The 111,498-nt window shown below is 37.7% G+C and overlaps 1 protein-coding gene and 1 long non-coding RNA gene across 3 annotated transcripts; both read right to left on the minus strand.

Moving 5' to 3' along the window:
• Window positions 1-30,660: 30,660 nt before the first annotated feature.
• On the minus strand, window positions 30,661-63,619 carry LOC104006076 (uncharacterized). The gene is made up of 5 exons (XR_008547522.1): window positions 58,974-63,619; window positions 57,883-58,551; window positions 57,185-57,309; window positions 56,667-56,928; window positions 30,661-39,829 (listed from the first exon to the last, which is right to left on the minus strand). It is a non-coding gene; the product is annotated as an uncharacterized LOC104006076 (long non-coding RNA).
• A 524-nt stretch (window positions 63,620-64,143) lies between these two features.
• Window positions 64,144-86,356, minus strand: AFM (afamin). Of its 2 annotated transcripts, XM_517229.6 has the most exons (15): window positions 86,188-86,353; window positions 84,057-84,105; window positions 83,656-83,788; window positions 82,054-82,265; window positions 81,038-81,170; window positions 80,320-80,417; window positions 79,382-79,511; window positions 76,058-76,272; window positions 72,710-72,842; window positions 70,394-70,491; window positions 68,898-69,030; window positions 67,921-68,144; window positions 66,227-66,359; window positions 65,035-65,095; window positions 64,144-64,269 (listed from the first exon to the last, which is right to left on the minus strand). In XM_517229.6, exons 1-14 carry the CDS (start codon window positions 86,273-86,275, stop codon window positions 65,075-65,077), a joined length of 1,800 nt encoding a protein of 599 aa, XP_517229.2. In that variant the 5' UTR covers window positions 86,276-86,353; the 3' UTR covers window positions 64,144-64,269; window positions 65,035-65,074. The 2 variants fall into 2 exon arrangements, with proteins under 2 accessions (XP_517229.2, XP_009446018.1); XM_009447743.5 differs by lacking the exons at window positions 64,144-64,269; window positions 65,035-65,095 and having other exon boundaries at window positions 66,235-66,359; window positions 67,921-67,966; window positions 86,188-86,356.
• Between the last annotated feature and the right edge of the window lie 25,142 nt (window positions 86,357-111,498).

The raw sequence follows: 111,498 nt of genomic DNA on the forward strand, positions 1-111,498 counted from the left end.
TTCTACCCATGGTGGGAGCATTTAGACAAGCCCTAGCCACAGGGAAATTGCCTGTCTCAGTCATTGGAATCTGAGTTGCAGCAAGCCTCAGAACCATGGGCTGAAGTTCTCTGGGATGCTAAAAAAAACATGAAATGCAGTCTAGACCACGAGGATTGCAACTTCTAGGCAAGCCCTAGTGCTGTGCTGGGGTCAGAGGCAGTGGATTTAAGCAGCACAAAACCTTGTGAGACACCAGCCAGGGTGGCTAAGGGAGTGCTTGCACACTCTTCTCCCAACCATAGGCAGCACAGCTTACAACAACTAAAGTGACTCCTTCCTTGTGCTTGAGGAGGGAAGAAGGAAGAATCAAAAGAATTTTGACTTGCATCTTGGTTACTAGCTCACCGACAATAGGATGGAGCACCAGGCAGAGTCATGAGACCCCCATTCCAGGCCCTAAACCCTGACAACATTTCTAGACACTCCCTGGGCCAGAAGTGAACCCACTGCCTAGAAGGGAAGGACACAGTCATGGCAGGATTCATCATCTGCTGACTAAAAGGTCCCTGGGCCCTTTATAACCAGCAATGATACTCAAGTAGTATGCTGTGGGTTTGGTTGAGACTCTGAAATGTGCTGGCTTCAGGCAAGACTGAGCACGTTTCCAGCTACGGTGGCTATGGTGAGAGACTCCTTCTACATGAGAAAAGCAGAGGGAAAAGTAAAGGGGACTCTGTTTTGTACTAGCTTGGCCACAGTGGAGTAGAATATCAAGCAGGCTCGTGGGGTCCCCAGTTTTAGGCCTCGACACTTGGACAGCATTTCTGGACTGGTCCTGGGCCAGAGGGGAGCCCACTGCCCTGAATTGTGAGTCATTGGCCTGGCAGCATTACCACAAGCTGACAGAAGAGGACTTGGGCCTTAAATGAACATCAGTGGTAGCCTGGCATTAGTCCCTGTAGGTCTGTGGTGGTGGTGGCCACAGGGAGATATTCCTTTGCCTGTGGAAAGGGGAGGGAGGAGGAGAGGGATGGACACTGTCTCATTATTTGAATGCCAGCTTAGCTACAGAATAAAAATCATCAGTTAGATTTCTAACATTTTTTATCCCAGGCCTTGGCTCCTGGACAGCATCTCTGGACTCACCCATGGCCTGGGGGAGCTCACCGCCATGAAGGGAAGGACACAAGCCTGGCTGGCTTCAGCATCTGCTGATTATACAGCCCTAAGGCATTGAGTGAATATAGGCAGCAACCAGGTGGTAACTACCGTGGACTTGGGTGAGACCCAGTGCTCTGCTGGCTTCAGGTCTGATGCAGTGCAGTCGAGTAATGGTGGCCACAGGGGTACTTGTTTCATTTCACCCTAAGCTCCAGGCAGCTCAGCACAGAGAGAGAGAGACTCTGTTTGGGGAAAAGTAAGGGAAGAGAACAAGAATCTATGCCTGGTAATCCAGAGAATTCTTCTGGATCTCTTCCAAGACCACCAAAGCAATACTTCTACAGGCTGGCAAGAAACACAACATTGCCGGGCTTAGGGTATCCCCAATGCAGACTGGCTTAAATCATAACACTCAAGTCCCTTTGAATACCTGGCAAGCCTTCTCAAGAAAGATGGGTACAAATAAACCCAGACTTTAAAGACTACAATAAATACCCAACTCTTCAATATTCAGACACTGACAAACGTACGCAAGCATGAAGCTCAGCCAGGAAAACATGGGGAAAACATGACCTCCCCAAATGAACTAAATAAGGGACCATGGACAAATCCTGGAGAAACAGAGATATGTGACCTTTCAGACAGAGTACGCAAAATAGTTGTTTTGAAGAAACTCAAAGAAATTCAAGATAACACAGAGTAGGAATTCAGAATTTTATCAGATAAATCTAACAAAGAGATTGAAATAATTAAAAACAATCCAACAGAAATTCTGGAGATCAAAAATGCAACTGACATACTGAAGAATGCATTAGAGTGTCTTAATAGCAGAATTGATCAAGCAGAAGAAAAAAATGAAACAGAGCTACAAGAGCTAGAAAAATAAGCTCAAAACAGAAAATCTAATTGTTGTTGTCCTTAAAGAGGATTAAGAGAATGAGATGGGGTAGAAAGTTTATTCAACAGGGTAATAATAGAGAAATTCCCAAACCTAGAGAAAGATATCAATATCCATGTACAAGAAGGTTATAGAACACCAGGCAGATTTAACCCAAAGAAGACTACCTCAAAAGATTTAATAATAGAACTCCCAAAGGTCAAGGATAAAGAAAGGATTCTAAAAGCAGCAAGATAAAAGAAACAAATAACATGCAATGAAGCTCTATCTGGCAGCAGATTTTTCAGTGGAAATCCTACAGGCCAGGAGTGAGTGGCATTACATATTTAAAATGCTGAAGGAAAATACTGTTACCCTAGAATAGTATATCTAGTAATAATATCCTTCAAACATCAAGAAAAATTAAACACTTTCCCAAACAGACAAAAGCTGAGAGATTTTATTAGAGTCGCAACTCTCCTGCAAGAAATGCTAAAGGGAGTTCTACAACCAGAAAACAAAGGGTATTAATCAACATTAAAAATCTTCTGAAGGTACAAAACTCACTGGTGATAGTAAGTACACAGAAAAAGATAGAATATTATAACACTATTATTGTGGTATGTAAACAACTCTTAACCAGAGAGACTAAAAGATGAACCAATCAAAAATAATAACTACAATAAATTTTCAAGACATAGTACAATAAGACATAAAGAAAAACAACAAAAAGTTTAAAAGTGAGGGAATACAATTAAAGTGTAGAGATTTTATTAGTTTTCTTTTTGTTTGCTAATGCAATCAGTAGTTAAGTTGTCATAAGTTTAAAATAATAGGTTAAAAGATAATGTTTGCAAGCAACATGGAATCTCAAATCAAAAATCATACAATGGATACATGAAAAAAATAAAAAACAAGAAATTTAATCATACTACCAGAGAAAATCATCTTCACTAAAAAAAAGACAGGATGCAGGATGGAAGGAAAGGAGGAAGAGAACACCGCAAAAGGACTGGAAAACAAACAACGAAATGACAAGGGTTAAGTCCTTACTTATCAAAAAAAAAAAACATTGAGTGTAAATGGACTAAACTCTCCAATCAAAAGACACAGTGTGGCTGAATGGATTTAAAAAAAAAAAAAAACAAGATGCAATGATCTGTTCCCTACAAAAAACACATTTCACCTGTAAAGGCACATTTACATTCAAAATAAAGGGATGGAAAATATATTCCATGCCAATGAAAAGCATAAAAGAGCTGGCATAGCTAGAATACACCTCCTGCTCAGCATATAATCATCCTCAAGACAGACCATGTGTTAGGTCACAAAACAAGTCTGAAAATATGCAAAAAATTGAAATAATATCAAGCAACTTCTCTGATAACAATAGAATAAAACTAGAAATCAATAACAAGAGTAATTTTGAAAACTGTACAAGCACATGGAAATTAACATATTCCTGAATGACCAGTGGGTCAATGAAGAAATTAAGAAGGAAGCTGAAAAATTTCTTGAAACAATTGATAATGGAAACACGACATACCAAAACCTATGGGAATGCAGTGAAAGCAGGACTAAGAGTGACATTTATAGATATAAGCACCTACATCAAAAAAGGAAAAAAAAATTCCAATAAATAACCTAACAATGCATTTTAAGAATTAAAAAAACAGGAGCAACCAAACCCAAAATTAGGAAAGAAAAGAAATAATAAAAATTAGAGGAGAAATAAATAAAATTAAAACTAAGAAAACAATACAAAAGATGAATTAAACAAAGTTTGTGTTTTTAAAACATAGATAAAATTGACAAACCTTTACCCAGACTAACTAATAAAAAGAGAGAGATGACCAAAATAAATAAAATCAGAGATGAAAAAGGAGACATTAAAACCAATACCACAGAAATTCAAAGGGTCATAGATGGCTACTTGGAGAAACTATATCCTAGTAATTTGGAAAATCTAGAAGAAATGGATAAATTCCCAGATATATACAATCTACCAAGGTTGAACCATAAAGAAATCCAAAACCTGAGCAAACCAATAGCAAGTAGTAAGACCAAAGCTGTAATAAAAGTCTTGCAGCAAAGAAAAGCCTGGGACCCAATGGCTGCGCTGCCAAATTTCCCAAACATTTAAATAACTGACACCAATCCTACTCAAACTATTCTGAAAAATAAAGGAGGAGGGGATACTTTGAAACTCATTCTATGGGGCCATTATTACCCTGATACCAAAACCAGACAAGATATATATATAAAAAAAAAAAAACCCACAACACTACAGGCCAATATCCCTGATGAATATTGATATAAAGATCCTCAACAAAATACTAGCATATGAAATTCATCAACACATTAAAGAGATCACTTATCATGACCAAGTGGGATTTATTACAGAGATGCAAGGATGATTCAACATATGCAAATCAATCAATGTGATACTTCATATCAACAGAATGAAGAACAAAAACCAAAGATCTTTTCAATTGATACTGAAAGAGCATTTGATAAAATTCAACATCCCTTCATGACAAAAACCCTCCAAAAACTGGATGTAGAAGGAACTTACCTCAACATAATAAAAGCCATATATGACAGATCCACAGCTAGGATCATACTGAATGGAGAAAAACTTAAAGCCTTTCCCCTAAGATGTGGAACGAAACAAGGATGCTCATTTTACCACTGTTATTCAACATAGTACTGGAAGTCCTAGCTAGAGCAATCAGACAAGAGAAAGAAATAAAGGACATCCAATTTGGAAAGGAAGAAATCAAATTATCCATCTTTCAAATGATATAATCTAATATTTGGAAAAACCTAAAGATTCCACCAAAAAACTATCAAAACTGATAAACAAATTCAGTAAAGTTGCAAAATACAAAATCAACATACAAAAGTCAGTAACATTTCTATATGTCGACAGTGAACAATTTGAAAAATAAATCAAGAAAATAATCTCATTTATAATAACTACAAATAAAATAAAATACCTATGAATTAGCCAAATAAGTGAAAGTTATCTGCAATGAAATCCATAATATACTGACGCAATAAATTGAACAGCATACCAAAAAATGGAACACTATTCCATGCTCATAAATTGGAAGAATCAATATTGTTAAAATGTCCATACTACCCAAAGCAATCTACAGATTCAACACAATCCTTATCAAAATATAAATGACAGTTTTCACAAAAATAGAAAAAAATTCTAAAATGTATATGGAACCATAAAAGACCCAGAATAGCCAAAACTATCATAAGCAAAAAGAACAAAACTGGAGGAATCACAATTACCTTGACTTCAAATTATTCTACAGAGGTATAGTAACCAAAATGGCATAGTACTGGCATAAAAACAGACAAATAAATCAATGGAACAGAATAGAGAATGCAGAAAGAAATCCACACATATACAGTAATCTCATTTTTGACAAAGGTGCCAAGAACATCAACCGGGGAAAGGACAGTGTCTTTAATAAATGATACTGGGAAAACTAGACATTCATATGCAGAAAATGAAACTAGATCCCTAACTCTCACCATATACAAACATCAAATCAAAATGGATTAAGACATAAATCTAAGACCTCAAATTATGAAACTACTGCAAGGAAACTGAGGAAGCTCTCAAGGACATTGAACTAGGCAAAGATTTCTTGAGTAATATCCCATAAGCATAGGTGATGAGAGCAAAAATGGATAAATGGAATGACATCAAGTTACTTCTGCACAGCAAAGGAAACAATCAACAAAGTGAAGAGACAAACCACAGAATGGAAGAAAATATTTGAAAACTACCTATCTGACAAGAGATTAACAACAAGAATATATAAGGAGCTCAAACAATTATCATAATCTGATTCAAAATGGTCAAAAGATCTGAATACATATTTCTCAAAGGAAGACCTACAAATGGCAAACAGGTATATGACAAACTACTCAACATCACTGATCATCAGAGAAATGCAAATCAAAGCTATAATGAGATATCATCTCACCCATTTAATATGGCTTTTATCCAAAAGACAGGCAGTAACAAATGCCGGTGGAGGATGTGGAGAAAAGGGAAACCTTGTACACAGTTGATGGGAATGTACATTAGTACAACCACTATAGAGAACATTTTGGAAGTTCTTCAAAAAACTAAACGCAGAGCTACCATCCAATCCACGAATCCCACCCCTAAAAGAAAGGAAAGCATTATATCGAAGAGATATCTGCACTCCTTTGTTTATTGCAGCACTTTTCGCAATAGCCAAGATTTGGAATCAACCTAAAAGGCCAAAACCAGATGAATGGATAAAGAAAATGTGGTATGGAGTTCTATTCAGTGATTAAAAAAAAGAATGAGATCCAGTCATTTGCAACAACATGGATGGAACTGGAGGTTATTTTGTTAAGTGAAATAAGCCAAGCATAGAAAGACAAACATTGCATGTTCTCACTTATTTGTGGGAGCTAAAAATTAAAGCAATTGACCTTGTGGAGACAGAGATTATAAAGCTGTTACCAATGACTAGGAAGGGTAGTGGAAAAAATGGGGGACAAGTTGAGATGCTTAATGGATAGAAAAATAGAGTTAGAATGAATAAGACCTTGTATTTGCTAGCACAACAGGTTGACTAGTCAAAAATGATTTAATTGTATATTTAAAAATAATGAAAAAATATAATTTGATTGTTTGAAATACAGAAGATAATGCTTGAGGTGATGGATACTCCCCCACCCTTGGCAAAAAGACTTACTATCACAGCCTGAGATGGGTTCTAATGTACCCTTTGATCAAGGTCTTAGGCATTCCCACAGCGGTAGTCCTGTAGCTTAAAGGCTTAATGAACTGTAATTCCTCTTCTACTTTCAGGACTCCAATTGTAATAAATATAAATTTGCTTCCTCCTCACAAAAATGTGAGACTGGGCTGGGTGCGGTGGCTCACGCCTGTAATTGCAGCAAGTTGGGAGGCCAAGGCCAGAGGATCATCTGAGGTCAGGAGTTCAAGACCAGCCTGGCCAACTTGGGGAAACCCCGTCTCTACTAAAAATACAAAAAATTAGCTGGGCGTGGTGGCACGGCCTGTAGTCCCAGCTACTCGGGAGGCTGAAGCACAAGAATTGTTTGAACCTGGAAGGCAGGGGTCACAGTGAGCCAAGATGTTGCCACTGCACTCCAGCCTGGGCGACAGAGCAAGACTCCATCTCAAAAAAAAAAAAAAGTGATACTGTTTTGCTGCAGGGTAAAAAAGACCATCAACAACGGCATCTCACTGAATTTTAAACTATTCTAGGCTATTCCCACGTATCACTACATAGTTAGATACAAGAACTCAAGAGGAACAAAACTGCTAACATTAATCATAGCATCTCTAAGCCTCTCTCTCTATATATATATTGATATAGTCTTCTATATTAAGCCCAGAAGTTTTCTCCAGTTTTTACTTGTATAGTATTTCTTCAAATAAAAATCATTTATAAAAGCCTAGACAGACAGATAAAAGTGAGATCTTCATTAGCTAAAGTTTGAATGGGACTCATAGAATGACACTGTTAAGGTATGTACACACACACACACACACACACCCTGGGGGATAGCTGACTTGCATTCCTACGAGTCCCTAGGATCCTGTGAAAAATTGTTAGAAATTTGTAAATTTAATCCTTCCTCCCACTTTCAAACAGTACCACACTAAATTATTTGGGCAGATTATAACCTATTTAAGCTTGATTTTTAAAATACCTCTGGAGTTTAAGGTATCCTTGCTTCTTTGGCAATACATGACTTTCAAAATCAATCTTCTTGGGAAATTTCCCCATAAGCTTAACCCAAGATCTTTATATTTAATCTTGCCTATTTTCTCTGAACCTAGCAATAGCGATGAAAGTAATCTTTCTCTATATTTGTCCTTCCTGACTTCATTTATTCCATAGTTCCTTGATAAATCTCTAATTGTTTTAACAAATGCTGTAAAAAAAATACTTGAGGCTAAGGTAAGGCAGAAGGAAGGCCTCTTAGAAGAGTACATTAATAAATGAGGAATTCCCTGCATTAAATATAAACAGGAATAATCACTTCCCAGTCGGAAATAGGCCCATGCCAGATTTTGTTATATAAAACATTGACTCGTATGATGGAATGTAGAGGACAGAGAAAAGAAAGGACAGTTCTTCCTTATGCTGAGTCCAAATTTTCCGCTATTTAATTTCCTAGAATTCTGGGCCTGTTGGGAGACTGCTAACATGTCACCAATCCTAAGACTTTGTAACAAACATTACCGGTCTATCCCTTCATGTCCCTGGTAACATGATTTTCAATCCCTTTTCCATTCTGAATACTCTCTGGACATAACAGTTTTCCAACATACTCTTAAAATATGTTGTCTCTCATCTCTTCTGAAATCTCAATGCAATAATGGCAAAAAGATACAAAAAGAGAATAAAGCCTGGACAATGCTTTTAAAAAATGCACCATCAGCGTAAAAGATGTTGATGGACTTCTGGGGGGAAAACTGGAGAAAGCAATTTGAGATGATATTGACCAATATATTAAAGTGGAGAAATAGGAGCTCAGAATAGTAAAGTAAAAATAAAAAGATATATCCGCAGTAAAAGACCAGAAAGGCATTGATTTCTGAGCCACTTTGATTCTTGTCTGGTGCCCAGCACTTTTCAAACTTCCCAAAGATGCCTGAAGCCACCAATATCATTTCAATATATTCATATTTACTTAGGTTAGCCAGAATTTAATTCCATTATTTATAATTTTAAAACCCCAACTGACATACCCGCAAAAAATACTGTGCAAATAGATGGACAAAATAATCAGTATAATGGTCCAATTATATGGACAAAACAATATTTTAAAATGCAAGGAACCAAAAAGTTTGTCTCCCAGTTGCCTATTTTGAAAAAAAAAACATATGTACATACATAACTTAAGAACATAGCCTAGCAAAACTTAAAAGAATCCAAGAATACAACATAAGATAATAGAAATAGTCAAATTTACTAAGGATTACACTGAAAATAAACCCTATGTAAATGGTCACTAATCTAACCTGAAAATAACAGGATCCAAACTGAAAGATAAATCAGAAGATGTTTTGAAATATAGCCTTAAGATGATGGAATATTCTATTACAGAAATTATATAATTAAGAACTTGAACTATGTTAGTGGTATAATGAAAATAAGTGCTTTGTGCTTTATTTGTCAACATGGAAAAAGAAAGGCAAGTAAAAACTCAAAAAAAGGAAGGACATACTAGAAAATCATGTTCAAATTGCAAAAGTAAATACATGTGGCATGGTTTCCGCAGTTGATAGTAGGTAGTAGGTAGAGACTTTATTTAAACTTGACATCTGTAATGTTCTCTTATGAGAGATACAGGACAAGTCATTGATCCATAGGTTAATCCATTTATAGAACCTCTGTAAATAATATTCCAAGTAAACACCCTATTGAGTCTACTATTTAATGGTTTCTACGTTTTAGCAGCCACCTATTAATAACAAACTATAGAAATGATCCCTGAAAGTATACTCTTAGGAGCCACCTATTAATAAAGCACATAGATGTTATATTTACAAAGCAAGATGTATAAATTTAAATAATGTGAATGAAAGTAATGGTATAGCTAGAAAAAGAAAAGATAGGAAATATTGCAAATAAACCAAAGGAAGTTTTGACATGTTAATTATGTTTTGGACAATCAGTTAGATGCTGACTACAGTTAAAAGACCAAGAAATAGAATACAACCAATAAAACAATTAACAATATTTTAACTAAAAATTATTGAGAGATAGTCTGTGAATAGTGTGGCTGAACTTAGCATAAGTTCACTGTGTTTCTTATGTGATGACTGTATTTTAAGAAACTATAAAGTGATGATGGTAATCACAGAAGAACTAAAAGAGAAAACTTGAAATTGGTTGTTTCTGGGAAATGGAAAATGTGTTCTACTCGTCTATTTGAACTTTTACCATGTTCATAAACTGAGCATAGTACCTCAGAATGATCTGGCTAGCATAGGCCGGGATTATCAGTTTGCTTCATCTGGTTCTTTAATTTTTCCTTTCAGAACTGAGTCCCAAGATTGCAGTAGCTTTGATAGTAGACCTATCAAATGTGGGAACTCATTGTTAAGTATGGACTTAAACCAAAAGGTCTTCTCACATGTGCTTCTGTTAAGCTACATCTAAAAGCAAAACAGTTTATTCTTATTACATTTCATGTTATTTTCAAACCATCATTTCAATCTGACCAAATTTCTGCTAAATCATAATAACTTTGTCCTATATTCACATTCTGTTGGCTAATAAATACCTAATAAACAAGGAATGATAGTTATCTTTCATCCTTGACCTGAAAGAATTTCTGGGAGTGGAATTTTCTCCTTGATCCAGTTGATGGCTATGGTTCTCATTATTTCATGAAATGTGAGATGTCTGCCTCTTCTTTGAATGGTTCAAATTCACCCTGGCGTATTGGTATATTAAGTGAATAAGCTATACACACTAGGCTATTATACCCTGTGTAGGTGAAGTAGGCTGAGCTTCTCATTTTTCTCATTCTTTACATTTTCTTCTTACTCTTGTAAATATGCCAATATTGACATTGGTTCTTTTTTTCCTCCTTAAAATTATCCTTCATTCTTGGCTTACTTCTTAAAATATGTCTTCTCTCTTGTCTAAAAATGCTTTCTCCTCCCCAAATCCATAGTAGAAAGGCAAAGTTTAAGCCTGCCCACTCTCTCTTTTAACAGAAAAGAACAGGTTTGCATAATTGACTATTAGTATCTCAGAAAAGAAAACAAAGAAAATGCTTTGTAGGTCCCTGGAGCAGTTAGTCTTTTAGAGGCATTGGAACACCTACAGACTGCCAGAAGCTGAACCTCCTCACTTGGGGATCTTGGCTCCATGGAGATGCCTGGGAAGCTACTAGGTATTATTCCTGTATACCATCGTCAAACCTAGACTTCTTGGGCAAACATAAAAGCCAGAGACTTACACAAATTGTCATGATAAGATTCTAAAATATTTTGTTCATCTATTCCCACCGTTTTTGCTAAACCTTTTCTTTTTTTATTATATTTTAAGTTCTGGGTTACATGTGCAGAATGTGCAGTTTCGTTACATAGGTATACACGTGCCATGGTGGTTTGCTGCACCCGTCAACCCATCACCTACATTAAGTATTTCTCCTAATGTTATCCCTCCCGTGGCACCCACCCCCTGACAGGCCCCAGTGTGTGATGTTCCCCACCCTGTGTACATGTGTTCTCATTGTTAACTCCCACTTATGAGTGAGAACATGCGGTGTTTGGTTTTCTCATCTTGTGATAGTTTGCTGAGAATGATGTAAACCTTTTCATATACTATAAGGTTATTTTTTAAATATTCCAGTCTTCTTATCCTATTTAATATCCTCAAATTCTTTCATTTTCTTTTATAAACATGTTATTTTTCTAGCTGTTTCAATATTTATTTTGCCATACATGGTTCCAACTCCTCAATCATTGGGAGGGGAATGGGGAACAATTTGTGATTGTCTATCTCCACCTTAGAAAAGTGGTTCCCAAAGTGTGGTTCCCAAATCAGCAGCATCAGTATCACCAGGGAACATGTTAGAAATGTAAATTATCAGGCCCCAGCCCAGATGAAATCAGATGAATCAGAAATTGTGTCAATGGAGCACATTCATGTGGTTTAACAGACCTTACAGGTGATTCTGATGCACACTAAAATTTGAGAATTGCCTTAGAATAATCATACAAAGGTAAACCCAACCAAACTTTAGAGATTATGCATAATTATACATAATAAGCATTTTATCTGAAGATGTAGTTATAGAAAATTATAATTAGCATGATATAATCTTCAGATAACTTCTATTTTCTCTTTTAATTTGGGGGAAAATCCTAAAAGAAAAGAAAGGATAAAGATGGGAACAATTTTGAGTTTTTTTTGTTTTGTTTTGTTTTGTTTTTTTATTTTTTATTTTATTATTATTATACTTTAAGTTTTAGGGTACATGTGCACAATGTGCAGGTTAGTTACATATGTATACATGTGCCATGCTGGTGTGCTGCACCCATTAACTCGTCATTTAGCATTAGGTATATCTCCTAATGCTATCCCTCCTCCCTCCCCCCACCCCACAACAGTCCCCAGGGTGTGATGTGCCCCTTCCTGTGTCCATGTGTTCTTATTGTTCAATTCCCACCTATGAGTGAGAATATGCGGTGTTTGGTTTTTTGTTTTGAGATAGTTTACTGAGAATGATGATTTCCAATTTCATCCATGTCCCTACAAAGGACATGAACTCATCATTTTTTATGGCTGCATAGTATTCCATGCTGTATATGTGCCACATTTTCTTAATCCAGTCTATCATTGTTGGACATTTGGGTTGGTTCCAAGTCTTTGTCATTGTGAATAGTGCCACAGTAAACATACGTGTGCATGTGTCTTTATAGCAGCATGATTTGTAGTCCTTTGGGTATATACCCAGTAATGGGATGGCTGGGTCCAAGGGTATTTCTAGTTCTAGATCCCTGAGGAATCGCCACACTGACTTCCACAATGGTTGAACTAGTTTACAGTCCCACCAACAGTGTAAAAGTGTTGCTATTTCTCCACATCCTCTCTAGCACCTGTTGTTTCCTGACTTTTTAAGGATTGCCATTCTAACTGGTGTGAGATGGTGTCTCATTGTGGTTTTGATTTGCATTTCTCTGATGGCCAGTGATGGTGAGCATTGTTTCATGTGTTTTTTGGCTGCATAAATGTCTTCTTTTGAGAAGTGTCTGTTCATGTCCTTTGCCCACTTTTTGATGGGGTTGTCTGTTTTTTTCTTGTAAATTTGTTTGAGTTCATTGTAGATTCTGGATATTAGCCCTTTGTCAGATGAGTAGGTTGCGAAAATTTTCTCCCATCTTGTAGGTTGCCTGTTCACTCTGATGGTAGTTTCTTTTGCTGTGCAGAAGCTCTTTAGTTTAATGGGATCCCATTTGTCAATTTTGGCTTTTGTTGCCATTGCTTTTGGTGTTTTAGACATGAAGTCCTTGCCCATGCCTATGTCCTGAATGGTAATGCCTAGGTTTTCTTCTAGGGTTTTTATGGTTTTAGGTCTAACGTTTAAGTCTTTCATCCATCTTGAATTAATTTTTGTATAAGGTGTAAGGAAGGGATCCAGTTTCAGCTTTCTACATATGGCTAGCCAGTTTTCCCAGCACCATTTATTAAATAGGGAATCCTCTCCTCATTGCTTGTTTTTCTCAGGTTTGTCAAAGATCAGATAGTTGTAGATATGCGGCATTATTTCTGAGGGCTCTGTTCTGTTCCATTGATTTATATCTCTGTTTTGGTACCAGTACCGTGCTGTTTTGGTTACTGTAGCCTTGTAGTATAGTTTGAAGTCAGGTAGCGTGATGCCTCCTGCTTTGTTCTTTTGGATTAGGATTGACTTGGAGATGTGGGCTCTTTTTTGGTTCCATATGAACTTTAAAGTAGTTTTTTCCAATTCTGTGAAGAAAGTCATTGGTAGCTTGATGGGGATGGCATTGAATCTATAAATTACCTTGGGCAGTATGGCCATTTTCACGATATTGATTCTTCCTACCCATGAGCATGGAATGTTCTTCCATTTGTTTGTATCCTCTTTTATTTCATTGAGCAGTGGTTATAGTTCTCCTTGAAGAGGTCCTTCACATCCCTTGTAAGTTGGATTCCTAGGTATTTTATTCTCTTTGAAGCAATTGTGAATAGGAGTTCACTCATGATTTGGCTCTGTTTGTCTGTTATTGGTGTATAAGAATGCTTGTGATTTTTGTACATTGATTTTGTATCCTGAGACTTTGCTGAATTTGCTTAGCAGCTTAAGGAGATTTCGGGCTGAGACAGTCAGATTTTCTAGATACACAATCATGTCATCTGCAAACAGGGACAATTTGACTTCCTCTTTTCCTAATTGAATACCCTTTATTTCCTTCTCCTGCCTAATTGCCCTGGCCAGAATTTCCAACACTATGTTGAATACGAGTGGTGAGAGAGGGCATCCCTGTCTTGTGCCAGTTTTCAAAGGGAATGCTTCCAGTTTTTGCCCATTCAGTATGATATTGGCTGTGGGTTTGTCATAGATAGTTCTTATTATTTTGAGATACATCCCATCAATACCTAATTTATTGAGAGTTTTTAGCATGAAGTGTTGTTGAATTTTGTCAAAGGCCTTTTCTGCACCTATTGAGATAATCTTGTGGTTTTTGTCTTTGGTTCTGTTTATATGCTGGATTACATTTATTGATTTGCGTATATTGAACCAGCCTTGCATCCCAGGGATGAAGCCCACTTGATCATGGTGGATAAGCTTTGTGATGTGCTGCTGGATTCGGTTTGCCAGTATTTTATTGAGGATTTTTGCATCAATGTTCATCAAGGATATTGGTCTAAAATTCTCTTTTTTGGTTGTGTCTCTGCCCAGCTTTGGTATCAGGATGATGCTGGCCTCATAAAATGACTTAGGGAGGATTCCCTCTTTTTCTATTGATTGGAATAGTTTCAGAAGGAATGGTACCAATTCCTCCTTGTACCTCTGGTAGAATTCGGCTGTGAATCCATCTCGTCCTGGACTCTTTTTGGTTGGTAAGCTATTGATTATTGCCACAATTTCAGAGCCTGTTATTGGTCTATTCAGAGATTCAAATTCTTCCTGGTTTAGTCTTGGGAGGGTGTATGTGTCGAGGAATTTATCCATTTCTTCTAGATTTTCTAGTTTATTTGTGTAGAGGTGTTTGTAGTATTCTCGGATGGTAGTTTGTATTTCTGTGGGATCGGTGGTGATATCCCCTTTATCATTGTTTATTGCGTCTATTTGATTCTTCTCTCTTTTCTTCTTTATTAGTCTCACTAGCGGTCTATCAATTTTGCTGATCCTTTCAAAAAACCAGCTCCTGGATTTATTAATTTTTTGAAGGGTTTTTTGTGTCTCTATTTCCTTCAGTTCTGCTCTGATTTTAGTTATTTCTTGCCTTCTGCTAGCTTTTGAATGTGTTTGCTCTTGCTTTCCTTGTTCTTTTACTTGTGATGTTAGGATGTCAATTTTTGATCTTTCCTGCTTTCTCTTGTGGGCATTTAGTGCTACAAATTTCCCTCTACACACTGCTTTGAATGTGTCCCAGAGATTCTGGTATGTTGTGTCTTTGTTCTCATTGGTTTCAAAGAACATCTCTATTTCTGCCTTCATTTCATTAGGTACCCAATAGTCATTCAGGAGCAGGTTGTTCAGTTTCCATGTAGTTGAGCGGTTTTGAGTGAGTTTCTTAATCCTGAGTTCTAGTTTGATTGCACTGTGGTCTGAGAGACAGTTTGTTACATTTTCTGTTCTTTTACATTTGCGAGGAGAGCTTTACTTCCAACTATGTGGTCAATTTTGGAATAGGTGTGGTGCGGTGCTGAAAAAAATGTATGTTCTGTTGATTTGGGGTGGAGAGTTCTGTAGATGTCTATTAGATCTGCTTGGTGCAGAGCTGAGTTCAATTCCCGGGTATCCTTGTTAACTTTCTGTCTCATTGATCTGTCTAATGTTGATAGTGGGGTGTTAAAGTCTCCCATTATTATTGTGTGGGAGTCTAAGTCTCTTGTAGGTCACTCAGGACTTGCTTTATTAAACTGGGTGCTCCTGTATTGGGTGCATATATATTTAGGATAGTTAGCTCTTCTTGTTGAATTGATCCCTTTACCATTATGTAATGGCCTTCTTTGTCTCTTTTGATCTTTGTTGGTTTAAAGTCTGTTTTATCAGAGACTAGGTTTGCAACCCCTGCTTTTTTTTGTTTTCCATTTGCTTAGTAGATCTTCCTCCATCCTTTTATTTTGAGCCTATGTGTGTCTCTGCCTGTGAGATGGGTTTCCTGAATACAGCACACTGATGGGTCTTGACTCTTTATCCAATTTGCCAGTCTGTGTCTTTTAATTGGAGCATTTAGTCCATTTACATTTAAAGTTAATATTGTTATGTGTGAATTTGATCCGATCATTTTGATGCTAGCTGGTTATTTTGCTCGTAAGTTGATGCAGTTTCTTCCTAGCCTCGATGGTCTTTACAACTTGGCATGATTTTGCAGTGGCTGGTACCAGTTTTTCCTTTCCATGTTTAGTGCTTCCTTCAGGAGCTCTTTTAGGGCAGGCCTGGTGGTGATAAAATCTCTCAGCATTTGCTTGTCTGTAAAGGATTTTATTTCTCCTTCACTTATGAGACTTAGTTTGGCTGGATATGAAATTCTGGGTTGAAAATTCTTTTTTTTAAGAATGTTGAATATTGGCCCCCACTCTCTTCTGGCTTGTAGAGTTTCTGCCGAGAGATCTGCTGTTAGTCTGATGGGCTTCCCTTTGTGGGTAACCTGACATTACTCTCTGCCTGCCCTTAACATTTTTTCCTTCATTTCAACTTCGGTGAATCTGACAATTATGTGTCTTGGAGTTGCTCTTCTCAAGGAGTATCTTTGTGGCATTCTCTGTATTTCCTGAATCTGAATGTTGGCCTGCCTTGCTAGATTGGGGAAGTTCTCCTGGATAATATCCTGCAGAGTGTTTTCCAGCTTGGTTCCATTCTCCCCGTCACTTTCAGGTACATCAATCAGATGTAGATTTGGTCTTTTCACATAGTCCCATATTTCTTTGAGGCTTTGTTCATTTCTTTTTATTCTTTTTTCTCTCAACTTCCCTTCATTTCATTCATTTCATCTTCCATCACTGATACCCTTTCTTCTAGTTGATCGCATTGGCTCCTGAGGCTTCTGCATTCTTCACGTAGTTCTTGAGCCTTGGCTTTCAGCTCCATCAGCTCCTTTAAGCACTTCTCTGTATTGGTTATTCTAGTTATACATTCGTCTAAATTTTTTTCAAAGTTTTCAACTTCTTTGCCTTTGGTTTGAATTTCCTCCTGTAGCTCGGAGTAGTTTCATCATCTGAAGCCTTCTTCTCTCCACTCGTCAAAGTCATTCTCCGTCCAGCTTTGTTCCGTTGCTGGTGAGGAGCTGTGTTCCTTTGGAGGAGGAGAGGCACTCTACTTTTTAGAGTTTCCAGTTTTTCTGCGCTGTTTTTTCCCGTCTTTGTGGTTTTATCTACGTTTGGTCTTTGATGATGGTGACATACAGATGGGTTTTTGGTGTGGATGTCCTTTATGTTTGTTAGTTTTCCTTCTAACAGACAGGACCCTCAGCTGCAGGTCTGTTGGAGTTTCCTAGACGTCCACTCCAGACTCTGTTTGCCTAGGTAACAGCAGCGGTGGCTGCAAAACAGCAGATTTTCTTGAACCGCGAATGCTGCTGTCTGATCGTTCCTCTGGAAGTTTTGTCTCAGAGGAGTACCCGGCCATGTGAAGTGTCAGTCTGCCCCTACTGGGGGGTGCCTCCCAGTTAGGCTGCTCAGGGGTCAGGGGTCAGGAACCCACTTGAGGAGGCAGTCTGCCCGTTCTCAGATCTCCAGCTGCATGCTGGGAGAACCACTGCTCTTTTCAAAGCTGTCAGACAGGGACATTTAAGTCTGCAGAGGTTACTGCTGTCTTTTTGTTTGTCTGTGCCCTGCTCCCAGAGGTGGAGCCTACAGAGGCAGGTAGGCCTCCTTGAGCTGTGGTGGGCTCCACCCAGTTTGAACTTCCCGGCTTCTTTGTTTACCTAAGCGAGCCTGGGCAATGGCGTGCGCCCCTCCCCCAGCCTCGCTGCCGCCTTGCAGTTTGATCTCAGACTGCTGTGCTAGCAATCCGCGAGACTCCGTGGGCGTAGGACCCTCCGAGCCAGGTGCAGGATATAATCTCCTGGTGTGCCGCTTTTTAAGCCCGTCAGAAAAGTGCAGTATTCGGGTGGGAGTGACCCGATTTTTCAGGTGCCGTCTGTCACCCATTTCTCTGACTAGGAAAGGGAACTCTTTGACCCTTTGCACTTCCCAAGTGAGGCAATGCCTTGCCCTGCTTCAACTTGTGTGCGGTGTGCTGCACCCACTGTCCTGCGCCCACTGTCTGGCACTCCCTAGTGAGATGAACCCAGTACCTCAGATGGAAAAGCAGAAATCACCCATCTGCGTCGCTCACGATGGGAGCTGTAGACTGGAGCTGTTCCTATTTGGCCATCTTGGCTGCTTCCCCCCCAATTTTGAGTTTTTTAACCATTAAGTTGAAGATTGTTGTTGGGCAAAAAGCATAAGAAAAAGCACAGAAAAATCTTTCTATTTTGCTATTGATGAAGTAGTTCAAGCAAGTAGTATTCAGGCTCAAGAGCAAAAACATTTCAAGAAAATTTCCTTGGAAATTCACTTGGCACTTCACTTCAGCAGAAGTGTTTACTGAGTAGATACAAAATTGTAACTCAGAGAGATGTTTTCCTAATGTTTCATAAAAAGTAAAAAGACTTTAAAATAAATAAATGGATTTTGGTGTAGGTGACTTTATTTGTTTTGTACTAGTTCAGGGGTCAGCAAACATTTTCTGTGAAGAGAAATATTTGGGACTTTACAGTTCATAAAGTAGTAGTGACTCATTCTGCTGCTGTAGCCTAAATGCAGCAGTGATAGACAATTTTTAAATAAATGGATGTGACCATTTACCAATAAAACTTTATTTATATAAACTGGAAGCCGAGCTTGTTTAGCTCAAGGGCTATGTAGTTTGCTTAATCTTGACTAAACTATAGACATACGACTTAACATAAGCACATGTGCAGTTCAGCTGAACAGGTAAAAAGGAGCCACTGCAGGTAAAGGCATTCATGAAAATTATTACCTTTGAAAACATTTCCCAAGGCCATTATTAAACTTAACCCAAGTCCTCACTAGCCCCAGCCTATTTTGCCAAAGCACAAAGCTACTTTGTGTTTGTTTTGCTTTGTTTTGTTAACTATACACTTGCATTTCTCTATTCAGACACTATCACCTGCTGTATCTGAGTTTCTGCTCCTAAAGTCATATCACTGGTAGAGCAGTCTGTGTCAGATCTCCCTGCCTCAGAGAATTTGCATGAATTTACTGTACTACACACTACCATGATATTCTCAGCAATTTAAGTCACACGACTATCTTGTGAAAAATAATTTACTTATTAACTATACACAATTAGATTAATTGTATAAGTAGTCTCCTGGCAGTTGGTGTGTATGCATAGACTAGGACACTTTTTTCTCCTGTCCTTTATCTTTCCTCTATTCCTCAACCTCTATTCTCATGAACTTCAGACCACTGAGAAAATAAAATATTTTTTTACCTTGTTCCCTAGTTAAACCCCAAACCGCATTCGATGACTCTTTCTGATTATGCCCCAGAAACTTCTAGAACAAACCTCCCATTTAAAAGATAAGCTTTTAAATTGTTATTTCTTTAAAATTTCTCTATATTTTCCAAGGACACCATTTCTGTAAAATTACTAATGTTTTTCAATTCATCCTTTTTCCACCAACTCCCAATTCTAAGCATTCCCCCTCCAGCTGGGATCTTGACTGCTGTATTCATCTCTATTCATGTCTAGTTCTCCTGGTTTCCTCAAATGTTCATAAATATTAACATATTCTAAACCCAAATATAGCCAATTACTCCAATCCACCTAGACTGTGATTTTTCTCCTAATCCACTCATGATTGGAATGGGAAATGGTCTTGGTGTTTTTTGTGGTAACTTTTATTTATTTTTTTACTTCAATAAACCCTAAGAGTGCTGAGAGAATAAACACGGAAACAAGGGAGTCTCTTGAAAACACAGTTTCACTTTTCTTTCCTTGGCAGCTCATCTCCAACAGGTGAACCAAATCCACAAAAATTGATTGGAACTGCATCCCTGTTGCACATGGTTCCTGCTTCACAAGGTTGCTCATAAGCCAACGTCAGAAATGAGGAGCAAAAACACAAGCACTCCCTAAGTTCTGGAAGGCCAGCCTACAAGACTGCCTGCCTTGTTTAGAGACATGCACCAGCCAGACCTCTTCATTGTTCTCACTTTTATGGGTAAAGGCCCCTAAAAGGCCCTGATGTCCTCAGACTTCATAATATCCATCTCTGTTTTCAAGTTTATTAAACATATTTTTTCTGCAAGCACACCTCCTAAACAGATTACATTAAATTCTCTTTATGTGCTTATTACTAGGATAAACATTTTTGTTTTCTACTATTTTCATTGTATATATACCCATTGCATATGTAGTGGAATATTACAGAGACATTTTGGGAAGGAAGGTCACCCCACCAGATTATTTTGAAGAATAATAACCCCCCAGAAATGCTGTTTTGAAGAATAATGACAAAAATGCAAACATTATATGTTTGAAAAGCTATATTTAAAATAATGGCAGTAGCCAATATCTTTTGAGTATATTAACATTTACTATAATTCATGCAATGTGCTAATAATTTTATATGTTATGTTATGCTTTCTATTGCCTTCTTTAAAAAGTTCCATATTATCTCCAGCTTGCATTTGTAACAGTGGTTTCAGACTCCTTGGGAATAATTTAATCTGGACATATATAACAATAGGTGGGGTGCCCTTTCTTTCCAGAATGCATGAAGGTCGGGAACTACTTGTGAGAATTGATCCTGAGATAAGAGGCCAGGCTCAAAGACTTCTACTCAGCAGGAAAGACTTTCTTGGTTAGGGGAAGACAGGAGTAATCCTGTGGTTCCCAGCTGGGCCTCCACTAGACTCATTTCTAAGTCATACAAGGATTAGGGTATGAAAACTACCAAAAAAGTACTTTCACTAGAATCTTGCAAACTGTTAAGACACAAATAGCCTTTCTATGGCACCCACTAAACATATACAATCCTCAGGGTAAGGGAGAGGTATTATCTTCCCTTCAGAATAAAACATAAAGAAGCTTTGCCATTTCAAGGAATCCAGTTTGCAACTGAGCAAGAGAAAACTGTACCTGGAGAGCATAACTATTCCCCATGGCGCAGGAGTAGTGCCCAGGAGAGCTACCATGGAGAATTCCTGAGAGGTGGAAAGGGGCGAGGAGTTTCATAAGCTCCTCTCAGAGGATTCTAGGCATAATCACTGGAACTGAAATTCTGTATAAGCAGTGAGTAGCCTGCAACACCTGAATTATTCACCATTTAGATCCAAAGATTGATGGTCAGAAGGCAATTGTGAAAGTGTGCACACATAGGTGCACTGTGTGTGTGCGCCTGTGTGTGTGTGTGCTTTAAAGTAACCTTATAGAAAGGCAGTGACTAAGACCCTTTCCTTGTTCCCAACTTCCTGTTAGGGTGTCGATTTTAGATCTTTCCAGCTTTCTCTTGTAGGCATTTAGTGCTATAAATTTCCTTCTACATACTGCTTTAAATGGGTCCCAGAGATTCTGGTACATTGTGTCTTTGCTCTCATTGGTTTCAAAGAACATCTTTATTTCTGCCTTCATTTCATTATTTACCCAGTAGTCATTCAGGAGCAGGTTGTGCAGTTTCTGTGTACTTGTGCAGTTTCGGGTGAGTTTCTTAATCCTGAGTTCTAATTTGATTGCACTGTGGTCTGAGAGACTTTGTTATGATTTCTGTTCTTTTGCATTTGCAGAGGAGTGTTTTACTTCCAATTATGTGGTCAGCTTTAGAATAAGTGCAACGTGGTGCTGTAAAGAGTGTATATTCTGTTGATTTGGGGTGGAGAGTTCTTATATATGTCTATTAGGTCAGCTTGGTGCAGAGCTGAGTTCAAGTCCTGGATATCTTTGTTAATTTTCTGTCTCGTTGATCTAATATTGACAGTGGGGTTTTAAAGTCTCCCACTATTATTGTGGGGGAGTTTAAGTCTCTTTGTAGGTCTCCAAGGACTTGCTTCATGAATCTGGGTGCTCCTGTATTGGGTGCATATATATTTAGGATAGTTAGCTCTTCTTGTTGAATTGATCCCTTTACCATTATGTAATGGCCTTCTTTGTCTCTTTTGATCTTTTTTGGTTTAAAGTCTGTTTTATCAGAGACTAGGATTGAAACCTATGCCTTTTTTTGCTTTCCATTTGCTTGGTAAATATTTCTCCATCCCTTTATTTTGAGCCTATGTGTGTCTCTGCATGTGAGACGGGCCTCCTAAATACAGCACACGGATGGGTCTTGACTCTTTGTCCAATTTGCCAGTCTGTGTCTTTTAATTGGGTCACTTAGCCCGTTTACATTTAAGGTTAATATTGTTATATGTGAATGTGATCCTGTCATTATGATGCTAGCTGGTTATTTTGCCTGTTATTTGATGCAGTTTCTTCATAGCGTCGATGGTCTTTACAATTTGGTATGTTTTTGCAGTGGCTGGTACCAGTTATTCCATTCCATGTTTGGTGCTACCTTCAGGAGCTCTTTTAGGGCAGGCCTGGTGGTGACAAAATCTCTCAGCATTTGCTCGTGTGTAAAGGATTTTATTTCTCCTTTACTTATGAAGCTTAGTTTGGCTGGATATGAAATTTTGGGTTGAAAATTCCTTCTATAAGAATGTTGAATATTGGTCCCCACTCTCTTCTGGCTTGTAGGGTTTCTGCCAAGAGATCCGCTGTTAGTCTGATGGGCTTCCCTTTGTGGGTAACCCGACCTTTCTTTCTGGCTTCCCTTTACATTTTTCCCTTCACTTCAGCCTTGGTGAATCTGATAATTATGTGTCTTGGGGTTGCTCTTCTTGAGGAGTATCTTCATGGTGTTTCTGTATTTCCTGAATTTGGATGTTGGCCTCCCTTGCTATGTTGGGGAAGTTCTCCTGGATAATATCCTGCAGAGTGTTTTCCAACTTGGTTCCATTCTTCCTGTCACTTTCAGGTACACCAATCAGAGGTAGATTTGGTCTTTTCACATAGTCCCATATTTCTTGGAGGCTTTGTTTTCTTCTTTTCACTCTTTTATCTCTAATCTTGTCTTCTTGCTTTATTTCATTGAGTTGATCTTCAATCTCTGATATCCTTTCTTCCACTTCATCGATTTGGCTATTGATACTTGTGTATGCTTCACGAAGTTCTCATGCTGTGTTTTTCAGCTCCTTCAGGTTATTTATCTTCTCCTCTAAACTGGTTATTCTAGTGAGCAATTTGAATTTGTCTTATCTTTTTTCAAGGTTATTCCTTGCATTGGGTTAGAACATGCTCCTTTAGCTCAGGGGAGTTTGTTATTACCCACCTTCTGAAGCCTACTTTGGTCAGTTTGTCAAACTCATTCTCTGTCCAGTTTGGTGCCCTTGCTGGTGAGGAGTTGTTCTCCTTTGGAGGAGAGGAGGTGTTCTGGTTTTTGAAATTTTCAGCCTTTTTGAGCTGGTTTCTTCCCATCATCATGGATTTATCTACCTTTGGTCTTTGATGTTGGTGACGTTCAGATGAGGTCTCTGAGTGGATGTCCTTTTTGTTGATGCTGATATTATTCCTATTCCTATTCCTTTCTGTTTATTAGTTTTCTTTCTAACAGTCAGGCCCCTCTTCTGCAGATCTGCTGGAGTTTGCTGGAGGTCCACTCCAGACCCTGTTTGCCTGGGTATCACCAGGGGAGGCTGCAGAACAGCAAAGATTGCTGCCTGATCTTTCCTCTGGAAGCTTCATCTTGGGGGGCACCTGCCAGATGCCAGCCGGAGCTCTCCTGTATATGTCTGTGGGCCCCTGCTGGGAGGTGTCTGCCAGTCAGGATAAACAGGGGTCAGGGACCCACTTGAGGAGGCAGTCTGTCCCTTATCAGAGCTCGAACGCTGTGCTAGGAGAACCATTGCTCTCTTCAGAGCTGTCAGGCAGGGACATTTAAGTCTACTGAAGCTGTGCCCACAGCCACCCCCTTCTCCCAGGTGCTGTGTCTTAGGCAGATGGGGGTTTTATCTATAAGTCTCTGACTGGGGCTGCTGCCTTTTTTTTCAGAGATGCCCTGTGCAGAGAGGAGGCACAGCAGCCTTGCTGAGCTGTGGTGGGCTCCGCCCAGTTCAAACTTTCCAGTGTCTTTGTTTACACTGTGAGGGGAAAACTGCCTACTCAAGCCTCAGCAATGGCGGGTGCCCCTCCCCCCACCAAGTTCCAGCATCCCAGGTCCAGTTCAGACTGCTGTGCTGGCAGCAAGAATTTCAAGCCAGTGGATCTTAGCTTACTGGTCTCCTTGAGGGTGGGACCCACCAAGCCAGACCACTTGGCTTCCTGGCTTCAGGCCCTTTCCAGGGGAGTGAATGGTTCTGTCTCACTGGCGCTCCAGATGCCACTGGGGTATGAAAAAAAAACTCCTGCAGCCGGTTCAGTGTCTGCCCAAATGCCACCCAGTTTTGTGCTTAAAACCCAGGGCCCTGGTGGGGTGGGCACAGGAGGGAATCTCCTGGTCTGCAGGTTGTGAAGACCACGGGAAAAGTGCAGTATCTGGGCCGGAGTGCACTGTTCCTCCCAGTACAGTCTCTCACAGCTTCCCTTGGCTAAGGGAGATAATTCCTCAACCCCTTGTGCTTCCTGGGTGAGGCGACGCCCCACCCTGCTTCAGCTCACCCTTCGTGGGCTGCACCCACTGTCCAACCAGCCCCAGTGAGATGAACCAGGTACCTCAGTTGGAAATGCAGAAATCACCCTCCTTCTGCATCGATCTCATGGGAGCTTCAGACCACAGCTCTTCCTATTCGGCCATCTTGCCAGCCTCCCCTCCTTGCTCCCAAGTTCCTAAGTCTCAGGCTGCCTGTGGCACCAGGACTGCTGCCCCTGGGTGCCCCGCATTCCAGGGCAATGGTGGAAGAAGGGGAAGCCAGGCCAAGCATGAGGAATAAACAGTCTTCAGTGGGCTTAAACCAGGAGTCCATGGGTCTTGAGGACCTCTGTGTATTTGTCAGTTTTCTTCTCTACATTCTTTTTGGCCTGTTTCCATAGCCTCATGAGCCGTTTCTTATGGTAGTGGAACTTGGTCTTCTCCTTTCTCTTTTCCTCCAGGGTAGCTGTCATTGCCTGGTACTTCCAGCCAACGTCATGAGCCAGGCGCTCCCGACATTTTTATATATATATATATATATATATATATATATATATACACACACATACACACACACACATACACACACTATATTTCTATACTATATATAGAGTATATATTTCTATATATACCATATATACTATGTTATATATACTATATATACTATATATACTATGTATATGTAGTGTATATATACTATATATACTATGTATATTTCTATATATTTCTATACTATATAGAATATATAGTATATATTTCTATACTATATAGAATATATAGTATATATTTCTATACTATATTTCTGTATATATATTTCTATACTATACATATATATGTTTATAATGGATTTCTCTGCATGTTGCAATTAAATGATTGTTATTTTTTTCTTTCTACTCTTCTGTATTTTCTAGATTTCCTGCAATAATATGCATTACTTAATAGTAAAATAAATTAATATTTTAATAAAAATTAGGATAAGTAATATTTTTCTATACAACTATTCTGTACATATTCAATCTTCATTCTAAATTAGGCCTAACTTGAAAAAAAAAACTGTGTTTGTGTCTCTATATTATTCAAGTCTGTATGACTAGGATATATTGTCAAATCAGATTGTACTACTTTTGAATAATAATCATTTTTAACAAATTAATTCTTTAAAGTGATAAATATAGACTACTTCCCATTGGAATTGGTGGATTTTGTCTCAAAATATATTTTTCTACAGGAACAATATTGTTTGTGAGACTGAAATTCACTGGCAAACCCATAAAAGCTGAAGTCCCACATTACAGAAACCAATCACTCCATGGGTAGCCTGGAGAACATAAAATCACAGACCCTTCAGGCCTATGCAATGAGATTGCTCCATTTACAAAGCCCACTTGGGGCTTCCAAGGCCTGGCATAGGGGATTCAGCCCTGCAAGGAAGGGGACAAAGTTTACTGCTAGATCATGCAAAATCTGGACTTCTCTTTTCTTCTAATATCACAAAAAGGGCACAAACTTTGAAGTCAAATGGACTTTGGTTTTAGTTAGGTCCTCCACTTACTCGTCTGTAATGGTAGGTGAGACACTTAACCTCTCTGATTTTCATCTATAAGAAGAAAACTTGAGCACTTATCATGCAAGGTTTTTGTGAGGACCATAAATAACGCATTAAAAGGCTAAGCACAGTGCCCAGCACACTGAAGGCACTCAGCACATGAGAATGTGTTGATTCCCAAAGCAACAGAAACTTTGTCTCACTCAGCAAGATGATATTATTGGACTAATAATATTTAGACCCTGCTTTGACAAAGTGAAACTTAGAGTAAATAAATTTGTGGAAATAAGCTGCCACTTCTTATAATCTTGGAGGAGGAGAAATAATATGAACCAGGGCCTGTGTTCTCCTGAAAACAGGAGCAGAGGTGTGCAAAGAGGCCAGGAAGGGTGGCTGGACACTGGAAGGGAACTGCCCCACTGTCAGGGGGGCACATTCTGCTAGTTCTGGGAAACTAGAATTTTACTATCTGACTTTTCCTAGAATAGTCATTTTTGGTAGATTCCAACAAAGGCCCCTAGCATCACTTTCATCACCAATGGAAACCATTCCAACAGAGAATGCATGGCCAAGGGACTGTCTTGGGTCTTGGCTCAGTCGTGGGAGAGGTGGGAGTGGAGAGATGGATGATTGATGGCACTAAGAAAGATATTTCTATGTCTATAGAAAAAAAAAATGTGCCTGCCTCTTTTTCAAGACCCTGATAGGTGACTCAGTTCACCTCGATGGGTAGGATAGAAAGAATCAAAGGAACTGCCAGTCATTTGTAAGATATCAGTCACATTATGTTATCAGTAGCCAAGGGAAGACCAGCTACCCTGAGGTTGTGCATGCCACGTGTGCAACTGCCAAGGCCAAGCCCTTCATGCCCCATTCACCTCAGTCCCAGTCAGAAATTGAAGGCTCCCAAATCATGCTCCATCACACTGATGTTTTCCACATCCATAACCTGACCCATTGACTGCTCTCCCTGCCCTATTTAACTCTTCCTCTGACTCCTTCATAATCTGTGGCTTTTAGAAAACTTCCCTATATCCACAGCCTCTTCTCTGAACTTCTCTTTCTGGCTCTATACAAAACATGAGAGGCTCTCCTGAGAACAAAGCTTCCCCCCACAACCTGTCAGGAGGAGGCTATTTTTGCTTGAAAACCACTTACTTTAGCATCTGGTTCCTTTTCACTGCTTCCAACGTATCTCTCCATTCTCTTCTAAAAGCCGTAGCTTTTTTGAAGTACATGCCATTAAATCTGACAAATTCCAGATCCCTATTTATTTTATCCCACACAGAGAAAACCTAGTCATTCTCCTCATTTTTGATGACTTCAGACCCAGTTAATTGCCTCACTTTCCATGATTATCATGTCATTCATTATTCTCTGTAATTTCAACAACTACATTAATGATCCACATGCATGTTGGAGATTAGAACTTTCAGAACAGGCAAAGTCACGGATGTGGTTACCGAGTTCTCAATGCAGACAAACTGTTGCTTATGTCTCAGTGGGCAACATTTGGTGGCAGCAGCTACCATCATCTTTGTGAACACAATCTACTCTATTTGTTTGAGACAGGAGTCTCACCCTGTTGCCCAGGCTGGAGTGCAGGGGCGCGATCTTGGCTCACTGCAACCTCCACCTCCCAGGTTCGAGTAATTCTCCTGCCTCAGCCTCCCAAGTAGCTGGGATTAGAGGCATGCATCACAATGCCTGCCAAATTTTACAACCAACTCTTGAGCAGATGGTTGTGGGGCTTTCTTACTGTAGAAGACTATGAACCTAAAAGAATATTTCCTCTTACTCCTGGCAATGACTGTTTGACCAAACATGAATTCTACCAAGCTTTCCTGAGTACCTGACATGATCTCTGATTTAGGATGAACACAGCATTAAACTGAGTTTAATTATATCCTTTCAGCCCTTATTCAAATGGCTCAATGGCTCTTTCAGTACACCTGGAAATGTCTTTTCACCTCAGGCATTGCTCTACCCTGACCCATCTTTTTTCTACTCATTAAGGTACTATGAAAGCTTATTTGGATAGCTGCAAAATCAGACTTGTAGTAAACAGCTTCTAAAATAAATATATGCATAGGTCATTAAAGCTTTTATTGATTTTTTAGCATGTGTAGGAATAGGGCTACAGCAACCATCAGGAAACAGTCCTATTCTCAGAGGGCTCACACCCTAGTGGGGGAGATAGACAGTACATTGGATGTATTAAGAGAAGTACCAAGTGCTGTGGGTGCTGCAAGGACATATAAGAAATTAAAAATAAGAAGCTTAATTCTCTCTATTAAAAAGAGAAAAAGGCCTTACCCTTCCCTCCTTTTTTCTTAGTGTATTTACTTTAGAAAACTTAAAATTATTAGTACTGTCTCCTCTCTTTGAAATGTACACAAATCCTATTGAAAACCAGATATATTTTTTGTCAGCTTTATGCGCCAGAAATGTCTTTCTCAAGGACCTGAGAGACATCTTTTTGAAATACAAACAAGAAAAATAGCACCCCTATCTCCAAGTTTCTGTGGGAAGGTTTGCTTCAAGTTGCAAGACTACCTTCTCCCATAAAAATATAAGAAGTTTTTGTTTGATTTTTGTTTGGGGTTAGTTTCCCCCCACTCCCTGATAAAGCCACTTAGCTAACACAGTTAGTCACTCTAATCACTGAATAAAGTTAAGATTAATTACGTGTGATAAATGGTATGGCCAAGTTCTCTCACTTGAGGATGAGTTATTGTTTATATTAAAAACACGTGTGTAATGAGTTATGTCCATTTGGCTGCATAACAGGGTAAGATTTCCTTTTGTCTTTAGAATCTCTTAGTGGATGGCCTATGATGCACATCACATATTGGTTTAATGCTTATTCAATTTTCTAAAAAACTAGATTATTTCTCCACTACCTTTGTGGAGAGGTTTCCCGAGGTGGGAGAAGATTTTGTTTACTTACATTTCCCCAACAGTGCACAAAGAACGGCATCTAATTCCATCCCATGGAGGTCAAGCAGGCTGCCCAAAGGAAATGATATCTAAGCTAAGATCTGACAATAACTCTGAATGAGCCAGGCGAAGTGGGGTGAGGGTGAGAGGGGAGTCTTTGGAAAGTCATTGAATGTCGTTTTATTTTCTTGAATGGAGGTGGTTTGAAAAGAGAGGAGGAGGCAGGGAGAAGAAAGAAGGCCTAGCTACAAAATCAGATTTACATTGTCTTTAAAATAGTTATTATTTCTTTATAATGAATGGATTGGAGATGGGCAGGAGGCAAAGTGAGGGAAGAAGCAGTTCAAAAGCTGTTTCCACCATTCAGGTGAGAGATGATGATGGCCTAAACTACGAGAGTAGTGGTGGAAGTCAGAAGATATGGAGAGAGATTTTAATAAGAAAGACTCTACACAATTACATGTTGAGGACAACGAAGTATTAGAACCAATTACTACATTTATAATAGAAATGGAGTTGCGGGAAGAATTTAGTTTCTATAACAATCAATGAAACAGTCAACCTAATCAAGTGGTTCTCAAAGTGTGAACCCTGAACCAGAGTATCGGCATCACTGGTAATTTGTTAGAAGTGCAGATTCTCAGGCCTCATCTCAGACTTACTGGATCTGAAACTCGGGGTGGGGGAGTCTGTGCGTTTTAGTAAGTTTTCCAGGAAATTTTGAGGCCCCCTGGAGTTTGAGAACCATAGATCTAATTTTTATACTGGGCATTAGCAACTGAATACAACATTTCTTTAAAAAAAAAAGTAATACGCCAAAAACTCTCTAAAATAAGAATAGCTTTTCTGGATCCATTATTCTGGATATTTAATTTAAACTCAATATCTTAGGCTAATATAGCAAACTAAACTTTTCCTCAATACTCTGCTTTGACACAGAATTATAGTAAAATCTCAAAGATTACTCAAAATTGGCTTTTGTTTTTTGACAATTGAATTTTTGAAATACGAGGGGATTTCCCAGGCTCCCTGCCCACAAGAAAGGGTGTATGTTCCCACAGGCAAATAACTAATATATCTATTTAGCTCTCTTCTTGGTGATGAAAATGCGAAATTTGCTCTATGGATCTGACTTGAAACTGGAAAAGGAACCCTGGATTAGATCTCTGTCAGTCTTGACTCAAAATCATAGGCAAAGCCCCAAACTAAATGTTCAGGTGTGAGGGAGAGGTCTCTATGGGATTGCAGGAGGGCAGTCAGAGCCTGCTTTGCACCCTGACCTCTGGGCATTGTCTGGTATCAGAGGAATTGGCCTGGAAAGTAGTGTGAAGGCACCCAAAGTTAGGTTGCTGTCTATCTCATCAGAGAGAGCTAGGTTAATTCTCAGCTGACTTTTTTCCTTGGCCTCTGACATTTTTAAGTTTGGATGTAAACTCTTAGCAACTCTCAGCATCCGGAATGAACTAAAACCATCAAGCACAAATGTGAACACTATCTTACAGGCATCCCTGTCATGGAAGTTACTACCTCCTAACTTCTCATGTAAATCATAATGATTTTTTACATGATAATTGCTTTTTACATACCACTCTTTGCAAAATCTGCTTCTGAAAAATAGAGATAATCAGTGTTAAACTATCGTTGCAATAATTTATCTTAAGGTAAGATTGCAAAAACATATTCTCATATAGTATAATGTAACTGTTTTCCTAAACCCAAAGCTTTATTTAGTTACTGAGTTTGCAAATATTGGAAGTCAAGTTTTGCTAAAAGGGAAACTGCCATGTATTTTGTGGAGAAAAAGTGGGACAGCAAGATTGGCCTTCAATTTTCTGTGTTATAAACTCATTTGTGGCCTTAAATGAAATACTTTACAAACACAAGGCAAATTATTTAACAAGCCAGAAAGAGAACCTTAGAGCTATTTTATTAAGGTAAGTTTGATTGGTCAGTGTGCATGTGTATGTATTGGTTATTTCAATAAAATGGGCTTTTTACATAAATGGCACAGATACAGAGATATAGATGTAGGTATAGAAATATAGATACATATTAAGAAGTCATGATTTAATAAAAGCATATACCAATTGTGAACTTAGTAAAATACTCCATGAATACAAATTGAAGTGAATTAAATGGATTCTCAAGAGAAAGACAAATTCAGAGTTCTTGAACCATGAATATAAGATTCCAGTGGGAAGGTACCAATAATCTTGTAGGCTTAGTTCTTTAGCAAGAGCGCTGGTTATCAGCTTAATTAGTCAGATCTAGTCCACCTTATCCTAATGAGCAGTGCCTGTTATAGGGAAAATTGTTATTGTTTTTGCAAACAGTTGGCCTGAATTTCACACTTAGCTCTGTCCTTACTGCCTGTGTGACATCAGGCAAGTCACTTGAACCTCTTGAAACTCAATATTCTACCATCTATAAAATGTACTTAGTGACTCAGGCTGTTGTAATCAAATAGGACACTGGTTGTAAAGCTGCTTTGTAAACTCTAAATGTCCATTCTCAATCCCAGCACTTTGGGAGGCCGAGGCGGGCGGATCACGAGGTCAGGAGATTGAGACCACCCTGGCTAATGCGGTGAAACCCCATCTCTACTAAAAATACAAAAAAATTATCCGGGAGTGGTGACAGGCACCTGTAGATCCAGCTACTCTGGAGGCTGAGGCAGGAGAATGGCATGAACCCAGGAGGCAGAGCTTGCAGTGAGCCGAGATTGCGCCACTGTACTCCAGCCTGGGTGACAGAGCGAGACTCAGTCTCAAAAAAAAAAAAAAAAAAAAAAGTCAATCTCCTGTAAGGTGTTATTATCATAATGACTCTTATGGAGGCCTAACAGTGATGCCATCAGACAGTGCTTACCTACAGGAGACTAAATCACTCTCACTTATCCTTCTTTCTGGGAAAGAAAGATGCTAGGCATACCTGCTTGAGCCCACTCAGGACAAGAGATGTTTTTGCCCTTCATTCTTCCATTTCTCCTCTCCACTCTAATAGGCTGTGCTGTCTTGCTATCTGCTACTATGCCAAGCAAACAGCTATATTCACTGTAAAGAAGAGATTGCAGAAGCTTCATGAAACACAGAATCCATAAGTCAGTGACTCATCCATAGAGTTGCTACAGTATGGTGATGTGGCCTGTGGTTTAGATGGAAATTGTATTTCTTGTCTAGTGTTTGCAGTTAGCAAAAACATGCACAATGATTTACAAAAGCATGGCACTACTAATAGCACTAGAATATTGCCTATTTTTATAATCATTTGTGAGAAAGGGGGTTTTTGCTTTTTTTTTTTTTTAAAGAAAATTGCCCCACAGCTATAGCATTCCAAAGGGTTTTCTAATTTGTAGCACTTTCTCAATCCATTTTTATATACTATATCCACTCTTAAAATCACTGGAACTGCCAACTTTGGATATCTTTTTGAATATTCATAAGGAAACCTGTATCATATGAAACACATTAAAAGGTTAACAATAAAAGTCTGAGGTCATGAAGTTTTCCACAAAAGCCAATTATGACTATTAAATTTTAACTGACCTTAAAGCATTTGGAAACCTGGAAAGCTAGAACAGAGGTTTTATTGCCTACATTTTAAGATAAGAAAATCAAATTAATATATGATTTTCTTGTTTGTTTTTGTTTGTTTGTTTTTGAGACAGGGTCTCACAATGTTGCCTAGGCTGGAATGTAGTGGTGCGATCACGCCTCACTGCAATCTCTACCTCCTGGGCTTAAGAGGTTCTCCCGTCTCAGCCTCCCAAGTAGCTGGGACTACAGGCATGGGCCACCACACCCAGTTAATTTTTAAATTTCTTGTAGAGACAGGATGTCACTATGTTGCTCAGGTTGCTTTTGAACTCCTGGCCTCAAACAGTCCTCCTGCCTCAACCTCCCAAAGTGCTGGGATTACAGGCATAAGCCACTGTACCCGGCCAATTACATGATCTTTCTAAAGTCACACAGTAATGAGTGGCAGATTTAGAACTTGAGCCCGAAACATCCTGATTAACAACAGGTAGTTTCTGGCTCAGAGACTCTATTTACTTTTACTAAAAATAATTTCAAGTGTTTGGTGAGAATACATTTTTCCTAATAATCTTTAAGACTAAACTTTATATTAGTAAGTATGACCATTTTTTCAAAAAAAGTGCTGGCTGCCTGTCCCAAATAAACTTTTAAGTGAACCATCCATGCATAATCTAAACATTTTTCTATGTCACAAGAAAGAGAAATTTGAACTCTAGAATATTTTCAAAGGAACAGAATTATAGAAGGGATCTTTGAAGTTATCTGAAGTTATCTTCCAACCACCTTAATTTACAGTTGTAAATTAAGCCTGGTAAATCAAAAGCCTGGGTAAATCAAATGACTTGACCTCCATTCCACAGCTATGCACTCAAAACTAGGACTGGAACTCACATTTCCCAACTCACAGTCCGATGTGCTTTCCACTAGGAAGTTGTGCCTGTCAACATTTTAGTACCAAATGCAAGTTTAGACATTTATAATAAGTGAGTTCAGATAGCAGCATTTACCTTTATTAACCAGTATCAAATATAATTTTGGAAATATAACTAAGATTATTCTACAAAGAACTTTGAGGAAAACTGAGATTCTGTTGTTCTGTTTAGCTCTAAATAACACTCCCTAAAGGGACTTTGGAAATATTTCCATTTCCAGACAATTTCCACAGCAATAATGTCTTAGTGTATATTGAAATCAGTTTGCCTAGTTAATATACACTTCTGAATGCACACCAGAGATGTTAATACCCCAACTCTCTAATCTTTAAATGTTTTACCATGGGTCTGGCAGTAGATATTAAGTTAATTAAAACAGAAGAGCTGACCAAGTATATGAATCTAAAGCTCTTGCTTATTTCTAAGTCCCTTTAAACAAAACCTGCATACACTTGACTTCATTTTTTTTTAAATTCCTATCTTAGTTGTGAACATTTAAATACCAAGACATTTCTAGCTTCTCTCAAAATGCAGGAGACCCAACTACCTGAAGTCTGAGTTCCCACATGGCAATGTTTCTGGCACTGAACAGTCACTGCCACCTCTGGACTCAACAAAGCATCTCCTCCTGCCCACAGTTCCCACTCTATCCCTGGCTGGCCCTTGTGGTCATTCGAGTTTGCAACCCTTCCCAAGGAATTCATAAATACATATTCTATCACTAAGAGTTTACAGAAAAACTGTATTATGCTTGTAGGAATTCTGGCTTGTAAGTGAATTGTTTGCATACAAACTGGTCTTCTGTAGAACTGCTGAGTGGCAGGGATGAAAGGTCAGGTGTGTCAGCATTTTCTGAGTTAATATGCCTTCCCCTTGGAATGGCACTGGCTGTTCACAGGATTGAGTGATCTTGCTGGATAAGATAGCCTGTTTAGAGCAGGGGTAGTTTATAAACTGGCTCTATAAAACATAAAAAGGAGAAGTTATTTTTGAAGATTTCATTCTGAGCTTATTTTTTATTGTTCTTAACAGAAAAACAGAGAAAAAGTTGGTACCTTATATTGCTTTATCCCTAGCAAACTGAGAGAACAAAGAGATCATTTATAGTGACTCACTCTAACAAAGAAAGCTTCTCTGCTTGACCTTACTCAAGTGTCACAAGATTTTCAAACATCTCTTAAAGAACATAAGAGGAGACAGACTGTATTATTGTTGCCATGTTTAGCCCAACAAAGTACAAATGGAGAGTTTTATTGTTTTTCTATTGTTGTTCTTATTTTAAGATCACAGTTTGGGAAGTATTTCTTCTCTGAACCACATCACTATTTGTTAATTTACTATATACGTTGTATATTACTACTACACTTCCGTATGTACTAATACACATATACACACAAATAATTGTGTATGGGTGTGAATAAACTAGTCTCTACATTTAGAAACTCACACTTGGAGAGTGAAACAATTAAACAATACCAAGAGTGAAACAGTTAAACAATACCAATTGTAATACATTATAAATAGAAGTTGTAAGAAAAGTACACATATAATGGTTTAGAAGAAAAAAGAGGGACTGGCAATCCAGACTGGATGGAGGTCACCATGAAGATCTTGAACAATTTGAATCTTAAAGGACAAATAGAAGTTAGCTTGAAACAGCTGAAGAAAAAGAAGAGCATTTAGAACTATTCATCTTTATATATAAAGAGGCTTAGAAGTATAAAAACATGCCATTTGGGAAATGACATACAAGGTATTTAGAGGCTATTGAGAAAAATTACCTTTAAAATGGTGAGGTTTGAACCAAATCAATGTCCAGATAGACTTAAGCACTTCTGAAAGGTAGAACTGATCATTTTAATAAACAACAATTAGTTTAGGAACAAAGTAGAGTGAAGAAAAATAATCTAGAATAATATAGGAGACTGGGTTGATGGTAGCACAATTTATTAAAATTGATATTCAGGAAAAAAGAACAGGTTTGAGGAGTGTGGCTAAAAAGCAAATCCAAATAGTTTGCTGTGTGAATATAGAGTTTAAGTAAATTTAAGACTTCTGTGTGTCATCTACACATCTCTAAGCAGTCATGGATATAAACTAAGGGTTCAGGAAAGAAGAATTGGATGAAGATCTAAATCTAAGAGTGGTACGTTGAAGCTACGTTATGGCATCAGGTTAAGACTGATAAGGCTGAGTGTGTGCAGCAATTAAGTAACTAGATGCACATGTATCCCTGAACTTAAAATGAAAGTTAAATTTAAAAACAAAAGAAGTTGCTTAGATAAGCAATGAAATATAAGGTTGACAAGCCTTCAAAATTTATCCATCCTCACTTTCCTAGCTAAATCTATTATCATAAAGACATAAGTATAAGATGCTTGGGTTTCCCTTGCTTCTGTTGACAATTGAGCAACATCCCTGAAATTTCTCTGGAAATAGGGAGTCTGGGCCTGCCCTGTAAGGAGAACTGAGCTTCCAGGAAGCCCAGTGTTGTCCTAAGTTGGAGAAAGTGATGTTAGGTAAATGTATGTCCTCAGAGGTCCACTTGTATAGAAACACAGTCTGGGCCAGGGAAGAAGCACACTGGGCAACAATCTCTTCCACCGCCAGCCCCACTTTTTCAGTTTCACGTGATGTTGGAGCAAAAATTGTTCCTAGCTTCCAAGAGAAAAAAATACCTTTTCTCCTCCAGCCTTTACAATGCAGAAAAATTCAGTAAGTGCCTGAATCTGAACATCCAAAATCTTTTGTGCTCTGAGAAAGAGACTAAAGGATTTGAATGGATGGAAGAAGCTGAAGTAGGAGATGACGAGGGCAGTTGAGGATTATGCCTTTTCATCTACATCTACAGCACTATGTGCCCTATTAGAACAGGCAAGTAACATAAGTGGAGAGAAGGGAGCCAGGTTTCTATTAACAGACTTTGTAAAATGAGAGATAAATGATTTTTCAAACAGGTTTAATCAAAAGGGGTGATTAACAACAGCAACAAAGTCTACAAATCTAGATATAACTTACACTGCTTTTTCTACTTCATAAATAAATTTAATTACAGCATCTATAAGAAACTTATACAAATATATAAGAAAAAACAAACAACCCCATCAAAAAGTGGGCAAAAGATATGAACAAGCACTTTTCAAAATAATTTCACATAAATTATGATATCTCAAAGATAATTCTCTAATATATTTTTGTTGCATTCTAACTGTGATTAGAAAAAAACAGTTTATTAAAGAAGTCTTGCAGTAACAGAAAAAGTTAATCTCATTATTAATAAAGAAGGAAACAAAGATAAAAATTGTGTTTCTCCTCGAAATTAAAAAGTCTTCTACTGAGTTGCTTAAAAGAGGCCAAAATGCAAAAGTATAGCATGGTGTGTTTTATAAAACGCATCTTTCTTTCCCAAAGATCACTTGTTCCAGAATCTCAAACATTTAGAACATAAGTGAGCACAAGAAAGTAAGTAATCAAAAGTTCAGAGAACCACCAGAACAAATTTCAATAATGTCTTAGAGTTGTATTTTGCTTTCATCCAAGTTACTAACCATGTTATTTGGAACGTATCTCATACTCATACTCCTAATCTTAAGTATATGTTCCAGTTTTGTAATATATATTAGTGAACTCCCTCATCCCCTCAAATATTCATATCTTTAACTTAGGATTACTGCCAACTCTCTTACCAAGAAATGTTTCTAAATAAATAAAAACATAATTATGGAAAAAGAAGTACAGGCATGTTTTGTTACGGTTGCAAAATTTTGGAAACAAATAAAATGGTTCAACAGAAGGGTAACAGTTAAATAAATAACGGTCCATTATTCTTGAGAAGATATATACTTCTAGTACAAAATAGATATGTTTAAATCTCTAATCAAAATTACATATTCAGTGTGACCATATCATGTATAAAATAAAATCTGTGACTAGAAAAAATTAAGACAAGAAAATATACCAAAATTGATATCTCTTTGTGGTAGGGATATAAGTCATATTTTAAAATTTCAGGGCCTGGTACGGTGGCTCAAGCCTGTAATCCCAGCACTTTGGGAGGTCGAGGCAGGTGGATCACTTGAGGTCAGGAGTTCGAGACCAGTCTGGCCAACTTGGTGAAACCCTGTCTGTGCTAAAAATACAAAAAAAAAAAAAAAAATACCTGGGCATTGTGGTGCATGCCTGTAATCCCAACTACTCAGGAGGCTGAGGCAGGAGAATCACTTGAACCCGGGAGGCAGAGGTTGCAGTGAGCCAAGATCATGTCACTGCACTCCAGCCTGGATGATAGAGCCAGACTCTGTCTCAAAAAGAAATAAATAAATAAACGAAAGTTTAGAACAACTCCATATTTTTATTAAAAACATTATATTGATCACATATTGTTTTTACTATGAGTAACTGTACCTTACAGTGAGGTTTTCAAAAACAAGTTAGAAAATGCATGCAAAGGTGATATTCAAACCATAAAACTGGCATGATAATAATATTTTTATTTAATGAATATTATTAAATAAAATTTAATTATATTTTATAATTTATTATTATTTTGTTGTATCATACTCATTCAAAATCAAAAACAAGCAAATGTATTCACTTCTTCATAAGAGATTCTCTGAGGCTTTCCCTCATAGATCACATTCTCTGATCATAGATAGAATGTTTATGCAATCTATTATGTAATTTTCTCTGAGAAAGGAGCAAATGCCACTAGGTATAGACACGCTGGCAGCAGCAAGGCTATAAACATCACAAAATGAGGAAGAAAAAAGAATCCCTAGCTTATGAGCATCTGCTTATGCTTAGCATTATAGGTGCATATTACACATTTAGCAAAAAAATTCCACTGAAAAAAATTAAGATTACGAAAACCTTGTAACTTAAAATAGTGTAAGTTATCTAAAAAGCTCACCTCTGTAAAAAAAAAAAAAAAAAAAAAAAAGTCATTCTTTAGAAATGCTAGGTAATGGAATATAATAAGTCTGTGCATGAATACTGGTTTGGGGTTTAAATTAGTTTGAAACCGAAAGAAAAATATGACTGTTCTGCCTAGGAATTCAGAATTGGCTTCTAAACGAATTGCAGTTCACCAGGAAAAGAAAGGAGAAGGAGGTAAGAAATATATATAAATAGATTTAATGAAAATACCTGCAATCATTGAGTATGTAGCATATGCCAGAAACTCTTTAGACACAATATTTAATTTATGATATGAAGAACTCAACTTTTAAAATAGGCAACATTCTAATGGGCTTTGGAGGAAGATGAGATAATTTCTCACTGAGAAGATCAAAGAAGATGACAAGGAAAAATTCAGCACTGCATTTAGCCTTGAGGAATTCATCAGAATCTTTATCAAACTACTAATAATTTTCAGCATGCCTTTTGGGAAAGCCATCTGGCACTCTACCTCCTCCTGTAAAGTAAAGACGGCTATTGAGCATGCCAAAAAGTACCTTTAACCTGGAATTAATCACTGATTTACCTCTACACAATAAAGGAGTAAAGGCAATAGTTATAAATATTAAGTGTGTCAATTGTATTTTGCAAAGGTGGCTACAACAATATCTCCTATACCATGCTCTTCTTACAGAGAGACTTTGACAATCCTCCCATGAAGAGGTAAGGTGTATATACTGTCTCCTTCAAACTGATGATGTTTTACGGTGTTTCAACAAATAGAGCATGGCAGAAGTGACTTCTAAGGCTAGATCAGAAAAGCCAAGCAACTTGTGCTCTCTCCACTAGAGTACATCTTTTTGAAGCCATCGGCCATGTGTAAGCAGTCCAACTGACCTCAGGCTACTAGACTTTGGGAAGCCCAAACTAGCCTAGCAGCAAGAATACATAGAGAGGCCCTGAGATTGTATAAGAAGAAATAAAGATGTCAGACCAGTGACCAGGTGCTTCAGTCCCCCAGAGTCCCAGATCCAGACATTGTCTGACTGCACCCATATGAAAGATCATAAGCCAAACACCCAAATGAGCCTTTCCTGAATTCCTCACAATAAAATGGTAGTTGTCATTTTAAGTCACTAAATTTTGGGGTGTTTTGCTATGCAGCAATAGTAACTGAAACATTAAACATTTATTATGAAGTAATATCTATGCTAGATCATACTTCTCAAATTTTAATGACTATATGACTTGCCCAGATATATTGTTAAAGTGAAGTCTGTTTAGTAGGTCTAGATGAGAGCTTCAGATTCTGCATTTCCAACAAGCTGCCAGGCGACGCACATGCTGCTGGTCCACAGTCCACACTTTGCATAGCAAATTGACATAGGAATAGCATTTCTTTATCTAGAGGCATTCTGTCTTCTTTTCTTCTTGGCAACATGACTAAACAGCTGTTTCATAGCAAGTAGACATGTCAGGAGAGTAAGTCTATACAAGAATGGATGACTTCTAGATGTTTCATAACTGTACCTGTAATTTGACAAACACAAAGTTGTATAATTTGGAATTCAAGAACATATGCTGACACTGTTTCTTAAAAACCTGTGAGTCATTGTTTTGTTGACCTGAAACTTCTAGAATTTCATGACGATGAAGATGAGTTAGGACTATATTTACCTGCATTAAATGTTTACTATGAACAGACCACTGTGAGGTAGGTCAGACATTCCTTGAGTGCCCATGAAATGACCAACTGCACCTTCCAGGCTAGTAGGGGAAGAAAATCACTGATTTAAACCTTTCGTTTTTACAGAGGGGAATGGTAGGTAGAAAGTTCAATAGTCTAAGCTGAATTGTAAATGCAAGATTGTGCAGCTGGTGCAGAGGAATTAAATTTAGAAGTATTGGTGGGTGGAGAAGAGTTCTTAAGAACACCCAGAAGTTTTTTCTAGACTAGGAAAGGTAATGCCATTGTCCCCTAAGATGTGTCATTCAATGTCACTAAATCTTCAGTCTTTATTTCACCTCTCTATTAGAGATTCCTCATGCTCAGTATAATGCCTGGGCATCAGACCTGCCTTTCATCTGTAATTATATCTCCTACTAGTCTGCAAAACTTGTGCAAAACTTACCCCCTACAACACACATATATACCCAACAAAAGCTGACATCACAGACAGAAATTGGCTGAATGTTCACAAAAAATCTCTTTCCTCTTCCTATATACACAAGAAAACTACTTTTCCAACCTGCCTTGCCACTGGGTTGGAAACATGTAACTGAGTTCTGACCAGTGAAATATGAATGAATGTGCTATGCACCACATCTAGGCTTGGCCATTAATTTATTTGTGCAGTTCCCTACTCTCTCTCCTGTTTCCCAGTGACACTGGACACAAATGCTCCAGATAGTGTAGCTTCAAGATGGAAACATCTTGGATTCCTGAGTTACTCCTTGTAGAATTATAAGGAGCTGAGCTGACCTAGACAGAGCTAAGCTGCCAGGTATCAGAGTAGCCGAGAAGCAAAAATGAAGCAAGAAGCAAAAATGAAAGTAACAGTGAAACCTTTAATCACTTACAGGGACAGGATAAGCAACAGGTTAACCTGAAGAAAATGGTGACTCCTCCTGATCATTTTTTTCCCATGGACCAGCACCAGTCAAGAATTAGCAGGACTAGCATAGACACGGTATCTGGCTCACTCCTGAAGGAGCTTCCAAAAAAAGGCTCTTGGGATTTTATGGACCCTGGAGCAAGGGGAAAGGAAAGGGGAAAGGTCTGGGAGTGGAAAAGTCCTAAATATTGAGTTAGGGTGGAGAAACGTTTCTTCAAGTTTGATTCTTCAGCTCTTTAATAAGGAGGTCTCAGCAGAGGCACCTGAGGAAGGCCTCAGCTGAAGGCCTCCTATAAAGAAGCCTCCAAATGGAGGCATCTCATCTAGGAATGGTGATATGTATAGGAGCAAAGTCAGCCAGGGAGCCTGAGTCAACTGCAACCTCCTTCAAAGATTGCATTTGCCACACCAAGACTGGTGTGGGGAGGGCAGCTTTGTGACTGCCTATTGTTTGTCATAAAAAAAAAAAAAGAAAAATCATATGTTGATTTTAGCCAGGAGTTTTAGTCAGACTCCTTAAGAGTGGCCTAAGGGAACCATTCAACTTAGACTGTGATATGAGAAAGAAATAAATCCTTATTGAATTAAATCACTAGAACTTTGGAGTTTACTTGTTAGCACAGTATAGCCTAGTTTATCCTATTATAATATTGCCCTTAATGAAAGTTTAGGATGTAATGTCTACAAAGTAGGCCTGTCACTAGAAAAATGACCCTGGTTCTCAACGTAAAAGAGCTAATGGGGAAGTGATAGATAAAGAACAGAGAAATGGTTCATGTTTTTATATCTCCCTCCCACCCCAGTTTCTTAGATAATATACAAATCTTGATTCCTGCAGCTTATCTATCTTCCACTCTTCTTGGGATGCCAATAAGGATAAAACTGCAGCAGCCATTGAAGTCCAGTCAAATGACAAAACAATTGAAAAAGAAATTATATCTCATGACAAAAGGACTAGCATATGCTTAAAATATTTGAATAGATGTCCCCCATTTACACAGAAACTGGAAAACTAAATTACGCTAAAGAATGTGGCTAGAGTTTCTGGATTCAGGAACTATATCTGTATATGTAACCTTATCACAATAGTATTTCCTGATGCTCTCTGGAGACTAGAGCCAGATACAGAATAATGATGCTGTCCTGAAAGATGACAGATATTGTAAGAAACCTGAAGTACTAACCAAAAAATCAGTAGAGACATTATCTAACAACCAATGAGTACAGAAATCTTGTGGTAACATTTCTTTATGTTTAAAAATAAGAAATCTTTTCTTCTTGGTGGATGATTGAGGTAGTGGCCATTAAAGTTAATTATATCAAATATTTCCAGCTCCTCTTTTTCAAGGCAAATGGTAGGGCTGCATGTTCACATCTCCTTTGAAGTGAAGTATGACAATATGACTTGCTGTCATTAATGGTATATGAGTAGAAATGATATGCTTACTGCTGAATAGAAGCTTAAGAGATAATGCATGATTTAGTATCATCCTCTCCCTCTGACACAGCGAGCATATGGCAGGTGTTGAGATGAGGTCTTCATTGCCCTGAGTCCCTTAGTGACTATGACAGCAGACCTCCTACCAATCTACATTAGACAGGTGGCATGAGTGAAAAAGAAATTTTGTTAGTCTAAGCAAATTAGAGATAATTTGCTACCATGCTATAACTTTGTCTATCCTAGGATTATTATTTTTGCTTTTAACAGACTTATAAAGGAAAAAATCATCTGCAAGTCATGGAAGGAGAAAACAGGTCAGACACTAGATCAGATATTAGCAGCTGGGCAACACTTAGAAAAGTAGGCACATGCTTTGCATGAAACCTCCTCTTCACTCTCACTAAGGCACCCCAAATTTTGCCTCTGAAAGTTCAGTCAAAATGTTTGTATCAACAGAGTGCATAATGTTAAACTTTGGATCCAATAACCCTGGGCATAGCTCTTTTGAGCAGAAAACCTTTTAGTAAGTCTAAATTCCCACACACTATACAATGGCCAAATAGATTTGTCATTCTCTATTGTTCACTTTTCTATACATTCGTTCATTGTCATATAGTTGACAGTTACTAAAATAAACACAAAATGTTCAGGACAAGGTATTTTTAATGAGAACTATCTGCCAAGAAAGATAAGGTAGGTTATTCTCTGGGTGGTGGCAGAGGACCTATTCCCCCTACCCCTTACAGGAACACCAAATTTAACAACCATCTACACAAAAAAAGTATGTACTTTATAACAACCAAAAATCAGGTGAGCAATCACAGTTCCTCTAGTTAACTTCATATTACTGAAATAGGTACTGAAAGGGGCAGAAAAAAACAGTCTTGAATTGCCATTGCCACTCCTTTCCTACCTTCCTAGCAGTGGCTGCATGGCACACAGAATCTGTATGCTGGGAAGGGAGAGTGTAATGATTGTGAGACTTTGCATTGAACTCAATGCTGCACTATCACAGTGGAAAGCAGAACCTTGCTGTACTTAGCTAATGCTTGCCCATGGAGAGAGCATTTGGACCAGCTAGATACAGGGAAATTGCCCATCTTAGCAGTTGCAACTTGAGTTTCAGCAAGCCTTGCCACGTGGGGCTGAAGTGCTCTGGGGCCCCACATAAACTTGAAAGGCAGTCTAGGCCACAAAGACTGCGATTCCTAGGTGAGTCCTAGTGCTGAGCTGGGCTCAAAACCAGTGTACTGGGAGGCCCAAGAACTACCGAGACACCAGCCAGGACAGCTAAGAGAGTGTTTAGAGTGTTTGCCCTCCCCCAACCCCAGGCTGCACAGCTCACAGCTCCAAAAGAGACCCCTTCCTTCCACTTGAGGAAAGGGAATGGTAAAGTGGACTTTGCCTTACATCTTGGATACCAGTTCATCTACAAAAGAATAGGGCACTGGTCAGAGTTACGAAGCCCCATTCCATGCCTTGGCTCCCGGTCAACATTTCTAGACACACCCTGGGACCGAAGTCAACATGCTGCCTTAAAAAGAAGGACCCAGTCATGGCAGGACTCATGGCTGACTAAAGAGGCCTTGGGCCCTGAATAACCAGCAATATTACCCAGGTAGTATGCCATTAGCCTTGGGTGAGACGGAAACTTGCTGGTTTCAGGAGAGGCACAGCACACTCCCAGCTGTGGTGGCTGTGCAGAGATGCCCCATTTGCTTGAGAAAAGCAGAGGGAAAAGTAAAAAGGACTTCATCTTGTACCTTAGGTACCAGTTTGGCCACAATAGAGTAGAAAACCAGGCAGGCTCTTAAGGTTCCTAATTACAAGCCTTTGCTCTTGGACAGCATTTCTGGACCTGCCCTGGGCCAGAGGGGAGCCTGGAAGAGTGAGTCCCAGGCTTGACAACATTCACCACAAGCTGACTGAAGAACCCCTGGGCTTTAAGTGAACATTGGTGGAATCGTGACAGGACTCTCCATGAGCCTGTGGTGGTGGTAGCCATAGGGTGAGGCTCCCTTGCCTATGAAAAGGGAAGGGAATAGTGAGAAGGACTGTGTTACATGGTTTGAAAGCCAGCTCGGCAGCAGTACAATATAACACCAGGTAGATTTTAAAGGTTTTTTTACTCTACTCCTTGGCTTCTAGATGGCATTTCTGGACCCACCTGGGGCCTAGAGAGCTCACCACTCTAAAGGGAAAAAGATAAGGTTGTTTGGCTTCGCCACCTGTGGATTGTACAGCCCCAGGGCCTTCAGTGAACAAAAGCTGTAGCAAGGTGGTAGTTACAGTGAGCCTAAGGCAAAACCCAGTACTGTGCTCCCTTAAGGTCTAACCAGTGCAGTCCCAGCAGTGGTGGCCAAAGGGGTGTTTGTGTCACCCCACCTCAAGCTCCAAGTGTCTCAGCATAGAGAGAGAGACTCCGTTTGTTTGGGAGAAAGTAAGGGAAGAGAACAAGAGTCTCTGCCTGGTAATCCAGAGAATTCTTCTAGATCTATTCCAAAACCACAAAGGTGGTACCTCTAAAAGTCAATAAGAACCACAGCATCACTGGGCTTATAGTGCCCCCTAATGAATATAAGACTTAGATCACAATACCCAAATCCTTCCAAATACCTGGAAAGTGTTCCCAAGAAGGATGGGTACAAAGAAGCCTAGACTGCAAAGATTATAATAAATACCTAACTCTTCAATGGTCAGACGCAGATGAACATCTGCAAGCATCAACACCATCCAGGAAAACACGACTTCACCAAACAAACTAAATAAGGCACCAGGGAACAATCCTGGAGAAAGAGAGATATGTGATCATTCAAACAAAGAATTTAAAATAGTTGTTTTGAGGAAACTCAAAGAAATTCAAGATAATAAAGAGGAGGAATTCCAAATTCTCTCAGATAAATGTAACAAAGAGATTGAAATAACTAAAAAGAATCTAGCTTCAGTACCATAAGACAGGGTGAAAAATAAGAGGCCAGACACGGTGGCTAATGCCTGTAATCCCAGGACTTTGGGAGGTCAAAGCAGGCAGATCACTTGAGGTCAAGAATTCAAAACCAGCCTGGCCAACATGGTGAAACACATCTCTACCAAAAAATTCAAAAATTAGCCAGCCATGGTGGTGCACACCTGTAGTCACAGCTATTCAGGAGGCTGAGGTGGGAGAATTGCTTGAACCCAGGAGGCAGAGGTTGCAGTTAGCCAAGATCATGCCACTGCGCTCCAGCCTGGGCAACAGAGTGAGACCTTGTCTCAAAAAGTAAAAATAAAAGATTAAAAACAATCAACCAAGGCTCAGCACAGTGGCTCACGCCTATAGTCCTAGTACTTTGGGAGGCTGAGACAGGCAGATCACTTGAGCCCAGGAGTTCAAGACCAACCAGGGCAACATGGCAAAACCCCATCTCTACCAAAAAAACAAACAAACAAAAAACTAGGTAAGCATGATGGTATGTACCTATAGTCCCAGCTACTCAGGAGGTTGAGGTGGGAGGATGGCTTGAGCTTGGCAGGTGGAGGTTGCAATGAGCTGAGATCACACCGCTGCACTCCAGCCTGGGTGACAGAGGCAAATCATGTCAAAAAAAAAAAAAAAATAGAATCAAGCAGAAATTCTGGAATTGGAAAATGCAAATGACACATTGAAGAATGCATAAGTCTTTTAATAGCAGAATTGATCAAGCAGAAGAAAGACTTACTGGGCTTGAAGAGAGGCTATTCGAAAACACACAGAGGAGACAAACGAAAAAAAGAATTAGGAGGAAAGAAACATGTCTACAAGCTCTTAAAAAAAAATAGCCTCAAAAGGGCAAATTTAAGAATTGTTGGCCTTAAAGAGAAGGTAGAGAAAGAGATAAAGGTAGAACATTTATTCAACAGGGTAATAACAGAGAACTTGCCAAACCTAGAGAAAGACATCAATATCCATGCACAAGAAGGTTATAGAACACCAAGCAGATTTAATCCAAAGAATACTATGTCAAGGCATTTAATAATCAAACCCCCAAAGGCCAAGGATAAAGAAAGAATCCTTAAAGCACAAAAGAAAAAAAAATGCCATACAATGGAGCTCTAATACATCTGGCAGCAGAGTTTTCAGTGGAAACCTTACAGGCCGAGAGAGAGTGGTACCACATATTTAAAATACTGAAGGAAAAACAAACAAACAAAAACAGTTACCCTAGAATAATATATTCAGTAAAAATATCCTTCAAACCTAAAGGAGAAACGAAGACTTTTCCATACAAACAAAAGCTGAAAAACTTAACACCAGACCTGTCCTACGTAAAATGCTAAAGGGAATATTTCAATCAGAAAGAAAAGGACATTAATGAGGAATAATAAATCATCTGAAAGTACAAACCTCACTGCTAATATTAAGTACACAGAAAAAAAACACAGAATATTATAATACTGTGATACATAAATTATTCTTAAGTAGAAAGATTAAATGATGAACCAAACAAAAATAACTATAACAGATTAAGATGGTAGAAAGGAATCAGGACTAACTTGCAGCTCCCACTCGGACAGAGAGAGCAGCATGTGGAGACTCACATTGTAAATTTTTGCTCCAAGAACTATTGCAGAAACATACCAGAAAAGCTGAGAGAATCCACAAACCCTTTAAAGGAACTGGATCACCCCTGCAGCCTCCCTGAGATACTGAAAAACTGTGAGTCGGCTTGCTTTCTTAACAGGGAGGCTCATACTCTTGGGCAAGTTTTCAGCCCTCGTCACTGGCTGCCTGGAAATAGACTTGGTGCTTTTGGGGGAGCATAGTGGGAGGGAGACCAGCCTTTAGGATTGCAGGCTGCATGGGAGTGAGATGAGGCCTGTGGTTGCTGGCTTTCCCTCACTTCCCTGGGGACCTGTATGACTCAGCAGAGGCAACCATAATCCCCCTGGGAATATAACTCCATTGGGCTGGGAACCACACCCCCATCCCCCACAGCCTAAGCAAGCCCAGCCCAATGACAGGCTGAACTCAGACAAACCTATCCCTGTCCCCACTCGATGGTCTTTCTCTGCCCTCCCTGGTATCCAAAAACAAATGTCATAATCTCTTGGGAGCTCTATGGCCCTGCCCACCACCTGAGAAACCTGAATACTTAACCAGGTGTCCTTAGGGCAAGTTTGTATCCTCCCTATCGGACTGCAGTTGATGCACTCTTGAAAATCTTTGCCAGAGCAGGTGCTGGTATTCATGGCTAAAAGACCTGAAGATGGATGATATTGCAGGACTCTTTGCAGACACTCCCCAATACCACCAGCCCAGAGCCGGTAGCTCTGCTGTGTGGCTAGACTGAGAAGAGCAAAAACAATCACTACCATTTAGCTCTCAAAAAGCTCCATTGCTACAGGAAGGAGGAGAACACCACATCAAGGGAGCAGCCTGTGGGACAAAAGAATCTGAACAGCAGCTCTTGAATCCCAGATCTTTCCTCTGACATAGTCTGTCCAAATGAGGAGAAACCAGAAAAACAATATGAGAAAACAAGGTTCTTCAACATCACCAAAAGATCACACCAGCTCACCAGCAATGGATCCAAACCAAGAAAAAAAGCTCTGAAATGCCGTAAAAAGAAATCAGAGGGTTGATAATTAAGCTAATCAAGGAGGCACCAGAGAAAGGTGAAGTCCAATTTAAAGAAATCAAAAACATAATAAGGGATATGACAGGAAAATTCTTCCATTAAATACATAGCATAAATAAAAAACAATCACAACTTCTGGAAATTAGCAAAATTCACTGGAAAGTCTCAGCAATAGAATTGAACAAGCAGAAGAAAGAACTTCAGAGCTCGAAGACAAGGCTTTGGAATTAACCCAATCCATCAAAGACAAAGAAAAAAGAATTTTTAAAAAACGAACAAAGCCTACAAGAAGTTTTTGACTATTGTAAATATCCAAACCTAAGAATAATTGGTGTTCTTGAGGAAGAAGAGAAATCTAAAACTTTGGAAAATATATTTGATGGAATAATTGAGGAAAACTTCCCCAGCCTTGCTAGAGATCTAGACATCCAAATACAAGAAGCTCAAAGAACACCTAAAGTCATCACAAAAGCATCATTATCTAGGTACATAGTCAACAGGTTATCTAAAGTCAAGACAAAGAATCTTAAGAGTTGTGAGACAAAAGCATCAGGTAACCTATAAAGGAAAACCTATTAGATCAACAACAGATTTCTCAGCAGAAACTCTACAAGACAGAAGAGATTGGGGTCCTATTTTTAGCTTCTTTAAACAAAATAATTATCAGCCAAAAATTTTGTATCCAACCAAACTAGGCTTCATAAATGAAGGAAAAATACAGTCTTTCCCAGAAAAACAAATGCCCACCAGAACTGCTAAAAGGAGATCTAAATCTTGAAATAAATCCTCAAAATACACCAAAATAGAACATCCTTAAAGCATAAATCTCACAGGACCTTTATAACAATAACATAATGAAAAGAAAACAAGGTATTCAGGCAACAAATAGCACAATGAATAGAATAATACCTCATATCTCAATACTAACACTGAATGAAAATGTCCTAAATGCTCCACTTAAAAGATACAGAATGGCAGAATGGATAAGAATTCACAAACCAAGTTTTTGCTATATTCAGGAAACTCAACTAACACATAAGGACTCACAAAAACAAAGTAAACAGGTAGAAAAGGATATTCCATGCAAATGGACACCAAAAGTGAGCAGGAGTAGCTTTCTTAGACAAACTTTAAAGCAACAGCAGTTAAAAAAGACAGAGGGATGTTATATAATGACAAAAGAACTAGTCCAACAGGAAAATATCACAATTCTAAACACATGTGCACCTAACTCTGGAGCTTTCAATATAAAACAGTTACTTCTAGACATAAGAAATGAGATAACGGATTCCGTTCCAAGATGGCCAAATAGTAACAGCTTCAGTCAGCAGCTCCCAGCGTGATCGACACAGAAGACAGGTGATCTCTGCATTTCCAACTGAGGTACCTGGTTCATCTCACTGGGACTGGTTGGACAGTGGGTGCAGCCCACAGAGGGTGAGCCAAAGTAGGATGGGGCATCGCCTCACTCGGGAAGCTCAAGGGGTCAGGGGATTTCCCTTTCCTAGCCAAGGGAAGCTGTGATAGACTGTACGTGGAAAAATGGGACACTCCTGCCCAAATACTGCCCTTTTCCCATGGTCTTAGCAACTGGGAGACAAGGAGATTCTCTCCCACGCCTGGCTCAGTGGGTCCCACACTGACGGAGCCTTGCTCACTGCTAGTGCAGCAGTCTGAGATCAACCTGCAAGGTTACAGCCTGGTGAGGGGAGGGGCATCTGCCATTACTGAGGCTTAAATAGGTAAACAAAGCAGTCAGGAAGTTCAAACTGGGCGGAACTCACCACAGCTCAGCAAGGCCTACTGCCTCTATAGACTCCACCTCTGTGGGCAGAGCATAGCTGAAAAAAAGCCAGCAGAAACTTCTGCAGACTTAAACATCCCTATCTGACAGCTCTGAAGAGAGCAGTGGTTCTCCCAACATGGTGTTTGAGCTCTGAGAATGGACAGATTGCCTCCTCAAGTGGGTCCCTGACCCCCATGTAGCCTAACTAGGAGACACTTACCAGTAGGGGCCAACAGATGCCTCATACAGGCAGGTGCCCCTCTAGGACGAAGTTGCCAGAGGAAGGAGCAGGCAGCAATATTTGCTGTTCTGCAGCCTCTACTGCTGATACCCAGGAAAACAGGGTCTGCAGTGGACCTCCAGCAAACTCCAACAGACCTGCAGCTGAGGGAACTGACTGTTAGAAGGAAAACTGAAAACAGAAAGGAATAGCATCAACATCAACAAAAAGGACATCCACACCAAAACCCCATCTGTAGGTCACCAACATCAAAGACCAAAGGTAGATATAACCACAAAGATGGGGAGAAACCAAAGCAGAAAAGCTGAAAATTCTAAAAACGGGAGCACCTCTTCTCCTTCAAAGGATCATAGCTCCTCACCAGCAACAGAACAAAGCTGGACAGAAAATGACTTTGATGAGTTGACAGAAGTAGGCTTCAGAAGGTCAGTAATAACAAACTTCTCCGAGCTAAAGGAGCATGTTCTAACCCATCGCAAGGAAGGTAAAAACCTTGATAAGAGGTTAGACGAATGGCTAAGTAGAATAAAGTGTAGAGAAGACCTAAAAGGACCTGACGGAGCTGAAAACCATGGCACAAGAACTTCGTGATGAATGCACAAGCTTCAATAGCTGATTCAATCAAGTGGAAGAAAGGATATCAGTGATTGAAGATCAAATTAATGAAATAAAGCAAGAAGACAAGTTTAGAGAAAAAAGAGTAAAAAGAAAAAAACAAAGCCTCCAAGAAATATGGGACTATGTGAAAATACCAAATGTACGTTTGATTGGTGTACCTGAAAGTGATGGGGAGAATGGAACCAAGTTGGAAAACACTCTTCAGGATGTTATCCAGGAAAACTTCCCCAATCTAGCAAGGCAGGCCAACATTCAAATTCAGGAAATACAGAGAACACCAAAAAGATGCTCCTCAAGAAGAGCAACCCCAAGACACATGATTGTCAGATTCACCAAGGTTGAAATGAAGGAAAAAATGTTAAGGGCAGTCAGAGAGAAAAGTTGGGTTACCCACAAAGGAAAGCCCATGAGACTCACAGTGGATCCCTCAGCAGAAACTCTACAAGTCAGAAGAGAGTAGGGGCCAATATTCAACATTCTTAAAGAAAAGAATTTTCAACCCAGAGTTTCATATCCAGTGAAACTAAGATTCAAAGTGAAGGAGAAATAAAATCCTTTCTACAGAAGCAAATGCTGAGAGATTTTGTCACCACCAGGCCTGCCTTACAAGAGCTCCTGAAGAAAGCACTATACAGGGAAAGGAACAACTGGTACCAGCCACCACAAAAACATGAGAAACTGTAAAAACCATTGATGCCATGAAGAAACTGCATCAATTAATGGGCAAAATAACCAGTTAACATCATAATGACAGGATCAAATTCACATGTAAGACTATTAACCTTAAATGTAAATGGGCTAAACACCCCAATTAAGAGACACAGGCTGACAAATTGGATAAAGAATCAAGACCCATCAGTGTGCTGTATTCAGGAGACCCATCTCATGTGCAGAGACACAAACAGTCTCAAAATAAAGGGATGAAGGAATATCTACCAAGCAAATAGAAAGCAAAGAAAAAAGCAGGGGTTGCAATCCTAGTCTCTGATAAAACAGACTTTAAACCAAAAAAGATCAAAAGAGACAAAGAAGGCCATTACATAATGGTAAAGGAATCAATGGAACAAGAAGAACTAACTATCCCAATATATATGCACCCAATACAGGAGCACCCAGATTCATAAAGCAAGTCCTTAGAGACCTACAAAGAGACTTAGACTCCCATACAATAATAATGGGAGATTTAACACCCCACTGTCTACTATTAGACAGATCAATGAGACAGAAGGTTTACAAGGATATCCAGGGCTTGAACTCACCTCTGCACCAAGCAGATCTAATAGACATCTACAGAACTCTCCACCCCAAATCAACAGACTATACATTCTTCTCAGCACCACATTGCACTTATTCTAAAATTGACCACATAATTGGAAGTAAAATACTCCTCAGCAAATGTAAAAGAACAGAAATCACAACAAACTGTCTCTCAGACTACAGTGCAATCAAATTAGAACTCGGGATTAAGAAACTCACTCAAAACCGCTCAACTACATGGAAACTGAACAACTTGTTCCTGAATGACTACTGGGTAAATAATGAAATTAAGGCATAAATAAAGATGTTTTTTGAAACCAATGAGAATGAAGACACAACCTACAAGAATCTCTGGGACACATTTAAAGCAGTGTGTAGAGGGAAATTTATAGCACTAAATGCCCACAAGAGAAAGCAGGAAAGATCTAAAATCGACACCCTAACATCACAATTAAAAGAACTAGAGAAGAAAGAGCAAACACATTCAAAAGCTAGCAGAAGGCAAGAAATAACTAAAATCAGAGCAGAACTGAAGGAGATAGAGACACAAAAAACCCTTCAAAAAATCAATGAATCCAGGAGCTGGTTTTTCGAAAAGATCAACAAAATTGATAGACCACTAGCAAGACTAATAAAGAAAAAAAGACAGAAGAATCAAATAGACTCAATAAGAAATGATAAACGGGATATCATCACCAATCCCACAGAAATACAAACTACCATCAGAGAATACTATAAACACCATTACACAAATAAACTAGAAAATCTAGAAGAAATGGATAAATTCCTGGACACATACACTCTCCCAAGACTAAACCAGGAAGAAGTTGAATCTCTGAATAGACCAATAACAGGCTCTGAAATTCAAGGAATAATTAATAGCCTACGAACCAAAAAAAGTCCAGGACCAGACGGATTCATAGCCACATTCTACCAGAGGTAAAAAGAGGAGCTGGTACCATTCCTTCTGAAACTATTCCAATCAATAGAAAAAGAAGGAATCCTCCCTAAATCATTTTATGAAGTCAGCATCATCCTGATACCAAAGCCTGGCAGAGACACAACAAACAAAAAAAGAGAATTTTAGACCAATATCCCTGATGAACATCTAGAAAACCTAGATGAGATGGATAAATTTCTGGTAATATGCAACCCTCCTAGATTAAACCAGGAAGATATAGAATCTCCGAACAGACCAATAACAAGCAGTGAGACTTAAATGGTAATTTTAAAAATTGCCAACAAAAAAAATGTCCAAGACCAGACAGATTCACAACTGAGTTTTATCAGACATTCAAAGAAGAATTGGTACCAATTTTATTGACACCATTCCAAAAGATAAAGAAAGAGAGAATCGTCCCTAAATCTTTCTATGAAGCTAGTATCCCCCAGATACCAAAACCAGGAAAAGACATAACAAAAAAAGAAAACTGAAGACCAATATCCCTGATGAACATAGACACAAAAATCCTCAACAAAATAGTAGCAAACCAAATCCAACAGCATATCAAAAAATAATCCACAATGATCAAGTAGGTTTCATACCAAGAATGCAGGGGTGGTTTAATATACATAAGTCAATAAATGTGATACACCACATGAACAGAATTAAAAACAAAAAATCACATGATCATCTTAATAGATGCAGAAAAAGCATTTGACAAATTCAGCATCGCTTTATGATTAAAACCCTCAGAAAAATTAGCACAGAAGGGACATACGTTAAGGTAATAAAAGACATTTATGACAAACCCACCGCCAATATTCTACTGAATTGGGAAAAGTTTAAAGCATTCCCCTTGAGAACTAGAACGAGACACGGACGCCCACTTTCATCACTTCTATTCAACATAATACTGAAAGTCCTAGCCAGACAAGAGAAAGAAATAAAGAGTATCCAACTTGGTAAAGAAGAAGTCAAACTGTCACTGTTTGCTGATAATATGATCACATACTTAGTACTTAGATCACATAGTTAAAACCCTAAAGACTCATTCAAAAAGATCCTAGAACTGGTAAATGAACTTCAGCATAGTTTTAGGGTACAAAATTAATGTGCACAAATCAGTAAGCTCTGCTACACACCAACAGCAGCCAAGCTGAGAATCAAATCAAGAATTCAACCCCTTTCAGAATAGCTGCAAAATAAAAATAAAATACTTAAGAATACACCTAACCAAGGACATGAAAGACCTCTACAAGGAAAACTACAAAACACTGCTGAAAGAAACCATAGATGATACCAACAAATGAAAACACAGTCCATGCTCATGGATGGGTAGCATCAATATTGTGAAAATGACCATACTGCCCAAAGCAATCTACAAATTCAATGCAATTCCCATCAAAATACCACCATCATTGTTCACAAAAAGTTAAGAAGTGGAGAGACAAGTTAAGGTGTAGTTTTTATTAGGTTTCTTTTTGCTTGTTTGTTCATTTGTTTATTGAATCAGTGTTAAGTTATCGTCAGCCTAAAATAATGGATTATAAGATAGTATTTGCAAGCCTCATGGTAACCTCAGGTCAAAAAACATTTAGCAGATAAACAAAAACTTAAAAGCAAGGAATTAAATCATACCACCAGAGAAAATCACCTTCACTAGAAGGAAGACAGGAAAGAACTATATGGCAATAAATATTTTATACATAAAATAAAATACCTAGGAATTAACTGAAAAAAAATGAGAGATCTTTACAATGAAACAGAAATAAGAATCCTAAAATTTACATGGGACCACAAAAGACCCATAATAGCCAAAGTTATGCTGGCCAAAAAGAACAAAGCTGGAGGAATCACATTACCTGTCTTCAAATTATACTACAGAGATATAGTAACAAAAATGACACGATACCTGCATAACTGGTCTATGGTCTATGACATATAGACCAGTGAAACAGAATAGAGAACCCAGAAATGAATCCATACTTTACACTGAACTCATTTTTGACGAAGGTGCCAAGAACATACACTGGGGAAAGGACAGTCTCTTCAATAAATGGGAAAATTAAACATCCATATGCAGAAGAATGACACTAGACCTCCTAGCTATGGCAAAATACAAAAATCAATTTAAAATGGATTAAATACTTAAATCTAAGACTTCAAGCTATGAAACTACTACAAGAAAAAAGTGAGTAATCTCTTCAGAACATTGGAGTGGGTAAAGATTTCTTGACTAATACCTCACAACCACAGGTAACCAAAGCAAAAATGGACAAATGGGATCACTTCAAATTAAAAAGCTTCCTTACGGCAAAGAAACAATCAACAAAGTGAAGAGACAACCCACAGAATGGCAGAAAATATTTGCAAACTACCCATCTGACAAGGGATTAATAACCAGAATATGTAATAAGCTCAAACAACTCTATTGGGAAAAATCTAATAATCTGATTTAAAATTGGCAAAAGATCTGAATAGACATTTCTCAAAAGAAGACACACAAATGGCAAACAGGTATAGGAAAAGATGCTCAATGTCACTGATCATCAGAGAAATGAAAATCAAAATTACAATGAGATATAATCTCACTTCAGTTTAAATGGCTTTTATCCAACAGACAGGTAATAACAAATGCTGGTGATGAAATGGAGAAAGGGGAATCCTTGTACACTGTTGGTGGGAATTTAAATTAGTATAACCACTATGGAGAACAGTTTGGAGCTTCCTCAAAAAAGTAAAAATAGAGCTACTATAGGATCCAGCTATCCCATTGCTAGTTATATACCCAAAAGAAAGGAAATCAGAATATTGAAGAGGTATTTGCACTCTCATGTTTAGTGCAGCACTATTAGTAGGCAAGATTTGGAAGAAACCTAAGTGTCCATCAACATATGAATGGATAAAGAAAATGTGGTACGTATACACAATTGAGTACTAGTTAGCCTTAATAAAGAATGAGATCCAGTCATTTGCAACAACACAGATGGAACTGGAGATCAGTATGTTAAGTGAAATAAGCCAAGCACAGAAAGACAAACATTGCATGTTCTCATTTATCTTTGGGAGCTAAAAATTAAACAATTGAATTCATGGAGATAGAGAGGAGATAGAGAGTAGAGGGATGGTTGCCATGCCAGAGGCTGGGAGGAATAGTGAGGGTGGGAGGGGGCAGGAAGTGGAGATGATTAGTAGTTACCAAGAAATAGTCGGAAGGAATAAGACCCAGTATTTGCTAGCACTACAGAGTGACTATAATTTAAAAAAAAAAACTATGCATTTAAATTAGCTAAAAATTTATAATCTGATTGTTTGAAACTCAAAGGATAAATGCATGAGGTTATGGATACCCCATTTGCCCTGATGCGATTATTGTGCATTGCATGCCTGTATCAAAATATATCATGTAACTCATAAACACATACACCTACTATGTACCCATAAGAATTAAAAAATTTTGAAAAGAAATATACAATAGTTTGCTTTCCTTATTTCCTATTTTTTGTTTGGTTTCTGTGAGAACTTGCCTTAAGAATTGAATTCTGAGACAATGCGTATTCAGTGTCAAATATCCAAATGAAAATGTAATAATTCAGTTAGTTTTCAAATATCTTTCAGTAGCAGTAAATATATGAGATTCTGTAAACCTCAGATGGCATGTGTTTTCAGATTTAGAGGGTAAGGGCAAACAATCATCATCTTTTGAAGCAGAAGCAAGTCAGAATCACTATAAAATAAGTAGGACTAGTCATAGGCAGAAGTGCTTCATTTAAAATGTGTTTCTAATGAGACATGATTTTTTTTTTTTTTGAGATGGAATTTTTCTCTTATTGCCCAGGCTGGAGTGCAGTGCCACAATCTCGGCTTACCACAACCTCTGCCTTCCCGGGTTCAAGCGATTCTCTCTTCTCAGCCTTCTGAGTAGCTGGGATTACAGGCATGCGCCACCACGCCCGGCTAATTTTTTCTTTTTCTTTTTTTTGTAGAGACAGGGTTTCTTCATGTTGGTCAGGCCGGTCTCAAACTCCCAACCTCAGGTGATCCGCCCACCTCAGCCTCCCAAAGTGCTGGAATTACCGGCGTGAGCCACCGCACCCAGTGAGACATGATTTTTCTATGTCTACTCAGAGTCTAATAAAAGATAGGTAGGATTTAGCCCCAAGAAGATGAAGTTTAAAAATCTATAAACAAAGAATAAAATCATTCATTTACATTTTAAATTATTTAGCATGAGGATAATGGATCCAAAAAATATGTGGATTATAAGAATAGGTCAGTATTTATCAAGAATTTTCAAGTAGAATCACTATTTTCATGGGATTTGCTAATCACAAAATAGATACATTTTATAATGAGGCAATAATAACGCCAAAGATTTTCTACTTACTGGGAAAAGGATCCCATCATATATTTACTGTTTTTTTTTCTTCTTCATATTTTCTCAGAAAATTTTTAAAATTAATACTTCAGTTTCCCAGGATTCATTATATGAGAATGTCAGACAATAGTATTCTGTGACAGAGGCACAAAATGTAAATTCTGTGTAACCAAATGTAACCAATGTAAATCAACCAATTAGTATTCTACGTTATAATTCATTTTCTTGAGTGTTGGTTCTCAGATCCTGGTGTCCTAGGAACGAACTGATAAAATGTAGGTTTAGATTCAGGTGTGGTTGTTCACACCTGTAATCCTAGCAACTCCGGATGCTGAGGCAGAAGGATTGCCTGGGGACAGGAGTTTGGGACCAACCTGGGCAATATAGCAAGACCCCATCTGTAAAAAAAAAATAAAAGTCGGGTATGGCAGTGGACACCTGTAGTCCTAGCTACTTGGGAGGCTGAGGCAGGAGGATTGCTTGAGTCAGGAATTGGAGGCTGTCAAGAGCCATGATTGCATTACCAGCAATACCATAACTCAAAAAAAAAAAGTTTATAAACCTACAACAAATACATCTAGGATATGACTCATCTACATATCTTTGTCTTATAAGCCCTTGCCTAATTATTCAAGCCCCTTCATAAAAACATCTTTTGGTTGCAATATAGTTTAAAAAGAGAAAACGGGCGAACATAATTCACCTACCAATTGGTGAGTGCATTCTGAAGGTAACCATGTGACTTAAAGGTCCTGTGCTTCTCATTGAAATCTCTCAACTTTCTAACTGTGGTTTGTACTTCTCCATGAGTTGCTTTCTGAAGAAACTGAGCAACCATAATGTTGGGGCTGAAACATAATATTTATGTTAAAGATAGCCTCAAGCCCTTTTCTTCCATTGTTTTTTGTTATATCATTGCTCCATTCCCTCCAAAAACAATTAATGTTATTTCAAATTTCAGACAAAACAATAGTGATAATAAAACTCACATGTCTCTTACATTCTGTCTGGGTAATTCTGGCTATTAATATACTGTATGGCTGAATAAGTGAGATTTTATTTGCTGCTGTGCTACCTGAATGCTTGTGTCCCCTAAAATTCATACATTGAAAATCTAACCCCAAGGTGATAGTGTTAGTAGGCGGTGCCTTTGGGGAGGTGATTAGGTGATGAGGTTGGAGTCTTCATGACTGCAACCAGTGCCCTTATAAAAGAAGCCCAAGGGAGCTGGTTTACCTTTTTCACCATGTTAAGACACCTCAGTAGGCACCTTCTATGGACCAGAATGTAGAGCCATCCCAGATTCCGAATATAAGGATGCTTACCAGATACCAAATCTGCCAGTGCCTTGATCTTGGAGGTCCCAGCCTCCAGAACTGTGAAAAATAAATTTCTGTTGTTTAAAAGCTATCCAGTTTACGGTATTTTGTTATAGAATTCAGATGGAGTGAGATATTTGCATAAAAGAAAATTTTCCAAATTGAAATCCCTCTTTACAATTCTACAACCTATATTTGTTCTCTCATAAATTTCTAGATGTATTTTTATTTACTATAAGTTAAACAAATTCTCGGAATATGTCTTCACTTGTATTTAAACTGTATTCTGTGAATGACTTATATTCAAATATGTTGTGTAGGTGAAATCTATCATTGTTCTACAAATAAGCTGCATGTACTTCTGTTAACACTTCTGAATTAAACTTAATATTTCAGTTATTTAACTCTTTATATTAGAAGTTACTAGCACACCGAAAATTAAGGTTTAGCATTGGATATAAAAGTATAAACATTAATACCTTGCCAGGCTTAATTCAGCAAAGTCGGTGTTTCACACATCTTGGATCACCTCCATCTTCTTCATCATCTCCACTCACCAAAATCACATGCATATGTTCTCTATTGATAACAGTGCCATTTTTCCTATAATAATAGCTCCCAAAGAGCTTAGCAGTTGTTAAATAAACAAACCATTATCATTTACTATATTAAAATAAGAAAAGGTTTCAGCGACAGCTATTCTGAGTTCAACTTCTAGCTCTGGTACTTACTATGCTCTTGGGAAAATAACTTGAGCTCTCTGAGTTTCTGTTTCTCTGGCAATAAAATTTAAATAAGTTCTACTATATTGGGTGGTAGTTAAGATTACATGAAAGCATATATGGGCTGGGCTTGATGACTCATGCCTGTAATCCCGGCACTTTAGGGTGCCAATGCAGGAGGCCAGGATGCCAAGACTTGAGGCCAGGAGTTTCAGACCAGCCTGGGCAATATAGTTAGACCTCATCTCTACAAAAAAATGAAAAACTACTCAGGTACAGGGTTAGGCCCCTGTAGTCCTACCTACTCAGGAGGTTAAGGCAGGAGGATCAATTGAGCCCAGGATGTCAAGGTGGTATGAATGATCATACCACTGCATTCTAGCCTGGATAACAGAGCAAGACCCTGTTTCTAAAAATACAATTTAAAAATAAGAAAATAAAATAAGAAAGCATATGTGTGAAGTACTGAGCACAGGGCCTGGCACATAACAGGTACTGAATAATTTAGCTCATAATATTATTTCTGCTATTATTCAAAGTATTGCTTTGTCTAAAACTGCTTATCCAATTCTAAACGTAAGTTTAAAATAGAACATTCTTTTACCTAGAGTGGAAGTGAGGCTAAAGTGGAATATTCCTGTGTGTGTTGCTTCAATATATCAGCTCTCTCTGTATATTCATTCCACAAATTAATGTCTTGCAATTTTCAATGATTCTACTTACAGTAATGACCTCTGAAAAAGATAAGCCTTCTCATGTACGCTTTAGTAGTCATTGTGCCTTACTTATCTTATCCTTATACCTGGAATATGTAAATTGTAAATAGGATTTTCCACCCTCATCTAGTAAACTTCTCTAACGAGATTGACATTTAATGTAGCTGAAGAAAACAAGAAAAGATGTGGGTTTAGCAGTCTTCATTACTTCGTGAGAACCTTTATGGAAAGTGTTCTATCATTTGAGAGAAATGAAGAACTTTATATTCTTTTCAAGTAATTACTATTAAAAAGAAACCTTTTTCTGGTGAATATTTTTTCCAAGCAACTATGGCCCTGATAAAACTGAGGAAATCTATGACAATGAAGAAATGTTGCTGATGGATTGAATTCATTAATGAATACTGCATTTTTAAACAAGTCATGTCAATCTGCTTGTTTCTTTAAGATTTCAACATGCAAACTTTATAATTAAGTAATCCATAAACACTCTTGGCAAATGTTGGTCTGCAATACGTCATTTCTTAGAAATGATTGTTGACATGTCCAAAGTTCTAAAGTGGAAGGGAAGAAGATAAACATATACTACCACAGATTGACTAAATGGTCAGGGCTCAGGTTCTAATGCTGGGTACATTTTCAAGTCCCTGGGGAGAAGGGGAGTTAGGAGCTGTACAAGCACTGGGAGTGAACCTAAAATAATGGGACCTAATTTATCAAACACTTACTATGGTCACTTTATATGACTCTCAGATAGTTAGCAATATTATTATGTCTTGAATGAGAAATTAAGACTCAGAGTCAAGTAATTTGTTCATAGACTCAATATCCCTCAGCTATTGTCTGCTTTGCCTATCAACCAATTCTTGGGTCTAAGGCAGTAAACAGGTAATTAGTTACTAAATAACAATTGTAAGATGTCTATACATGTAAAGTCTAAAATTTTGAAAATGGGAGATCATGGGTTATTACTTTATTCTCTTCTCAATTTCCTCATTTTTAAATGGAAGGTTTGGATCAAATAAGCTCTAAGGCTGACAGTATCTTACTTAATTCTGCTACTCACATATTCTCAATACCGGTTTTCTAAGCAAAAATATATCACAAGTGAGAGAGACATATTTGCCTGAAAAACAACCCCAAAACATCTGTCATTATTTAGTTTTGGGACACATAGGCTTGTCATAAAGAATATGAAGGATGCTAGAGAGCCCACCAAGGTCAGCAAGGGGAAGACTATCTTTGGCAGGTCTCCATCATCCATTTTGAGGTCCTCTAAACGGCCTTAACATTCATTGTCTCTTTTGTCATGTATCCTTAGAGCTGTTCCCCTGAAATCTTACTCTAAACTTCTTAGAACTATCAAAAATGTACCTATTAAACTAAGTCCAATCTTTTGTCAAATCCTTTGGAAGAATGCTCCAAGACTGTTACCCACTGCAGACACTGCTATCTGATCACTGCACTCTTTCTCTCTGAGCTTATGCTCAGTCTTAGAAACACTCACAGCACAAAGCTGCAGGACAGCCACTATCAGTTGATTGGAGTTAACACTAAAAATTTTTTAACAACTGTTATGTGTGCTAAGCTAATTCCTCCTTAAAAAAATAACTGACCAAAATTAACAGTCCTTGGGAACCCTTCTTCAGAGACATTTGCAATTAATAAGAGATTCTTGACGATATTTAAAATGTTAAATCCTTATCAGTAACTAGTGGTAGAATTCCAGACCACAGGAAAGAAAAGTAGCAAGGATTATTTAAGTAAAGGCAATGAGCTAGGTTTTGTGATATCAATCAACAGACACCAGCACAGAATTGGCTCTAGAAGAAAATAAGCTCTTCAGGCTGGCCTTTAAGATAAAATATGGAAGGTATGCAAGCACAAGACACAGTGATGATTTTTAATAAATACTATTTTCATAGAAAACTTAATTCTTGCCCAGGTCATAGAAACAGAGTTCAAAGAGGCCTTAGAAAGACCATGACTGGATGCCACCAAAAACCCAGGTGGTAGCTGCTCACACACATGCAGTCTTGGCATTGAGTATTGCACCAGGAGGCTTATCACATGTATAAGCATCTCTAGTGTTAGAAAATTTTTTTCTGCATCAAACCAGGTATGTTCTATTCATTGGTATGAGTTCTGTCCAAGTAATACAGAGTAAGACTAATTCGTGCCCACTCCAAATCTCCTCCTCTTCAGGCAACTGTGTCTTTTGCAGAAGCCATTCTTCTCCCTCCTTTCCTGCTTTGATTAATGTGTTTTCTGGCATGGCAGTAGAGAAAGAGTTGTATGGCAGTTTCCATTGCCATGATAGAAACTTTATGATGGCGGCAAGTGCCTGGGTCCCTGATTTTGTATCTGCTTCTCTTAGCACAGTATTGAATACATAGCAGAATTCAGTATAAAATTAAGTTCACTAATTATGCTTTGTTTCACTTCCATTTTCTAAATCTACTATCTATTGTTTAAGTAAAGCAATACTTCCTTCTTATCCTCATTGGTAAATGAGAGTGCTTGGAGAAAATGGTTAGAGGACAAAATAGCTTTATGAGTTACACACCTGTTATCTGCTGGCCAATGTATTAAGTACTTTATATAGTAATTTAATTCATTTCTCTAAAGCCTTTGTGACTTGACATTAGCCCATCCTACACAAAGAAATTGATGTCATAGAGTATAAGGAACTTATCTGGGGCTGTACAGTAAATTAATGGCAGTAGGGATATAAAGCACCCGCTGCCATTCCTTTCTCACTCTGCACCTTCAGCTTAGAGTGAGTGCCTGGACCCTGCACGTATGACATTGAAACGTGATTGCATGTTTACTGTCCCTCTCCCTTGCTTAGCAAGAAACAGGAACCAATTCTGTCTCATATTTGTATCCACAATGTCTGACACACAATAGAATTCTAATAAATACTTGTTGAATAAATCAATGAGAATCCCAAAGACTATGCTCTAAACACTCTACCAAAAGAACTCTATGAATATCCTCATGTATTATCTATTAAATGGCCAACATCTTCAAATGTAAACATTGGCATACAAAAATCTTCAAAGTTTAGAGAACCACCAGGAAAGCCAGGCCATGAGTCCATAACCAGTCTTCATTTCCTGAGTTACTTCTCCTTGATATCAATATCAAGCATTTATATCACTAACATAACAGCAATTCTGGCTTGGAATGGAGGGTGAGAACCACCACTGTCATTGTTGCCTTGTACAATCATTCCACCTCTCTGAATAACAGATTTTGTAAGGCATGCAACATGGCCATACCTAAGAGGTAGTGTATGCAATGGTTAACAATATTGTTCCACAAAGCTGGAGGCATCACATTACCCAACTTTAAACTTCAAACCAAATACCGTGGGAGCTAAACATTGAGTACATGGACATAAAGACAGGAACGATAGATACTGGGGACTACTACAGAGGGGTGGGAGGGAGAGGGGTGTGGGTTGAAAAACTAACTACTGGGTACTATGCTCGCTACTTGGGTGATGAGATCCATACACCAAACCACAGTACCATGCAATATACACATGTAACAAACCTGTACATGAACCCCCTATATCTAAAATAAAAGTTGAAATTATAAAATATATAAGATATATAAAATTCTGGAAGTATATATTATATATTATATATTTTATAATATGTTACAGTAATGTAATATATTATACAGTATTATATATAATATATAACATTATTACATAATATATAATATATATGTTATATACATTTATATATAGTTCCAGAATTAGAGAACCTAAATTCAAACCCTGGTTCTGCCAATTACTAGTGATATCACACTGAACACATTAGTTTATCTCCCCCAGCCTTAGATTTCCTGTTTGTAAAATGTAAATGAAAATAATACCTACCCATAGAGTTATTAGATTAAACGAAATAATGCATGAAAACTAGCTAGAACAATGTTTGGTACATTGAAAACATTCAATGTCATCTACTAGTAGTAGCAGTAGTTGTAGCAGTAAAGTTTCATGCCCAAAATTCTCAGTTTTCTTTCCGGTAGTTTCAAGGACATCTTAGAGCACTGTGCCTACGCAGCTGCTATTCAGACTTCCATCTTTCATGGATAGGGAATGGTGCAGCCATGTGAGCAAAAGATGCTGATGGAATGAATGAATCATGATTGCTTGATTTTGTGATTAGGTTGATTTATGACATCGGTCTGAAAAATAACTTTACAAAATGTTGTGTTTATTGCTTGCTGCAATATATTATTTCAGGTGACAGTTACAGAAAAATCCTTTTATTTTGTTCTCAGGAAATGCGATTCATCACCACACAGATAGGAAGCCTTCCCTGGAAAGAGAAGATAGTATTTCATGCATCAAAAAAACATGAAATGTTGAAACTTGGGTGATAGAAAGTCGAGTATTTGAAAAAACTATTAGTGGTAACCGTGTTTTGCCCCTTGTAAATCCCAACCTACCTTCTGTTGAGGTCCAGGTCTCTCTTCACTGACACTGTATATAACTCCTATATCTATGCAACATTTTGTTGCTAAAGTTTGTGTTTCAGGTCTTACATAAGCCACAAAGGGGAGGGCATCTTTATATATCTTTTTGAAATCACAAACATATCGCTTTTTGTTCATGTAAATGCTGTAGCAATACCCTTGGTTTGTATGTGAATCATATCTCAGTAAAGCAATATTCTTAAAAGATTATTGGAAAGGGTCACTGAGGCCTGTCTGCCCACCTCAGTCCCCAGGGAGTTACCCCTCTTCTTTCTGTCAACATTCAGAGGTTCCATCATCCCTCCTTTGTGGTCCAGACAGCTGAATACATAAGTAGGAAGGCAGAGGACTTAAGCACCTCTTGGTTATCTAGAAAACTGATTGAACAGCAAGAGAAGGGCAAGCACAAATGCAGCATTGCCACCCCGTAAGGAGTGGCTGATACCCAGAAAAACACAGGAACAATATCGGGGTCTGTTAGCTACATGTGCATTTCTTGTTCATGTAGGATGAACCAGAAATAGACAATGAAGCATGAGGTAGAAAAGGCAAGGAGATCAAATAAGCCACAAATACATTTGACATTTGAATGAGGCAGAGGGTATTACCTTTGGTGCTTTTTTCTTTACATATCTCCAGCAGCTGGCTTCAGTTGCCAATTTTTGGACTCTGAGGTGAGGGATGGAAATAAAAACACATAGGAAGAAAAATTTAAGACACTAGTTTAAATTTAGATAAGCATGTTTTCCTGAATTTTGAAGAAAATTAAATCATTCCCACGTTGTATAGGGAAACAGTAAACATTCTTTCTTCTAGTGAAAAAATAGACACCGAAAGGCTCTTTACAACTGCCAATAAATTCATCCTTTCCTTCACATGGCCCTAATGTACACACTCACTCAGATAAATGCTAGATATTGATTAACATCCTTTACTTAAAATTAGGTATATTTTTTAAAAACTAGTAATATGTACCCCAAAAAAATTTCCACAAACTAAGTGTCACTCAGAAAAGTAGATTGCTCACAACCAGAATGAATCACGTGTGTGAGTTTGTCTGCCTGTGAGTTTACATGAATTGTGAGTTTGGAGTGGAGTGAGTGTTCCTAGAAAAGAAACAGTGAGAAATAAAGTTGGAAAACAGTGAACAGGCATTTCCATGGAGCCATCCATTGGGGCTAACATTCACAGGTTGCTGAGGTTCAAACCAGAGCAAATGGCTACAGACTACCTTCACTGGAGAGAGGGCAAGCAAGGGACATTTCTCCCTTTTCTCCCTGACTACCCTTACCCTCCACTCCCTCATTATTCTCAACTGCAGGATGTTAGCACAAGGCCTGGGAAAGTGAGACAGCCACTCCTGAAAGACTTCACTTTCTAATACCCTTCCTGCTCTGCTCCATTTGGAGCTGTTTATGATTTCCTTTGCAAGTCACTTTGACTCTGTCTTATTAAGATAATGAGTGGTTCAAAACCAAAAAATAAGAACCAAAGGTGTAATTCAGGGATAATTATTACCATCCTCAATTAAAGATAGTTAATTGCCATTCAGTTTAAGTTGCATGACTTACAAGACTGCTGGGGTTACAACCCAGGTCTTCCGACAGCTTTTTCTGTACTAAGGAGACACTGCTCAAAGTGTATTTCAGAGATGTCTACATATTAGTTGTGTAGCAATTGTGCTCTCAAATGTAGTCCTGGTAGACACTGCAGAGAGGAAGCAGTGTCCTACAGGGTTCTGTTTTATTTTATTTGACCAGGAAAACCAGTTGAATTTCAGTAGAAAAGAAATAAAACTACCTCTTCATTAAAGCAGACTTCAGGACTCTCTGCTTTGCAGCACTTATCCACTACATTTGCAAAATTTGTAAACAAAGACTGCAGCTCCTCATCTGTGAGTTCATGCTTCAGCTTCACTAAGTTGACAAGAAACCTGTGGCCAAAAGATGTCAAATAAAATTAATTAACGCTTTCTTTCTGAAGCGTCTCTACTCCAAAATGCTTGTTACAGAATCACGTCTTGAGTCTCAGCTTGGGTGTGGGTAAAGAGTTGAAATATCCCACTTTGAATGGGTCTTCTGAAACTTTCCTATTAAATTTAGAGAATGGTTTCCACAGTAACATTCTTTGAAGGGTTTTCTCACACACAAAATTATACAAAAAGTATTAACAAGGAGGAAGAGAGGGATGACGAGAAGTTGGCCAAGGAGTACAAAAATACAATTAGATAGCAGTAATAAGTTCTAGTATTCAGTAGTATAGTAGGAAAATTAAAGTTAACAGTAATTTATTGTATATTTCAAAATAGCTAGAAGAGAAGAATTGTAATGTTCCCAATACAAAGAAAAGATAAATGCTTTAGATGATGGACATTCCAATTACCCTGACTTGATCATTACACATTTATGCAGTTATCAAAATATCACATGTACCCCCAAAATATGTACAACTATTATATGTCAATTAAAAATTATGTCAAAGGAGCAATTAAAAAATAAGCTATCACAATTAAGTGTGACAACAGCCATAGACAATAATGATTTCCTTATTTTCTAGTAAAGAATTCCAGTATTCTAGTAACTTATAGAATTCCAAACTTCAGGGGGCAACCCATTGATGTCTTAAAAGTACATTTTAGAGTACATTTTTAGAGTAATTATTTTAAGTAATAAAATTTTCATGCACCAAAGTAAAGAGGAAAATGTAATAAGTCCCGTATGCCCATCCTTCGATCTAAGAATTAACAAAAATTTGCATTTTCTCGCTTTCATTTTTAAAATGAAAACAGGATCGTTAAAAATAATAAAATAGACCAGACTAGAATAGGATGGACTGGAAAATACAAGAGTGTATTGCACTGTGAATCTATGAATATTGCACATAATAAAAGTATTATTCTATTTAAAAATGAAAACATATATTAGGCCTTTATTATGCCAAGTATTATGGTATACATGACTACGTCTGATCTTTCCAGAAAATTCATGTCCAAAACAACCTCCATTTCCTCATATTTGGTAGCTGAATGTTGTCTCCACTACACATTAGGCAGACTCAGTCTAAATCCAAAAAACTAGGTCTAATTTCCTGGCATTTTAAAGCATTTATTGAGAAAATGAAAGTAAACTTCCTGGCCCTTTAGGCCTCTCCTTTGTAAACACTAAATGATATTCTCCGGGCATTCCCTCAAGGAAATGAAATTCATTATCAGCCTGCCTATGAGCCTTTTTGCTGGCTGCTGTAAACTTTCTAAAGGTGATGTTAGACTTGGACATTCCAAGTCTCTTTCAAATGAAAAGACAAGCTAGATATAAACAATGGCAAAAAAAAAACAATATGCACTTGTATTTTTCCATATAGAAGAGACTGGACAATTTGGTGGAAGGAACAGGATTGTGATATCAAAAACACATATCCACTAGATAAACCTTCTCACTAATACATGGTGTGTCTTCAAACCAAAGAAAAAGAAGAATGGAAGAGATTGTTTGTACCTGTCTGTCTTCCTCTGAAGCTCCTCATTCTGAGATTGACACATGTCTGCGTGAAAGGTAAATAAATCTTGAGAGAAAGGTGGAGGCACATATGTTTTATCAGCTTTCAAACTCTCAAAGCAGGGCCTTCTGAAGGCAAAGTTTGTTTTACAGCAGTGGTCCACAGCAGGGTTGATAGTTCGATTTTCATTTACTCCACATAACTCTCCAAAAACTAAATCTGCCTGTACCAACAAGAGTTGCAACTGAGATACGATCTTAAAACTTGAATGGAATTTCTAAAAATATGGTTAGATGAATACTTAGGTCTTTCTAAGATCACTGTTAACCTCACTCATAAAACACATGCACTCATGACATATCACTATATACGAGTAAAACTAGAAGCTGGGGTCCTAAATGGCATTATGACCAAAATCCAAGCCATAAGAATTTAGATGCCTACAAATTAATTTCTTGGTGGCATATAAACAAACTTTCAATTGCAAACAGACAGCTGCAAAAAGCCAACTGAAAGGGGCGATCAAACACTGTGGTACTGGGGTTCCTTCCCCTCCTGGCATCTCCCTCAAGGTACTCTCCACCCCAGCCCTAAAGAGATGTATTCAATGCCTGATTTCTGGATGAAGCAATGGGGCCAAGAGGAAGAATCTGTAACCTTACTTAAAATTATAAAGTTTCCTGTATCATTTTGAAACAATATTATGATTCCTAAATCATTTGTCCTAACAAATCCCTTCTAATATAATGAAGAAATAAGAAAAACAATTTGAAGTACTCTCCAAAAATATTGAAGACATTCTGTTTTACTTCTTAGGGTTTTCACAAAGTGAGCCAAAAGGAAAACTTGACAATTTTTGCTTAACAATATTAAAACAATGAAGAAAGGAATATGGATGATCACAGTAAATCAATGAGTGCAAATATTCTTTTAAAAAAAAAAAAAAAGAATAGTCTGGTACACAGGCCATGCTCACCAAATTATCAACACAGGCAAACTCTTCACTTAGCGTGCAGCAAGTAGTGAAAGCTGTCACCATTTTCTCGCCAAGAGACACCAGTTCTTCAGTGGAGAGTTGGGGAGCTATCTTCGTGAGCCTGATGAGGTAACTGAAAGAACATTTGTCTGTTTGGTTCTGAATGAAAGCAGATACCCATTTTCCCTTGAATTACTGCTGAAGCCCAGACCCTTCAAGGCTAGGGACAACCAATATAGGTGCAACATGAACCTTAGCTCTCTTATAAAGTAGAGAAATATGTCTTTACTTCCTGTTTTCTTGCACCCTGCTTCCTATATCTATTTTAGCTTCCTTTCTAATTTCACGGTTGTCTCAGAAGCTCTTAGATTTGCCTCCCTGTGTTATCTTTGAGTATAGGAGCTCCTTGACAGCAAATACATTGGCTAGTATCTAAAATCTTGCTTAAAATAATTTACATCATTAGAAAATATTTTAAAGAAAGAATTTAATCAATATATGTTGTAAAAGGATAATCTGAGATGAAGAAAACTAAGATTTTTAATGAACTAAGTTTGAATTGTCAGCTAACAGCCAAATTGCAGAAATAGGAAAGTCAGATATTTTTAAACTGTGTTTTATTTTGATTTAAAGATGTTTAGTTTCAATAAATAATACATTAGCATGAGGCCAGGTGCAGTGGCTCACACCTGTAATCCCAGCAAAGGCCGAAGGGTTGGATTGCTTGAGCTCAGAAGTTCAAGACCAGCCTGTGCAACATGGCAAAACGCCGTCTCTACCAAAAAATACAAACATCAGCCAGGGATGGTGGCTCACGTCTGTAGCCCTAGCTACTTGAGAGGCTGACGTGGGAGGATCACTGGAGCCTGTGAGGCAGAGATTGCAGTGAGCTGAGATCACACCACTGCACTCCAGCCTGGGTGACAGAGAGACCCTGTCTCAAAAATATGTAGTAATGATAACAATAACTATAATAATAATGATAATAAAATACATTGGCATAATAATTGAAAAAACCCAAACTGCATATTATTCACAAATGCTCACAAGAGCACTAAAAAGCTAAATATTAAAGTGTTAAGCACATCCTGAGTTATTTCTATAAACTCAGGTAAGATAGCCTTAAGGCAAGGCAAGGCAAACTATCTCTTCCCCAAAGAAACTGTGATGACCTGAAATACGCAGTGTCCCACTTTGAAATGGTTGAGGATGCAGGGATTCTAGATTGGCAGTGAGAAAGCCAATGTCAAACAGAAACCAAAGCATTAGAGAATCAATGTCTCCAGAATCCTGTATTTCTTTTATTTTTAGCTTCATTTCTGATAAAAGATTAATGTGACAGTTCAATAGGCATTCTTGACTTTAAAAAAAAATTCTTCCAAGAGTTTATGAATCGGCCATAACTGAAAAACTTGACAGCTAACTTTTTTACGCTTCGAGGGATTATGTATTCAATTCTAGTGGCAAGTGTTAGCCCACTTGTGCAAACAACATACTGGTATTTCAAACCATCCTTCCCCAAATTCTGGAAATGTTTACATTCTTGTTGTACCATCTTGAGGCTTTTCTCAGTTGTCTCATTGAATTTGTCTTCCTGAAAATAAGAATAATCATGGTTACAAACATTTTATCTAAAATTTAACTATAAGCTTTACATCAATGTGTAGAATAGCATTTCTTATTCCTATGGTATTTTCAAATTCTCATTATTACACTAAATTCAGGGCACTTTTTACAAGCATGTGCAAGAACTTAATTTTTTTAATTATGTACATAAAAGTATATTTCTTGCTAAATTTAAAAGTCCAAATTTTTTATTATTATCTTGTACATATTTCAGAGCCTTCCAAATTACAAAATAGAATTTAAATTGTATGTTGAAAATAATAACATTCAGTTGTCACTTTGAAGTGGCAAGAGCAGTTGTTATCTCCATTTTTAAGTAAAGGCAACTGGCCTTGTGAAATTAAGTGACTTACCCAGAATACCCCAGCTAGTAAGTGTTGTTACAGAACATTTTAAATCATGTTGCTCTTTTTGATTTTTTCATTGTTTAGATTTGGAACTTAAAACCTCCAACAGTTTTCTTCAAATATTTGATGGACTATCTCTCATGTGGCATAAAACTGGACATCTTCTGAGTGGCCACCAGACAGAGAACTAAACACCAGTGGATAGCTATTGTGGAGCAAATTGTATCTCCATGAAAAGAGAGAATTTTCTAGCGCTATGATTAATTTAAGGATCAGAAACAGACTACCTCATTAGGGACAGTTACAGAGCAGGGATCCAAGTCATTCCATTGCTCAAATTTGAATGGGTATAAACTGGTGTTTGTGGCAAGTGAAAAAAAAATGTTTTGCTAAAGCAAAAGTAGCACATATCAAAGGAATGAGAAATAAATCAAAAAATGTCAAATTATTAATTTCTCTAATATGTATTCAGAAATACATATGAATTTATATGAAAAACACTAATTTCAACAGGAAAATGGGTAGTACACATGAATGCATTTTTCACAGAAAATGTGTAAATAGCTAAAATCATATGGAAAAAATTTAACACAATTTAAAAATCACATAAAGGTGTTTTAAAAACACACTGTTATTTACATATAAATCTAGCAAAGTTAATTTCCATGTGCAATGTTGGTAAAAGTGACATTGAAATGAGCATTTCAAAGCACTGTTGTAGGGCTACACACCAGCAACAACTTTCTAGACAGTAATTCAACAATTTGTGTCAAATGTTTTTTTAAAGTTCATATATTTTGATCCAATAATTTTCCTTCTGATAATCCATCCTAAGAAAAAAGTCATAAATATTAATAAAGATAAATGGAAGGAGACGTTCATCTCAGGGTCACTTACAAAGTGAAAAACACCCTAAGTAAACATTCAAAATGTCAAACACACAGTAGGAAATCAGTTAAATAAATTAAATAATTATGATGGGATACCATCATTTAAAAAGAAGTTTATTTTCAAGTCTGTTTAATGACGTAAAAAGTTTTCTATACTAGACACAAGAAGAGTCAAGGACTAGCTTCCCTAGAGGGAACACAGCCCTTTTGACACCTGATGTTAGCCCCATGAGACTCATTTCAGGCTTCTGGCCTCTTGTGAGAGAATAAATTTTTGTTGGTTTAAGCCGCTCACTTTGTGGCAACAGCAGGAAACCAAGGAAGCACAATTTATAACAACAACAACAAAAAAGTTTTCTATGATACCAAATAAAAAAACAGGTCCAAACATTTTCTAGGAATTATGCCAATCTTATTTTTTAAAATACACGTATATATACGTATATGTACTGAAGAGTTGAACACAAATGTTAATTATAGCTATTTCCCAGTGGGAGAATCAGAAAAGGGTTCTTTGTAACCTTTGTTGCTTTCCTAATAATCAACAACAATCAATCATTACTTTTGAAACCATAAAGAATCCAATATGGCTTAATAAAATACAGAATATTTTCCTAGTCATCTACAGCAATCATTGCTTTTGAAATCATGTAATATCCAATACGGCTTAATAAAATACAGAATACATAAAGAAAAATGTAAATTTAAAATGTTTAATGGGAAGACTTTTTTGAATTAACACATTGGATTAGTAGTCCAAAACATTATGCATCAGCCAAACTGATGACATTGGCCTTCCCAATAATCTTCTTAGGCTGAATCTACAGTAGACTCAGATTAGCCAATCACATTTTCTACCCCCAGACTGCAGCAAAACTCTGATATCAATTTTTAAGTGTTTTATAGTTGTTCTTTTTTGATTTTCTGAACCTACAACAATGGAACCTACCGCGTAACGGTAACAACCTGGAGGGTTTTCTGTGTTGCAGCAATTTCTCAGGAGATCTTTGTATATTTGAACAATTCTTAAAAGCTCTGGTATAGACAGGTCTGGATGTCTCCTTGAGTATTCAAAAGTAAACCTGCAATGTGTAAAATTTTGTATATTAGAAATTAGAGAAACAGCAAAAAACCCAATTCCACTATTTTGTAATCCAGTCAGATCTAATACTGACTCTGCTTTCAAAAGCTAATTTTCTCCTCTGTCTTGGTCACAGAGTAATTTAAGAGGACATTTTGGCTATAGAAGATCATTTTACAAAAGTTCTCTTCCATGGTACGTTTTAGATTAACAATATTTTTTATTTGAGAAGAGAGAATTAGTAGAATTATTTGGAACTAATTATTGGAATGATTTAATCTATAAAACATTGGAAATAATAAATTGTGAATATACTTTAAAAAATACATATTGCCTATAATTACGTTTGAAGATGCATTCAGATTTCCAACTTGACATGCTGGAAATATGGCTTCCTTCCCGCCCACAATGTGGTCTTCGTGAGAGATAGGGAGCAAGCTTTGCCCATTACTACATCCTGTCACTTGCCAACTATGGGAGTGTTTACCCCTTCAGCTCCAAATCACTGACAGTGGCTTCCAAATCCTCTGTCAAGGACTTCAAGAGCATAGGTGGGTGTGATTTGGAAAGAAAGAGAGAGGAAGAAGGCTAACAGTTATTAAGCCCTTAGTAGGTGCTAGGCACTGGATCAAACTTTGGGCATAACAGATATAGATGTGCTTCCTGGACTTTATAAACACTTTCTCATTTCACTTCACTTAGTCCCCAAAATACGTACTGTTTTACAACTGAGGAAAATAATCACAGACTGGTTAAGCACCTTCCTATCAATGGAAGATATAAAATTTGACCCTAAGTCCCCTGGGATGTTTACTCCATTCTTTACCAAGCGAACTCTTTTCTCAAGACAGAGATGTCATCTTGAAGTACCTCAGCTGGGCTATTTACAGTCTTCATTAAAAAAAAGAAAACTCATCTATTCATTCACAATAAGTTCAGATCTTCCACGTTTTGTGAGCGCAATACCTCACAAGTTTTTCATGACCAGGTAACTCTTTTCATCCCCTCCCCACCCCTATTTTTTCAGGATTTGACCTTCTTGATTAATCTTGGTTTTTCTGAAACCATCTCTCCAGCTTCCCATTTGCTTTTTCAATTCCATTTGTGAGATATATTCCCATATCCCATGGCAGTGGTGCTTAACGTTCAGAGAATCAGGGCTCCTCTTAATATCTGATGTAAGCCATGGACTTCTTCTCTGGGAGTGGGGGGGTAACACACACACACACACACCTAAAAACATGTCTCAAAATACTGTGAAGAAAAATCCCTGGAAGCTTACTCTAGGCTGGAGAAGCCACTGAGGACTTGCCTAAAATGTTCACATCCAGAAAGACTCTACCTTAAAACACTGAGCACTCTGACTTGGTGTGCTCACTGTTACTCTATCATTTCTCCCCATGTTTCAAACACTTTTTATGTTGTAATAGTGACGATTATAAAAATGGCTTTTATCTATCAAACACATATGTCAGGTACAATCTATCATTTTGTTTAATTGAACTTGATTTAATATCCACAACCATGAGAAGCCGTAGAGGACAGTAGTCATAAGACCAGGAGTTTGGAGCCACACTGCTTGCATTTGAATCCTGGCCACACCACATGTGTGACTTCGGGTAAATTACTTAACCTCTCTGTGCCTGTTTTATTATCTGAAAAATAAAGATTATAAAAGTATACTAATTTCAGAGGGTTGTTTTTAAAATTTGGTTGGTTAGTAGATGAGAGGCACTTAAAATTTAGTAAGTATTCAGTAAACATTAGCTGTTGTTATGTCCTAGATTTCAAGCCAGATTCCCTTCCAGAGCTACAGGTTCACATATAAAATTATCTTCTGATAGTCCCAATTAGTTATTCTACTGGTACCTCAAAGTCAATGTGCTCATACTTAAACATATTATCTTTCTCACAAAACCTGCTACTTTTTCACATTGAATGGGAAAACTACCCACCCAGTTATCCGAGCCCCAAACTGGGATTTTCTTCAGATGAGGTGTCTAAAAACTGAAAGTGAATTTGTCCTTCCTCATTCTTCCATTAAAACCATTCAGTGGCATCCCATTACTTAGCATGCCTGCATGATCTGGCCCCACCTACCTCTCACCATGCTGATCTCTCGCTGCAGATGCCCTACTCACAGCCACATACACAACAAACCATTATAAACTTCAATTCATGCTCTACCTTCTCTATCTAGATTACCAAAATTTCTTCAAGTACCACTTCCCTATTAAGCCTTTCCAGGGTCCCTATATACAACTAACCATTTCTTCTTCTGTTCCCCTGCATTACCTAGAACAGGATGCTATTAGAAATAAAAGAACATTTTTTGCACTTATTTATTTATGTTTGTCTCTTCTCACTTTATACTCTCTATAGATGAAGGCTTCCTGGAGATAAAAAAACCAAACAACAACAACAAAAAAAAAACGGTAAAGTCCCTGGATTATATTACATTACTAATAAACTTTAAATTAATAAATATTCTTTTTTTTTTTTTTTTTTTTGAGACAGTCTCACTCTGTCGCCCAGGCTGGAGTGCAGTGCGTGATCTCGGCTCACGGCAACCTCTGCCTCCCAGGTTCAAGCAATTCTCTGCCTCAGCCTCCTGATTAGCTGGGATTATAGATGAATGAGTATTCTCATATGAATTTTATATATGACCAAAAAAAAAAGCACAGAAAGGTTAACTTGTCCCAGCAACTCAACCAGAACTCAAATATAGTCCCTGTGGCTCCAAGTTCACTAGTCTTCCCCTTAACAGTTGTAGATGGCATAGCATAGCAGTTAAGCCTGCAACTTGCTAGGCCAGGCTTCCTGGAGTCAAATTCTTACTCTGTCACTTTTTAGCTGTGAATCTGAACAATTCACTTCATTGTGTCTCAGCTTGCTCATCTGAAAAACTGGGAGAAATTGTACTTATTTTGTATGATTGCTGTAAGAATTAAAATAGTTTATCTGTATAAAGTATATAGTCCCATGACTGGCACATATTAAGTGCTCAATAAATGCTAGTCATTATTTTAATAATACAGTTGTTTTTTTCTTAAAATTGTGTGAAAACTACACTCTATAGCCATGATTTAAAAAAAAATTATATGATACCTAGTGAAATAAACGGTACCATGTCCTTCCACCTAAATTAGCAACAAAAGTCAAATCTTATAAGTTTATTTCTGTTTCCCTTATAAATTCAATAAAGAGTTATATTACTTCGCAAAGAAGGTGTCTGGGTCAGCATCTCGTTCTTGACACACATTTTCACTGTCAGTAAATTTTCCTTCTCTTAGAGATAAATCCTTTGGTCTATCATCTTTGTTTGAGTTAATTATGCACTGGCCGCGCTCTGGTATTTTCTTTTCACAGCACTCTTTGATTTTGCTGGAGATAGAATCTTGTTTTGAACAAATATGGTTCATAACCTTGCTCTGTACCAAATAAGAATGAGAGATTATTTTACTTTCAGGCTGGGTTTTCTTCCATTATGGAATGATTGCATGCAAAACCAGTCATGATCACAGCATCTGGAATCACTTCATCAATTAATTTGCTAGATAATATTTGTTTGAATTAAATTTTGGATTTACTTAATGCACATGAAGTTTTACATTAAAACTTCTCAGGATTTAAGATGATATAATTATGAAAAAATAGGCTGTACTATAGATTCACATCCATTATTAAGCATTAGTCTTTTAAATAACCTTCCTACACTGATATATTTACATCTTATATTCTAAATGTTGTTTCTTTTCCATAAGAGTCCACTTGTGTTTTCAGTGGAGGCCACCAAAGACATGTTACTATAATATCTATAATCCTGGTCTTCTCTTGTGGCTGAGCACATGGCAAAATCAAAATAAATATTTGATAAATGAATGAAAGAATGACAAGTGAGTGAACTACAGCAACTACCAGATGACGATTCATCAAATATAAGAAGCTATTCCACTCATGGTATCATTTTCTAATGGATATCATTTTCTAATGGATATCATTCATTTGAAGCTGTTCAGGTTAGCAAATACTGCTCAAATAGACAACTTTATTCTGTCCCCATCCCTACCAATTGCCCCAGTTCTAACCTCTACATAAGAGTTGGGAATTAGAGAGAGGGTGGGGTTATCTTATTTACACATTAGTTGAATAATTTTTAAAAACTGTTCTGGGCCCTTCCAGACTCTAGAATGAGACTGCACATTATTTCCCCTCTCCGTTTCAGCCTCACTTGAATTACGTTGAGTTACAGCAACACACTAGACTATTTCAAGCCTTTATGACTTTACTCAAGCTATTTCCACTGACGAATCTTCTGGTGAACATGGAGAATAAGGAATAAGATGAAGCTCAGGACTGAGGTAAAAAATAAAATGGGGATCGGCACCATGTTTCCAACAAACCACATAGAACCAGGAAGCCAATCTTCAAAAAGACATTTACATCTCATGTAATGCCAGCATTGTTCTAGGCAGAGCATCTCTTATCCTCTGGGAAGTTACTTCTATTTTCAGTTAACTGTAATTCAATTCCTCTTATTTCTCCAGAAAGACATTAAAAAGAAGGAAATTTGAGACATAATCCCTTAACCTAAGCCTCAAATTTCACAGAAAATCTATAATTATATCCTAATTCAGTACCGTAGATTTCACATTATAAAACATACATCCTGGCTAACACAGTGAAACCCCGTCTCTACTAAAAATACAAAAAACATTAGCCGGGTGTGGTGGCAGACACCTGTAGTCCCAGCTACTCAGGAGGCTGAGGCAGGAGAATGGCGTGAACCCAGGAGGCGGAGCTTGCAGTGAGCCGAGATCATTGTCACTGCACTCCAGCCTGGGCGACAGAGCCAGACTCCGTCTCAAAAAACAAACAAACAAACAAAATCCTACATCACCAAGAACAATCAAGCAATACAAAAATAAATCGCAAAGGAGATTGATTTAACTTGGGTACAGTTAGGAGCAAAAATAATTATTGGGAACATCTGTTGTCCATTGTTTGAAATAAACATTTCTCAATACCCTAAAATTCAAGTTATTTAATTGACATGCTATCTTCACTGTAAGCCTAAAAGTCGAATCTTTCTTTCTTTCTTTCTTTCTTTTTGAAATAAGGTTTCATTCTGTTGCTGAGGGTGTTGGGATTATAGCTCACTGTACTGTATCCTCGAACTCCTGGACTCAAGCAAGCCTCCCTCCTTAGCTTCCTGAGTCCTGAGTAGCTGCAATTACAGGTGCAACCTATCATACTCAGTTATTTTTTTAATAAAATTATATTACCTTTGAATGCATGAGCAATTTTTTTCACTTTAAGTTCCGGGATACATGGGCAGATGTGCAGAATGTACAGGCTTGTTACATAGGTATACGTGTGCCATGGAGATTTGCTGCACCTGTCAACTTATCACCTAGGTTTTAAGCCCCGCATGCATGAGCTACTTTGATGCTCTCCTTTCAGCACCCAATCTCAACCCAACAGGCCCTGGCCTGTGTTGTTCTCCTCCCTGTGTCCATGTGTTCTCATTGTTCAACTCCCACTTATGAGTGAGAACAGAATGCATGAACAATTCAAACTATGCCAACAATATTCATACCAATACTTTTCCTTGGAAAATCACTTTAAAGATTTCTAGAGGCTGGGAATTGGGGAGATGTTGGTTAAAGGACACAAAATTTCATTAGGACAGAAGGAATACATTAAAGACATCTCTGGTACATCATAGTGATTCAATGATGAATTCATACCACTATATTGAGTACTTTAAAATTGCTAAGATTTGGAGTATTCTCACCACAAAAAAATAAGTATGTGAGGTAATGCATATCTTAAATAGTTTGATTTAGACATTCCACAATGTGTGTGCATGTATACATTAATATATATGCATATATAACATGTTATATATACACATACATATATATCATGTTGTATACCATGAGAATATACAATTTTTAATTGTCAGTTAAAGGCCAGAAAGGAAAGGGAACGTGGAAAGAAATGAAAGGGAAAAGGGAGGGAACAGGAAAAGGGAAGGGAGAAGGTAAGGAAAAAGGAACCAAAAGAGAAAGGGAAAAGAAAAGTTAAATTAATGTATCCACTTATTTGGAAGGACTATACCTGAATAGCGTAAGGAAGCTCAGGGAAATCAGCTCTTAAAAACATAACGTTAACAAGTCATTCCTTGAAATTTACTATTTGTTTCTAACCTCTCTAAAAGAGGATTTATGATGTAAGAGAAAACTTCAATCTGTACTAAATGAACTAGGAAAAATTTGAAATTTCTGAAGTTTTACATCAAGACATTTAGCCATATAATATACAATCTGTTCAGTAATCTTTAAAAATTCCAAGTATAAAAAATCCCAAAGGTTTATTTATAAAAATGTTTATATTTCGTTTTATGCTTTCATTCAAAAGTTAAATCACATTCTGATTTCATTGTGGCAAAGTAACCACATATCAGGGCAACTTGAGAATAAAAAAATGATAGTTGCCAAAAATCACTATTTTAACTTGGTTTTAGAGAATATTTACCGTGTCACGGATGCACTGCACAACATCCCCTTCACAGCATCCATCATAGTTGGAAGAAACATCTTCTACAAGAGAAATAAGCTCCTTAAATTCAATCTTGGGGAATTTTTGACTGAGTATCACAATATATCTGGAAAGAGAATTGATAAACCACAAAAATAATTTGAACAGCAAGTAGAACAAGTGGGAATAATTTGCTAATATGATATGAATAGCTACAAAAAGTATTGCCACCATTGTTGTTGTTGTTGTTTTTATAGAAGTCTTTATCAAATAGTTGGTGCACAGCCTACATGATCACTTTGAAAATCTTAGGGTGATATTTTAAGAGCCCCAAAGTCCTGGATGTGAAAAAAAACAAAACTGAGAGGTGTGCTTTCTTCCATAATTATTATAGTAAGACATGCTGTGTAAGGCCACCACTTCCTACTGTAAGCTCATGGCAGGCATAGATAATTCATGATAGAACTCTTTCCTGCTGATCTACCTGAAATCTCAAAATTTTTCTCAAGACATTGCCTTAGCACCCATTACTAATTGATTAGGGTGAGCACTAGAGATAAAATTTATCTTTGCAAGCACTAGAGATAAAATTTATCTCCTCATTGTTAAAGTCAAAGACCAATGGATGAATTATTTCTAAAGCACTTGTGGGTTTTATAACCCTGGTTTGAAACATCCAGACCAGTTCAGATTCTCAATTAACCTAAATATGCCTCAGACCCAGCCACCATTCTCTTTTGGGTCTCCTCACCTCCCAAAACTTCTCTCATCTCAACCTAATGTCCTGGTCCTGAGCTGTCTAAGTAGGCTCAGACTCACCCCAAAGCCCCTAGGTACTAGGAAGAATATAAATAAAAAATCATCAATCATTTAACAAAAATGGGACACAGACAAGGAAATGCAAGCAGAGACAAGACATATAGTATAAAACTCACATAAAGTGTACAACTTTGGTTCCAAATTTCAAAAGTGCCCCACAGACATGTTTTTGATAAGAAGAAAATGCTTTTAAATATTGTGTGACAGGTATTGCCTGAAGAAGAAAGAGAAAATTCTTTTGAAACAATAGCAAAATCTCACTATTCTCTTATTTTTTAGTCACATTTCATTCAAACTATTACAAAATTTGTTCAGAGACAGAAAATCTACAGGATTTTTATTTCAGTTCACATATTAAAAGAAATATGCACTTACGGCACATCACAAAGGTAGGACCAGTCTTGCTGATGATTGAATTGCACTTGGTAAAAAGGTGCATAAGTGCTCCCTTGGTGGGGCAGCATGCTGTGAGCTTGGCCATCCCTACTGAGATTATACCATGTTGTTTGTAGTCAAAAGACTACAAATTGTCAAAGATAAAAGATAAAAAGTCATCATTCACCCTGGGCATTCACTCACCAGGGCTTCCTTCCAATTTACAAAGAAAACAAAGCCGGAAGAGAGACCCTGAAAATGACTGACTGTCATTCAAGAGTCTCAAGTAAAGAGAATATTTAGATCAGCACCTGGTGACCAATGGTTTGAAAATCACTGAATGTGACAAGAGAACATCATATATGGTAAGCAAGCCTTTTGCTATAATATAAGTCAGGGTCTGGATCTGTGGTATTGAGTGATTTCTTATCCTCTTCATGGAACAAATGCTATACCCACCCTTGTTTGAAAGCAGTCGACTTTGTTTTGTTCTTCACAACATGATTTGGCCACCTCCTCAAAATGAGCAGCAACAGTTAGAAGTGTAGGGGCGAAGACAAATGGGTTCCTTCTGGCAACTTCATATAAAAAGCTATAAAAAATAAAAATGAAAGAGAGAAGACAGGTGAGGGAAGAAACAGGAAGCAATGAATGTAGACAAGGGAAGGGAAGGGAGGGTAAGATGGGAAGGAAAAGAAAAAATAGAAAGAGACAAGAAGAGCAAGTTGTAAAACAAGGTAAAAGGAAGAAAGGTTTCCAGTTATAGAAAACTTCAATATAAGGCAGCATTAACCAGTTCCCGATAAGAGTCCTTTGAAGTCCTTATCATTGAAGTTGCTAACTCCAAAGTAGGAATAATGATTGCAATTCTAATCCCAAACACTGAACTGTGGCTATTGTCCTTCCATCCACATGCTACCAGCTGGTCAGCAGTTCTCTCTTCCATGTTCAAAGAACAGCTATCTATACACACTCCATCTGAGATTCAGGGGTCCTGTTTACTTTTTTTCAGATAAACTTGTGATTTAGATTTAGATTTCAAGGAGCATACCAACCTTCCAGAAAAAGTCTGTTTCTGCAATGACAGCACTATATTAAAAACAGATGTTTTGCTAAACATCCCGTAATTGAATGTCTGCCTGAGGTGAAAACAGCAACTTCCCCTTGGGAAGAGTATATTATTTCCTCTACTGTGCATCCTACCAATTTAATACCATGCACACACCTCTGCTCTAGGACTTACCAATTAGAAGATAAAATTCATTAATATAATGGTCTTGTAAGCAGGGTCCATATCTTGATCATAGTTATATCCTGAACACTGAGCACAGTATCTGACACACAGTATGTTTTGAATGAATGAAACAATTAATCAATAAATTAATGAACCCAGCCATATTTATTTGAGATAGATATTAGATTCAGCCTAAGACTAATTCTTCAACTGGATCATTTTTTACTAAGATTAAACTTACTGATTTAAAAGGGATTCTCTGTTACTTTCATAAGCCTGGCATTTCTCTTCGGGATCCAGGGTAGGGAAAGGAGGCAGAAATCCCACATCAGATTTCTTGTTATAGAAGAAACAGTGTCTTCTTTGAGCATCAACCTTACTGCAGCAGTGTGAGAAATTATGCTTTTGTGGCAGCCCCTCCATAGCACATATTTTTTCTTGTAAAACATTATTCTATACAACAGAGAAGAAAAGGACAATTTTTAGTCATGGTAAAGTAAAGCTTCTGTACTCACTGAGAAAACACAATGACTAATTTTCCCACCATTACCAACAGAGCTCCTTCTCTTTCTCCTACTCCTCTCCTTCCCCTTCCCCTTCCCCTTCCCTTCCCCCCTCCTTCTCTTCCTCCTCCTCCTCCCCTTCTTCTTCTTCTTCCTCTTCTTTTTCTTCTCCTTCTTCCTCTTCCTCTTCCTCTTCTCCTTCTCCTTCTCTTTCTCCTTCTCCTTCTCCTCCTTCTCCTTCTCCTTGTTTTCTGCTTCTTCTTTGGAATGGGATCTTGATATGTTGTGCAGGCTAGATTCGAACTCCTGGGCTCAAGTGATCCTCCAGCCAAAGTGTCCTAAATAGCTGGGAGAACAGGTGTGCCAAATCAAAGCATTTTTACCCAAACCCTTGACAATCATCCTGCACTTTCAGAATATTTGTTCCTCTGTCTTGTCACAAGACACTTTCCCTTCTTACTCTTCCCTTGCTGCCTACATTTTCCTTCCACCAGGCTTTTCTACTCACCTCCCAAGGTGATGACATGCTGGTGTGTTAATGTATTGGTAGAGTGTTTAGAAGTAGTGTTTAGTAGTAGTTTTTTGGAGATGCAGATAGTGATTCTACTTGGAGGAGGCCCAGAAAAGGGATGTAACAATAGAATACATATTGAGAGAGGCAGCTAAGGAGGTACCTCTGTAATTTCATGTGCAGTTTCAAGTTATGGCTTCCTCTTCTGCCTGAACATATAGGCCATACTGTATACATACTGCAAATACACAGCAAGCTCCTTCTGTGCATCAAAATACAGAATTAGTATCTTTTCCAAGGAAAGTACCTTGTTCTAAATACCAAAATTAAGCAAAATGAAAATGCTGCGCACAGAACATCTTTCATTTCATATTTTCAAGCCAGAAATTTTCTCAGTGTTGGGCAAAAAATCTTGTGCATTTAAGAAACACAAGCAATTGGCTGGGCACAGTGGCTCACACCTGCAATCCCAACACTTTGGGAGGCCAAGTTGGGAGGATCACTTGGGGTCAGGAGTTTGAGACCAGCCTGGTCAACATGGCAAAACCTCATCTCTACTAAAAATACAAAAAAATTAGCTGGGCATGGTGGTGCATGCCTGTGATCCCAGCTACTAGGGAGGCTGAGGCATGAGAATTGCCTGAACCCAGGAAGTGGAGGTTGCAGTGAGCCAAGATTGCCACTGCACTCCAGCCTGGGTGACAGAGCGAGACTCTGTTTCAAGAAAAAAAAAAGAAGGAAAGAAAGAAGGAAAGAAAAAAAAGAAAGAAAGAAAGAAAGAAAGACAGACATAAGAAAAAAGGAAAAGAAACACAAGCAATTTACTTACAGGTAATTTTGAACACTCTGGGAGCGTCTTGTCAGCCATACATCTGTCTTTGTATTCTACCATGTCTTTCACCAGCTTTTCCATTTCTTCAAAGGTTGCTTCCTGAACATACTGAGCAAATGCAATGATGGTGCTGCAACAGTTCACATGGGGTATACAAAGATCAGTTGCAGAGTTTCCATTTATGGTCAAGAAAAAGTCACAGGAACATCCTGACTAGCCTCAGGAAATTATCTATTGTAATGGCTATAAATTTTACAACTTCTTTGCCTGAATTTTATAATTAAAGTTGTCTTCTTGGATATGGCTTCTATTTAGTTAAATTACTTTTGAGAAGCATTAACATTTCTAGAATATATCATTTTAAAAATCATCATCAAAAAGTATTTAGCACAACTCACATGTATTCAATATTATCTTCTATAAATTTTTGAGTACTATTGAAGTTCTCTGAAAAGCAAGAATGTTTAGGTTATTACATAGCATGGTTTTCTAACATTTTTCAAATAAATAACTATACATGGCATTTAAGTGTATAAAATACAAAATAGACCACTGATGACAGGAGATAATTTTGCATATTTAACAAGAAACAAATAAGTCGTGTGAACAAAATAGGAAATCTTAGTCATTGTTGATTATGTGTTCAAGAAATATTTACCAAATTGAATTGACCTAAATAAATCTTAATCTGACTAGACTTTAAATTTGCCATTGATGGCTCCCCAGATAGAAATGTCAAATACATTACCATGCTAAATGTCTATCATTTATGACTAGAGAAGTGATATGAAGATTAACTAATGGCTGATTCAATGCCATAACAGAGCCTGATGAGAGATGCTGTAGCATGCTGGTGGTCAGCATAGTTTTTAGCGCTACTCAGTCACAGCTATTTAGGTCATCTCCAGATCCACCTAAAATCATGGATTCCCTCCCAATGAGCATATACTAATTGGAGCATATTTATGTTTGTTCACATAAGCTACATTTATTTTTTGCAAAGTGTTGTGCTGGACCCTGTGAAGCAATCAACAATGACTAAAATATCTCCCCTTGACATCAGGTTCCTAAGCTGCTCTCTAATGGAAGTTACTCGTGTATGTGACAATAATCTAATTTAGAATGGGATTAAGTTGGGAATGCTTTATGAATCCTGGGTGAGAAAGAAAGAAAAAAAAGGATTATAGGAGGAGTGAGATATGAGTTGAGCATGAGTAAATGTAAGAGATTCAGCTGACGGAAAAATGAAAAACCCTGTCTGTCTGTGTGGAGAGAGAATGATGTGAATAAAAGCATTAAGGTAAGAAATCTTGAGAAGTATTTAGGGAAAGTCAATCTATTTTGATGAGAAAGTGGGTCACAAAGAGGAATAATGGTACCTAGGATAGAAAGAACCTGGGTCCAGATTATAGGAGTCTTGTATATAAAGCTAAGGAGTATGGGCTTCATTTGGAAGACATGGAGAGCCCTGGAAAATGTTTATATAGGATAGTAATCTGATCATTTCTATACACTAAGAAATACGAGTCAGGTAGTGGTATATGTAATGTCATGGGACTTTCCACAGTGCCTGACAAATAGAAAAAGGTAGAAAGAACTATTGTCAAATAAATGGGCAAAAGAAGGGTGGATGGCACAAAGTAAGAAGGCCATAGGAGACTTTGCAACTGTCACACTGAGAAATCAGCAAGATCTAAATTTTGGTAGGAGTAATGGAAATGAAAAGGAAAATATAGATACAAAAGATATTAAAGAGGCAAAAAATCAAGATTTTGAAACAGCTTGTTATGAGGGAAAAGGAGCAGGAAAACTCAGAAATGACCAGTCTTCACTAGCTGGTATTGTAGGGGCATGTCAAATTGAGTAAGACACGTAAGACATGATCCATGCCTTCAGGGCCACTGCCATGCTTAGGGCACATTTGTTCAAGTCAAAGAAAGGAGCTCCTTCTAGGCCAAAAAGGACTAGAAAAAGACACCTCCTCTAGACATATGAGGTTCAAAATATTTCCCCTTTGGATGGAAGAAATAAAAAAAGTCATCCCTTCCTCCAGACTGAGATGGCCTTGGCCAGGCTCAGGAGGGATGTTCAAACTGTACAGTTGAAGGAGGAACTAGGTTCTGCATTCCATAAAGATATAGTTGGGAAATATGTTGGACAACCAAAGGTTCCAGAAAAATCCCAGTTAACATCTATTGTTCCACTGTTACCATAAACTATACATATATGCAAGAAATACCAACATTAAAATCCAAATGTATCTCCCAGCAACACTTTCTGTCCTGTCATAGACTGCTGATTATTTTTCAGATGTGACAACTCTTTCTTCATATAGACTTGGTAATATAAAAATTACCATCAAAATAAAAATTCTGAAAAGGTTAGTTTTGGATAACTGGTTAGCCTATGTAAATTAGTGAGAGGGTGAAAAAAGCAAGTAAAGAATTAACTTGAAAGAAAACAAAATTTTAAAAATAGAAATTATCCTAACTGGTCATGCTTTAGCTGATATACAAGTAAATTTCTTACCTACATCCCGAGGTTGTGTGGGCAGGGTTAGGGATTCAGTCAGAAAAAACAAGAAAAAAATAAAACCTGTAAGTTTTAGTAGTTTCATCTTTCTAGAAACCACATTTACAAAAGAAAGTAATGTTGTTGAGGAAAATCAAGTTTTTATATCATTCTTTCACATTATCAGTAAAAAAGTAACCTATTTAATCTATTTCTGAAATACTGAGTATTTGATTTTTTTGATCACTCTGAAGAATTCTTGCTAAATATTAACCAGAAAAAAAAATTACCTTTGTGTTTCACTGGAAAAAATCTACTGAGTTGGAACAAAAGTCCACAGGCTAAGTATGCACAATACCTAATCAAATAGACAACCAAAAAAAAACTTAAAATACTGCAAATGTTAAAGGAACAAAGGGCCAGAACAGATATAATCAAGCAATCTCTCTTATGCATATATATCCAAAGGAAGTGAAATCAGTATCTCAAAGATATATACATATGTACGCCTACTACGTACTCACAAAAATTAAAAATAAAAAATTAAGAAGATATACCTGCACTTCCATGTTTATTACCTCATTATTCACAATAGCCAAAATATGAAAACAACCTGTCAGTCAACATATAAAAAACTAAATAAATAAATAAATCTCACACGCACACACACATACACACAATGGAATACTATTTAATCTTTAAAAAGAAGGAAATTCTGCCATATGAGAATATGTGGATGAACCTGGAGAACATCATGTTAAGTGAAATAAATCAGACACAGAAAGAAAAGCACTGCATAATCCTACTTATATGTGGAATCTAAAAAATCAAACTAGAAACAGAGCATAAAATGGTGGTTATCAAGGGCAGGAGGTAGAGGAAATGGGGAGATGCTTGTCAAAGGGTGCAAAGTTTCAGTTACGTAGAATGAGTAAGTTCAAATACATCACATGGACTACAGCTAATAATACTGTATTGTATGCTTAGAATATGCTAAGAGACTAGGTCTTAAGAATTCACACTGTCTTAAAAGAAAAAAAAAATAGATAACTGGCTGGGCGTGGTGGCTCACACCTGTAATGCCAGCACTTTGGGAAGCTGAGGCAGGTGGATCTCTTGAGGCCAGGAGGTCAAGACCAACCTGCGCCAACATGGCAAAACCCTGTCTCTACAAAAATTAGCTGGGAGTGGTGGCATGCGCCTGTAATCCCAGCTACTCAGGTGACTGAGGCATGAGAATCACTTAAACCTGGGAGGCAGAGGTTGCAGTGAGCCGAGATCGCGCACTGCACTCCAGCCTGGGGGACAGAGCAAGACTCTGTCTCAAAAATAAATAAATAAATAAAATATGTCAAGAGATGGATATGTTGATTAGCTTGGCTATAGTACTCAAGTCACTATGTATATGTATTCAAAACATCATCTTGCACGCCTTAAATATATATTTTTTATTACCTTTTTTTTTTGAGACAGTCTCACTCTGTCACCCAGGCTGGAGTGCAGTGGCGTGATCATGGCTCACTGCAACCTCTGCCTCCCGGGTCCAAGCGATTCTCCTACTACAGCTTCCTGAGTAGCTGGGATTACAGGTGCACCCCACCATGCCAGGCTATTTTGTGTATTTTTCGTTGAGATGGGGTTTTACCGTGTTAGCCAGGATGGTCTTGATCTCCAGACCTTGTGATCCGTCCACCTCGGCCTCCCAAAGTGCTGGGATTACAGGCATGAGCCACCACACCAGGCCTTTAAAGTAAAAAGAGTCTTTTAAATGCAATGGAAGCCGATGAGAACTTGATAATTAAAATAAATAATTACTGGAATATATTATAACAGTAATTTTTTTAAATTCATGAACCTATACCAATACAAAATTTAAAATTGGGAAAGGAAAGTTCTTCTCTACAGAAGAATGCCAACTAATAGATGTAGTTAGAAACAAAGCATAAACATTTGTAACCACCATAGTAATAGCTGATTTAGGCCAGTTTCATGAATGAATGATAAAGTCATAGGTGAGTAATTATTGAGGAATAGCATATTTATACTTTCAAAATATCACTTCACAAGTCACTCATTAATTTAAAAGTGCAAAAGACACCTTTGCAGGTGAATACATAAACAATGATATAGTCACTCTATGGATTATTATTTGTCTTTAAATCTAATGAATATTAAAAATATGTCATATCAGAGGAAATATTTACTAAATGACTTTTGGTATAACAGTAGAATACAAAATTTTATATGTGATGTGTAGAAAATGGCAGGGTGGACAGACTCACTAAACCAAAGAAAGGGAATGAGAGAGATAAAAGAGAGACAGGCAGGGAGATTGAGAGATCGATTTTGTCTCCAAACAGAATTATGTAACAGTATGGTCAGCATCTTTGCTTGCAGTTAGTGAAATGTCCTAATTGTGCTGATCTCTCATTATTGCCTCTGTTCTAATTGCCTTTGTCAGATGATTAAAAAGACCAAAACTGTTGCTAAGTATATTCAATTGTTAGTCAGAGATCCATTCACTTTTTATTTTCTTCTCAGATATGGTACTTCTTATTTCCAATTACTGGTTGACATCTGGCAAGTAGAAAATAGCTCTAATTAATCTATTCCACAAATTTAGTCCTCCCTACCATTAATAAGCATGGGATATTTTTATGGCCATATGAAGTGAAATAGCAGTCTGTGCCTACTTAGAAACTTAATGTATTTAAGCTAATTTTCTTCCTGGTTATTTTGTGTATTTGCCTCAAATGATCTAATTACTGACCCCTTCATTAATGAGTAAAGTATTTTTAAATTTTCTTCAGTAAATACGTCAAATTTTGCTTCAACAGTATATATACATACATACATATACATCCATACACTGAAGAAAGAAAGAGAAGAAGCCAGCAGTATATGAAAAGCTTGAGAAAATCCTGGAAACTATAAAACAGATGGAATCAAGTTAATGGAGAAAATAGATAAGAGCAAGCTTCAACCCAAATCTTGGGAGATGACATTCATTCTTCCCAAGAGCATTCCAGAACTGTTTCAAGTCTAAAGAATATAAAGAACCGATATGGGCCATGGGGAAATAATCAGGAGAAGAAGCTAAAACCTTATATTCTGAACAGCTAAATTAGGACAGGACATTACTTCCTCCTCTCTTTCTCTACCACCACACACAAATATATAACATACTTGGGTAACAATGTTTGATATCTTTTACATCTAGGTCAAAATCCAAAAATGACTCTTTCTTAGTTTGGATTTCCCAAAAGCAGACCTCTAGGGAAAGACTTGCACTTTATTTGGAAGGCAACTGGAGGAGGCACAGTGAGGAAGTAGGACCAAAAAGGGAGAAAAGCAGCCAATAATTCAGGTGTTAATGAGAACAATAATAGTGTAGGCAACTGGGATGTAAGCTTGTTCAGAACTGTCTGGGAAGTGGAAGATGCCCTAGAATCATCCTGACAGAGGACTGAGAGGCTGGGCCATTATTCCATTAACTAAAGACTACATGAGCAAGAATAACAATCAAGACTAATCAGATATACCTGAGCAACAAAAACAATAATTCATAATTATTCATAATTCAGGAAAAAAGAAAGCTATTGAGGCACACATTCTAAAAACATCATAATAGTTAAAACAGTGTGATGATGTGGGCAATATGCAGATACAACAAAATGAAAGTCTAACATTTGATCCAAATTTTAGCCTATCTGTACAGTAATATACTTCTAAAAAGATCAGAGATCCAAATGTAGAAATTAAAAAAAGAGAAATTATAGAAGTACCAGAAGAAAGATAAGTGATGAGGGAAAAACTGTCCTAATTATAATGCAAAATAAATTCAACTACATAAACAAATTTTTAAAGACTTTCCATGAAGATTTGGCTGGGCAAGACATCCTACTAGACACAGCCAGGTGGAACAGCCTTCCCTGAGGGACTGAGATGACTGGCACACTCCTAACAGATCTTCAGGGGGAAGGCACTGAGAGTGGACAGAGGAAAGACACAGAAGCTGGGCTGAAGTGGGAGGAAGCCGAGAACCCTGCATGGGGTTACTATGCACTGGGACTCACTCCCAGACCCCAACAACTCTGGGGGAATGGGTGAGTTGAACTGGCAAGGAGCAACTCGCTTTCACCACGGGCCTCAGGAATCCTGACATACGAGACCCCTCAACCACCATGGACACTCAAGTTGGCAGAAAGAGCTGCTTAGAGAAGTGATAGGGGCCAGCACAACAGCTGATGTGTAGGCCAAAGGGATTGGTACAGAAGTATCTGTAACAGAACACAGCCAAAGACACCCATCCCCCTAGGCTCGACTTGCTCCTACAGGAGACTTTAGCCCTAGGGGAACTGCAGGACCTAAACTATAGAGGGTGGTCTCGCCCACCAGACAGGGCTGGTCTGACCTGAGCACTCCTTGGTCTGCTGGGCAACCTCGGGTGCCGTGGGGCCCGCATCACAGCTCCTGCACTGGCAAACTGTGCCTAACCGGCAGAAAGCCCCAGCGAGGCAGCCGCCATGGCCATGCACCGGCCCACCTGCTCCCTCTCCACACTGCAGCATCTCTCAGACGCACAGCAACCCTCCACCCCCCACCTGCATCACATTGCAGGCACATGTGTGCACACGTAGGTTTTGTCTTCCTAGCCCCGCAAGTGTGCCTGTGCATGAGTCCTGCCTTGCCACTGCTTCAGTGGGGAAGTGCACTTTGTACCCCCTCCTCCCACCAGACGGGCCTTGCAGTTGGAACCTTGGTGGGCACAGAGCCAGACAACACTGCACCCTCCAGTACCCTTCCCTTGCACCAACACAGCCACAGGAGTGAAACTAGGCACGGAGAACAGCAGACCCTCCCCTATGCTGAGCAACCACCCCTGCCTGTGGCTCATAGAGAGCCAAACAGACCTGCACATACAAGTGCCCTGCCCCCCTACCAACACGACCACCAGTGGGACCATGCACACAGTAAGCATCAGGGGTTCTTCACCCTCCCCAAGCCATGCTGCCTCTGTCACTGTGGTGAATGCCCACACCCTGCTACACAGCCAACAAGTGTGCACCCCACCATGCTGGCTTGCTGACGCTGCCACTGCTGCCGACACATGTAAATTAAGACAGATCTTAGGCCAGGCACAGTGGCTCATGCCTGTAATCCCAGCACTCTGGGAGGCCGAGGTGGGCAGATCACCTTAAGTCAGGAGCTTGAGACCAGCCTGACCAACATGGCAAAACCCCATCTCTACTAAAAATGCAAAAATAGACAGATGTGGTGGTCCGTGCCTGTAATCACAGCTATTTGGAAGGGCAGGAGAATCGCTTGAACCTGGGGGATGGAGGTTGCAGTGAGCCAAGATCATTCCATTGCACTCCAGCCTGGGCAAGAGTGAGACTCTGTCTCAAGAAAAAAAAAAAAAAGACATCCTGATGCCACCACACTACAAAATGCTTTGTGCTACTGGCACATGTGAATTAAGACAGATCCTGATACCACTACACTACAGAATGCTTTGGCTGACACCATTTGATCACTTGATACGGTTTGGTTCTGTGTCCCCACCCAAACCTTACCTAGAATTGTAATCCCCATAATCCTCACATGTCAACAGGGTGAAGTGTAGGGTACCAGGTGGAGGTAATTGGATCATGGGCGTGATTTCCGCATGCTGTTCGCATGATAATGAGTGAGTGTCTCACGAGATCCGATGGTTTTATAAACATCTAGCATTTCCCCTGCTTGCACTCACTCTGCCCTGCTGCCCTGTGAAGAAGGTACCTGCTACTCCTTTGCCTTCCACCATGATTGTAAGATTCCTCCCCAGCCATGTGGAACCGTGAGTCAATTTAACCTCCTTCCTTTATTTACCCAGTCTCAGGTATTTCTTCATAGCGGTGTGAGAATGGACTAATACAGTAAATTGATACTGCAGAGAGAGGGGTGCTGCTATAAAGATACCCAAAAATATGGAAGTGACTTTGGAACTGCGTAACAGGTAGCATCAGAACAGTTTGAAGGGCTCAGAAGAAGACAGGAAATGTGGGAAAGTTTGGAACTTCATTGAGACTTGTTGAATGGCTTTCACCAAAATGCTGATAGTGACATGGAAAATGAAGTCTAGATGGAGACGGTCTCAGATGCAGATGAGAAACTTCCTGGTGACTCATGTTATGCTTTAGCAAAGAGACTGGCATTTTGCCCCTGCCTTAGAGATCTATGGAACTTTGAACCTGAGAGACAGAATTTGGGGTGTCTGGCAGAAGAAATTTCTAAGCAGCGAAGCATTCAAGAGGTGACAGAGCATAAAAGTTTGGAAAATTTGCAGCCTGATGATGTGGTAGAAAAGAAAAACCCATTTTCTGAGAAGAAATTCAAGTCAGCTGCAGAAATTTGCATAAGAATGTTAATTGCCAAAACAATGGGGAAAATAAATGTCTCTGGGACATGTCAGAGACCTTCCTAGCAGTCCCTCCCATCACAGGCCAGGAGGCTTAGGAAGGAAAAATGGTTTCATGGGCTGGGTCCAGGGCCCCCCTGCTGTGTGAAGCCTTGGGATTTGGTACCCTGCTTCCCAGTTACTCCAGCCATAGTTAAAAGGGGCCAAGGTACAGCTCATGCCATTGCTTCGGAGGGTGTAAGCCCCAAGCCTTGGCACCTTCCATGTGGTGTTGGTCCACTGAGTGCACAGAAGACAAGAATTGAGGTTTGGGAACCTCCACCTAGATTTCAGAGGAGTGTGAAATGCCTGGATGTCCAGGCAAAAGTTTGTTGCAGGGGTGGAGCCCACAGGGAGAATCTCTGCTAGGGCAGTGCAGAAGGAAAATGTGGAGCTGGAGCCAGCACACAGAGTCCCCACTGGGGCACTGCCTAGTGGAGCTGTGAGAAGAGGGCCACTGACCTCCAGATCCCAGAAAGGTAGATCCACCAACAACTTGCACTGTGCACCTGGAAAAGCCACAGACACTCAATGCCAGCCCATGAAAGCAGCCAGGAGAGGAACTATACCCTGCAAAGCCACAGAGATGGAGCTTCTCAAGGCCATGGAAGCCCACCTCTTGCATCAGCATGACTTGGATGTGAGACATGGAGTCAAAGATCATTTTGGAACTTTAGGGTTTAATGACTGCCCTATTGGATTTCGGACTTGCATAGGGCTTGTAGCCCCTTTGTTTTTGATTGTCCTATTGGATTTTGGTCTTGCATGGGGCTTGTAGCCCCTTTGTTTTGGCCAATTTCTCCCATTTGAAATGACTGTATTTACACAATGCATGTACCCCCATTGTATCTAAGAAGTAACTAACTTGCTTTTGATTTTACAGGCTCATAAGTGGAAGGAACTTGCCTTGTCTCAGATGAGACTTTGGACTTCGACTTTTGCATTAATGCTGGCATGAGTTAAGACTTTGAGAGACTGTTGGAAGGACATGGTTGTGTTTTGAAATATGAGGACATGAGATTTGGGAGGGACCAGGGACAGAATTATATGGTTTGGCTTGGTGTTCTCACCCAAATTTCACTTTGAGTTGTAATCCCCATAATCCCCACATGTCAAGGGCAGGAATAGGTGGAGGTAATTGAATCTTGGGGCCAGTTTTCTCCATGCTGTTCTGGTAATAATGAGTGAGTCTTACAAAATCTGATGGTTTTATATAAGCATTTGGCATTTCCCCTGCTTGCACTCACTCCATCCTGCCACCCTGTGAAGAAGGTCCTGCTTCTCCTTTTGCCTTCCGCCATGATTGTGAGTTTCCTGAGGTCTCCACAGACATGCAGAACTGTGAATCAATTAAACCTCTTTCCTTTATAAATTACCCATTCTTGGGTATTTCTTCATAGCAGTGTAAGAATGGACACCACCCATCTGAGTGTAGCAAACAGTGGTCCAGAAGCACCTCAACCCTCCACAGTGCAGTTAGATTCCTAACTTTGAGGAGCCAGAGAATGAAGTCAGGGCCTGATACAAATCCTCCAGAATTAGAGCACACAGTCCAGGAGTTGAGAGCTGAGTGTTGGCCCCCTAAAATCTTCCATAAATGAAGCAAGTCAGCTGAACCTACTTTATACCACAATCAAACCCTTAAGGTCATCAAACAAGATAAAAGGAAAAAGAAACCCAATCAATGGTCAGAACTTCAAAGATTGAAGAAACATCAGCCCACAAAGATAAGAAAGAACTCTAACAACTCAAAAAGCCAGAATGCCTTCTTTCCTCCAAATAACTGCTCTACCTCTCCACCAAGTGTTCTGAACTGGGCAGAGATGGCAAAAATAACAGAAATAGGATTCAGAATATGAATAGAAAGAAAGATCATTGAGATGCAAGAGATGTTGAAACCCAATCCGAGAAAACTAAGAATCACAATAAAATGACACTGGAGCTGACAGACAAAATAGCCAGTATAGAAAATAATATAACTGGCACAATAAAGCTGAAAAACACACTACAAGAACTTCATAATGCATTCACAAGTATTAATAGCAGAAAAAACCAACCAGAGGAAAAAAATTTCTGAGCTTAAAGACTGACTTTCTGAAATAAGATAGTCAGACAAGAAAAGAGAAAGAAGAATGAAAGGTAATGAACAAACCTCTAAGAAACATTGGATCATGTAAAAAGACTAAATCTACAACTCATTAGTGTTCCTGAAAGAGATGGGGAGAATATAAGCAACTTGGAAAACAAATTTCTGGATATCACCCATGAGAACTTCCCCAACCTAGCTAGAGAAGCCAACATTCAATTCAGGAAATGCAGAGAACCCCAGTAAGACACTCCCCAAAAAGATAATCCCCAAAACTAATAATCACCAGATTCTCAAAGGTTGAAATGAAAGAAAAAATGTTACAGGCAGCTAGAGGGAATGAGCAGGTCACCTACAAAGGGAAACTCATCAGACTAGTAGCTAATCCTTCAGCAGAAACCCTACAAGCCAGAAGAGATTGGGAGCCAATATTCAGCATGCTTAAATAAAAGAAATTCCAACCCAAAATTTTATATCCAGCCAAACTAAGCATCATAAGCAAAAGAGAAATAAGATCCTTTTGAGACAAGCAAATGCTATGAAAATCTGTTACCACCAGAAGTGCTTTACAAGAGCTCCTGAAGAAAGCACCAAATATGGAAAGGAAAGACTATTACCAGCCACTACAAAAAAAGCACACTTAAATACACAGACCAATAACACTATAAAGCAATCACACAAACAAGTCTGCAAAATATCCAGCTAACATCATGATGACAGGATCAAATCTGCACATAGCAATACTTACCTTGAATGTAAACAGGCTACATGCCCCAATTAAAAGATACAGGGTGTCGAGCTGGATAAAGAACCAAGACTATTGGTATGCTGTCTTCAAGAAATCTATCTCACATGCAATGACACACTTAGGCTCAAAAGAAAGGGATAAAGAAAAATTGACCAAGCAAATGGAAAACAGAAAAAAAAAGCACAGGTTGCAATCCTAATTTCAGACAAAATAGACTTTAAACCAACAAAGATTAAAAAAAACAGAGAGAGACAGAAGGGCATTACATAATGGCAAAGGTTCAATTCAACAAGAATACCCAACCATCCTAAATATATATATGCACCCAACACAGGAGCACTTGGATTCACAAAGCAAGTTCTTAGAACCTTAAAAGAGACTTAGACTCCCACACAATAATAGTGGGACACTTTACCACCTCTCCACTGACAATATTAGACAGATCATCAAGGCAGAAAACTAACAAAGATATTCAGGACCTGAACTCAGCCCTGGATCAAATGAACCTGATAGACATCTACAGAGCTCTCCACCCTAAAAGAACATAATATACATTCTTATCACCACATGGGACACATACTCTAAAATCAACCACATAATCTAATAGAAAATACTGCTCAGCAAATGCAAATAACTGAAATCATAACAACCACTCTCTCTGACCTTGGCACTTACAAATTAGAAATCAAGACTAAGAAATTCAGTTAAAAACATACAGTTACATAGAAATTGAATAACCTGCTCCTGAATGACTTTTGGGTAAATAACGAAATTAAGGCAGAAATCAAGAAGTTATTTGACACTAATGAGAACAAAAATACAACATACCAGAATCTCTGGAACAGAGCTAAGGTAGTGTTAAGAGGAAAACTTATAGCACTAAGTGCCCACATTAAAAAGTTAGAAAGAGCTCAATTTAACAACCTAAGAGCACAACTAAAAGAACTAAAGAATCAAGAGCAAACCAACCCCAAAGCTAGCGAAGACAAGAAATAACCAAATTAAAGCCAAACTGAGGGAGATTGAAACATGAAAAATTGTTTAAAAGATCAATGATCCCATGAGTTTGTTGTTTGAAAACTGTAATAAAATAGACCACTAGCTGGACTAATAAAGGAAAAAAAGCAGAGAAGTTCCAAATAAACACAGTTAAAAACAACAAAGGCGATATTATCACTGACTCCACAGAAATACAAATAAATATCAGAGAATATTATGAACACCTCTATACACACAAACTAGGAAATCTAGAAAAAATGGATAAACTCCTGGAAACATACAGTCTCCAAAGACTGAGCCAGGAAGAAATTGAATCCCTGAACAGAACAATAATGAGCTTCAAAACTAAATCAGTAATAAATACCATACCAACCAAAAAGAGCCCAGGACCAGACAGACTCACAGCCAATTTCTACCAGATGTGCAAAGAAGAGCTGGTACTGTTCCTACTAAAACTATTCCCAAAAATTAAGGAGGAGGGACTCCTACCTAACTCATTCTATGAGGCCAGCATCATCCTGCTAACAAAACTTGGAAGAGACACGACAACAACAACAACAAAAACTTCAGGCCAGTATCCTTGATGAACATCGATGCAAAAATCCTCAACAAAGTACTGGCAAACTGAATCCAGTAGCATGTCAAAAAGCTTATTCAGCACAATCAAGTAGGCTTTATCCCTGGGATGAAAGGTAAGTTCAACATACACAAATCAACAAATGTGATTCATCATATAAACAGAACTAAAGACAAAAACGAAATGATTATTTCAATAGATGCAGAAAAGACTTCTGATAAAATTTAACACTCCTTTATGTTAAAAACTCTCAATAAACTAGATATCAAAGGAACATACCTCAAGATAATAAGAGCCATCTATGACTAACCTACAGCCAACATCATACTGAATGCACAACAGTTGGACACATTCTCCTTGAAAACCTGCACAAGACAAGGATGCCCTCTTTCACCACTCCTATTCAACATAGTATTGGAAGTCCTGGCCAGAGCAATCAGGCAAGAGAAAGAAATAAATGTCATCCAAATAGGAAGAGAGGAAGTCAAATTATCCGTGTTTGCAGATGACATGGTCCTCTATCTAGGAAACCCCATAGTGTCAGCCCAAAAGCTCCTTCAACTGCTAAACAAGTGCAGCAAAGTTTCAGGATACAAAATCAATGTGCAAAAATCACTAGCATTTCTATACACCAACAACAGTCAAGCTGACAGACAAATCAGGAATGCAATCCCATTCACAAGTGCCAAAAATAAAATGCAATACTTGTAAATACAGCTAACCAGAGATGTAAAAGATCTCTATAAGGAGAACTACAAAACACTGCTCAAAGAAATTAGAGATGACACAAACGGAAAAACATCCCATGCTCATGGATAGGAAGAATCAATATTGTTAAAACGGCTATACTGTCCAAAGCAATTTATAGTTTCAGTGCTATTTCTGTCAAACTACCATTGAAATTCTTCACAGAACTAGGGAAAAACTATTTTAAAACTATTTTAAAAACTATTTTAAAATTATTGTGGAACCAGAAAGATCCCGAATAGCCAAGGCAATCTTAAGCTAAAAGAACAAAGCTGGAATCACCACACCTACAACCATCTGATCTTTGACAAAGCTGACAAAAACAAGCAATGGAGAAAGGACTCTCTATTCAGTAAATGTTGCTGGGATAACTGGTTAGCCATATGCAGAAGATTGAAACTGGACCCCTTCTTTACAAAATATACAAAAATCAACTCAAAAGACTTAAATGTAAAACCCAAAACTATAAAAACCCTGAAAGGCAATCTAGGCAGTACCGTTTTGGACAAAGGAATGGGTAAATATTTTATGACGAAGACACTGAAAAGCAATTGCAACAAAAGAAAAAATTGATAAATAGAATGTAATTAAACTAAAGAGTTTCTGCATGACAAAAGATCATCAAGAGAGTAAACAGACAACCTACAGAATGGGACAAAATATTTGCAAACTATGCATCTGACAATGGTCTAATATCCAGCGTATATAAGGAACTTAGGTAAATCTACAAGAAAAGAAACCGGTTAAAAAGTGGGCAAAGGACATGAACAAACACTTTTCAAAAGAAGACATACATGCGGCCAACAAGCATATGAAAAAAAGCTCAACATCACTGATTGAGCTCAACATCACTGATAACATCATTAGAGAAATGCAAATCAAAACTGCAATGGGATACCATCTAACACCAGTCAGAATAGTTATTATTAAAAATTAAGAAATAACAAGTCCTGAAAAAGTTGCAGAGAAAAAGTAACACTTATACACTGTTGGTGGGAGGGTAAATTAGTTCAGTCGTTATGGAAAAGAGTGTGGTGATTCCTCAAAGACCTAAAAACAAAACTACCATTTAACCCAGTAACGCCATTACTGGGTATATACCCAAAGAAATAGAAATCGTTCTATCACCAAGATGCGTGCACCTGTATGTCCATTGCAGCACTATTCACAACAGCAAAGACATGGGATGAACCTAAATGCCCATTAGTGGTAGTCTGGATAAAGAAAATATGGTAGATATACACCACAGAATACTATGCAGCCATAAAAAATAACAAGATCATGTTCTTTGCAAGAATACAGATGGAGCTGGAGGCCATTATCCCTAGCAAATTCAGGAATAGAAAATCAGATACCTCATATTCTCACTTATAAGTGGGAGCTAAATGATGAGAACACATGGACACATGGAGGGGAACAACATACAATGGGGCCTGTCAGAGAAGGGAGGGTAGGAGAAGGGAGATCAGGAAAAATAACTAGTGGGTACTAAGTTTAATACCTGGGTAATGAAATAATCTGTACAACAAACCCCCATGACACAAGTTTACCTATATAGCAAACCTGTACATGTACCCCTGAATTTAAAATAAATGATTAAATATATATATATATATATATTTAAAAATAGAAAAACATAGAGACATCACTGGTATCATAATAATAAAAAGAGTTTACATGAAGAAAATACTACCGGAAAAGTAAAAGCACAAAGGAAAAAATGAGAAAATATCTACAACTTATATCACGATATACGAAGAGCTCCTGAAAACTTGAGGGAACACAAAGACCGATAATCTCATAGAAAAATAGTCAAGTGATAAAAACAGACAGTGCACCAAATGAAAAAGATTAATGAACCTTAACATAAGAAAAAATGCACATAATAAGAGAAATGCTTATCTAAGCAATAACACAGCACCATTTGTTACCCACCTAGTTGGCAAAAATCTAAAAGTTTGACAACATACTGTGAAGATAAAATTGTGGAAAAATAAGCCTTCTCATTCATTGCTGGTGGGACTGCAAAATGGCACAATATTCATGGAGGAAAATGTGACAATATCTTAAAAAATATGCATTTGTCATTTGAGCCAAGCAATCCTCTAATAGCTACCTATACTAAAAATACCCTGTCAATATTACTAAATGACAAAAGCACTAGGGTAATCATTGTGGCATTATTTGCAATAGCAAAAGCCTGGAAATAATCCAAATGTCCATAAATAGAAGGTCAAATGAATCAACTATAACATATCTACACAAAGGAATTATATAAAGCTGCTAAAATTTCTGAAGAAAAAAATTACAATATGTAGCAATCTTCAAGATTATATTTTCAAATGAAAAAGCAAGGTATAGAAGAATACATGTAATTTGCAACCCTTTGACTAATAAAGGTTAAGATGACATAATAGGAATATGCTGCTACATATATTTGCTTAGATCTTTAAAATAAAGAATAGAATGGGTAAACTAAAAACTAAAAAAATCTATTTTCTATAGGAGCAAGTAGGAACAGGGTAGAAGAGATAGAAGAGAAAGTGAGACTTATCTGAATATATACTTTGTTATAGAGTTTAGCTTTGGAATCATATATTTTACAAATATAAAAAATCAAATAAATCTAAAAGAACAGAAAAAGCAATCTGAAAATAAACCAAATGAAACTAGGTAGCTATAAATTGAATTTATGACACAAGCACAAACAAAAAACTATTTTAAATTATTTTAGGGCACCGTGTTTTCACTGTAAATTAGTTGAATATGCTTTCAGAAAAAACAGCTGCAAATAAATCTTTTTAAATTGACAATAATTATATATGTATTTATGGGATGCAATGTTATGTTTTGATACATGTATGCATTATGAAATGATTAAATCGAGCTAATTAAATCTATACCCTCACACACTTATCCATTTTTCTGGTGAGAACATTTGAAATTTAATATTAGAAATGTTGAAATAAACAATACATTACTATTAACTATAGTCACCATGCTGTGCAATAGATCTCAAAAACTTATTTCTCCCACCCCTAACCTCTCTGGTAACTACCATTCGACTCTCCACTTCTATGAGTTCGGCTTATTTCAGATTTCACCTATGAGTGAGATCACACACTATTTGTCTTTTTGTACCTGGCTTACTTAACTTAGCATAATGTCTTTTAGATTTCTTCATGTTGTCTCACATGAAAAATTTCGTTCTTTTTTCAAGGCTGAATAGTATCCCATCCCACAATTTCTTTATTCATTTACATGGTGACAAGCAGTAAGGTTGCTTCCATATCTTAGTTACCGTGAATAATGATGCAGTGAATATAGGAGGGCAGATAACTCTTCAACATACTGATTTCATTTCCTTTGTATGTATAGCTAGAAGAGGGATCGCTAAATCATATGGTAATTCTATTTTTGCTTTTTTGAGAAACCTCCATGCTCTTCTTCATATCTCCATATCCTTTTCTCCCCAATCTTGCCAACACTTACTGTCTTTTGTCTTCTTGATAATAGTCATCCTAACAGTTGTGATGTAATATCTCATTGTGATTTTAATTTTTGTTTTCCTGATGATTAGAGGTGTTGATCATTTTTAATATATCTGTTGGCCATATGTATATGCTCTTTTGAGAAATTCCTATCCAGGTATTTTGCCCCTTTTTAATTGGGTTATTTGAGGGTTTTCTTCTATTGAGTGATTTGAGTTCCCTGTATATTTTAGATACTAACCCTTTGTCAGGTGTATGGTTTACAAATATTTCCTCCCATTCCATGGGTTGTCTCTTCACTCTGTTAATTGTTCCTTTGCTGTGCAGATTTATAGTTCGATACAGCCCTGTTTATCTATGTTTGCTTTTATTGCCTGTGCTTTTGGGAATCAAATCCAAAAAACCATTGCCCAGAACAATATTATGAAGACTTTTCCCTATGTATTTTTCCAGGTATTTTATAGTTTTAAATCTTACAGAAAGTATTTAACCATTTTAAGTTTATTTTTGTGTGTGGTGTAAAGTAAGGGTCCAATTTCATTCTTTTGTGTGTGAATGAAGAGACTGTCTGTTTGCCATTGTATGTTCCCAACATCTTTGTTGAAAATCAACAGAGCGTAATTCATGGGTTCATTTCTAAGTTCTCTATTCTGTTTCATTGATTGATGTGTCTGTTTTATTGTTTTGTTTTGTTTTTGTTTTGGACAGTATCAAATGTTTTGATTACTATGGCCTTGAAATATATTTTGTAGTGCAGTTCCTGCAGCTTTGTCCTTTATATTTAACATGATTTAGGCTATTCAGGCTCTTTTATAGTTTTTATATAAATTGTAGGGTTTTTTTTCTACTTTTGTGAAAAAGACCTTTCGAATAGGGACTACATTTGATCTGTAGATTACTTTGTGTAGTATGGACATTTTAACAATATTAATTATTCCAATTCATGAATGTGAGATATCTTTCCATTTATCTGTGTTTTCTTCATGAATATTTTATAATTTTCAGTAAATATTGATTATATATGATTATATGTGACAACATAATCTTACATATAGAAATCCCCCAAACACTCTGGCCTTTTAAAATGAGGTTGGAAGTATTTCCTTCTCTTTTATTTTTTGGAAGAGTTTGAGAAGGATTAACATGAGTTATTCCTTAAGTGTTTGGTAGAATTTAGCTATGAAGCTATTCAGTGCTGGAATTTTCTTTAACTGGAGACTTTTACATTACTGATTCAATATCCTTATTCATAATTGGTCTTTGCAGATATTTTGTTTCTTCATGATTCTGTCTTGGTAGCTTATATGTTTTATGAATTTATACATTTCTCTATGTTATCCAATTGTTTGGCATATAATTGTTCATAGTAGTCTTTTATTCTTTGTATTTCTGTAGTTATCAGTTTTAATGTCTCCTGTTTACTTTTTGATTTTGACTCTTTTTGTTAGTCTAGGTAAAGATTTGTTGATTTTATCTTTTCAAAAACTTAGCTTTTAGTTTCATTATTCTTTTAATCATTTTTCTAGCCTCTATTCCTGTTATTTCTGCTCTGATCTTGATTTTCTTTCTTCTACTAACATTGGGCTTAATTTTTCCTTCTTTTTCTAGTTCCTTAATGTGTAACATTATTTATTTGAGAGGTCTCTTTTGTTTCTCAATGTAGGCATTTATTGCTATAAACTTTCCTCTTGGAACTGCTTTTGCTACAACCTATAAATACTGTATATTGTGTTTTCATTTTTGTCTCAAGACATGTTTTAATTTCTCTTTAATTTCATGCTTCATCTATTGGCTTTGTTCAGGAACACATTGTTTAATTTCCACATATTTGTTACTTTTCAAGATTCCTCCTGCTATTGATATCTAGTTTTATACCATGGTCAGAAACAATACTAGATATTAATTGTATAATTGTGGTCAGAAAAGATACATTAAAAAAAAACTATGATTCCAAACTTAAATTTGTTAAGACTTGTTTCATGGTCTAAGGTATGATCAATCCTGGAGAATGTTCCATGTGCATTTGAGAAGAATGTGCGTTCTGTTGCTGCTGGATGGAATGTTCTATATATAGGTGTTAGGTCCATATGCTCTGACATGTAGTTCAAATTCAGTGTTTTCTTATTTCTGTCTGGATGATCTGTCCATTGCAGAAAGTGGAGTAGTAAAGTTCCCTACTAGTATTGTATTGCAGCCTATCTCTACTTACAGATCTATTAATTTTACTTTATTTATTCAGGTGCTCTTACGTTGGGTATATATACATATTTATCATTTTTATATCTTCTTGATGAACTGACCCTTTTATCATTGTATAATGATTTCTTTGTCCCTTTTTACAGTTTTTAATTAAAATTCTATTTTGTCTGAAATAAGTGTAGCTACCTCTGCTCTTTTGGTTTCTATTTGCATGAAGTATCTCTACCCATTTACTTTCTGTCCATGTGTGTCCTTAAAGGTGAAGTCAGTCTTTCATAGGCAGCATGTAGTCTTGTTGTTTCTTATCCATTCCGACACTACATTTTTAAAAAAATCTTTTTACATTCAAGGTAATTATTGATGGGTAAGTACTTCCTACTACCATTTTGTTTATTGGTTTCTGGTTGTTTTGTATATCTATTGTTCTTTTCTTCCACTCTTGCTGTCTTCCTTTGTGGTTTGATGACTTTCTGTAATAATAGACTTTGGTTCTGTTCTTTTTTTCTTCCATGTATTTACCATAGGTTGCTGTTTTGTGGTTATCATGAGGCCTATATAAACATATTACACTTTAAACAGGCTATTTGAAGTTGATAACTTTATTGCATGCCAAAACTCTACACTTTCACTTCCACACACATATTTTATGTTTTTGATGTCATAATCTATATCTTTTCATAACGTATATCTCTTCACAAATTATTGTAGTTGTAGGTTTGTTTGTTTGTTTTGAGACACAGTCTTGCTCTGCCACCCAGGCAGTGGTGCAATCTTGGCTCACTGCAACCTCTGCCTCCCAGATTCAAGCAATTCTCCTGCCTCAGCTTCCCCAGTAGCTGGGATTACAGGTGCACACCACCACGCCCAGCTTTTTTTTTTTTTTTTTGTACTTTTAGTACAGATGGGGTTTCATCATGTTGGCCAGGGTGGTCTCGAACTCCTGACCTCGTGATCCGCCCACCTCAGCCTCCCAAAGTGCTGGGATTACAGATGTAAGCCACCGCAGCCAGCCTGTAGTTGTAGGTTTTTAACAGTTTTGACTTTTAACCTCCATGCTAGAGATATTATTGATGTACACACCGTCATTACAGTATTAGAATTTTCTAAATTTGACTATGTGCTTACTTTTATAATGAGTTTTTACTGGGCAGATGTCCTCACAGAAGTATTTCTTGTGTACGATTGTGGTGGCCTTTGTGCAAGGTTGTAATTTTTGCAGAGTATTTTGTGATAGGTCTTGTTATTACACATTCATATATGAGAACCATCTCTTCGTGGCCTTCTCAGCTCTATTTTTCGGAATATTTAATGCATGTGACTCTATTTTGATTCTGAAAATTTCCACAGAGATTAATTAGTTTCTTTTCATGGTGTCGCAATTCCTTGATACTTCATAATCCTTGTGTGTTTGCATTATGTACATTTGAAAAAGCAGCCAGCTCTTTTGGACTTTATAGGTGTTCTTCGGCATGGAGAGAACTTAACTATTTAGGCTAGCCTGGGATTCTGAATGGGCCAGCTCGTAATGACCACAGGCAGGCAGAGCTTACTGTTAGTTCTCTATTTGGACTGGGCTTTTGTTCTGACATCAGATGGGGCTGCTAACTGGGCTGCACTTTCTGTGTAACTACAGGCTAGGCACTTCGGTTAGAGAGAACTGATGGATAGGCATTGCTATTATCTATGACCAGGCAGGTTTATAGACTGTATTTCCTGGCCAGGCACTACTGCTGTTTGTGTTCTTCCACTGGACAGGGCTGCACACTAGGCCCCGTGTTTAAGCAGATTTGTTGCTTGGGACGGACATTAACAGAGCCTATGAGCCATAGAAATGCATAGTTGAAATTTGCCTGATTTCCTGGGCAAAAGTTTAAGATGAGCTCTGAGGCTGGGTCAAGTTGCTGTTATGACTTCCAGATTGAGCAGCGTCAGCCCTATGCTCTGCAGAAATGTGCAAGTTTTTGTTTGCCTGGCCAAGTTTTTATCTCTCCCTTGTTTCTAAAGAATAGCTTTTATGGATAAGGTGTTCTTGGTTAATTTTTTTTTTCCTTTCAGCACTTTGAATTATCATCCCACTCCCTCCTGGCCTTGAAGGTTTCTATGGAGATGTCAGCTGCCAGGTGTATTGCATCTCTCTTATGTTATTTGCTTATTTTCTCTTGCTGCTTTCAGGATGCTCTCTTTGTCCTTGACCTTTGAGAGTTTGATTATAATTATGTCTTAGGGTAGTGTTAGCCCTTCAATTTTATCTTTCTTTTTCAAGGCTGTCTTGGTTATCCTAGGTCCTTTGCATTTCCATATGACTTTTAGAATCAGTTTATTAATTTCTAGAAAGAAATTAGGTGATTCTGATTGAGATTGCATTAAATCTATAGATGAAAAGAATTGATATTTTAACATTATTAAGTTTTTCAATCTGTGAACAAGATATAACTCACCCTTTCTAAATGTCTTCTTTAATCTTCCTCAGCAATATTTTATAGTACACAGGTTATTCACATCTTTTATAACACTTATCTCTAAGCAGAACATATTTTGATGTCACTATAATATTTTTAAAATTAAATTTCCAACTTTTTGTTGCTAATATAAAATATACAAATGATTTTTGTATATTATTCTGCAACCTTTCTAAACTCACTAATTAGTTCTATTAGGTTTTGTAGAATCCATTGGATTTTCTATACCAAAAATTATGCTATCTTCAAATGAAGACAATTTTAGTTATTTATTTCCATTCTAGATGCCTTTTGTTCCTTTTTCTTGCATGATTTATTGTTAAAGCCTCTAGTACAATGTTCAACAGAAGTAATGAAAGCAGATGACCTTATCTCTATCCCTTTCCTTAGGAAAAAGCATTCAGTCTTTCACAACTAAATGTAAACTTAGCTGTAGGTTTTCATTTATGCCCTTTATCAGGTTTAGGAAGTTCCATTCTGCTTTTAGTTTGCTGACAGTTTTTATCAAGAATGAATGTTGGATTTTGTCAAATGTGTTTTCTGTATCTATTAAGATCATTATAATTTTTTTAAAATAATAAACATATTGAATTATATTCATTGATTTTTCCAGTGTTAAAGTAACCTTGTATTTCTGAAATAAATCTCACTTAGTCATAATATATTATCTTTTTGGCTTTTTGTTAGATTCAATTTTATCTATGTTCATGTGCAGGGGTCAACATACTATGGCCCACATGCTAAATTCAGCTTTTAGTTCATTTTTGTATGGTATATAAGCTTAAAAAGGTTTTTACATTCTAAAATATTAAAGAGAAGAGAATGAAAGAGGAGGAGAAAGACCAAGAGAAAGAGAAGAGGGGAAGAAGGAGAAGAAGAAGGAGAAGAGAAGGAGGAGAAAGAAAATGAAGATGAAGAAAAAGAGGAGGAAGAAGAAGAAGAAAGAAAGAAAGAAAGAAGAAGAAAGAAGAAAGAAGAAGAAAGAAAGAAGAAGAGGAAGAGGAGGAAGGCGAGGAGGGAAGGGAAGGGGAGGGGGAGGGGAAGTGGGAGGGGGAGAAGAAGGGGGAGAAGGGAAGGGGAGGGAGATAGGGGGAGGATGATGGGAGTGGGGGAGAGGGATGGGGGAGGGGGAGGGGAAGGTGGAGGGGAAGGGGGAGGGGACGATGATGACTGTAAATAGCCTGCAAAGCCTAAAATACTTACCTAACCTTTTACAGAAAATATTTGTTGACCCCTGTTCATAAGGACTATTGGTCCACAGTTTTATTTTTATGCATTATCTTTGACTTATTTTAGTATTGGGGTAATGCTGGCCTCATAGAATGAATCAAAAAATATTTCCATCTCTTCGATTTTTTTGGAAGAGTTAGTATAGAATTAGTATTATTTTTCCTTAAATGTTTAATAGAATTCATCATGAAGCCTGGAGTTTTCTTTGTGGGAATGATTTTATTTACAACTTCAATTTCCTTAATACATAAATAACCATGTTAACTACTTGTTCTTGCATGAGCTTTGTAAGTGTGTCTTTCAAGGAATCTGTCCTTTTCATATGTCATTGAATTTATTGACATATTTTTTCACAACATTTTCTTCTGATTATTTTAATACTTGTAATATTATCACCTCTCTCATTCCAAACATTGGTAGTGAGAAATCTGGTTAGAGGTTTATTAATAGGATTGATCTTAAAGAACCACATTTGGTTGCAGTGATTATATCTATTGATTTCTTCTGTTTTCTATTTTATTGATTCTCCTTTGATCTTTATTATCTTCTTTCTCATGACTAGTTTTTTAATTTGCTCTTTCATCTCTAGATTATTAAGGAAGAAGCTAATGTCATTGATTTGAGATCTTCCTTCTTTTCTATAACACATAGGCCTTTAGCATTATAAATTTCCTTTAATTTAAATGTCACTGTTTTAGTGACATTCTATAAATTCTGACACATTTTTCATTTTCATTCCGGCAAAAATATTTTTTAAATATGCTTCTGATTTCTTTTTTGATTCATGAATGTTTACAAGCACGTTACTTAGTTAATGGATGTTTGGGGACTTTCTAGAGATCTTACTGTTATTGATTATTAATTTAATTCCATACTATGGAGCACTTCTCTGGACCCTTCCTTAACTCTTTGAAAGCAGCATCATTGGAGGAGACAAATTCCTTATACAGTAATCCACAAGTCCTGGGAAAGTAGGCATGAAAGAGATTGGAATGATGGTTTCCAACTTCATCCATGTACCTATGAAGGACATGAACGCATCCTTTTTTATGGCTGCATAGTATTCCATGGTGTATATGTGCCACATTTTCTTAATCCAGTCTATCATTGTTGGACATTTCGGTTGGTTCCAAGTCTTTGCTATTGTGAATAGTGCCGCAATAAACATACGTGTGCATGTGTCTTTATAGCAGCATGATTTATAATCATTTGGGTATATACCCAGTAATGGGATTGCTGGGCACATGTACCCTAAAACTTAAAGTATAATACAAAAAATAAATAAATAAATAGATAAATAAATAAAATAAAGAGATTGGAAGACTTAATTTTTAACAGTAGCTGTTCTGCACCCAGCTGTTTTCACCAGTCTTTTGCCCCAGCTGGAGTTTAGCCTTATCCCAATATTATCCTGTAGTCACCAAGCAATTTGAGCTACTCCTTCTGATTTATGCTTCACAGTGGCAGTGAAGCAAGTGGCAGTCTTCGTTGTAATTTAGTGTATAGACAAAAGCACAAGTTAAAATCTATCCCCCAAACCTACCCACCCTCTTTCAAGCCAGCTATTCTAGAATGCCACCACTCCCTAATTCTCATTCTACACAATACACACACACACATGCCTACACACACATACACATGCATACACACACACACACACACACACATCTTTAACATCCTCAGTGGTATCTTATGGTTTTTATGTTAATTTCTTAGGCCTGTGCTTTTTTTTTTTCTCTAGAAAAAAATTTTATTAGAGGAAGCTAACAACCCCTCTAGTTTCACCACCTTATAAGAAAATATAGCCCATGGCATGTAGTATTCCTCCACATACTCAAATAAATATTTCTAGAATGCCTATTAAGTTTCAGGCACTGTTCTATATGCTGAAGATAGCCGAAGTAAACAAAGGAGACAAAAGTTACTGTTCTCATGGAGCTTACACTCTAGTGAGGTAGACGGAAAATAAAGAAGTAAAATCTAGTGTTTGTCAGATGGTGATAAGTGTTGTGGGGACTGGGAATGGCATTTCTGAATTAAAATAAGGTAGTTGAGGAAAACATCATCATTTAGCAGATAACTATGAGTAGAAGCTTGAAGTTGGTGATGAAGTGAGCCTCACACATATCTGAGGGTCTTCTAAGCCAGAAGGGCCATGAGGGCAAAACCCTGAGCAGGACATTGATTGGTAACTTGAAGAGCAGCAGGGAGACCTCTGTACCTGATCAGAGGAGTAACAAAAAAGGTCAGAAAGATATTATCATGTAGGGTCATTGGACAGACTTTGCATTTTACTCTGAGAGAGGTGGGAAGCCACTAGAGGATTCTGAGTGGAAAAGTGACATAATGTTCACTTTTGAGAATAGGGTTGAGGGTGGAGCAAGGTCACTTGTAAAAAGACCAATTAGGAATCAATTGCAATAACCCCAGTGAGGCATATGATTGTGACTCGTACCAAAGTATTGAGAAATAGTCAAATTCTGGATACTTTTTAAAGGTAGAGCCGACAAGCTTTGCTCATAGATTGAATGTGTGGGTGATATGCAAGAGAGGGGTCATCAATAAATCCAAAATGTCTGACTCGTAAAAACAGATAGACAAGATGGAGGTACAAATTTGGGACAAGGAGTAGATTCACATTCAATTTGTAATGTGCTAAGTTTGTGTTGTCTATACATTATCAGCATGGAGATGTTAGGGAGGAAGCTGATATAAGGGCCTGTAAGTCAAGGAAAAAATCCAGGCTGGAGCTATAAACATGTGTTGTCAACATCTAGATGGCATTTAATGCACTGAGTCTGGAAGAGTGAATTTCAGTCAAGGAAGAACTGTTCTGGGACACTCCAACATTTAGAGGTCAAAGAGTTAGGAGGACACAGCAAAGAAGATTGAGGTGAAACAGCCAATGAGGTTGGAAGAAAGTCCGAACACCAAGTGAGGAAAATGTTTCAAGGAAAAGAGAGTGATCAATTGTGTCAAATGCTACTGAGAGAACTCAGATAAGCTAAAGACTAAGAATCCACTATTGGATTTTGCAGTGTGAAAGTTGTTGGTAATCCTGACTACAGCAGTTTAATACCCCGAGTCATTATTTGTTATTTGCCTAACTTGTTCTGTTAATGAGGTAGAGATGTTTTAAAATCTCCAATTTGGCTGGGTGCAGTGGCTCATGCCTATAATCTCAACACTTTGGGAGGCCGAGACAGGCAGATCATGAGGCCAGGAGTTCGAGGTCAGCCTGGCCAACATGGTGAAACCCCGTCTCTACTAAAAATACAAAAATTAGCTGGGTGTCGTGGTGCGTGCCTGTAATCCCAGCTACTCAGGAGGCTGAGACAGGAGAATCGCTTGAACCAGGGATTCAGAGCTTGCAGTGAGCCGAGATTGTACCACTGCACTCCAGCCTGACAACACAGCGAGACTCTGTCTCAAAAAAATAAATAAATAAATAAATAAAATTTTTAAAAATCCCCAATTTACAATTGTACTTATGTCAATTTATCCTTCTGCCTCCAATCATTTTTTTCTTTATATATTTCAACAAAATATTATTTGACTCACGAATTTCCCTAACAGTTTTACCTTCATTGTGCTTTTCCCTTAAAAAAATAAAGCATTTTCCAGTTTAATGCTTTTATATTGAACGTGATTTTATTTTATTGTGATCTTTAAATTAATACCTTTTAGAATTACACCAAAATCAGACAAAGTTCATAGATGTTGCAGTACAATGGAAAGAAAAATGTCAAGTAGAAAGCAATCTAGTTAGAACTAAAAGGGCTAGGTGTAGTGGTTCATGTCTCTAGTCCCAGCTACTCAGGAGGCCAAGGTAGGAGGATCTTTTGAGCCCAGGATTTTGAGACCAGCTGGGCAACATAGCGGATTCCAACTCAAAAAAAAAAAAAGAGAAGAACCACCAAAAGCACAGTTTATTGCTCTAAAGCCATTGTTTTCTCCCAGAGCCCAGGCCAAAGTATGCATGTAATTTTTAGATTTCTATTCAAAGCTAATAAGATAAACAGCTTCCCTCCTGGTGGAATGGTCTTTTTGTCACCTCTTGCTGACTTTGCCCCTCTCTACCCTTTTCCCTGCTCCATTGCCCATGCTCCATATCTCATAGATTATCTTCCTCAAAGCTAATTATTAATAGCACACCTCTGCTTAGCTATCACTTTGGTCCTCTGTACTCATAAGATATTGTCCAACCTCTTTAGAATAGAGCCCTGAGAGTCTGGATTAGCCCTTCATAGCTTCCACTTCCTGCCTGACATTCTACATCTCTACCCTTCCTACCTACCCTGTACTCCTCTAAAACTATTCATCATACTTTGTCATACCCAGTACCTCTGACCAT

Source organism: Pan troglodytes, chromosome 3, assembly GCF_028858775.2.
Source record: "Pan troglodytes isolate AG18354 chromosome 3, NHGRI_mPanTro3-v2.0_pri, whole genome shotgun sequence".
NCBI lineage: Eukaryota > Metazoa > Chordata > Mammalia > Primates > Hominidae > Pan > Pan troglodytes.

Excerpts from the sequence above, each read along its gene's own strand:
- AFM (XM_517229.6), bottom strand. The coding sequence starts at position 86,275 with ATGAAACTACTAAAACTTACAGGTTTTATTTTTTTCTTGTTTTTTCTG. Across the intron at positions 84,106-86,187 it reads CACACAACCTCGGGATGTAG|AGAACTTCAATAGTACTCAA; the intron begins GTAAGAAATTTA and ends CTTGCTTTTCAG. Across the intron at positions 72,843-76,057 it reads CCAGACACCTTCTTTGCGAA|GTTTACTTTTGAATACTCAA; the intron begins GTAATATAACTC and ends TACACATTGCAG.